The sequence below is a fragment of the Notamacropus eugenii genome, chromosome 7, assembly GCF_028372415.1.
Source record: "Notamacropus eugenii isolate mMacEug1 chromosome 7, mMacEug1.pri_v2, whole genome shotgun sequence".
NCBI lineage: Eukaryota > Metazoa > Chordata > Mammalia > Diprotodontia > Macropodidae > Notamacropus > Notamacropus eugenii.
The window spans coordinates 66,706,671-66,850,849 of record NC_092878.1 but is presented as its reverse complement, the minus strand read 5'-3'; the positions used below and the strand labels follow the sequence as shown (position 1 = coordinate 66,850,849).

Genomic DNA, 144,179 nt, shown 5'->3' with positions numbered 1-144,179 from the left:
TCTTTCTTGGTACCTCACTCACAATCTCCTCATTGTACCCTAAAAGCTTATTTGAACTGAAATCTCTAGACTTTTAACCTTGAATATGCCAAAAAGTCTTCCTAAGAAATTCAGATCCTGTTGCTAAATGGTTTCAGAGACACATCCTGCAGCCTAGAGATATTATTCGTAAGTTATTGCCAGCTGTTATCATTTGGCCAGCCTGCCAAGGGAATGCAGCCTTACTCACCATTGGGGGTTTCACATCTCATTGCTATATTATTTCTTTTCTAAGAGGAGACTATGCCATTAGACTCACACTTTACTTCTTTCCAAGTGGTTTATTGATCTGTGAATTCAGTGAAATGTGCATCAATTGAACTAACTATTCCTTTTAAGTAAGGGGGGTAGAGAACCATACTGTGTTGAAATTAACTGGTACAACAGAATGACCTCTTGTAGCTCCACAAGAACACAATAGACACACAGTATGGGTTCAATCTAGTGATTGAATAACTCCACTCCATTGCTAACTATCAGAAGCCAGTTTGTAGATATTTCTAATTTCTTCAAGTCTGGTGTTTCTCCTAACACCCATGGTAAAGAGATTTTTATGGGAGCTACTGAACAGAAATTAAATATTGCCCTCATTTCTAAAGGTTCTTTTTGTGTCTGTGCTAGCTTTTCCTTATCATTTCTAAAATATGTAACAAACCTGGCAAGTTCTTTGTAGGACAAAATGTTTAACTTTAATCTTTTTTTGAGATTTGCATGCAACAGATGATGAACAGTATTTCAGAATCAGTTGAATGTAGTTAACCAGTATCTCATTTGATGAATGACACAATATACTAAAAAAAAATGGATATTTTCAGGGTATTTTCTTCTCTTCAATATACACTATCCCTCATATACTAAGATCAAAAAAAAAACACTAAGTATTTGTTAAACATCTACTATGTGACAAACACAATGTTAAGAGGTAGAATAAAAAGACCAAAAACAAATGCAGTCCCAGCTTTCAGTAACCTTACATTCTATCAGGGAAGACATGTATTGTGTGTATAAATGCTTGCATGTAGCATGGGGGTGACATGTGTACACATATGTACATCTATTTGAATATGTGTGTGTGTTTGTATGCATTATATTGTCAATTTATAACAAATTCCCAAACCTGAAAAGGTTTTAGAAAGAATTTTATTGTTGTTTCAACAGAGAAGAGAGCTAGAAAAAGGTATGGCTCCCTTCCAAGTCCTCCCGAGTTTCAGATTATATGGAATTAATACAAGGACATAAAGACAAGCTTATTGGTTGGCTGGCACTTAGGAAGTTAGGCAGTGTCCAGAAAAGGGCAGGATTACTTGAGATGTATATCAGCAAGTAAATAGCTATTCAATAAAATGTGGGTGAAATCAAACACAAGCTATTAAAGAACCCCAAAACACAAGCTTTGAGTGGACCCAAAACACAAATGTTTTTAGTGGACCCAAGCATTCCTTGTATTGGTCTCGTTTTTTTGGAGTACCTCTGAGGTCAGCCTGGCCTCTATGGTAAGATTTAGATCATATAATTTCTAGCCACATAAAGCTAGGCTCAAACAATGTTAATAAATAATAGCTAACAAAGTATTTCTCCAACAGTAAATATAAATATATGTATGAGTATGTATGCAGATCTATGTATGTATAGATGTTTTCTGTCTATATATATATCATATTCTGTGTAGAACATGTATATTATATGTATATGAATGCATATGTTCAGGTTTCTATATGTATGTATAGGTCTATATCTGTAGATAAGTGTGGATATAGGTATCAATGATATAAATATCACTGATATTTATATCAATATAACTGTCTATATAGATCCATAGATGACATAAGTATGGCTTATATATGTGTATATATACATACACACACACACACACACACACACACACACACACACACACACAAAGAGATGGAAACAGAGAGAAAGAGAGTGCCAAGCTGGGTTTATATGGGTGCTGTGTGGGTGATTGCCTAAACAAATTCACCAACTTTTGCTTTTTCTTGTTATTCATTCACTTCCTTAAGTCTTTTTCCAGGTTCATAAAGACAGTCCATGCACAATATGTGTTTTCAAAGATTACTTTGAAAAAATCACTGAAACTTTCACGGTAATTGGCTCATTGCCTCCTAAATCAGCCTGAACTGAGGAAAATAACCTTCTGTTGGAGGTTGACTTCCATTTTCCTAATCTGGAACCATACACCTACACGTTAGATAAAAGTCATTGTAAATAGCCAAGCACTTTTATAAGTTTCAAATAGTATAGGCACACAGATAAGCATTGTAAAGGAACAAGCTTTCCAATTATAAGTAGCAATGACCAGAGCCTGGGGGTTGAATCTCTTCTATCTCCACTCTTCTTCACTGTTTGGAGGAGAAATGAAAAGTGAATGATTAGGTCAGAAAACTGAAAGCAGTTTTTGTGACCAACACTCCTGGGAAGCAAGGAGGTAAAAAGTGCTGTTGACTCAAATCTGTTATTCTTACCAAATCTGATTTGCTGGTTCAGCTTAACCTCCTAGCTTTTTTTTTTCCAGTTTGTGCTCACTAGCCCATATGATCATGTCTTCTCTCATGTGGTCAGCACTTAATTTTTATTCCTGGTATAATGGTTTGCAGTGATCCCAGCTTAGTGTGGCAGAGAGATATGTCTAATACCTCTTCCCTACCAGCTCAATGAGAGAAGCAGAAACATATACCGAAAACTTTCTCTTTCTCTAGTTCTGGCTTCAAAGGCCACTGGACACCGAAAGGATCTGAAGTTTTCCAGGGTATGTGGACCACACAAACTGTAGGAATCTCCCTGGTAGCGGAGTTACACGTACAAAATGAATACAACATGATTAGAAGGAAGAAGAAAAGCAGCTAGGGAGAACAAGGGGTGGTATTTGGGCTGAGTTTGGAAGATAAAAAAGGATTATAAGAAGTGGAGCAGAGGAGGGACAACACTCCACGTTTGGGGGTCTTTCAGTTAGAGATAGGACTTGCAGTATCATATACAGGAAAAAGCAAGAAATCCAGTTTGTTAGACCATCAAGTGTGTGAAATGGAGGAATATAGCATAACAGCATCCAAGTTATTCACGCTTCTTTATTAAAAAGTCTAGATTTCCTTTCCATTATGCAATTAATGACCTTTTGGGCACCCTGGATTCTCAGTTCAAAAATCTTCTCTACTCTCCTGGCCATAACTTGACTCTATCTCACCTATTGACAGAGATGGATGTACCCTCCGTTCTATCATCACACTAAACTATGCTTCCTCCATGATCTGAAATTCCCATCTCTATTCATAATTTTCATTTCTTCCTCTGCCTCACTTTTCTAAAAACTATTCTGCTATGGTCTTCAAATTCTTAATCCCTCTCTGTTCCAACAACAATGTAATAGAGTATTGGGGCAGGGGGAGAGGAACCATAATAGTTTCTTATTTTTACATCCTGTTCTTGGCACATAGGTGGCACTTAAGAACTGTGGTTCTTTATTGTAGAGAAATCAAGGCATAGGGATAACATGAAAGGAGTCTACAAGTTTTTGAAGGAAAGTAACATGGAAATGGGATTTGACTTGTGGCTTGACTCCAGGGGGGTGATTATAAAAAAAATCTTCCTGACAGTTAAAGCTGCCTCAAAAGTGGAATGAGTTACAATGGAATGTAGTGGTTTCACTCTCACAGGAGGTCTTCAACCAATTGTCAGTTGTGCTATAGAGAGCATTCTGGCTCAGGTATAGGTTGGACTAGATGACTTTTGAAGTTTCTTCCAATTCCCATATTTTGTGAATTAAGACAATGAAAATCAAATACTTTAGCAAGACAGCAGGGTTTAATGACAGCATTAGTCTAGAGTCCCAAGAACTGAACTTTCAGCCCAAATTTGCATGCTTATTATCTGCATTACCACAAATAAGTCACTTAACCTTGCTGAATCTCATTTTCCATATAAAATGCTTATAATAATTAGTGCTTACATTTCCTGCTTCAGAGAAATGTGGTGGGAACCCATTAAGATAATGTATATAAGTCATTTGATAAGCTCTAAAGAACCACGTAAGTGTCAGTGACTTGGAAATGTATAAAGTCATACTTCTCACTTAACCTTGCATGGTCAACAATGGGACATGAATGTTCCAAGTGACTGGCCAAGAAGTTGAGGGTAAATTCAGTGACCAAGAAAAATCAAATCAATTCCGACAAATATTCATCATTTATTAAGTGCCTGCTCCATTCTAGATACTAGGAAATAGATAAAAACAAAAGTCTTTCAATTAGTTTGCATTTTATGAAATGGGAAAATGAAACATGAAAGCAGTTAATTACATTCAAGGAAATTTGAGAATAGAGAAAATACTGGTGTGGTGTGGTGGGGGTGGGAGAGAGTTAGAGAAAGGTTTCCAGAAGAACTGGCTATTGCTGTTGTTCAGTCACTTTTTAGTTGTTTCTGACTCTTTGTGACCTCATTTGGGGTTTTCTTCGCAGAGATACCGGAGTGTTTTGTCATTTTATTCACCAGCTCATTTTTACAGATAAGTAAACTGGGAAAAACAGGGCTAAAGAATTTGCCCAGGGACCCACAGCTAGTAAGTGTCTGAGGCCAGATTTGAACTCAGAAAGATGAATCATCCTGACTCCAGGCTCAACACTTTGTCCATTCATGAGCTCACTGATCCACCAGAAGAACTGATATCTGATTCTGAAAATTGAGAATGAGGAGAAAGTTGATTCCAGACACAAGAGATGTCTTCTGTCAATGCACAGAAATAAGAAATGTCATGTAGAATTCAGGAAACAACTACTAGTCTAATTATGTTGGAATACATAGTACATAAAGGGAATCAAAATGAAATAATTCTGGAAATGGAAGTTGAAGCCATATCTTAGATGGTCTTAAATATCAGGCTGGCTAGTTTGTATTTTATCTTTGAGGTAATGGGGAAGACATAAAATGGGGAAAAAAATGACATGGCCTGACCTGTGCCTCAGGAATGACATTGTGTGAACTATGAATGGAGAGACTGGGAGGAGAGACAAATGACATTCTGTTATAGTAGTTCAGATAAGATAAGAGCCTAAATGGGAACAGTAACTGCGAGAGTAAAAAGAAAGATAAGCGTAGTGGAAATGTCGCAGAGACTGAATCAATAAGATTTGGAAATTGATTCTGCATGGGAGGGAGAGGGAGAGACACAATGACTAGATGAAGCATTGTTGCCCCCAACATAAACAGGGAAACTAGGAATGTGGGCATGTTGAGGAGGGAAAGTAAAATGAGATAGATTTTGGACATGTTGAGCTCAAAACACCCAGAAGAATATGTTTGATTGGAAGCTGATTATATAACATTATGTTCAAAGAAGATCAGGAATGTATTTGGAAGTCATCTTTGTAGAAATGATACTTGAATCCACAGGAGCAGATGATATCAACAAAGAGGTAAAGGGAGTGAAGAAGAAAGCCCAGAGAAGGGTCATGTGGTACACCCATGATAAGGGGGTACAATGGACAGGCAGGTATGAAAGCCAGGAGTGAGAATTATGGAAGCCAAAAGAGGAGACAGTACTCACTAGGAGTATATAGTCAGTAGTGTCAAGGAGGATCAGACTGGGAAAAGATTATCAAATTTATAAGTAAAGAGATAATTGGTAATTTTAAAAAGTGGTCTTAGCCAAGCAGCAGCATCAGAAGTCAGATAGCAAGAGTTTAAGTGTGTAGCTAGTGTGGTAAAGGCAATGACTGTAAATTATTCTGTCTTAGAGTTTTACAATGAAAGGGGGGGAAAAGATATTGAGTGATACCTTGATTGATTAGCAGGGTCAAGTGCAGAATTTTTCTGTTTATTTGGAGGTTTGAGGAACTGGGAGCTGTTTGTTTTAATGGAGAAGAATCGAACATCTTTACAAGCAGTGAGGAAGGAAGCTTTACCTGGAGAGAAAATGAAGATGAAAAAGAAGGAGAATAATCAATGAGTGAACTCTTGAAAATGTAGAAAGAGATGGGAGCAAGCATGTGAATAGGGAGGGTATAGATTTAGATACAGTTTCTTGGAGACAGAATGAAAGTGGTAAAGAAGTAAAGAGGATGAGTGAAGACAGAGAAATTCTGAGTGGTAGGAGAGGCAATATGAAGGTGCTTGTGACATATAGTCTTGATTTTCTCGGTAAAGGAGGTCAGATCATCTGCCTGAGATATGAAGATGCGAGTGGAATAGAGCAAAGATTAAAAGGTTTGTGGCAAGCACTGAGAAAGGCAGGATAGTTAATCAAGGAAGAATCAATCAAGGAAGAACAAAAAGACTGCTGTGCATTGATGAGGGCATGATTAAGATAATACACCTTAATTTGGAGTGGACTCAATTTACATTTCTGTGGGTAGGTGAGGTGGAATGAAGCTTATGGCCAGGAGAGTTGAGACTGGTGAACTGAGAACTATCATGCCCAAAGGATCATCGGTGCACATGATTAAGCATAATTAGTTCTTGAGTATGAGAGTAGTGGTTTTAGTGGTAAGGAGGGCGGAACATTTTAGGAAAGGAAGGAGTATGACTTGGAGGCTGATAGTTTATAAAACTAGAGTGTTCTATGCAGAATTAATTTAAGGATAGCAAGAATTAAGTCTATTACCTTGGCTTTGTAAATACCACATAGTATAGGTGCACTGTCTTTGAAAAAAGAAGCTCTAGTTTTAAAGTTCCAGCTCAGCTGCTTACTTTGTAACCTTAAGCAACTTGTTTAACCTCTCTAAGCCACAGATAGACAGACAGACACATAGACAGACAGACAGACGGATGGATGGATGAATGGATGGATGAGCGGATATATATATGTGTGTGTGTATACATATATGTGTGTGTATATATATGTATATACACACATATATATATATGAGTATGTGTGTTTGTGTGTGTGTGTGTGTGTGTATAATTAAACTATAATTAAACTATCAAACTATTCTCTCATGGGCTTAGGGTGTTTTATTACCAAGAAACCCTATTTGAATGTAGGCTAAGGCTAAGTGGCACAATGGATAGAATGTTAAACCTGGAATCAAGAACTGAATTCAAATTCTGCCTCATACACATCCTAGTTATCTGATTCTAAGCAAATCACTTAACCTCTGTCTACCTTAGTATCCTCATCTATAAAATAAGAATAACAACAGTACCTACTCCTCAGGGTTGTTGTAAGAACAAAATGAAATGTTTGTAAAGCACTTTGCAAGCCTTAAGGTGCTATATACATGCTAACTAATACGTATGTATGTATGTATTACCTTTCTCTAACCAAATAAGCAATAGGTCATATACTATTAGGTGGCTCAGTGAACAGGGTGCTAAACTTGATGTAAAGCAGACCTGAATTAAAATCCAGCCTCTGACATTTACTATGTGTCCCTGGGCAATTCACACCCTCTGTCTCAGTTTCCTTCCTGTAAAATGGGGATACTACTAACACCTACTTCCCAGAATTGTTGTGAAGAAAAAAATAGCAAATAATTCTAAAGTGTTCTGCAAACCTTACCATAGAAGTCCTAGCCATTTTTATTTTTGATTTAACTGTGATCACAAAAAAAAATGTTTAAAATATTGTTAAATGTACTCAAGATTCTCAGAGTTTCTGAGGAAGTTTAAGTCCAATTTGGTGACCTTTCTACAATTTGGATTATTTACTCATTAACCAGCTAAAAAGTCAAACAATAACATATGTCAATAGCATGTGTTTAAACAAGAAATGTCAAACCTTAGTGCCATAATCTTGTTTAGTATGTAGCATGAGTAAATAGACCTTTAGAATACATATTTATGTGTCTTTAATCATTCAGTTGGGGTAGGAAGTTAGGAGAAAAGAATGTCAATCTGACAACATGATCTGTTTCTTTCTTGGATACTTTGGTTTTTAAGTTCAGGGCTGAGTGAAATCCCATGGCTATGGAAATGAAGGATTTATTTAAATGGTACATTAAAAATAGAAATATAATAACTCAAAAAAGACTTCAAAAAAGGTAGTTTTATATAATTAAAAATTGTTCTCCCATTCTGCATAACCTAAGTTCTCTAAAAGTGAATTTTAAAAATTCTTCATTCTTGTTCTTTCTAAAAAGAAGAGGACTTTAAAAAATTCCTCTCTGAATTATATTGGGGGGAGGAGGAGGGATTAAGTCTATGCTGTGGCCTTTAGCAAGAAAATGTGAAGGAGAGGAAGAAAGAAATTTCTATATTTTGTTTTCATGAGAATGGGAAGGAAGAGTTTCACTAAGAATTGATGAGACCAAAATCACAGCCATCAAAGAACACTCGAAAAAAAATGTAGCTCTTTCCTTTCATTGGAGAAGTGGGAAAGGAATGGTGCATATATTTTTAGACACAGTTAATACATTTTGACTATATCATTTTTCCTTTGTTACAAGGGAAAACTCCCTGGGGGTAGGGCAGTGTAGGAAACAAAGAGGCATATCTGGAAATGACTGTGATGTGTGTATGTTTTTTAAAGCATCAATAATAACTTTAAAAATGAAAATCAGAAAATGGAGAACTGGGGAAATAATAAGATGAAGTTCACTGCCATTTTTTGAGTCTTTATCAGCATCTGAAACTATAAAATAAGAATAGATAGCAACCCTAGACTCACGAGACTAAGGCTATATGAGCATGAAACCAACAACTAGATGAAAAATAATCATGCTAATAATAGTTAATAATAATATAGACATTTCCCATTTCTCATATGTTTGACTTCAGGAAAAAAAATCAATCATTTCTATTATTTTCAGTTTTCATCTGGATGGTTTGCAGTGTCCTTTCCCAGACTAGACAGAGTTACTTGGTGGATACTGAGAACATCCCACCCCACTCCCCCAGCACCCAAACAATAGAGAAGATTGCTGAGCTAATTTCACTTGGTGTTTCAGTAGATATACTTCTTGAGAAGAGTTCTCAGTGCCTATCCTCACTACATCTAGCTTGTGATGTGGCTATTCCTTCCAAGTAAAGACACAGGATTTTTGTTTGTTTGTTTGTTTTAAGTAACAAATAAAATTAGTTCAACAGCACACTAGCTCTTCTAATGCTCCAGAGAGGAAGGGAGAAATATTGCTATTGAAGGGAGATGAAAGGATGATTGGTCTTCCATGAGCCATATTTTAGAGGTCTCTAATCTTCTCTTTTCATGGTCTAAAAAGCTCTACTTAAGCAACAACTGAGTCTGGGGCTTTCCTCTAATAGATACAGCTCTTTGGCCAAGGTTTAATCTTCAAGCTACCTGGAAAGGTTCCAGGGAATTAACATTTAAATTACCAAGCAGAGAGTTTTGCCTTCATAAACAGTACTTGTCTATTTGAGGCTGTTTCCAGTGATAGCTTTGCAATCTTCCCAAGAGCAGGATTTTAAATCTCACTTAGCTTGAAGCAAAATCATCTCATAAACAGACAGGCAATATTGCGTGCTAAAAAGTCTCTAGACTGGGGGTCAAGAGACTCTTGTCCTAGTCCGAGCTTTGTCATTGCAATCTTGGGACTGAAAAAGGCTAGAAAAGACCTTAGAGATCAGCTAGTATTACTTCTTAACCTCTTTGGAACTCAATCAATTAAGAAACATTGATTAACCACCTGCTGTCTGCCAGGAATTGTGCAAAACACTGATGATACAAAAAGAGGCAAAAGACAGTCCCTGTCTTCAAGGAGTTTACAATCTAATCCTTCTATGAAAAATCAATGTCCTATAGCCAGGAATTTGGGTTAAGGAGGAAAAGGTGTAAGAAGCCTGAGAATGCCCTATAATATCTACTGAGGTATTACATGGCATTCATGAGGTATGGACCTGGAACCTCCCCAACTTTTCTTGAACTTTCCCACTTGGTTAAGTCCCTGACATTTGCTTGAGGCATCAGCCCATCCCAGTAATCCTTTCAATTGCCTCCTTATTGTGGCCCTTATTGTCTGCCCCTGACCCTACCCGAGACCATCACTCCTTGATTCCATCTAGACCCACTCCTTGACCACTATATACAAGGTCCATCTTGTCCCCCTTCCCCATTAAATTGCTCAGAATCTTTAAGAATCTGGCCTGCTTGTGTAGCACCAATGTGATATTCACTGTATTCACAGCACTTACAACAGCTATGAATATGCTGGCACAGCTCTGAATCATGAAATACAACAGACTCTCCACATGGAAGACAGAACCAAAACATTTATTCAGACACCAGAAAGCCAAATCCATCATAGCAGCAAAGAAATTCATCATAGCAACCAAGAAGTCAGTGCACATTATCAGGTCTTCTCACAAATAAACACTCACAAGCCTAGCTGTCAGCTTGCCTGAGTCCTTCCCAGCTCTGACTATCTCTGACTCATTTCCTCTCAGCTCTGTTCCACTCCTTCCTCTTCTACTTGTTCAGCAAGTTCCTTCTACCGCAGACTCATGTGACTCAGGCTTCCATGAAATCCAGGCAGGTCACATGAGCTTATTAATGAATGGGAAAGATCTTCCCATTTAAAGTACCATTACAATACAAGCCTCACAAATAGTGAGCTTATAATCTCATCCACTCCAACTGGTGTTTTCATAAACCTTGTCTCTGACTGAAAGAATGGTTGGGTTAAATTCATTCATTCTGTGTCATTTGTTCTTGAATTTGGGGGTTGGCAACACCCTTAGACCTCAACATTAGTACTTCCTACCTATGTGATTTTGGAAAACTATCCAAACTCTCTGGATCTCAGTTTACTCATCTGTCTAATGAAAAAATTAGACTAGATGAACTAAGTCCCTTCCAACTTTCAACCTAAGATTGTGTGATGACATCTTTTGTAAAGAAACTTGACCTTAACTTTTCAGAAGATCCTTTAAAAAGGGGTCCAGAAGCAATGTGCTTATCTGCTTGCTGTAGCAGCAAGCCACAGCAAGCAAGCAATTACAACAGTTTTGATCCAAAGGTAGAATTATCAGAACCAGTTACAAAAGAATTCAAGTTGTGCAAATAGCTTATTACTTTCAGTAACCAGGAAAATACTGTGGGCTTTTAAATGAGGTTGTGAGGTGCTAGTTCCACCCACCTAATTTCTCTCATGGTCTTCTTCTATAGGTTTGCCTCTCACTCCCCTCATCTCTACTTTTTCCTGAATGGAAGGTAACTCTGCTCAGACAAGGAAGGACAATGAAAGAATTAGACAAGGTGATATCTGAAGTTCCTTTTAATACTAAAGGATTGTAATGATGTGGATCCAAATAGTGCCCTATAAGGTTCACCTTCCCAGGCTCTTTAAGAGGGTTTGAGACCATCCTGTAACTTGAGAGTATGCTGATGCCCTTTTCTCCTTATCTTGAAATACTATGCAATTTATATCAAAAGAATTCCTTTTGTCCCCCTTCTCCTTGTTCCCTGTCCTGTCATTCATCTTCCTCATCCTGTGCCTTGACAACTTATCCTTATATTGTAAGCAAACATCTTCCTTACCTTATTTGTACTTATCCTGTTCCTAAAATCTTCAACCCCTATAAGAAATCCTAAAATTACATCACTTTCTTTGTACGTAAGTCTGGTCCTCTTCCTATATCACTGCCATTGTTTAGCTCCTTGCTAAATCTCAGGCCCAGCGCTTTTGCACCAATAAAGTTCGATTTGGCTATAGAGAAGGTCTAAGTGAATTCTTTCACATTTGAACCAGCTCTCCTATCTCTCTTTTCAACATTATCATTTGTCCTTCATTCTTGAAGAGGACCATGACATCAGGAAGATGATGCAATGACTTGCAAGTGAATTGGATTTAAATGAGGAAGAAATGGGCAAAGTCACCAGCTTCACTTTCTCTGCAAGAGCCATCTGGGTCCAGTGTGTGAGAAACAAAATAAGGAATTCTGCTTCCACAGGATTAACACTACATTCCCAGCTTTTCAGGAAAGATAACAGAATGTAAATTAGAAGCAACTGGTTCCAACTAGAGCTGTGACGTAGCAGAACCAGGCTTCTAACGAAAAGGTCAGAAGCTTGTACACATGTTTAATGACCTGTTTAATATTATCCAACACACCCCCAGGGTGGAATTAACTAATTTAAATTCACATGCGATGCATGACAAGAGAGGAAGAACACATCTAGGAGAAGAACATGAAAGTTGCATCCAGCCAATAGGAAACAAGAGGAAAATTCGAATCCAGAAGAGGAAATAAATAGCTTTGTATTAGTCTTAACAATCATGCTCCTTTATGGAGTTATCCATTCACAAGAAAGTAAAACAAGATAAGAGCTTTCCTGGCTTTTATATTGTTCTTTCTAGAGCCAGCACACTACTCACAAATGGAAAGATATCAGTCAGGACAACTGCAAATATCCCAGTATGCAGTGGGAAACCTTGGCATTTTTAAGCTAAGGTCTTTCCCAGTTCCCACTTTGACTCATTCAGTGATTAGGGCTATTTAAGAAGTGAGCAAAGGGATGGCCCCTTTAATTAAAAAAAATCAGATTAGTTGGGGAAGACCCTCTTTCTGGCCAAAAGAAAAACAATTGCTATTCACACTCACTCTGAGCCATCAGGGCTCAAATAATAAACATAAAGTGGTGGTTGGATAGGAGCCTATTGCTGACCAAATAATGAGAGCCAGAGTGAATTGGGTTTTCATCACGGTCCTTAAGAAAAAAAAATCTAGGAAGTTAACCCCAAGATATCTAGGCAGGTTTCAGCCTTCAAAATTTTCCTTCCTCTGAAGAGAGCACCCTCAGGTAAGGACATGATATCCCATGTGGAAAGAGGAGAGGAGGAGTTAAGTTGCCCAATTTGACCATGGACCTGGCCATGGAACATGGGTCCCCATGAGGCAACTCAAACTACTCACAGGTTGTGGTTTCTGTTTTGTTCTCAAAGAGAACCATGACATCAGGAAGATGATGCCATAACTTGCAAGTGAATTGAATTTAAATGAGGAAGGTCTATGGAAAGTAATCAGCCTCACTTTCTTCTCTGGAGCCATCTGGGTCCAGTGAGCAAATATCAATCAGGGCAACTGGAGATGGCCTAGCAGTTATAAAACACATAGAATTCTTTAAATGTGAGGTGATCATAATGGTTACAAATTTTTGTCTCCAAATTACTTTTGTTTTGTCCAAAGTGCCACTCAGAGAATGATCCAACAGATCTGAAGAAGATGCATCTTTATCTAAAACTCTTAGGAAAGTCCTCACCTTTTAAGCAAGTCTTCATATCTCCAATCTAATTGTTATAACAAATGTCTTTGGAAGTTATTTGGCAGGAAAAGAGGGAACCAATTTTTTTAAACAGTCAATAAAACAAAACTCCTAAGAAACTGCAGGACAGAAAGAAGAGTATGGCAAGAATGCTCAACTGGAGCAATGGGGGAAACAGGATAAAGTAGCACAAAAAACTGGGCTTGCACTTGAAATCTTGTCTGTTAGAGAAGATGAATAAGGCGTAGAGACAAGAACTGTGATTTTACTGATAGAAGGGATTTCCAGGCCAGGAAGGACCTACTAATACAGGCTGACACCTTCTGTATAACTTCCTATCTTGCTTAGTCTTACACAGTCAGCATGGTCAGAGGCAGACTTTGAAACCAGGTCTTTTGGACTTCAAAACTCTCTCTGTCCACTATGTCATGCTGTTTCACATTGATCATACTACATTGATCATACATCATGACATGTCCATCTGTCTCATTCTTGGATATGACTGACCCATTTATTTTTTTGGTGAAAGCATGAATCCTTAGAGTGGTAGCTACAGACTACTAGACTATAAGTTCCATGATGACAGGAATGGTGTTTTATCTAGACTCTGAATTTCACTCTAAAACACAATAATTTCAAAATACATGACTGAGGAATTGAACTGAATTTTCAAAGGATGTTTTAGTCATCTCTACAGTCTCCACATTATGAGTCTCATTTTAATACACTAAATGAATACAATATATGCTAGGTATTTAAAGACGCAATCCACAGAAAGCTAATATTTAGTGTTCAGATGGCACCATATTGGTACTAATTAAACCATACCAATCATATGCAATAAGATTTTCATTAAATAATAATAATATTCATTATAGCAGAGTTATCCTTAGGGTATACGAAATTAATGTAATTACCCTAGGCTTTATGCTGTACACCCTTTTTCATCACTGCATCATTGACAAGTAACTCAGGGAACTAGTCTATGAAGGAGAATAAGACATATCTAAAAAAATAAAAAGCCCTACATTGGACACACAAGTACCCCTGCAAGTGTCACCAAAGCAAAGTAGATAGAACTGCCCCTCCCCATTTTGATGTATATTCCACAGGATGTATTTTAATATCCTAGAGGACAATGTCATGTATTGGAAATAAGACATGAATAGGAGTCAACATACTCCTAGATATGGTTCTGTTCAGCTGGATGAATGATTTTGGAAAAGGGGACTGGGATGCAAGACATGCTAAAAGCATGGAACCAAACTCAAGATTGTGATTCCCAAGCCAATGCCCAAACCAGGAGAATGACAAGGTAGAATGAAAGCAAAGACAACAGCAGAAACTGTCAGTGGGAGCCCACCATTCCATAGAAGGTGCTTGACCTACTAGTTAGTGGGAAGAATAGTTAGTGAGTCTTGTTGAAGACATCTGTGGGAAGACATGTATGGAAAGAAAATGAATTCTGTTACTATTCTGTTTAGCTGCAGGGGATAAGAAAAATGACAGTGAACAAACACATTGCATGAAGTTACTGATCTCCCACTGGTGATAGAAATAGCTAATTGTATAGCTCATCTCTAGTACATCAATTCAGTCTGATTAGAAATATGGATACATTTCTGGGGTGGGAGTGGAAATTAACAGCTTCACACAGTTTTCATTTTTAAATCTGAGATGCCTCAGCAACTCTAAGAAAGCAAAGTAGTTAATTTCTGTCAATGAACTCTGTCAGCACTTGCAGATTTATAGTACCAAAATGGTTTTGTATGGCTCACATGTGTCCTTTCATCCCCCATAGCTTTTAGATAGTGTATAAAAGTTTACAAAGTCCAAAGTTAAAAGAGGTCTCAGAACTACTCGTTATTAAACAAATCAATATTAACTGGCAAAAAGACTGCTTTCATTGCACAGTTAAATTTCATGTTGCACCTACCCTGAGATTAAAGAAGATATAATTCAATTGTGGAAAATAAGATATGCTCTTCTCAGGTTCAACATAAAGGGCTTTGTTCAATGCTCTGACACTCTCTGTATTGCAATCTGTGGGCATCAGCTGCCATCAATGGCCCTAACCAAATCATACCATTAGCATCTCTTCTTCTTTGAGGCTAAATATCTCCAGTTTTTAAAACCTGAGTATAGCTTCTAGGCTGGCATTTCTGAACTGTCCATTTTATTGAAAAGCTGACTGAAGAGAGACCACTGAGAATTCTTCGCACTTGTGGGTCACTTTCGGTCACTCTGTGCCCTAAGCCAGCATAACCTCCCAAACAGAGCTAGGAGCTTGGACAATTTATAATGTAAATGTATTATAAGGGATAAAATCATATTTGTAACTTTGCATCATGTTTTGTTGATATTTATGCTGTTGAGGGGTTGAGGGAGACAAAGAAAACAAGGGCTAGATATATAATCTTTCCATGCATAGTTGTAGTTGAAATTTTCCATGTTTGTCTTGGTATACCTCAATTCACTTTGCATGGACACTTTCTCAAATCGCTCTCAGCATTCCTTACTATGACATGCAGCTAAATTTACTCCTTTCATATCTAGTCAATCAATAAATTACCCATTACACTTCAAGTAACAAGATTGTTTGCTCTTTTTCTCTTGAGAATACATCTCAATTGTTCACTAGACTAGGGGGAAAGAAGCCTGAATACCTTCAGTGAATGAATCAATCAGTAATGATTTAATCAAAGGCATTTCAAGGAGGTGCAATGGGAAGACTATTTGGATTGGTTGGATGAATTGATCATACCATATGGGGCTCATATAAAGCCAGAAAACTAATTTGGAATCAGAGATTCAAGCATGTAGAAACCTCCTACGGAAGCTTCCAGCCAAGCCCTTGAGAAGAAATAATAGAAGAGGAGGGAAAAGCTGAGATTTAGTATTCCATCAGTATTCTAGCAGTGTCCCTAGACCAGGTGATGACAGTACTTGCATCAGGAGTCAAGGATATACTGGATGTAATAAAGAAAGAAAGGTAGTTTCAAGACTCACCAAGAAGCCTGGCAAAGTAGCTGCATGATGCTCAACAAAAATTCCTTGAATTCCCAATGAATGGGACAAAAGCAATTCAAGCAACTATGATCAGTGAGGTACTCCTTTGACATATGTGTTCACTAAATCAAAATACATTTTCCCCTGGACTATGTATGTATTGAACTCAGGGCAGGGGGAATAATTTGTACCAATTATAATATCTTTTTAGTAAATCTCTTTTATAAAATTATATAGTTAATTAAGTCTAGATGACTAATGATATCAACTTGAAAACATGGATGGAAGCAACCCATAGGGACTTGTGACTATAGCATTGGAAAGATATCTTCTTCAGCTTCCCAGGATTTACTCTAGAGTTCTGGTGGCGAAAGAAGTAACCGCCCTCTAGGTACACAGCCTGCTGACCTAAGGTGTAGTTAAGAGAATGACTTACAGAGCATTCACTACAATCCTCTCACTCCCAATAATTCTTTCCCTCTTTCTAAGCTCCTTGGACCAAGTCACTACACTCTTTCAAGTACAAAAGCTAGTTCTCAGTACACATTCATCCTTTTGTTACTCCCCAGGCTAGTCTCTTAAATTCCAAAGACAAAGCAATCAATGGGCTCAGAGAAATGAAAGCTGGCTGTGTTCCTTTCTTACAGTGTACTCAGATGGTGACATTGTCCCCTCTCTAAGTCTTATCTTCCTATTTGTATCCAGAGAGGGAAGATCAGGGTAAATCTACTTGAAAAGCTTCAGACAGGGACTGTGGCACTGATGCTGCTATGATATGACTATTTAGTTGCTGCTACTTCTACTATACCTACCTGCTTCCCCTCATCCAAAGTGACAAGAGGAACAAGTGATACCTCCATGGTAGTACTCTCTCTAAATTGTTTCTATCACTTCAGCCAATTTCTGGACATCCTACCCAAGTCTCATCCAAAAGAACTAGGCACACTTCAGATATGTTGTACAAGGTAAAATCTCATTTCAACCCTTTCATCACTGCTCTTTTAGTTGGTGTTTACACTGGGTATGGGTGGCTACAAGGCATGGTAGATAGAGAAGTGGCTTTGGACTCAGGATAGACATGAGTTCAAATCCCGCCTCTGACACATATTGGATGGGTGCCTTGAAGTCCTTTAGCCTCCTGACGCTCTAGGCCAGAGGTGTCAAACATGCACAGAACCCTCAATACTTCCAAGCCCTTCCTGAATGAGGTTAAAACATAATTGGTAAATACTTAATGCAGAAAGTAAAAATACAATAAAACATAGCACTACATTTTAAATCTAAGTCAGTATGTAATCCATAGGGTTCTTTATGTATGAATGAGTGGCCTCTGTTTCTATCTGAGTTTGACAGTACTGCTCTAAGAAATTCTTCAGTATTGTACGCTGCACAGACAATGCTGTCCTGTATTGCTAGGAGTTTCATGATTTGAGGCTTCCCAGTATCAATGAAACTGCAAATGCAATGGCCATGAAGGCAGTGGAAGCAAGCAATGTGGAACAATTAGAGTTTGATTAGGCACTGAAGACATCAAGGTCATCCACTGTACCCTGAGTCATCTCCAGTCATCTTGATTCTGTCCTACCACAGGACTGTGATGACTCTAGAGGAGAGAATGAGGCTGACAACTCCATGCAACTCTGCCTCACTTAAACCCAATTTATTCATGAATCAAAGGATATCACCCATATCATTTTACTATTATACCTCAAAGTCCTGTGGCAACAGGCAAATGATGAAGCAGCAGGTGAAGATACACTGGGAGCTGTAGTCAAAACCCTGCACCCAGGAGACCTGGGCCATAGGGTCATTTCTCACTGGAAGCAGCAGTGGGACTCGGCAGGCCCAGGGGTATCTGAGTAGTCTTTTAAGGACCATACTACTCACCTTCTAGTGTGTGGAAGGGTCTAGAAAAGGTGCCCTAAAAATTATCTGCTTACACAAACCTGATCTGATTACCATGGCAAGTGGGGAATCCCACTCTGTAGTCGAAATGCACAAAAAATGTACAAAATGCATAAAAACATCCGCAAAGATGATTCCATTCACCAAAGGCACATTGGAACAAGTGCACACTTATAGACAACACAAAATCCAGTAGACCTGAAAGACAAACTTCTCTTGTTTCAAGAGAACTCAGCAAGTATTGCATCCAAATAACATCCCTGAGTGAAACAAGGCTGGCAAATGAAGGCCAGGTTACTGAAGTTGGAGCTGAATACACATTGTTCTGGAGTGACTGAAATGAAGGGGAGCACCGTGAAGCTGGCATAGATTTTGCAATCAAAACTAATCTAGTCAGCAAGATAGTATGCCTGCCAAAAAGAGTGAAGGATAGGCTCATGGCAATGTGATTGCCACTTGTAGGAAAACACCATGCCACCATCATCAGCACCTATACTCCCACCATGAATAATGCTGATGAAGTCAAAAAAAAAAAAGTTTTATGAAGACCTAGAGACCCTTATCATCAATGTGCTAAAAGAGGACAAGCTTATCATTCTGAGTGACTTTAATGCTAGAGTAGGCTCAGACTACCAGACTTGGCAGAGAGTCCGAGGTAGGAATGGAGTTGGAAACAACAGTAATGGCCATTTACTGCTGAAGACTTGTGCATCTCAAGACCTTCTCATCACCAACACTGTTTTCTGCTTACCTAAACACAATAAAATTTCATGGATGTACCCTTGCAGCAAACATTGGCATCTAAAAGACTATGCGATTGTAAGGAAAAGAGAAGGACAAGATGTGAGAGTGACAAAGACAGTGTGTAGTACAGAGTGCTGAACTGATCATAGACTTATCCTTTCCAGGCTAAATATTTGCATTCATCAAAAGCGCTGCCCCCAAGGCAAAATAACTACCAGAAGAATTAATTTCCACAAATTAGAGATCTCCTCTGAGCATGAACAGTTTTTTCCTAACTTGGAGGGAAAGTTGAGCCAACACACAGTTGGCAACAGTGGAGCAGAAAAGGAGTGGGCAGCTTTCAGAGATTTGCTCATCTGGGGCAGAACACTTGCAAACACCAAGACTGCTTTCATGAAAATGATGGAGAAATCCAGAAGCTAATAAATGAAAAATGAGAACTCTACAGAATTTACCAACAGAATAGTTCATTATTCTCTAAGAAGGCACCATTTAATTCCATCAAAAGTAAAGTACAAGGAAAGCTTACACAGATGCAGGACTCCTGGCTCAATAAGAAGGCAGATAAAATTCAGTTTTATGTTGACAGTAACAATACAAAGATTATGATTCCCTGAAAGCTATTTATGGACCAAAAGCCTATGGTACATCACAGCTACTCAGTCCTGATGGAGCCACATTGATTAGTGATAAAGACATGATCCTAGAAAGATGGGATGAACACTTCCAAAGTGTTCTCAACAGGCTGTCATCAATCAATGCTAAGGTCTTTACCATTTACCCCAGGATGAAGTCAATCCCTCCTTAGCTGAACTTCCAACTGAAGAAGAGGTTTTGAGGGCCATTAGGCTCCTTTCACATGGCAAAGCATCTGGTGCTGATTCTATTTCATCTGAGATTTACAAGGTAAGGGGACCATTGCTCATACAAAAGCTGACTGAAATATACCAGGTTATATGGTGCTGGGGATGGAAGCTCAATTCCAGGTGGACAGTCTCGGGCGGGTAAAGGTGGGAACTTCTAAATCTTAGAGTTCTCACGAGACCCCCCAGGAAACGACTGGGAATCGAGGTGAACCGAGCTATCTCGTGTATTTCCGCCTCTTCCCGTGAGAAACGTGATGGGAGAGAGCTCTCACCGCCCTCGAGATTGTCCCGGATCTGGGCACACTATTGTTATCTAACAGCATGGTATTCAGATGCAAACTATGCTGCTGGAGAGTTTAAGTAGGATCAGGAAAGCCTGAAAGTTCTCTTGGCGGGAGGGGCGCGGAGCGGACAGGACAGAAGGCTCCGCTTTTCCTCTCTCTTCTCTCCCCTCCCCCTCTCTCCCCACTTATACTTCTACTTCCAATCTCTTATTGTAAGATCTTTGCCTCCTTGGGAGATTCTTCGCTCCCTCCTAAGGAAGAATTCCCCTGCACTTGTAACTAGACCCTGAAATAAAGCTCAACCCTTGTTCGACTCTGGAACGTCCTTTCTCTCATACGAGCATCCGGTTTGGCCAACCGAAGACCTCCGATAGAGGTAAGGGAAGACTTGGGTAGCCCACAGGCCTCTAGGCCTGGCAATATGGCAAGAGGAAGTTATCCCCCAGGAGTTCAAGGATGCCTCCATTGTCCATCTCTATAAAGGTAAAGGAAATAGATTGTCCTGAGACAATCACAGGGGGCTCTCTCTCTCTCTTAGTCATTGCTGCCAAGATTCTTGCTAGAGTCCCCCTTAACTGGCTGATCCTTTACCTGGATGATGGTCATCTACCTGAGAGTCAACGTGGCTTCAGAAAGGGCTGAGGAACAGTCAATATGGTGTTTGCTGCTTGACAACCCCAACAGAAATGCCAGGAGCAGAAGAGAGGTCTGTACACATTGGTAGATCTGACCAAGGCCTTTGACACAGTTAGTTGTGAGAGCTAATGGAAAATTATGTCAAAATTTGGTTGCCCAGAGAAGTTTATTAGCATTGTACATCAATTTCATGATGGCATGTTTTCCCAGTTCTGGATAGTGGACAGTGCTCTCATGCCTTCCCAGTCACCAATGGAGTGAAACAGGGCTGTGAGCTTGCTCTCATGCTTTTAGCATGATATGTTCAGTCATGTTGTCAATGAGGATGAACACAGTATCAAGGTCAACTACCGTACTGATGGTAAGTACGTTCTTCAAATTGAAAAGGCTACAAGCCAAAGCTAGAGTATTGGTGCATGATTTTCTGTTTGCAGATGATGGTGCATTCAATGCAGCCTCTAAAGCTGAGAGGCAACAAAGTATGAATCTGCTGCCTGTGCTAATGGCCTAATAATCAACACCAAGAAAACACAGGTGCTCCATCAGCCACCACCACACCATCTACACATGGAACCATCGATTACAACAAATGGAGAAGTTTTGAATGCTGTGGATAAGTTTACTTACCTTGGAAATGTACTTTACAGGGATGTACTCATTGACAATGAGGTTGATGCACTCATTGCCAGAGCTAGCTCAGTGTTTGAAAGGTTGTGAGGAAGAGTATGGGAGAGAAGACGTATTAAACTGTACCAAACTGAAGTTCTACAGAGCCTTTGTGCTGACCTCATGGTTGTATGCCTGCAAGGCATGGACAATCTACCAATACCATGCCAGGAAACTGAATCACTTCCATTTGAACTGTCTTGGAAAGATTCTGAGCATCACCTGGCAGGATAAGGTACTAGACACTAAGGACCTTGCTTGAACTAAACTGCTAACCTTTCAAACTATGCTTTAGGGAGCACATCTCTGATGGGCTGGTCATGCTGTTCGAATGCAAAATGTATACTTGTCAAAAAGACTATTTTATAGAGAACTCACATCGGGCAGGTGATCACATGGTGGTCAGAAGAAGTGATACAAGGACACTCTCAAGGTCTGTCTCAAGAATTTTGGATTTGATTGTGGAACATGGGAGACACTGGCACAGGATCACTCAGCATGGTGTGCCCACATAAGAAAAAGGTTCTGTGCTCTATGAGCAAAGCAGAATTGAAACAGCACAAAGGAAATGTAGGATGCACAGATTTGGACTATACACCCTAAATGTTCACACAGACTATCTGTTCCCAATGTGTGGTAGAGCATTCCAAGCTCATATTAGTCTGATCAGCCACAGTTGAAACTTCATTGAAACTTCACTTTATTATGGTGATGTCATTTTGTTCCTCTATCAGAATGGACAACAACCAGGGGAGGAGCCAAGATGGCGGAGTAGAAAGACACACATATGCTATCTCTGAACCCACAATCCATAAAATATCTGTAAAGAACTCACAACAAATTCTGGAGCAACGGAAGCCACAGAACAACAGAGTGGAGGATATTTCTGTTCCAGAGAGCCCTGAAAACAGACACCAAAGGTCCATCGCACACCAGACCTGGAACGGAGCCCAGCCCTGCTTTGGCCGTGCAGCACCAAGAGGAGCAGATCTGAGCAGGCTTCAGGGACAGAATCTCCAGCAGCCGCGTAGGTCCCTCCACCCACAGGCACCAGGGGTAAGTGAGAGAGTCTTTTTGGCTCGCCGGGAGGGGAGTGGAATGTCTCCATGACTAGGGCCCCCTTGGGAGGCAGCAGCAGAGGCAGCAGGGGACAAGGGCTCCCCAAGCAGGCAGGAGCTCGGACCCATTGTTGAAGGTCTCTGCATAAACCCCCAAGGGAACTGAGCCCTGTGTGGTGGCCCTGCCCCAACCTGAGCACCTGAACTTAATCTCACACTGAATAGCAGCCCCGTCCCCGCCAAAAGCTCTGAGGCTGGGAAGCAGCATTTGAATCTCAGACCCCAAGCGCTGGCTAGGAGGATCTGGAGGCCAGGTGAGGGTGGAGAGAACACTCAGAAGTCAAGTAACTGGCTGGGAAAATGCCCAGAAAAGGGAAAAAAATAAGACCATAGAAGGTTACTTTCTTGGTGAACAGATATTTCCTCCCTTCCTTTCAGATGAGGAAGAACAAGACTTACCATCAAGGAAAGACACAGAAGTCAAGGCTTCTGTATCCCAAACATCCAAAATAAATATTCAATGGACTCAGGCCATGGAAGAGCTCAAAAAGGATTTTGAAAATCAAGTTAGAGAGGTGGAGGAAAAACTGGGAAGAGAAATGAGAGAGATGCAAAAAAAACCATGAAAAGCAGGTCAACACCTTGCTAAAGGAGACCCAAAAAATGCTGAAGAAAATAACACCTTGAAAAATAGGCTGGCTCAATTGGCAAAAGAGGGTCAAAAAACCAATGAGGAGAAGAATTTTGCTTTTGAAAGCAAAAGCAGAATTAGCCAAATGGAAAAGGAGGTTCAAAAGCTCACTGAAGAAAACAGTTCTTTAAAAATTAGAATGGAACAGATGGAGGCTCATGACTTTATGAGAAACCAAGAAATCACAAAACAAAACCAAAAGAATGAAAAAATGGAAGATAATGTGAAATATCTCATTGGAAAAACAACTGACCTGGAAAATAGATCCAGGAGAGACAATTTAAAAATTATGGGACTACCTGAAAGCCATGATCAAAAAAGAGCCTAGACATCATCTTTCATGAAATTATCAAGGAAAACTGCCCTGAGATTCTAGAACCAGAGGGCAAAATAAGTATGCAAGGAATCCACAGATCACCGCCTGAAAGAGATCCAAAAAAGAGAAACTCCTAGGAACATTGTGGCCAAATTCCAGAGTTCCCTGGTCAAGGAGAAAATATTGCAAGCAGCTAGAAAGAGAATGGACAACAACCAACCAACCAGTGACCTCTGTTTCCACCTGAGTTTGACAGCACTGCTCTAGGAAATTTTTTATTACTGTACACAGCACAGACAATGTTGTCCTGTATTGCTAGGAGTTTCTTGATTTGAGGGTTCCCAGTGTCAATGAAATTGCAAATCCAGTCTCTGTCCTTAAGGGGTGCTAGAGTAAATCAGGCCAGACCTTGAACAAAGACAGACTCTAGCACTCACTTATTCATAGGTTTACTCTCCCACAGGCACTCACTGAAATCACCTGCACATTAAATGGACTCCCTACCCCACCTTCTCATTTTTTTCCGTAATCTCTCAGTCACTATTCAACCACTATGTCTCAAATACATATCTGATGACTCTCATTGAACCACTAGCATCTCACAATATTATTCATCTTCTCAATATATTGACTCCTTCATTCTGACCACAAATACTAGCTCTCAGTCCACAGTTCCTTTTTTTACTAATCCCAGGAGAGTCATTCAACCTAGAACACCAGATCTGAAACTATTGATGGTTTTGAATAGGCCCAAAGAATCCTGAGAAGCCCCAAGCACACAGTTGTCTCTCTCCTTTCTCTCCTGATACAAAACAATGCAAAAGCTGGAAGCTTTCCTACTTTGGCTTTCCATGTGTGCCTGGGGGTTTACTCCTTCTTTATCACATGGCTCCCTGAAAATAGTCTCATTCACCAGCCTGTATTACAAGCTTCTGGGGGTTTGGGGCAATTATGAGTTGGTATCACTGGTCAGTGAAGGCTATATTACTTCCAACACATTCTGTGCTCTTCTCTCTTCCCTTGAGTATGACTATACCAGAGGTGTAGGATGCTGACAGTTAGAAGTTGGGGGATCCTTAAAATTAGATGTGTATTCTGTCCTTGCTCCAGAATAATGCTGAGCTGACTGTAGGCCACATGAGCACAGGTGGAACATAGAAAGGTCATATGAGCTCCTATCTGAAATACTGGGGGAAATCTGTAACAAGTCAGCCAACTATGCCCTAAGTTTCCTCACCTGCATATTCCACATTATTCTTTTCACCTATCCAACTGTTACCTATCCTTGATGACTCAACTCAAATCTCACTTCTTTCATAAAACCTTCCCAAATAGTCCAATGCAAAATAATCTCTTTCTTTTGATCTCCTGTCACACGTGCTGTCTCTACTACATGTTTTGAAACACCGTTTCACATTTTCTTGTCTTTTTCTCTGTTTCAAATGTGCATGTTCTTTCTCTGCTATGAGAAGTAGTCTGTGTTCCAGTGTCATCATTCAACCAAAACCTTATTCTCTAAAGTTATTAGTTGTCAAAAGTCACCTCTGTAGCATTTGATAATGTTAATCATTTTCTCCTTCTAGAAACTCTTTCCTCTCCATGTTTTCATGCTACTACTCACTTGTCTTTCTTTCATTTGTCTGTCTGATCTTTCTCATTCTCCTTTGCTATGTCCTCTACTTGTGGGTCATCTATGGCCCAGTCCTAGGATACATTGTCTTTTTGCTCTATGACAGAAGTTGGTAAACTCTAGGCCTCGGGTCAAATTCTGACTGCCACTCATTTTTGTATGCAAGAATTAAAACTGGTTTCTACAATTTTAAATACAATAAAACTATTCTTAGCTCATGGGTCATACAAAAACAGAAAGCTTCTGAGATTTGGCTAGTATGTAATTTATCAACCCCTGATCTTTAATATTTCACTTGGTGACCTCATCAGCTCCTATGGGTCCAATTATCATCTCTATGTGAATGATTCCCATATCAACTATCTATCTATCTATCTATCTATCTATCTGTCTGTCTGTCTGTCTGTCTGTCTACCTATCTACCTATTTGTCTATCTGTCTCTTTTTCTGTGAAGCCATATAGATAAATATATAGTAGATATGAACATGGATGTGGATATAGATGATATAGAAATGAATAAAGAGAGTCCAAGTCTCTGCTGAGCTGCAATCACTTGACTCCTATTTTCTCTTAGCCACTCAAACTAGATGTCATGTGGGCATCTCAAAACTGAACTGAACTGAATCCCAAAATAGAACTCATTATCTTTCCTGTATTTTTTCTGTATTATCTTTTCTCTCCCCTTCTAAAGTTCCCTATGGTGCTCTTAGGGATTATTGTCCTCCCAGCCTTGCAATTTCCACGTAATCTGTAAGGTTTCACTCACCCGAAATAGCCAACCCATTACCAAATCTTGTCATGTATCGCATCTGTCAAACAAACCCCCTTCTCTCCACTCATATGGTCACAATTTTAGTCCTTTCCCCCATCAACTTTCAATATTCTATTGCAATAGTCTTTCTAACTGCTTGCCTCAGCCATTTCTCTTCGTCCCCCTCTTCTGGTCAAAATCACCTCAGCTAGAGGATATCACTGGGGATACAATTTGATAACCAAAAGTTATTTAAAGATAAGCTAGTCTTTTTATATGTGTACTCTCCATGGCAAAAGATCCCATTTTCACTTAAATGACTTGAATATAGTCCTCTATAAAATAGGATGTTAAGACTTCTTGAATGAATTTTAGAAAAGTAATAAAAATCGCAATCATTAAAAAATTCTAATTCATCTTCCACTCATCTACTAAGACAACTTTTTTAAAGTATCTGTCTGACTATGCCACCTTCCTACTCAATGAGCTGCAGTGGCTCCCTATTACCCTCAGAATCAAAGGTAAACTCCTCTGGCATTTAAAACTTTGTAACCTGTTCGCTTCTTGACTTTCCAGCCTTCTTACATTTTATACCTATCCATGCATTCTACAACTGTAACAACACTGTCCTACTTCTTTCTCTAACACAACACTCCTGTCCTTCACCTCCACTTCTTAGTTTCACCAGCTTCATTCAAGACACTTCAAATTCTACATTCTTCAGGAAGGCTTTCCTGGTCCCCATAGTTGAAAATGCCTTCTCCTTTCAGCTTATCTTCATATACTCTTGTATATGTGCATATCTTGTACATATTTTGATATATTTAATTGTTGTCTTTCATAATAGGGAAAACAGTCCTCAGGAACAGAGACAGTTTGTTTCCTTTTCTTTTGTATTCCCAGCACTTAACACAATGCTTGGTACATTGTAAGTACTTTAATAACTGCTTCTTAAATGAATGAATAACTTAAGGGTAATTGAATGGTGGAGATGGATGTAATTAGAGTCAAGAAGATCTGAGTTGGAATTCTGCCTCAGACACTGTCTGTATGACACTGAACTTCTCTGTCTCAGTTTCTTTATCTTTAAAATGAGAGGAATTTTAAAATCCACCTCACCAGGTTGATTGCTTTGATGATCAAACTTAAAATGGTTAAATCTTAAGTATTACATAAGTCTTAGCTATTTTTAAAGGCAGGGGATATACCTAGCATACTTTAACATACAGTATCAGAATTCAATAAATGCTTTTTGAATTGAATTAAAGGTCCAGGTCTAAATAGGAGAGGGGGTAAAAAGCACAAACAGTACATTAGGGTTCTATTAGGTCATTTCCCAAACCTCACCTCTAACAAGTGACTAAACTACCACTTGTGGAATTCCCTTTAGCAGCTCCCAAGGTAAATGGCTAAGGGAGTGGCTGTAAGATTTACTGCTCTGTTAATAAACTCAATTAAAACACATTGCCAGTACTGCTTCTCGATAGCATTTTTAGCAACTTAATTAATTGCTTTTAAAAGTAGTCTTTCATTTCCTCCTTCCACTTTTATTTATTTTTTATTTCATATAGCCCCTTTAAGATGACCCTCTCTGGGAAAACTTGACAAACACAGAAGCCCAGAACCAATTAACTGGGAATGCAATTGTATACAAATGAGCCCAGTGAGTACTTAAGGAACACAGAAAGGTGATCTCTTTGAGTTAGGTGTTAGAAGCCCACTGTGCCTTATTACAGAAACTATATTCTTTTCCACTGAACTCTGATCTCCCCACCCGGATATTATAGGCTGCTAATTAAACTCCATTCACAAAGAAAGAGCTGTCAAAACTTATTCTCAGGGACCAAGTAGGGAAAGAAAATATTTGATACTGGAACAAAGTTTTTTCCTCAAAAATCTCATTAAAAAATCATAACAAATGATGCAGTTCTCTTCCCTATCTTTAAGTAAGCCACCAAAGGGAAACAACTGTTTCAACTTGACCACTGAGTATTTTGTGCTTGTCTGATTGTTTCAGGGTATAGAACAATCAAATGCACTGTCAACAAAACACACTAAGGTTGAGTAAGCATGATATGCAAGCACACAGTGGTATTCCTGCCCCATTATTTCCCTTCTCATCCTTCATGGGGAGACATAGAGACAGAACCAATTATTTCATTGATATAGGAGTCTTCCTTTTCTGCAATTTATAGTCCCAGAGAGCTGCCTAGAGCCCTGAAAGTTTAAGTGACTTTACCAGGGTGACACAGACAGAATGTGTGAGAGGCAGTTCATTCTGAGACCTCTTTCATTCATAGCTGACAAAATAATCTTTTTACTGAGGTCTGTCACTCCCTCTGGAAAACAACAATAACTTTGCAGTGTTTGACTTGCCCATAGGCTAAAAAATTCAAATTCCTTAGTTTGGCATTTAATACTCTCACACACAATAGTAGTTCTAGCCTTAGTTTCCAGCTTCATGTCAACCTTCATGTGTTCTGTATGATAGCTGGATTGGACTAGTAGCTGTCCCCCAATCTCTTGATGAGCTTTTTTTGCCTCAATTTCATCTTTTTTTCTTTCCTTAATTCCTTCCTTCCTTCTTTTGTTTCTCCACCCCCCTCTTTTTTTTGGTATGTAAGGGCAAGCAAAGTAGAATCTTTGGCTGTTTTAGTTTTAGTATAATCAGGAAGCATAATGCCTCTGTTTGTTCCAGGATCCATGGCCATTTAGAGTATAAGGCTAAGGATCATGGAAGGATGGAGTGTGATGGCAAACAAAATAATATTTTTTTTGCTGTTTTTGCTTTTGTGTCATCAAGTGCCTGTGATTGAATCTTGCCTTTATCAATGAAGAGTCTTTACTAGGTCAGAAACAAGAGTTTCTTTAACTAGAAACAGTATATGTATTTGTATTGTTAATTATTTTAAAGTGATTAAAGATCTTCCCCACCCATTAATGGGCCTGCCCATTAAGGGGAGTTTGATTAGGGAAGATTTGTGCCCAAGGCTTTTGTTAAAGAGGAATTGGTTCTCAAGGGTTGTGATATCCTCTGGCTATAAAAAAGATACAAATACTCTCAGACTTTGGGGCTTACTGACTGGAAGTGCTTGTTTGGCCGGAGGAGGACTCTGGTAAGCTGCTAAGGAGCACCCCCCAGCTTTGAAAATCCAGATGTCAGTTGCTTTCCTTTTATGAATGCAGATCTAAGAACCTGTGATAGCAGGTCCCCTGGTATTTTGGGGTGCTTACTGTTACATGGCCTTGCTTTTTCTGACTTGGAGCACAGTAAGTACTTCATAAAAAATGTTTTCATTCATTCATTTCATGAGTCAACAAAGGCTTTCCTTACTGCAGGATCATTATTTCTGTCTCTTCCTTCAGTGTCCTGCTCTGAGTTTAACATGTTCATGTAAAATTCTTTAACTTTAAAACTTAAAGTGATCACAGAATGTGTCTTAACTGACTTACTGGAAGGAATCATAAAACACTCCCCTTGGAGTTACATATACTGAGATTCTACTTATAGTTAATATACAGAAGCTCTCTATTTTTAAGTAAGGAAACATTTGGCTTAGTCAAGGGATGGAGAATGAGCTTTAAGAGTGCCTTCCTAAGAGAAAACAAGTTTTTTAAACTTAACCAAGAAAACCCCACTCCTGAATACCCTTATTAACTATAATGCTATGTTTCTTTCTTGTCTCTGTTCTCCTCTGACTATTTTAAAGCTGCCTAGGGTTAAAGTAAATGACCAGCAATTTTCTACATTGACTGGCAAAGATACAAGTACATGGAATGCAGCATTATTCTCTTGACTCATTTAAAGAAATCTCATTAGAAACTGAATAATTCATGAATTAAACCCCATCCATAAGGGGTAATTTGCTCTAATTGTACTAAATGAAGTTGATAACATTCTGCAGGTTTTACAGAAAAGTCTGAATACACCAATGTAAGGGAATTTTTCAACAAAGAAGTCATTCAGAAGATAAACATCCTAAGAGATATATGTTCATCTCCCCCAAAGCTGCTTTGCTATTAGAAACCTGACATGAGAACCAAACAGCTTCTAAAAACAATGACTGAGATATAGAATTTTTAAAAACTGGATAAGTGGTGATAGGGGAATCTTGTACCAAGATATTGAGTAGGCCCTTCTCTGATTAGTTACTCTTAACAATATTGTAACTGATATTTCATTTCTTTCAAGTATTTCAAAGTGATTTTTAAAGGGGATAAGGTGAGGGAGAAACAGTAAGGAATATAATAGTTTCTTCCTCCTCCATTCAGTCTTGGAAAGAGCAATTAATATCGCAAAACAAGTAGCATGAATCCTTATTGCAAGTGGATTAAGGAAGCAGCTTTTGGTTGCTGACAGAATTGGACCACCTTGGTTCAAAATTGATGTCCTTTAAAGTAGGCCAGCACATCCAATGATTCCAACTGACATAAAAGTTTTTCTTGGAATAAAAAAATATGTACTATTGGTTCCAACCCTCAGGAAGACCCAGATATCAAATCTAGAGACTCTTGCTAATAATTACATGATGAATAATTACATGTGAACTGACTAGACTAAAAGCAGTGGAAAGTTCAGAAGATGGATGAAAAAGCTTTCTGTTCTTCTCTTTATCATCCCTCTTTTACTTTTTTAGGTACCTATAACAGAACAAGTAGCTCGGCTCCTCTTTTCTCATTGACAGAGGGGTACCTTCTTTCTTTCTCTTTAGCAAGCTTAGTCACCTCATGTCATGTCAAGGTACAGATGTTGTTTTGTCCTTGGTCTAGGCTTAAGATGGATGTTGGTATGCAATCTAATTCTATCCTAGCTTTGTGCCTTTCACATAGGAAAATGTTAACAAATGGTTGCTGATTGATTGATTTTTTTCTGTCTTTGTAGAGGAACCCTATCTTTAAGGTTATTGTTAAGATTATGTCATCAATTCATAGATGCCATTTAAATTTTTTTTTCATGTTTGTACTGAGCTAGGAAATTTCCCAGAAGTCTTTGTAGTTTCAGTCCTTGGTAAAAAATTTTCTCCCTCTCTCATGAGAAATCTATCTTTATTGAGTGAGGTTCAGCCCATTACAGTATGCTATGAACCACTGCCCTTGGAGCTGCTGGCTGGGAGAGAGAAACCATGAAACCTCTTTATTTTCCTAGAATCATGTTATTTGCAGGAGTTTAATTCAAGATTGGGCTACATCTACAAAGCAGATCAGGCAAATTCCCAGGATTGCAAAAGAAGTGAAGTTCCTCAAGTCACAAAGCAGATGCTGGATTGTCTTCTGGGGGCAGTCTAGCCCAGGTTTTATACTTGATCCATTTAGCAGCTGAACAACTTGCTACCTTTCCAGGCTGCAAGCGAACATCTGTAAAAAAAATAATATACACAGTGAAGGGACATCCTGAGGTTTTGTTATGAAACCTGTGGTGTTTGGGCTTATCTCATCAGTTACCAGGCCCTACAGACTGATTACCTGAACTTGACATCTTATGTCTGTGGGATAACATCAGATATCACCAAAAGTGTAAATGGTAACAATCCACCATACTTCTTCTATAGGGAATAACAGAGCTCACATTTCTATAGCACTTTCAGACTTACTACATGGCGGGGGGGGGGGGAGGAATGGTGCAAATATCATTCTCCACTTTTTTAGAGATGAGAAAATTGAGCTTCAGAGGAATTAATTCCTTGACTCGACCATTCCTATATAACTATTAATAATTTGAATTAGTCTCCTAATCAATGTTCAAATTTTTCCCACTCCAGAGAATATTTTCTCTGAACGCAGATCAGCAAATGAGTTCATTATCATTGTTCTTATTATCATTATATTAAGAGAAGCATCATGGCATAGTGGCTGGAGAGTGGATTTGGAACCACAAAGATCTGAGCCCAAATCCTGACTCTGACACGTTATCTCTGTGAACATGAGAAAGTTATTTAACCTCTCAGTGTTAGAACTAACTCTTTGGAATGATAGGCTATGGAAATGATCCTTACCTACATCAGTGGGATGATTTCCTTTCATTCATAATGCTTATTATTACTGCTGTTGTGGGTTTTGCTACTATTCAAAGCCAACTCTAGAATCTTGGGGCAGATTTTTCCATACAGGACAGAATTCAAATGGCGTAGCTTGGAGATCTATTCAGAATTAACTAGGACATGATAAACCCAAGGACCCCAGCTTCTGGGATAAGAACTCATTGTTTGACAAAAATTGCTGGGAAAACTGGATAACAGTGTGGCGGAAATTAGGCATAGACCCATACCTGACACCGTACACAAGAATAAAGTCCAAATGGGTACATGATTTAGGTATAAAGATTGATACCATGAATAAACTGGAGAAGCAAGGAATAGTGTATTTATCAGATCTATGGAGAAGGGAAGAATTCTTTACTAAAGGAGAGATAGAATGCATTATGAAATGCAAAATGGATAACTTTGATTACATTAAACTGAGAAGTTTTTGCACAACCAAACCCAATGCAACCAAAATCCGGAGGGATGTAGTAAATTGGGAAAGAATTTTTACAGCTAAGCTCGGGGATAAAGGCCTCATTTCTAGAATATATAGAGAACTGATCCAAATGTACAATCATACAAGTCATTCCCCAATTGATAAATGGTCAAAGGATATGAACAGGCAATTTTCAGAGGAAGAAATTAAAGCTATCTATAATCATATAAAAAATGCTCTAAATCACTATTGGTTAGAGAGATGCAAATCAAAACAACTCTGAGGTACCACATCACACCTATAAGATTGGCAAACATGACAGAACAAGAAAATGATAAATGCTGGAGAGGATGTGGGAAAGTTGGAACACTAATTCATTGTTGGTGGAGCTGCGAGCGCATCCAACCATTCTGGAGAGCAATTTGGAACTATGCCCAAAGGGCTACAAAAATGTGCATACCCTTTGACCCAGCAATATCGCTACTAGGACTATATCCCCAAGAGATCGTAAAAATGGGAAAGGGTCCCACATGTACAAAAATATTTATAGCAGCACTCTATGTAGTTGCCAAAAACTGGAAGTCAAGGGGATGTCCATCAATTGGGGAATGGCTGAATAAATTATGGTATATGAATGTAATGGAGTACTATTGTGCCATAAGAAATGATGAACAAGAAGACTTCAGAGAGGCCTGGAAGGACTTATATGACCTGATGCTGAGTGAAAGGAGCAGAACCAGGAGAACTTTATGCACAGCAACAACCACAGTGTGTGAGAGTTTTTTCTGGTAGACTTAGATTTTTGTAATAACACAAGAACTTCTTACCAAAAAAAAAAAATCCCAATGGAGGATCTCAAGGCAAAATGCCTGCCACACTCAGAGAGAGAAATGTGGAAGTCACTCACATATTGTAGCAGATCATGTTTGTGTATGTGTATGTGTTTGTGTATCATGTTCTGATTTGTTATACGATTTCTTTCATTTATCTTAGTCTGACTACATAGCATGACTATAGTGAAAATACACTCAATAGGAAAGTATATGTAGAATCTATACAGAATTGTATGCAGTCGTGGGGAGGGAGGGGGGGAGTGGGGGGTAGGTGGGGGGGATAAAATCACAATTGTATGGCAGTGACTGTTAAACATTACAAAATAAAAAAAAATTAAAAAAAAAAAAAAAAGAATTAACTAGGACATAGGAAGATATTTTTCCTTCTCACATAGGTACAGCTATGCCTCAGCCATCCAGACAATTCTGGGAACTAACCTCAAAATGAATCTGTCATTCAGGATGTTAAAAAAAATTAGGATGTGGAATTTTTTGGCAACTGAGAGACACACAATTGCATTCAGGACTGTTAAGTGTGTCCTAATAAACAGAACACCTATAAATGTGACAGGTGCTAGGGGTTTCAATCCCGCCAGCCCTGGTGTTCTCTGAAGCAATGGTGAGTTAAACCAAGCTGAAAATAAAACCCCCAAATCTCCACATCCCCCAACCACAGACCTGTCATCTTTTTTTATTACAGTACAACATAACAGGCACCATGGAGCTTTGGGAATGTAGCTGATGAGAAACCTTGGAGATATATAATTTAGAGATGACATTTGGAAGTAAATAAAGACCTTTGGGAGAATGATTTAATAAAATACAGGGATTTAGGACTGTTATTTATGTGAAATAAGTTTAAAAGACTTTGTTTCCTCCATCTTGAACAATAATCCTTACCCATCTTTGATTTGTTAATTAAAAAAAGAAAGAAAGCTTTTCAAAGTTTAATGGCAATATGTAAGAGGCAATATATGTGAATAATTCAGAGAAACATAGGTATAAACTGATGCAGAGTAAACAAGTAGAACCAGGAAAGCAATACATTCAGTAACTAAAATATTGTAAGAGGAAAGAAAACTAAAATTATGCCAATCCTGGGTAACTGTAGTAACTAACCCTGTCCCCAAAGAAGAGGTAGGGAAGAACGGTACTTACCTCCCTTCCCTGGAGAAGTTAAATACTACTCTGACTCAGACTTGGTCAACTATGTTGCTTACCTGTTTTTTGGTTTGTTTGTTTGTTTGGGTTTTGTTTTAGATGTGAGGAAAGGCTCACTAGGAAGCATAGTGGCTAGAGTCCTAGGCTTAGAGTCAGGAAGACCTGAGTTCAAATTCAGCCTTGGACACTAGCTGTGTGACCTTGGGACAGTCACTTAACCTCTGTTTGCTTTAGTTTTCTTATTTGTAAGATGGGGGACAATAAAATTACTTCCTCTTTAAGATTTTTGTGAAGAGTAAATGAAATATTTGTAAAAGATTTAAGGGTAGAGTCAAGATGATGGAGTAACAGCAAGGACTTTCTAGAGCACCCTGCCAAGTGTAGCCAAATACTTGTAAACAATGGTTCTAAACAAATTCTGGAGCTGCAAAATCCACAGAATGATGGAGTGAAGCAAATCTCCAGCCCAACACAGCCTGGAAGGTCACCAGGAAGTGTCTATCCTGCCACACTGGGAGCAGAACATAGTCCATTGTGGACTATGAATGCACAGGAGGGTCCTGAGTAGGTCTTGAGGTGACTGAATCTCTCACATCTGTTGTGGTTTCCAGACTTCATGACCCCAAAACACTGAGGATAAATTGGAAAGTCAGTGGAAAAAGCCTGTGGGAACAATGCAGGAGAGTGGTCCAGTCCAAGCCCCAGGGTGGCAGAGGAGGGAGGGGGCTGTGGAACCCATGGCAGTGACAGCAGCAACAGGAGCAGTTGCAGCCACTGTTTCTGGAGTTCTAGGCACACAGATGGTGGGGAGATCAAGCTGCTGCCAGTACACCCACCATCCCCACTGGAAGCAGAGAATTACCTTGACAACAAGCTAAAAAATAAAATAAATGGCTGGGGAAGTAAGCAAATACCAAAAAAAGGATCAGACTATAGAATCTTACTTTGGTGGCAAGGAAGGTTAAAGCATGCAAACAGAAGAAAACAAATTGAAAGCTTCTCCCACCAAAGCCTCCAAGAAAAATATGAATTGGTCTCAGGCCATGGAAGAGCTCAAAAAGGATTTTGCAAATCAAGTAAGAGAAGTAAAGTATAAATTAGGAAGAGAAATGAGAGTGATGTAAGAAAATCATGAAAAATGAGTCACCTGCTTGCTAAAGGAGACCCAAAGAAATGCTGAAGAAAATAACACTTTAAAAAATAGATTAACCCAAATGGCAAAAGAGATCCAAAAAGCCAAGAATGTCCTAAAAAGTAGAATTGGCCAGATGAAAAAAGGTACAAAAACGCACTGAATAAAATAATTCCTTAAAGATTAGAATGGAGCAGATACAAGCTAATGACTTTATGAAAAATCAAGAAATTATCAAACAAAACCAAAGGAATGAAAAAAAGCAGACAACGTGAAATATCTCATTGGAAAAACAACTGACCTGGAAAATAGATCCAGGAAAGACAATTTAATAATTATTACTCTACCTGAAAACCATGATCCAAAAAAAGAGCCTAGATATCATTTTTCATGAAATTATGAAGGAAAACTGCCCTCATATTCTAGAACCAGAAGTTAAATATTGAAAGAATACACAGATCACCTCCTGAAAGAGATCCCAACAGAAAAACTCCTAGAAATATTGTAGTCAAATTCAAGAATTCCCAAGTGAAGGAGAAAATATTGCAAGCAACCAAAAAGAAACAATTCGAGTATTGTAGAAATACAGTCAGGACAACGTAAGATCTAGTACCTTCCACAATAAGGGCTTGGAATATGATATTCCAGAAGTCAAAGGAGCTAGGATTAAAACCAAGAATCACCTACCCAGCAAAACTGAGTATAATTACTTCATGGGAAAAAATGGTCATTCAATGAAATGGAGGACTTTTAAGCATTTTTGATGAAAAGGCCAGAGCTGAATAGAAAATTTGACTTTCAAAATATTTGTAAAAAATTTAAAAACTTTAAAACACTATATAAATATAAATTATTGCTGATTATTATTGTTATTATTTAAAGTTGAATAATGTGAAGAAATGTCTATGATGTTAAGGACAAAAGTTAATTAGATGGAGGACATTTTCTCTGGTCTCCACAACCTCTCAGAAACAAAATTACGCACCAAATATAAAGAAACTTCATCTCTCTCCAACTTATAGGACACCTAGAGTCTAAAAGGAGAAAAAAAATAACACCATGAACTGAAGCTTACCCTGAGCTTACTCAGCATCTCTCCCTCACTTCCTACTGTGGCCCTAAGGAACTGACATAGAAACTTGCAGAAAAACCTAACCCCATGTTCTGGACCCTTGCCTCTTTCCAGTTCCATGGAAATCTGGCTCCAGGATGTGGAAATTTAGTCAGGTTATACCAAAAAGACAACATGGCCACAGTGGTCCAGGCGCAGAAACCTTCTGTGGGCTATGACAGACACAACCCTTTAACTCCATACCACCTGCTTTACAAATCTGACAATCTCACAGCAGACAAGCCCATAGGACCAGAACAGATAGAACAGACCAGACTAGCCCTCTAAGATGCTAGTGCTGGGACAGAGAGCTGAGAACAGAAGGAGTAGTACTGATCACCATGTGTGGGGTGTGGGGTGAGTGGAGTCCAGCCATCTACTTAATCTGAGAGAAAGAACACAACATCCTGCTGGAGCCAGTCCTGACCATTCAAATTCACTTGGGGCAGATACCTAGGCTGGGAGGACATTGAATTTTTGTGATCCAGCTCTCAAGGAAACTACCATTAGAGGGCACAGAGTCAGAAAATGATCAAGAGAGAGAAAGAAGGGAAGGGGGATGGGGAAGAACAGGAGGAAGACTGAAATTACCAAAGATCTCAGGAAGAAGAAAACTGAAAGATTTTAAACATAAGTAGATAAATCAGTGGGGAAAACTTTCACAATGGAATGAAATGTGGCTTCCAGATGTAGTCAACAAGTTATGAATAAATACTGAAAATAAATAAGGAAAATGCAGCACCTGATGAGACAGAAGATTCCATGGAATGAGAAAAGAACATGGAAATACAACATGCTGTTCTCAAGTGGTTCAAAAGAGAAATGAGAATTATCAGAGCAGAATTTGTGACCTGTACAGCAAAAATATTGGGCATAATAGAAAGCCTGGAATCTCCAGTGGCAACGTCTCACCAAAGAAATAAAAGAGAGAACAATAGATTGGGAATGCAAATATATCAAAGTGAAAGAAAATAAAAGAGAATGCACTCACTAATGCAAGCAAAGCATACTGATCTCAGACAGGATGTGTAGAGATCATAAGAGGATTATAGGTCTCTAAGAAGAACATACCTGTATAAAAAATCTTAAAATCATAATGCAGAAAATAATAGAAGAGAACTTGTCAGGACTTCTGAACATAGAAAAAGATATTTCATAGAGAGAAATGTGTGATGTGCCCATGCTGGGGATGGAAGCTCAATTCCATGTGGACAGTCTCGGGCGGGTAAAGGTGGGAACTTCTAAATCTTAGAGTTCTCACGAGGCCCCCCAGGAAACAACTGGGAATCGAGGTGAACCGAGCTATCTCGTGTATTTCCGCCTCTTCCCGTGAGAAACGTGATGGGAGAGAGCTCTCCCCGCCCTCGAGATTGTCCCGGATCTGGGCATACCTATTGTTATCTAACAGCACGGTATTCAGGTGCAAACTATGTGGCTGGAGAGCTTAATTAGGATCAGGAAAGCCTGAAAGCGCTCTTAGCACGGGAGGGGCGCGGACAGGACAGAAGGCTCCGCTTTTCCTCTCTCCGCTCTTCCCTCCCCCTCTCTCCCCACTTACACTTCTGCTTCCAATCTCTTATTGTAAGATCTTTGCCTCCTTGGGAGATTCTTCGCTCCCTCCTAAGGAAGAATTCCCCTGCACTTGTAACCAGAACCCTGAATAAAGCTCAACCCTTGTTCAACTCTGATAGGTCTCTTCTCTCATACGAGTATCCGGTTTGGCCAGCCGAAGACCTCCGATAGAGGTAAGGTAAGACTCGGGTAGCCCACAGGCCTCTAGGCCTGGCATGCCCAGGTTGTACTGAGAGCTAGCAATTGAGAGAAAGTAACCTTTGTGGTATCAATGAAAGGAAGTTCTACAGAGGAGTGAATGAGCAGGAGGGGGAAGGATAAAATAATGGGGGAAAGAAAGGAGATCCCACATGGGTGCCAGAAGGTGGTTCCACTGATGGATACTCCTATGGGAGAAGAGCAATGGTAGTGAAGGAAGATGAGGATTTTGAGCTGGGTTTTCTGGGAGATTTGTTGCTTGAAAATTACACGCATCCTAACTTTGGGGGGATGGGGGAGTTTGAAACTCCTGGGGGCAACTGGTATCTGGGGGAATGGGAGATCATACATTCAGGAAAGAGATTTTAAAACAAATGACAGGAGGATGTAAATCAGTAGTGAACTGCATTCACAGGCATGTTTTGGGAGAGGACCCCTTCCATGAGATGGTATCCTTTCTGACATTTGCAGTAATTAGCATTGTTCTGAGAGTGAAACATGGAGGGAAAGGGAAATCCATGAGGCAAATTCTACATGGCAGTGCAGAAAGTGCATAGAGGGGAGAATGTAGAATGAACACCTTAGAAGTTTTGTTTGCATGAAGAATACAGAGAATAGAGAATAGATTGTTGTAAGGGTCATGAATGACAGAATGAGGGTCTAGAGAAAAAAGGGATGGATAATGCAGAGAGGAAGTGAAATCTTTAAAGTAAAGGGGCCTAAAAAAGAAATCTAAAAAATAATGAACAGGACTAGTTGAAGGGGAGCAGACGTGGAAATATACTTGACTGAGAGGGAATGGAGGAAGGGCAAGAATTATATAAATAGATAAAAGAAGGAAAGAAAAAAGAACTAATAAGCAAAACCCCAAAAAGAAAAGAGTAATAAATGAGAGGTGTTGATCAAGGAAGAAGGAAAGGGAATGAATGGTAGCAGGGGCACCTTTAAAATAGACAAAAGTAAAGTAACTTATGGAATGAAATATAATACACTGTTTACAGAAGAAGAGGGAAAAAATCATAACTTTAATAAAAAAAAGTTTCAAATAGAGGAAAATGTAAGCCTAATTCTCATCAGTGTATACATGAATGGGTTAAACAATCCAATTTTTAAAAAGAATGATAGATTAGATAAGAAAATGAAACCCTACAACATGTTGCTTACAAGAAATACGTTTGAAACTCAAAGATATGCACAAAATCAAACTGAGGGGATGGAACAATTTATCATGCATTAAGTGAGTCCAAAGAAGCAGACATTACCATCATACTGTCTTAACAAAGCAAAACATTCAAAAAACAAGGGGAAATAAATAAGAAAACTTCATTATGCTGAAACAAAGTAACATTGGTAATAAACTTATATTCTGCAAATGCCTTAGCCTCCAAATTCATAAAGGAAACATGGTCTGAGCTACAGGAAGACATAACACAATTATAATGGATGACTTCAATATCCCTCTCTGAGTTTTATGTAAGTATAACAGAAAGATAAAGCAAAAAGGAAAATATGCACTAAACAAATTGCTAGAGGAACTGGAGTTAAAAGAGGAAATGGCATCTTCTAATTGGGACTGTGAAAAAATATTCGTATTCTTAGCAACACAAGGAAGTTTTACAAAAATTGACCATGTACTAGGGCGCAGAGACTGCAAACAAATGTAAAAAAGTAGAAGTAGTCAATATATCCTTTGGAGAGTATAATATAATAAAAATAATAATTGGTTCAGGGACTACAAAAAAGATATAGAACCAAATGGAGACTTAACAATGAAATCTTTAAAAGAATGAGTAGGTCAAAGAACAAATCATAGAAGAAATTAATAACTATGTAAAAGAAAATGATAATGATGAAACAACACACAAAATCTTCTGAGATGCAGCTAAAGAAATCTTCAAGGAGGAAACCATATCTTTACACACATACACAAGAAAGAGAGAGAGAGAGACAGGGAGAGACAGAGACAGACACAAAGAGAAAAAGACAGAGAGAGAGAAACAGAGGCAGAGAGCTACAGAGACAGAGATAGAGAGACAGAGACAGAGAAACAGTCAGAGAGACAGAGAGAGACAGAAACAGAGACAGAGAGAGATACAGAGTTAATGAATTAAATATTCATTTAAAAATTAGAAAAGCAATAAATAAACCTAAAATAAGGACAAACGAGGAGATATTAAAAATTGGAAGTGAAATAAATTAGAAACTAAAAGTAGAAAAAAATAAAGAAAATGAAAAATTGGTGCTTTGAAAAAACTAATAAAATTGATAAACTGTCAGCTGATATGATTAAAAAGAAAAATGCAAAAATTAAATCAATAAAATAGTGAATGAGCAAAATGAAATCACAATACAATCAGAAGAAATAAAAAGAATAATCAGAATATATTATGCACAAGTAAATACTAACAAAATCAAAAACATGAAAGAGAGGAATACCTTGAAAAATATAAAGTATCCAAAGTATCAGAAGACCAGAGACAGATTTTAAATAACCCAATCTCAGGAAAGGAAATAGATCCAGCTATATAAAGGAACTATGAAAGGGGGAAAAAAACTACCGCTCCAGATGGATTCAGAGAAAATTTAATCAACTTCTTAAATAACAGTTAGTGCCTATACTTCAAAATTATTCTCCAAAACTGAGAAAGAAAGCACATCACTGGAATGTTTTTATGAGACATAGTCCTAACACCTAAAGCAGAAATAGATAGAACAGAGAAAGAAAATTATAGGCTAACGTGGTTAATGAATATTGACTCAAAAATTAGTTTTAAAAATCCTGTCAAATGGAATATAGTGATTTTTCTAAGGATTCACTCAATATGACAAAGTGGGATTTATACCAAAGATAAAAGGATGGTTCAACATAAAGAAAACAATCAAGGATGGTTCAACATTAGGAAACCAATTAACATAATCAACCATATTAAAAACTAAAATATCTAAAACCATATGATCTTCTTAATAGAGGCAGAAGAAACTCTTTACAAATTATAACATTTTTTTGTGCTAGAAAGCCTACAAAGTATAAGCATAAAGGGATCTTTTATAATATCATAAAAGTATGTCTAAAACCAAAAGCTAGCATCATATATAACTGGAATCTTTTTCCAATAAATATTGGAATTAAACAACAATGTTCACATTTACTTGATAAGGTTCTGAAGATGCTTTCAATAGCAATAAGACAAGAGAAACAAATTAGAGGCATAGAGATAAGTGAAAAAGTAAAACTATTTACTGATGACATGATGATATACTTGGGAAATCCTAGGGAATGAGCAAAAATACTAATTTAAATAATTAATTGCTTCAATAAAGTTGCAAGATACAAAATAAGCCAAACAAGCTACAAAATAAAACATCATTTTCATATAAGAATAACACCAAGAAGCAGTAATATAAAGGGAAATATTATTACAAAAATAACGAAATACATAAAATATCAGGAGAGTGTCCTACAGAAGCACACAATAGACTTCTATTGATTCAATTACAAATTTCTCCTTAAAAAATAATAACTTAAATAGTTGGAATAATATTCAGTGCTCATGACTAAGGCATGTAAGTATAAGAAAAATAAAAATATTGCCAAAATGCATTTATTTTTAATACAATACCAATCACCTTACCAAGGGGATAACTTATAGAACTTGATAAAAATTATTTTAAAAAATAATGTGGAAAAAACATCTAGAATATCAAGAGAGAATGATGAGGGATGAAAGGGAAATAGAACTTTCACACTTTAAACTATATTATAAAGTAGCAGCAATTAATATAATCAAGTTGTTGTTTTTGTTGCTATGGGTCTTTGATACTAAACTCTTCTCAGAGAATTTGGGTACAGATTTCTTCCCATATGACCATCACCACATCAAAATTTCAACAATATCATAAAGTAGCAGTCATCAATACCATCAAGTACTGGTTTTAAAAATAGAGATAGAACAATGGAACATACTGGACAAAGAAGAATCATAAATAACAGAATTCAACAATCCTGTGTTTGAAAACATATAAAAATAAATTGCCAAGAGAAAAACTTATTTGATAAAAACTGCTGAGGAAATTAGAAAGCAGTCTGGCAGAAATTAGGCTTAGATCAACACCTAACGTCATATTCTGCAATACAATCTAAATGGAGAGTGACTAAAATTTTATACTAGAATATAGGACTTCAGGGAGCCAAGATGGCAGAGTAAGTAGTAAATCACTATAACTCTTCCATATTCACATCCAAACATCCATAACATATCTGCTGGAACAACAGAACCAACAAAAGGATGAGATGAAACAATCTTTTAGGTTAAAAAACTTGAAGGATCATCAACAAAAGTCAGTTTCACTTGGTTGAAAAAGGAGGCAATTCAGGACAGAAACTGGCCCAGCAACAAGCCCTGCCTCAGCAGGACCCCTCATGTATCTCAGCATAGCCAAGGGAATCAGCAGACTCCAGCTCTGAGAACCACCATATGCTTCAATGTAGCCCCAGGCAAACATGTATCTTCTAGTGGCCAGACCTCCAAGTGTTTCAGCACAGCCCCGAGCAAAAAGGGAACATCAACCCTACAAGTGCTAAGCAAACAGGCAGCCTTCAGAGGTCAGGCTGCAAGTACTTTAGTGTAGCCATGGGAGAATGCAGAAACAGCCCACTGGGACTCAGCACATGTCACCACGGACCCCAGCTCAACACCAAATAAACTGTCAGTCCCCTACAGCTTCCAGGAATGCCAATCAACTGCCACTCCATCCCCTCAATGCAGCATCAGACAGGAGGGTGCTCCAGGGCCTCAAAGAAACATTAGTACAGCACCAGGAAAACAACTAGAGACTGCAACCACTGGCACAAGAAACCAGAGACAGTGCCCCATCCACCTTGGGAGCAGAGCTCAAATTTAAAAGAAAATGGAAAGGCCAAAAAAAAAAAATCTAACCATACAAAGTTATTATGGTGACAGGGAAGAACAGGACACAAACTCAGGACAACAATATCAAAATATCTACAAGCAAAATGCCAAAGAAAAAGTGGGAAGTGGTCTAAAGCCCAGAAAGAATTCGTGGAAGAACTCAAAAAAATGTTTAAACATCATATAAGAGAGGTAGAAGAAAAATAGGGGAAAGAAATGAGAGTGATGTAAGAGAATTATGAAAAAAGAATCAACAACTTAAAAAACTGCTTAAGGAGTATTATTGACCAAATGGAAAAGAAAGTACAAGATCTAATTGAGTAAACAACACCTTAAAAGTTAGAATAGGTAAGTGGAAATTAATGACTCTATGGATCAATCAAACAAACTCAAGAGAATGAAAAAAAATGGAAAAAACCTCATGGGAAAAACAACTGACCTGGAAAATAGATCCAAGAGAGACAATATCAGAATTATTGGATTACCTGAAAGCCATAATCTAAAGGAGAACTTGGACAATATGTTCGAAGAAATTATCAAGGAAAAATGCCTTGATGTCATGAAACCAGAGGGCAAAATAGGCATTGAAAGTGATCCCAAAATAAAAGCCCCAAAGAACATTTTATCCCAATTTCAGAACTATCAGATTAACAAAAAAATACTACAGAAAGAAATAATTCAAATATCAAGGAGTCACAATCAGGATCACACAGGACTTGGCAGCTGCAACATTAAAGGATCAGAGGTCATGAAACATATTCCAGAGGGCAAAAAAGCTAGAACTACAACCTAGAATCACTCACCCAGCAAAATGAAGCATCATATATCAAGGGAAAGAAATGGCCAACAAGCAAGGTGAAGTCTTCATAAGGAGAAGACCAGAACTAAACCAAAAATTTGACCTCCAATGTCAAGACCCAAGAGAAGCATAGACAGGTAAAAAGGAAAAAAAACATAAAGGATTTAATATAGCTAAACTGTCTACATCTCTGCATAGGAAGATGATACTTGTAATGCTAAAAAATTGTATCACTAACAGTACAGATTGAAGAAATGTATACATAGATAGAGGGTATGGGTATAAAGTGAATTTGAGAGACATAAAAATAATCTAAGGGATAAGAAAGAAGAGTACAGCAGGTGCAGAAGGAAGAGAGAGGCAGAAGGGGACAAACTACTCACATGAGAAGATGAGAAAGACGTATTTCAGTGGAGGGGAAGATAGGAAGGTAGACAATGGGCATCACTTAAACCTTACTCTCATCAGCATTGGCTCAAAGAGGGAATAATGTACACAATCAGTTGAATATAGAAATCTATTCTACCTGACAGGGAAGTCAGGGGGTAAGAGATTAAGTAAGGGGTGGGGGGAGGTTGACAGAAGGGAGGGCAGATCAGGGGAGGTGGTAGACAGAAGCAAAACACTGGTGAGGTGGAAAAGGGTAAAAGGAGAGAGAGGACAAACGAGACAAATAAGATGGAGGGAAATACATAGCAAGTCATCATAACTATGAATGTGAATGGGATGAACTCTTTCATGAAATGTAAGCAGGTAGCAGAGTGAACCAAAAAACAGAATACAACAATGTACTGCTTACAAGAAATACACTTGAAGCAGACACACACACACACACACACACACACACACACAGAGTAAAAATAAGGGTCTGGAATAGAATCTATTATGCTTCAGTTGAAATTAAAAAAAAAAAGAAAGAAAACAGGGATGGCAATCCTTATCTTAGACAAAGTAAAAGCAAAAATAGAGCTACTTAAAAGAGATAAGAAAGAAAAGTTCATTTGCTAAAAGATACCATAGACAATGAAGCAATCAATTTAGAAGAGCAAGGAATAGTCTACCTGTCAGATATATAGGGAGGAGAAGAGTTCATGACCAAAAAAGACATGGAAAGCATTGTGAAATGTAGAATAGATCATTGCAATTATATCAAATTAAAAAACTTTTGTACAAACAAAACCAATGCCATCAAGATTAGAAGGAAAGCAGAAAGCTGGTAAACAATCTTTACAGTAAGTGTCTCTGATAAAGGACTTATTTCTCATGAGAAGAACTGAGTCAAATTTATGAGAATACAAGCTATTCCCCAACTGATAAATGGTCAAAGGATGTGAACAGGCAGTTTTCAAATGAAGTAATCAGATATCTATAGGCCTATGAAGAAGTGCTCTAAATCACTTTTGATTAGAGAAATGCAAATTAAACTAACTCTGTGGTACCACCTCACACCTATCAGATTGGCTAATATGATAAAAAAAAAAAAAAAGGAAAATAAAAAATGTTGGAGAAGATGTGGGAAAACTAGGACACTAATGCACTGTTGGTGGAACTATGAGGTGATCCAACCATTCTGGAGAGCAGTTTGAACCTATACACAAAGGATAATCAAACTGTGCACACCCTTTGTTAGATCTAGCAATATCACTAGTAGGTGTATATCCCAAAGATATAAAAAAAGGGAAAAGGACTTACATATCAAAAAAATACTTATAGCAGTGCTATTTGTACTGGCAAAATATTGGAAATTGAGAAGATTCCTGTCAATTGGGGAATAGCTAAAGAAGCTGTGGTATATGAATGTAGTGGAATACTGTTGTGAAGAAATGATGAACAAGCAGATTTCAGAAAAACCTGGAAAGACTTGTATGAACTGATGCAAAATGAAGTGAGCAGAACCAGGAAAGCATGAACACAGTATCAGCAATATCATGTGATGATTAATTATGAATGATTCAGCCCTTCTCAGCAACACATTGACCAAGACAAAGGACTCACAAAGGAAAATGCTATCCATTTCCAGATACAGAATTAATTGAAGCATATTTTTTCACTTACATTATTTTTTCTCATGTTTTTATGTGTTTTTTCTTCCACAACTGTGATGAATGTGGAAATATGTTTTATGTGACAGCACATGTGTAAACATATCAAACTGCCTACCATTTTCAGAAGAGAAAAATTTGGAACTCAAAATTTCACAAAAATGAATGCTAAAAATGTTCATGATATATAATTAGGGCAAATACAATACCATTTAAAACTAATTAAATAAATAAAGATTAGCTTAAAAAAAATAAAGATTGTACTAAATAAAAATTAGAAGAGAAATAGATTGTGTATATCTTGCTTTTATATGTAGAATGTCTACTCTTAACCAGACAAGGATAGAAGCAATTACAAAAGATAAATAGATAAGTTTGACTACACATACACACACACACACACACACACACACACACACACACAGCTGACAAACTATGCAGGCAAAATTATTGCACCTAAGAAAGGAAACAGTCACATGGGGAAAAAATCAGATCTTTGTATAGAATTTCTCTGATAAGGGTTTGCTGTCAAAGATATATAAAGAATTAATTAATATATACATAAGATTAATAGCCATTCCCTGAGAAGTGGTCAAAGGATATAAATAATTCTCAAAAAGAAAAGAATTACAAAGTATTCACATCCAAGGAAAAGAATGTTCCAAATCATAAATAATAAGAGAAATACAACTTAAAACAACCCTATGATTTTGCCTCACAACCTGTAGATTAGTAAAATGACAAAAATGGCAAAAGAATGTTGGAGATGTTGGTGAATCTGGGAGATGGTACAACCATTTTGGAAAGCAATTTGAAATTATACAAATAAAGTGACCAAACTACTCATACCCTTGGAACCTGGGACTCCATTTCTGGGTTTATACTCCAAGGAATCCATCAATAAGAAAAAAGTCCCCACATATATCAAAATATATAGCAGTAATTTTTGAAATAGGTAAGAATTGAACCATCCATTCTCTTCCCTTCCTTTCCCTCCCCTTCCTTTCCCTTCATTTTACAGATAAGGAAACTGAGACTAAGAGAAGTTAAGGGACTTGTCCAAGGTCACACAACTAGTAAGGGTGAGGCAGGATTTGAACTCAGGCTTTCCTGACTGCAAGCACTACACTCTGTGTAATACTTAACTACCTATGATAGGATAATAGATTTAGAGGTACAAGGGACCCTAGGGTTTTCATCTCCTCATTTTATAAATGAGGAAAATTAAACTCAGAGGAATAAAATGACTTGCCTACGTTTAGAGAAGTTATACAAGGGGTGATAAGTTTTGAACCCAGGTCATCTGAATCCAAAGCCAGTGATCTTTCTGCAATATCGTACTGCATCATTATAATAATGATGATGATGATTATAAGTAATGTAACAACATAATCATTATAATAACATAATTATAATGTAATTAATTATAATGATATAATAAATGTAATAATAATTTTGGTTAACATTCTTAATTCACTTTAAGGGCTCTAAAGCATTTTTATAGCACATATCTGATTATATGTGTGTGCTCTGAAGTCTCATGTAAAATGAGTAATTCATAGTTAAGAGAAAAGAGGGAAATTCTGAAAGAGAACAAAACTTAAAAAGAGCAAATTTTTTCACTTAGTAAAAATGACCAGGTCACAGTACTATGATAACCACCAAATTTCACTGTCAGATTGTAAGGATGGTGACCTCCTTTGCTTTTAACATCCAAACACATTACTCATATGAGGCTAAAATAGCTGTATCAATTTCTAAGAGCAGAGTAAAATTTTCTAATTGCTTTGAATATAAAAATCCAAGGAATCCTAAGTATCACAGACTTACTTGATGCTCAGACCTATCAGGCATCATGAATAGCTTGACAGTCTCTCCAGGGTCCAATCTTCAGTAATATGCATGATTATATTAGTGTCAAGCTACTAAAGCTGCTTAACTATGGTAAGGTTAATTACAAATGAATGAAATTTTGAAGTGTTTCTGAGCTGAATTATATGACCTCCTAATAGCCAGCCTTTAAACATCCAATAATTGTTCTAAAAAATGGGCATATTATAGAATCCAGTATTCATATTACTTTAGTAGGCGACTTTTAAGGGGAAATGTCCTAAGTGATTAGGCTGCAATGAGGAAATCAGCACCATTATCAACAAATATTGAGTATCTCCTATTTATGTGATGCAATATGAGGCATGTTACAAAGAGAAAAAGGTCTGATGTCAGTCCCTGAAGGGCATACAGTCTAGTTGAAACCCAAATCAAAATTAAAATAGAAATATGCTGTATATTACACATAAGATAATTAGACATTTTCTCTGTTACACACAAGCTCTCAAAATCCTCAGTGTAAAGAGATAAAGTAATTTGCACAAAAGATAAAGCAATTGCAGTTATCTCCCGAGGCCAAGATACCAAAAAGTCTAATGAAGTATAAACCGGATGAATTAAGAGAAGGAAAGTCTAATTCCCAATCCCCAGCATATTCACTCAGCACACCCCTCTTCATGAGCCCCCAGATTCTGAAAAGGGAGGAGGCATGAGATACACAAGCAGGTGTTCTGGGTTTCACTCAGAAATTTTCCATGGCACAGTTGCCAACACACCCTGTCTCTGCCCTCATCTGTTAACAAGAAGCAGCAGAACTCAACTCTGCCCACCTACCTCACTCACAGAGGTGAAGTGGAAGAGGTGAAGGTAGATGAAAGCAGGAGTTTGCTCTTCCCGGGGAAACAGTGATCAAACAGTCAGTCAGTGAGTCAGTAATCACCCATTAAGTACTTACTATATACCAGGAACTCTACTAAGTGCTGAGGATACAAAAAGAAGGCAAAAGAAAAACCCTACTCACAAGGAGCTCACAATCAAACAAAAGAGATGATTGATCAAACACCTATGTACAAACAGGCTATATGAAGAGTAAATATGAAATAATTGACAGAAGGAAGGCACTAGAATTAAGAGGAATTGGTAAAGCCTTCCTGTAGAAGATGAGATTTTAGTTCATATTTAAAGGAAGCCAGAGAAAAGAATTAAAAATCAGAGTGAACTGAAGCAGGGGGACTACCTGTGGGATTGGGAAGGGAGGTTACAGCAGGTCTAAATAAATGGAGATTTACATTCATCTAAGATCAATTCTGTACCCCCTGAAATCACTTATGGCAGGAACTGAGTGAAGCTAATGAAAAATTAACTCACTAGTGTAGGAGGAGGATGAGACAATTTTGTGGTCTGGCCCTTGGAATATACATCATCAAAGGGGAGAGAGCTGAAATGTGAGCAATGGGGGAATATAAGAAAGAAAACAAGACTGAAATTACTAAAGATCACAGGAAGAAGATTCATTTAAAAAAAACTTTTAGTACAAGCAGATAAATCAACAAGAAAGATGTTAAAACAGAATTGGAGGTTGCCTACAGGACATCTAGATGAGTTCAAACATATCTGAATAAATATTGCAAAAGAAAAGAAAGTGAATCAATACCTGATGAGGCTGAAGACCCTGTAGATTCCCCAAAGAGCATAGAATTTAAATGATTTAAAAGAAATAAGAATCATGAAAGCAGAATTTATAACCTGAAAAGAATTAATTGATAAGACAAATACATAGAAGTGAAGAAAAGTCTGGAAGAAGAGAAATGAAAAGAAATGCTATTTGAAGAACAAATTATCTCTATCTGAGTAAAACATACTAATCTCAAAGACAGGACATAGACAACTTACGCATCATAGATCCTTGATAAGTAGAAAATAAGCTCCAATTAATAATATAAGAAAACTACTGGAAACTTCTGAATATAGATAACGAAGTGACAATTCACAAAATACATATATCATCTCCAAAAAAAAAAAAAAGAAACAAAAACTATGATACAAACTCCAAGACATATATTGGTAAAATTTACCAATTCCAATGAGAAACAACAAATTCTGCAAGTAATCACAATGAAGGACTTCAAATATAAAGAAAAGGAAATTTGAGTAACATGAGACTGTTATTTCTAAACCTACCAGAAACTGGGGTAGGGGGAGAAAGGAATGGAATAATGTGTTCTGAAAAAGAGAGGAACTCAAGATACATAGCCAGGATGATTGTTTCCTGAGGCAGCAAACCTGAACTAATCATCAATGAAAAAAAAAATAAGACAGATGTTCAATGAAAAAAGATCCAGCACTTGTGGCATTCCTATAAAAATAAAAGACTGAGTACATCATTTGCTTTGCAAACACTCCAGAAAAAAGAATGCAAGAAAGTTAAATACAACTACTAAGAAAAGTATGTTGTGAAATAAATTACCCTTAGGGAAAAAAGAAAGACAGAAATTGAAAGACACCTATAAGTTTAAAGATTATGGCAATAAAATAACAGCAGAAGAATCATTAAAAGATTTCTTTCTACACGTACACAAGGAGATAAAGATGAAAATGGATCTTATATAGAAGTGATGGTGGAGAAACAGACCTGAAGCATCATGAGTTAAATCTCAGAACACCCTGTCTACAGGTAAATCAGTATTTTTGTGGGACTAAACTGCAAAAAGAGGGTATATGAAGTGAGCAAAAAGAAGATATAGAAGAATATCTAATGTACTCTAACCAAGTCAATAAACACAATGAGGAAAAAAATAATTCTTGTAGTCTCTCAGGAAGAAGAAAGGCTATATACAGGAAAATGGATGGATTGAAATAGGGAGAAATAAAGGAGGAAACTCTGATTCAGCAGTGAGAAGGTGGGCACTACCATGGAATGAGAGAAATATTCTGTAGTGGGAGAAGGAAACTGCAGTGAAAAAATCTGCAAGAATGTAATATTCAAAGAGACCACAACCTCTGAAAGATTGTTGTGTCTCCCTGAAAAGCACCCTCCTCCGAAAAAGTGGGATCAGAACTTCTGGAGTCAACCAACAATCAGAAGGAAGTGAGGACATAGACGCAGAGAGATCTCATGTCATATAGGAAAGAAAATGATCATGCAGGAATAGGGGATATAAATGGACCATAATCAGAGACATAGAAATAGTTCCTCCATAAGGAAGCACTTCTATCCTCTCTACTTCTTGGAGTAATTAATACCTCTAAGAGTGAAACATAACACATAAAAGTGAAGGAGCAAGAAATACAATGATAAAAAAATGTTTAGAAGAGGAAATTCAGAATAGTACCTTAGAGATTTTAATTCCATGAAGAACACAGACACTAGAGCAAATAAATATAAGAACCACGAATCAAAGTTGGGGAGAGGGGTGTTTAGAATAGACAGAAAGGGAAGAGAGTTAATAAATAGAATGTAAGAAAGAAATCTTTTTTAGGAAAAGGTAAAAATAAAAAAGCTAAAATGAAGTTGAAGAAAAAGAAGGGAGATTTAGCCTATTTAACTAAAAGGAAAAAAGTAGCCTAGAATTTGCTATTGAGATAACAGAAAGAGGAAAAGAAAGAGGAGAGAGCAATGAGGAGGGAGAAAATGAGGGAGGGAGGAAGAGAAAGATAGAGAAGAAAGAAGAAAGGGAAAAGGAAGGAAAGAGGAAAGGAAAGGAGGGAAGGAAAAGAGGAAGGATGGAAAGAAAGAAGAAAGATAGGAAGGAAAGAGAAACAAGGGAAGGAGGGAGAGAATGAAAGAGAAGGAAGAGAAGGAGTGAGGAAAGGAGGAAATGGAGAAGGAAAAAAGAGGAAAAGGGAGGGATGGAGAAAGGAGAAAATGGAAGAAACAAAGAAAAGAAAGCTAAGTAAAACTCCCAAAGGGAAAGAGGTGAGAGTGAGGGGAAGAGAATTTGTGATAATAGGTTGTCTTAAAGTAGGTTAAGCTAAAAGAGCTAGAGACAAAATACTGTTTTTACAGAGGAAAACAAATTTTAAAAATTTAATTCAGAAAAAAAGCAATAATAAAGGAAAATATAGGAAAATATAAATGTAACTCCTATAACATTCAATATGAATAGATCAAGAAATTAAATAAAATTAGTGACAGATTGAAGAAGAAAATAAAACCCTGTAATCTATTGTTTATAAGAAATAAGCCTTAAAAAATACATAGAATAAAAATGGTGAACTGGACCAAAACTTGCCTTGTAAAAGATGAATTAAAAAGCAGGAATTATTATTATGCTATCAGACAAAGAAAAAAACAATCAACATAAAAAGAAGTAAACAAGAAAATTGCATCATTTTGAAAAGATTCATAGACACAAACCAATATAATTATTAAAGTGATATACTCCAAATCCCATAGCACCAAATGCATAAAGGAACAATTAACCAAATTAAAAGAAGACAGCAATGCAATAATATCAAGATATTTTAATGCCCCTTTTTCAAACTTGGACAAATCTGACAGAAGAGTAAGCAAAAGGAAAAACATAGAATGGAACATGATGCTGGACAAACTAAATATAAAAGGTATATGTCATTTTCTAAATGATACTGCTAAAGAATTTACATATCCTCAGCATCACAAGGAACTTTTACAGAAAGTAGCAATGTATGGGCTTTTTTTACTATCATAAAACTATTTATCTAAAGCCAAAAGCAAGTGTTATATACAACAGAGATGTACTAGAAGCTTTTCCAATAAATATAGGAATAAAGCAATGGTGCTGCCTCTCCCCAGTATTATTTGACTAAGGTCAAACAAGAGCTAGCAATCACAATTAATCAAGAGAACCAAATTATGGGAATAAAAAGAGGTAAAGAAGAAATAAAACTATCCCTATTCTTGATGAAATGATATTTTACTTAGAAAATCTTAGTAATTCAACAAAGAAACTAAAGCAATAACATCAGCACATTGCAGACTGTGAAAGAAACCACCAAAAACCAGCAGCATTTCTATAGAATAATGACAAAATCCAGAGGCAATAATAAAAACGGAAGTCCCATTTAAAGTAATCACAAAACACATAAAATATTTGAGGATTAAACTACAAAAGCAAAAAAGAATACTTCTCTAAAATTCAATTACAAAGAGGTACTTAAAGAAATAAAGAAATAGCTGGATGAATATTCAATGTTCATAGCTGTGCCATACCAACTTAAAAAACTCAAAGGATTACTTAGATACAGAACTTGATTTTTAAAATAACAAAACACATTTTGAGAAGTAGAAGACATGAAATATCAAGGGAAATCATGAGAAAAGTAGGATATTACTTTCAGACTTCAACCTATATTAAAGTAGTAGCCACCTAAAGCATTTGATATTTGTTTAAAAGTAAAGTCAATCAATAGAACACCCTAGAAGAGGAGAACTGGAGGGGAAAATGCAGCTATGAAATCCAATGTTCAATAAACTAGAAAATACAAATGGCTTAGCAAATAACTATCTGATAAAAGTGCTAGAAAAATTGGGAAGTAGTCTGGCAGAAATTAAACTTAACATCAACATCTTTTGTCATATTCCACAGTAAACTCAAAATGGATATGTTAATATTAAAGATAACACTTAGACTTGAATTCAGGTCCTCCTGATTCCAGGACCAGTTATCTATCCACTGAGCCACCTAGCTGCCCTTTTTTGTATGCCAAATTTTTCAGATAAGGTTTGAGGCATACAAATGGGAGAAAAAGGAGATTTTTGTTAAATAAAGGAATATTAAAATGATGACTAATGGAGAAAATACCTCCTTATGATCCATTTCATATGTATCCCATCATTGGAAGCATATTTTAATCCACTTATACCTGCTACATACCTCTTGATTATCTTTCGAATAAACATCGATTCTTGGGAGATTGCAGTGTTCTAACATTTGCAGTATCACTGAGCAAATATTTTTCGTTTAAAAATATTCATTTTTGCCCAATTTTCTTGAGGTTGTTAAAAGTCCTGTGTAATTTCCCAAATGCTATTCAGCTCAATCTCTTTCTCCTCATGAATTCTGGGTCCAATTCTTTGTCCATCTCCAGTTCAACTTCAGAACAAGATGTGTGTTTTTACACATACAAGCATGACATATGTACATATATATGTTTCTACACATATATGCACACATAAATGTATATATTACTTATATATGCACCCATATATATACCGTAATATATGTATATACATAGATACGTACTATGTACACACATAGTATATATACTTTATATTGTTCTTCAGTCATTTCAATTATGTCTGACCCATTGTGATCCCATTTGGGGTTTTCCTGGCAAAGATACTGGAATGGTTTGCCATTTCCTTCTCCAGCTCATTTTATAGATGAGGAAACTGAGGAAAACAGGGTTAAGTGACTTGTTTGACCTGCTCAGGATCACACAGCTAATAAGTATCAAGCGCCAGATTTGAATTCAGGAAGATGAGTCTTCCTGACTTCAGACTTGGCACTCTATTCACTGCCAGCTAGCTGCCTTAGTGTGTATGTATGTGTGTGTATATGTGTGTGTGTAAGTATGTATATATGTCTATGTATGTATATGAGTGTATGTGTATGTATGCATATGTATGTATATATATATATGTACATACTTATACATACTCTTACCAATAAAATGGCCAACCAATTATGCTAGATTCTATAGAACAGGAATTTGTCAATTGATTTAATCTTGGGATTTTTTGTTGTTGTTGTTGTTTGACTTGTTAGGTCAATACCTTTTGCTTAATCAAAAAATCTCATTTTGGAGGTCAAGTTTCATGTATTGACATGTCAAATATGATATGATATGTAAATAAAAACATCATGTACAAAATGGATTTTAAATTTGGAGATGGAAAGTATTTTACAGTTTATCTATTTCATAGCTCTCATTTTACAGGTGAGGAAGTACTTAATGAGCATATAAGTCACTTTCCCATACTCATAAATCATATAAGTGGCAGAATCTTTTTGATATTGATCATAGGAACATAGATTTGGAGTTAGAAGAGATTTTGTTCAATTGGTTTTAGCCATGTCAACTCTTCATGACAGCATTTGAGGTTTTCTTGGCAAAGGTACTGGAAACAGGGCTAAGTCACTAGCCTAGGGTCACAAACTAGGGTAAGACCACATTTGAAGTCAGAAAGATAAATCTTCCTCACTCCAGGCCCTGCACTCTATCTACTGTGCTACCTAACTGCTCCTGAAGAGATTTATTGATGTCATTTGTAAATATATAAAAATATATTTTAAATATATATTTAAATACATTTACTACATTAATTTCAATATTTAATTTGATTTATAATTATTTATATAATATAATTATATTATATATTATATAATATATATTTATATTTATTTACACAAATAAATATATTTATTTATATTTATATAATATTTATATTTATTTATATAATTTTTATAAAATTTATATTTATATAATTTATTTATATAATATAATTATATTATACAATATAACAATATTCTATTACATATTATATTATATGATAAATAATTTAAATGTGTTTAACATAATAATGTACTTAATATATTTAAATACATTTAAATAAGGGAAATGAGACCCAGAGAGGTCGAGTAACTTGCCCAGGGTCACTCAAGCAATGAATGATGGAGGTAGGATTTGATTCCATGTCTTCTGACTCCAAATGAAATACTATTTCTACTGAATGACACTGCCTCCCAGATAATGGTGAAAACTGCTGGGATAACACCCTTTTATGTTTAATATTTAACTTAATAATTAAAGATTTACACCTGTGGTTATATTTATTAAAGAATTTTTATGATTTCCACATGTACATGAAATATTGCTTGGACAAAAAGCCTTTAAGGCTACGTCTTTCTTTACTTATATTTTATTTATTTGGGTTGAGGGTTAAGGTCCCTTGAAAATTAGTAAACACAGTAGAATCTTGCATTCTCTGCATGATTTATTCAATTATATGGTTGTAAAGATTTAGTCTGCCATATTTCCTTCACATATTTTCATCAAGGATTCTCTCCATAAAGTTTTTTTTTCTAATTTATTTATTATTTTTAGTTTTATTTCCACAAGATTTTGAGTTCTAAATTTTCTCCCCATCTCTCCCCTCTGACCACCCCAAGATAGTATGCATTCTGATTACACCTTCCCCCCAATCTTCCCCAGCCTTCTATCACACCCCTCCCTTCTCTTATCCCCATTCCCCCTATTTTCTTGGAGGCCAAGACATATTTCTATACCCCATTGCCTGCGTATCTTATTTCCCAGTTGTATGTTAAAAAACTATTTTTTACATTTGTTTTTAAAACTTTCACTTCCTGTTTTTAATATATAAAATTGTACGCTATGTCAGGGAGGGAGCAAGGAGGTAGAGTGGAAGGAGGGGGAGGGAGGGAAAAAAATCTAAGTTATATGGTGGTGATTCTAGAACACTGAAAATAAATTAAAAAAAAAACTTTTTGACATCCAACTTATCTCCCTTCCTACCTCCCCACCCATCCCCACTGAGAAGGCAAGCAATTTGATATATGTTATACATCTGTAGTTATGCAAAAGATTTTCATAAAAGTCATATTGTAAAAGACTAACAATACTTCCCTCCATCTTATCCTGCCCCCCATTCACTCTATTCTCTCTTTTGACCCTATCCCTCCTCAAAAGTATTTACTTCTAATTACACCCTCCTCCCATTTGCCCTACCTTCTATCATTCCCCTATCTCCACTTATCCCCCTCTCCCCTACTTTCCTCTAGTGTAAGACAGATTTTCATACTAAATTGAGTGTGCATATTATTCTAAGACTCACTTTTTCCCTCTCACCTCTCCTCTCTTCCCTTCCATTGAAAAAGCTTTTTCTTGCCTCTTTTATGTAACAGATAATTTGACCCATTCTATTTTTCCCTTTCTTCTCCCAATATATTCCTCTCTTACTCCTTAATTTTATTTTTCTAGACATCATCCCTTCCTATTCAACTCACCCTGTGCCTTTTGTCTATATGTATATAATCCCTCCAACTACCTTAGTACTAAGAAAACCCTCAACAGTTATAAATATTATCTTTCTATGTAGGAATGTAAACAGCTCAACTTTAGTAAATCTTTTATGATTGCTCTTTCCTGTTTACCTTTTCATGTTTTCTTCATTCTTGTGTTTGAAAATCAAATTTTCTATTCAGCTCTGGTCTTTTCACCAAGAATGCTTTAACGCCTTCTATTTCATTCAATGACCATTTTTCCCCTGAAGTATTATATTCAGTTTTACTGGATAGGCGATTCTTGGTTTTAAAGCTAGCTCCTTTGACTTCTGGAATATCATATTTCAAGCCTTCTCATTCCTTAATATAGAAGTTACTAGATCTTGTGTTATCCTGATTTGTATTTCCACAATACTTGAATTGTTGCTTTCAGCCTACTTGCAATATTTTCTCCTTAATTTAGGAATTCTGGAATTTGGTTACAATATTCCTAGGAGTTTTCCTTTTGGGATCTCTTTCAGGAGGTGATAGGTGGATTCTTTCAATATTTATTTTACCCTCTGGTTCTAGAATATCAGGGCAGTTTTCCTTGATAATTTCTTGAAAGATGATGTCTAGGCTCTTTTTTGGATCATGGCTTTCAGGTAGTCCCAAAATTTTTAAATTGTCTCTCCCGGATCTATTTTCCAGGTCAATTGTTTTTCCAATGAGATATTTCACATTGTCTGCTTACTTTTCATTTCTTTGGTTTTGTTTGATAATTTCTAGACTTTTTATAAAGTCATTAGCTTCCATCTGCTCCATTCTAATCTTTAAGGAATTATTTTCTTGAGTGAGCTTTTGGACCTCCTTTTCTATCTGACCAATTCTGCTTTTTAGGGTATTCTTCTCCTCATTGGCTTTTTGGATCTATTTTGTCGTTTGGATTAGTCTATTTTTTACAGTGTTATTTTCATTAGCATTTTTTTGAATATCCTTTAGCAAGCAGTTGACTCATTCTTCATAATTGTATTGCATCACTCTCATTTTTCTTCCCAATTTTGCTCTGCTTCTCTTACTTGATTTTCAAAATCCTTTTTGAGTTCTTCCATGGCCTGAAACCAATTCATATTTTTCTTGGAGGCTTTGGATGGAGGAGCTTTCACTTTGTTGTCTTCTGTTTACATGTTTCAGTCTTCCTTGTCACCAAAGTAAGATTCTATAGTCTGATTCTGTTTTGGGTTTTTGCTCATTTCCCCAGCCATTTACTTGACTTTTGAGCTCTTTGTCAAAGTAGATCTCTGCTTCCAATGGGAGTGGGGCTGTACTATCAGCTGCTAGATTCCCCCACAATCTGTGGGCTTAGAGCTCCAGAAACAGTTGCTGTCTCTGCCCCTGATGCTGCTGTAGGTTCTGTGGGTTTCTCTATCTCCTTCCCCCTCTGCTGCCCTGGAACTGGGGCCAAAACTCTCCACTCTCCCACAGTGGTCCCACAGGCTTTTTCCACTGACCTTTCAATTTGTCCTCAGGATTTTGGGGTCCTGAAGTCTGGAATCTGCCACAGGTGCAAGAGATTCAGTCTCCCCAAGACCTGCTCAGGTGCTGTCTGTGCCAGTGCAGCCAACACGAGTCTGCACCTTGCACCCTGCATGGTGCAATAGACTCCTCCCAGTGACCTTTCAGGCTGTCTTGGGCTAGAGATTTGCTTCACTTCATCATTTGTGGGTTCTGCAGCTTCATAATTTGTTTAGAGTCATTTTCACAGATATTTGGCTGGGCTTGAGGGCTGCACTCTGCATAAAGTTTTTGTTTTTTTTATTTAGGAGGCATACTGGTCAGTAGTTATTGATATTCTCTCAAACACTGCTTTTGGACTAATTTGTATTTATCATGTTGTCATCATTTTTTTCTATTCTTTTGATTTCTGTCCCTCCCTAAGATCTCTTGAACATAAGATGTCTCAGTGATTTAAAACTGCTTTTCAAACTTCTAACACAGATCTCTTCAATATGTATTTGTTCAGGTGCATCCTATATAGAATGCCATTTTGATTTTCTCATACACAGATACATTTGATGTGCTAAGTCACAAATGAAGAAAATCATAGAAATTGTTGAAATGTGGGTAAATGTTTTTCATCAATTGCTTTTCTTCTTGCTCTTGGTAAAAGGTGGCTCAGTTCAATCTCTTGCCAGGATTTCTGTAAACTTGTTCTTACTTTTACTGCTTTTCACTATTTATAATCTGTTTCCCTTTTTTGTGTAGCCCCTTTGAGTTTGTATTCTAAGCTGGAATTTCTCATGGATCCCGTGTCTCTTAACTTTGGAAGGAGATCAAGTATTTATTTATCAAGAAAGGTTTGAAAAAAGGCTTCTGAGATCTTTGGGACTCCTTGTGGTGACTGCTTCACATAAATTGAACTTGAGAGGAGGGAGAGATACAATTTGGAATTCAAAATATTTTTTAAAATTGTTTTAACACATAATTGTGGAAAAAATAAAATATATTTTTTTAAAAAAAGAAACATTGGGAAGCCAAGATGGTGGAGCAGGACAGACCTGCTCTAGCTCTCCCCCCATAGCTCATAAAATACCCATCTAATATGATTATAAACAAGTTCTAGGGAAGCAGAAGCCACAAAATGACAGCGTGAAAGAGATTTCTAGCCCAAGACAGCCTGGAAGACTGACAGGAAAGATCTATCACACCAGGCTCAGAGTAGAGCACAGCCCAGCCTGGGCCACACAGCATGGACAGGACTGGAGCAGGCTTCAGGGCTAAGAAACCTGGGTAGCAGCTGTGGTTCTAGATTTCTCAACCCACAAGTGCCAAAGACATCTGCAAAGGTCAGTAAGAAATCTCTTTCTCCTAGGTGAGAGGGGAGCATGATCTGGCTTCAGTCCCAGCTTCAGAGTGGCAGCAACACTGACTTTTGGAGCCCTCAGTCTAAAAGACTCTGGGGGAATCAAGTGGCTAATCTGGATCTCAGTTCTGAGTTGCAGTCCTGGGGTGAGAAGGAGTGCTGACATGGTAGAGCTGGTGGTGTCTGTGGAGAGGGAATCCTACTCACAGATTCTGGGCAGAAAAGAGTGTTTGTGGCTGCTCACAGACTAGAGCACAAGCCAGGAGAGGAGTAAACTCCTCTCCCTTAATTGTGCCACCTTGGAGGAACTGAGAACTTACAGGTCCCTAGAGTATACCCTCCACTTGACAAAGGACTCAAAAGTCAAGTAACTTGCTGGGAAAATGACCAAAAAGTGGGGGGGGGAAAGACTATAGAAGTTTACCTTCTTGGTGAAAAGTTATTTTCTTCTATACTTTCAGATGAGGAAGAACAAAGCATACCATCAGAGGAAGACATCAAAGTCAAGGTTTCTACATCCAAAACCTCCAAAAAAGTATATGCAATGGTCTCAGGCCATGGAAGAGCTCAAAAAGGATTTTGAAAAGCAAGTAAAAGAGGTGGAGGAAAAATTGGGAAGATAAATGAGAATGCTGCAAGAAAATAATGAAAAGTGAGTCAACAGCTTGCTAAAGGAGACCAAAAAAATGCTGAAAAAAATAATATCTTTAAAAATAGACTAACCCAAATGGCAAAAGAAGTCCAAAAAGCCAATGAGGAGAAGAATTCTTTATAAAGCGGAATTGGCCAAATGGAAAAGGAGGTTCAAAAGCTCTCTGAAGAAAATAGGTCTTTAAAAATAAAATGGAACAAATGGAAGCTAATAATTTTATGAGAAAGCAAGAAAACCAAAAGAATGAAAAAGTAGAAGACAATATGAAATATCTCATTGGGAAAACAACTGACCTGGAAAATTAATCCAGGAGAGAACATTTAAAATTATTGGTCTACCTGAAAAGTATGATCAAAAAAGAGGCTAGACATCATCTTCCAAGAAATTATCATGGAAAACTCCCTTGATATTCTAGAACCAGAGGGTAAAATAGAAATGGAAAGAATTCACCAATCACCTCCTGAAAGAGATCACAAAAGGAAAATTCCTAGGAATATTGTAGGCAAATTCCAGAGTTCCAAGGTAAATGAGAAAATATTACAAGAAGTCAGAAAGAAATAATTCAAGTATGGTGGAAATATTATCAGGATAACATAGGATTTAGCAGTTTCTACACTAGAGGACTGCAGTACTTGGAATATGATATTCCAGAAGTCACAGGAGATGGGATTAAAACCAAGAATCACCTACCCAACAAAACTGAGTATAATATTTCAGGGGAAAAATGGAAATTCAAAGAAATAGAGGACTTGCAATCATTCTTGCTGAAAAAAATCATAGCAGAATAGAAAATTTGACTTTCAAATACAAGACTCAAGAGAAACATGAAAAGGTAAACAGGAAAAAGAGGACTTAAGGAACTCATTAAAGTTGAACTGTTTACATTCCTACATGCAAAGATGTTATTTGTAACTCATGATACTTTTTTCAGTATTAGGGTAGTTAAAGGGCATGTATATATATAGGTATATATGGGTATATATATATATATTATATATATATGTAGGTATGTATGGGTATGTATGTATGTATTATATATATATGTAGGTATGTATGGGTATGCATGCATATATATTATATATGTAGGAATGTATGTGTACATGGGTGCACATGTGTATGTGTGTATATACATACATATGTATATGTATGTACATATATAGAGGTGGGGTAGAGGGCACAGGGTGAGCTGAATATGAAGAGAGAATACCTAAAAAAATAAAATTTACAATTGGATAGAATGTTCTAAGAGTAACAGAAAGGGAAAAGTAGAATGTAGCAAATCATCTCTCATAAAAGAGGGAAAAAAGAGCTTTTACAATGGAGGGAAAGAGTGGGGAGATGAAAGAAAATAATTGAGCCTTACTCTCATGGGATTTGCCTTAAGGAGGGAATAACACACACTCAATTGGATATGGAAATCTATTTTACCTTGCAAGAAGGCAAGGGGGAAGGGGATAGGAGTGGGAAGATAATAGAAGGGACAGCAAATTGCGGAAAGGGATAATCAGAAACGAACACTATTATGAGAGAACAGGTCAATGGAGAGAACTGAACAAATGAAAGTCAAGATAGGACAGAGGGAAATGTGGTTAGTCTTTTACAATATAACTATTATGAAAGTGCTTTGCATTGTTACACATGTATGATCTATATTGATTTGCTTATTTTCTCAATGAGGGAGGGTGAGGAGGGAGGGAGGGAATATGGAACTCAAAGCTTTAAGAATGAATGTTAAAAATTGTTTTAGCATGCAACTGGAAATTAAGCTATGCAGTCAGTGGAGTATAGAAATCTATTTTACCCTACAGGAAAATAGAGGGGAAGGGAGATGGAAGAAGGATGGGTAATAGAAGTGAGGACAAACTGGAGGATGGGGTGCATGCTGTCCTCCTCTGGGGGGGTGGTGAGAGATGGGGAGAAAATTTTGAATTCAAATTCTTGTGGAAGTGAATGTCAAGAACTTAAAAATAAACTATGTATTCAAAAGAAAGAAAGAATTTAATAAATAAAAAATAAACAGCGAAAACAAAAGTCAGTATCTTTGCTTTTGTATCTTTTTTTCCCTGTCCTGGCAGCTTATAGATCAGTATCTAACTAGCTGCAATTTTCAGTGTAAACTTTGGAGCAATTGCTATCTCTCATTTGATACTGATTTCTACTTTTGTTCTTAGTAGTTAGTGGTCCGACTGCGTATTGACAGATAATTCTTACATAATTCTTATCTCCAATCAGTGGTTTCCTATTGGTTAATATACACTCAATTTCATTCTTTGTTATATTGTTTGGAGGATGCCCACTGCCATCCAAATATCTTACTGAAGAAAATACCCAAGAGGCTTCCTTAGAATTAAAAAGCTCTTGGTTCAAGTACTACTTCTGATAAAACACTGTGTAGAATCTTAGGCAAATCACTTTATCAGATCTCCAGGCAAATGTGCATTTGTAGAGGTAGCTGCCTCACCAGTCATTCCCTATACTAATTAAATTAGAGGTCTGTACTTAGGGGAAAAAAAGGATTCATGATCTAGAGATGTGCAGTTTATGAGTAGTGTACAAGTTTTTAATTTTTATTATTTCTCATACCTGACCAAAGTTTTCTATTATCATTTTAATCATCCTCATTCTCTATTGTGTCCACCTTCATGCCACAAGGAAGTCACTAAACAACGCAGGACATATTGAATAAATATTGGCACATCTTTATGGTGATCTTTTGGCTTACACTCTTAAGGAGCACCACAAGATAAGATGACCAAGTATCTGTGATATGATTTTTTGTTAGCACTGAACACAAGGAAACAAACTTCTCTGTTTTTTCCAAAAAGAATCTAAGAGTCATGCTTCCATTTAATTTAGAATTCCTTGTGTCTTTCAGTTTGGTTTATTATGTGATTATAAATGAAGATGTGGTTCATTCCTTTCAATGATATAGTTATCAGTCATTGGACAGAAATCTCACATTTGGAGCAACTTCAGTCAATTTAATGTTTATAGAATTCTGTTTCTTCTTTTTCCACTACTCTGCCTCTTTCAATATGGAAACAAAAAGGGATCACATAGCAACAGAAACCATTTTTTCTATTTTTTTTTTGTCATGGGTTTCCATAGACAAAGAATCTATCAGCTAGTAGCAATGAACTTCTCTTTATTCAGATATTGTGGTCCTCAGACAGCAGACTCAGTGTATCACTGGGATAAAATTTACCACCTTTCCAACATAGTATAATTTGACAGTGCTTATGACTTACTGGGATCATCTTCGTGAAAACAGGGTTACTTTTAATCCATGATGTGGCATCAAAGTAGGACATGGTAGAAGGTGATAATTCATAACTGTCAAATAATCTTATAAACCCATTTTCCTTCAGACATAAAATAAATCAACACTTGTCTAGTGTACATAAGGAGGATTGAATTATAAGCTACATTCCCTGCCTACCCTCAAAGGACTTAAAAATCTAGTTGGGAAGACAATACATGGATACATAAAAAAAATGAATAGCAATACATATGAGTAACAATAATTTTAACAGCAAGATTGTATCTACTTTAAAATAGATTTTGTCTTTTTGGTCTATTATGTATAGTGAAAAAAAGAAGAAAATAAAACTCAGTTCTGGACACAAGGAAAAAATCTCCCTTGCCCTGTGTTCCCCCTTAGAAAAACAGTTTTCTTTAAGGGTGATTGGAATCTTCTCCATGAATGAAGGAAAAATAGCCTCTTAAATGGGTGGTGTAGACCCTGAATTCTATTGAAATTCAGAAGAAGAAAACATCATTGTGGCATGGGGTACTCAAGGAAAACCTGAGATGTGGTAAGATGTGAACTGCACTGTGAAGAAATAACCATAGATTTGAAGAGGAGGACTGCATTCAAAGCATGAGAAATGGTACAGGCCAAGCCGAAGAGATGAAAATAGGGCATATTTGTTAATATTTACTCTTCACTGTCCTAAGAACATGACCTACTGGATGGAAGATGCAAAGCAATTTGGATACCTTTTCAGGAGGAGAAAGAATACTGACTGTAGAAGCAAATGACCTGGGTTCAAGTTGTCTTTCTGATGCTTACTGCATGGATGACTTTGAGTAAATCCTTTAACCTCCCAGAATCTCACTTTCTTCATCTATAAAATATGAATATTAGAATAGATAGCTTCTTAGCTCCCTTCCTGCTCCATAGCTAGGATCCTATCTCATTATGCTATAAGCATTAGGTACAATTTTATTTGCCACTCAGTGTAAGAAAGAGGATCAATGGACATCATCAAGTCAAACTCAACTTTGTTCATCCTTGCAGAGACCTACATAACAGTGAATATCCCTCCAAAGGCATACACAGTAAATTCTAATCCTTTCATTAATGCTGCCACTGCTACTACTCCCTTTCATCTCTGTCTCAACCAGAATTTCCCCACACTTTACGAGAGTCCTGGCTCACTAGGTCATTCATGGCATATTGCTTATACATTCTCATCCAATCAATGTGTACTGTTTATATATTATGTCATTTCAACATACTTTCTACCAACAACTTTCCCTCATTTTTCTACCTTCATGGTTCTCTCAGAACTGACCCAAAACATATTTCAATACTAATGCATCCTTATATACCAAACAGTCCTAAATCTATCACAAAACTATTAAGATAATAGTGTATAGGATTAGAATTACCATTTTTTAAAGCATTATAGGGTCTAATGGCTGTTTTGATTTAGGAACAGTAATTTAAAAAAAATAATCACTCAAGTAGTATGGAATTCTGACCATGTCACTCCAGAAAACCTTGGGTTAGGAAGAGGATGGAAGTAAGAGAACTGTGCTTAAGTTACCACAGTCATCAGTCATAGCAGTGAATTACATTTCCTGCTCCTATAAGTATATGCCCCATTTGCTTCAGAGAGAGAATAGGAAGAGAGAAATAAGGGTCCACAAATCTCCACTAATTGAAATAAATAAGGGAGCTGTCAAGGGTCCTGAATTGCAAAGCTAGGACCACATCCCTTTTAGAAAATAACACCTCGTGTTATTACTACTGATTTACAATATAAAAAACCCCTCTCTTATATATATATATATGTGTGTGTGTGTATGTGTGTGTGTATGTATATATGTGTGTGTGTTTACATATACGTATATATTTATCCTTATGAAAACCCTAAAAAGTGGGTAGGGCAAACATTACAATTTCCAGTTTTTTCAGAAGAAGTAGCTGAGGCTCAGAAATATTAAGTATTTTACATAAGGTCAAGGTGCCAGTAAGTGGTAACTGGTAAGTAGAACCATAGTCCAGGTCTTGATCTCTGGTAGAATGCTCTTGCCATAACAACCCAAGTAAAAAAATTAATTAGGTTATTGAGTCCTTAAATTTACAGTAAAAGTGTCATGCATCAAATTTAAAATATGGATGAATAAGAGCAGAAAAACTTAGCTAGAGGATGCTACAAGAAATGAAACTACAAGTACAAGCACTGTCTGGAAACCTCAGCAGAAGAGATGTGCAGTGTCCATTTTACAATGGCATATAAAACCACAAGAAAGATATTTTCCCCTGTAACAGCTTAGCAAAATAAAAATTTGTGCTTATAGTTTACTCTATTGCCTAAAGCTCTTCCTGTCTGACAGTTTCTGATTCAATAATTAGTAGGTGGTAAACAAGCCAGATTTAAAGTTGCTTAAAGTTTGCTTGTAGCAGATAGTAAAAGCATCCAAGCAGCCACAACTATTTGAGATGGCCCACAAACTACATAGCACGAATATTTGATTTGGTGGGCAAAGATTCTGAAGTTTATTGTTTCACAGACAACTGAAAATCACTCCCCTCATTGCCAATGACAGACCACTGGGAGTCCTCATACATCCATTTGATGTCTTCTTGAACCCAATGTTAAGTTAAATCTCTCCTGGGCTAATAACTTATTTTTGAGCCCCAAAGAATAATGGACACAACTGCCTTGACAGCTCAATGGAGTTCTTTATTAGCAAATTTGGAAAAATGCTTCAATGGTGGTACCAGATGGTGTTATCCACTTTTCATTGTGAAGGATGTGGGTGAATTCAATTTCCCAGGACTTTGATGAGCACTGCTGGTGCTGTTTCCTTCATTTAAACCCAGAAAATAATAGACATTTGCTCAACAAAGCTAGTATGTTGTCCTGTAGGGACAAAACTTGCTGATTCCTCTCAGCACAATTATGGCTTCCTCTCATTAACTTGCATGAGAATTTCCTTTAGTAAAATACCCAAATCAAGCTAGTTTTGCATCTCCCTAGCTATATTCCTAGGGTACTTTCCACTGCTGCTCAACAAGTACAAGGAACTTGTATGTTAACTAAAGTTAATAGTAATTATAGTTAATAGTGGTTAGTAATTAAAGCTTAATTAGGAAAGTGCAGGTATAAGGAACACTGTGGTATTCTGGATGGAATGTTGGGCCTATAATCAAGAAGAACTGGGGTCAAATTCTATCTCTGATACTCATTACCTATGTGACAATGAACTAGTCATTTAACCTCTCTAAGCCTCAGCTAACTCCTTGAGAATTTTTCTGCAAGTTAATGAAAGGAGTTCACACAGCACCAAAATCGCCAGTCCTTGACATATGTATATGCATAAATGCACATATAAAGAAATAAATAGGTGTGCATGGCTATGGATGTGTGTTCCTGTATCTAATATTTTATATATATAATGTGTGTGTGTGTGTGTGTGTGTGTGTGTGGAAGAGAGGAGATCATGGTCTAAAATACAATATAATGAGACTGTTTCTTAAATTATCTCTTTCCCCCCAACCCCAATCATTTTGCCCTCAGGATGACTGAGACAAACTATAGATGTATTGTGTACAAATATTTCAGTTTTCAATTTCTAAAATACTACCTTGAAATATTGAAAGGAAGAGAAACCAATATAGAGGTGATTATTTGTGCCCAACCCATTATGGAGCCTTTCAAGCTTATATTGGTCTGATTAGAGAGTCAAACACACTGGACGTTGACCCCAACGTAGTCATGTCATTTTGGTCCTCTTCAGGTATGAGGGACAGCAGCCAAGAAATTGCAAGCACTATCAAATACAACAGTTCATTGGTATTAGAGTGAACTTCACTCCTGCCATCCATCTACCCTGGTCTCCTCCCAAAGACTGAACCAGCAGGTGCAGTAGAAAGACTTAGTGTCAGAGGGCTTGGGTATGAAATCTGGTTCTCCTACAAACAACTTGTGTATTCTTGAACAAGTCACTTTCTTGATTGTCTTGGATTTAGTTGCTTCACATTTAGCTTTAGTTACTTCAGTTCACTTTTGGTTACTTCAAGGAATCATTGAAATGAGAGATTTGGGCTTCGATGAGCTCCATAGTCCTTTTCCTTCTTCAAATTATGTAAACTGCCACCTCTGGTACCCTCTTCCCCCTATGACAAATATAGCCTGAATTCATTGACCTTCACTGTATGCTTTAAAAAAACACCATCTTTATATGTAAGCAAATCCACACTAAAATCATAGAAATATAAGCCTTATCTTTTTTTAGTATGTTCAGTACTTTTACTCCTTTTAAAAATAGTACTAGAGCTTTTAGCACCACACAGGCATCTATGTATTACTTTACATACATTTACATATTGAAATCAAGTGTCACTAACTCCAAGAAATAAAACTAAGTAAAAATCAGTTCAACCTACAGCAGCCTTAGTCATTTTTTCTTTGCCTCCTCCACTTTCCTCTGTTAGTCTCCTGTTGTAGGAGTTTCAGACTTCAAGAGCTGAGTAACAGTTTTCTGGAGACCAGTTACAAATTCCTGAGGACATGTGGTAGTAAAACTGAGATGGATGACCACTTAACCTGCTCCAGGTGGAAGGAGAACTGCCCTTAATATACTATATTATTACCTCTATACATGTTTTGGAGGATGGAAATGTGATTTCCTTGCTAGAGAGAACTCCCAGTGAAGAAATTTCCTCTACGTATGCAGATCAGCAATCTCTTCAATTTAAAGACAAGGAAAAAAAGAAAGGAAGGAATAATTTAAACGGGCAACTAGGTGGCTCAATGGATAGAGTGCCAGGCCTGGAGTCAGGAATACTTGTCTTCCTGAGTTCAGATCTGACCTTCGAGAGCTATTTGCTGTGTGACCCTGAGCAAGTCAATTAATCTTGTTTGCTTCAGTGTCCCCAACTATAAAATGAGGTGCAGAAGGAAAGAGCAAATCACTCCAGTATCTTTGTCAAGAAAATCCCAAAAGGGGTCACAAAGAGTCAGACACAACTGAACAACAACAACTATGTAACAGGCACTATGCTAAACATTTTAGAAATATGACTTCATACGATCCTTATAACAATGCTGGCAAGGAGGTGCTATTATTATCCCCATTTTACAGTTGAGAAAATTGAGGCAGACTAAGAGATTTGCCTAGGGTGATAGATGAGTGTTGAGGCCTTGTTGGAGCTAGATCTTTTTGACACTAGCCTTAGCACTCTATCCAATGACCTGCAGAGTTGCCTAAGGCACTGAGAGGGGAAGCGACCGTCCCAAGTTCACACAACTAGTACATATCAAAAATGGGACTTGAACCTAGAGCTTCCTACCTCTGAGTCATTAAGGCTGGTTCTCTATCCACCCATACACATTTCTTCAGTAGACTTACATTCAAGCATAAACTTCTCATACTCTGTATCACTGCACTATTTTCACTCTTTGACCTGAATATCTAGAGCTTCTTCTTCCCCTCTGCCCTAATGCTTATCAGAATATTTTCATGACATCTCAGAACTGTCTCATTTGCTTAGAAATTAATGAGTTACTCCCTGTTATGTTTTGGGATATGTTTTTAAGGAGCTCAAAAGTTCTATTTTTTGCATTTTGTGTGTGTGGTAGAGTTAGAGGATGAGAAAGATAAGGAGGATCTATAATAATTTTATATGTGTCAGCATAACTAATTGCTTTAATGCCACAGTAAAAATAGAGGGAAGAGGAGGAGGTATGGGTGGCAAGAAGACCATTAGCTGTTGACTAGGAGCTGGTAGAAGTTATGGCATGCGAAGTGGAGCTGACAGACTGGGAGGTTCTTATTATCATTATGGGGACAAGGTAATAAAGGGGAAGAAGAGACACCCTTCATGGAGAATAGGGAAGAAACACAATGCACAGAGGGCTTGCCTTGTGTTGGAGGTTTAAGTGTCTGAGGTTTAAGTGTTAAATGGAAAAAATTACTTGTCTTAACTGAAAACCTGGAAATAAGGTAGAGGTGGAAGGTGAATGATGCTGTGTCCAAAGGCTTTAAATACTTAGATAGGCTTAAGTATGGAAACTAGTTTTTTTCAGCATCTAGTCTGCTTTTTGTAATCATTTGCAGATACATCATAAAAACAGATAGAGATAGAGATGATAGATATAGATATTCATTCATTCATATGATAGATATGTGTGTGTGTATATATCTGCTGGGTACAAGGTACTATGCTGAGCATTATAAACAAGATGAATAAACCATATTTGGGTCCTTCAGAAGCTTATAATCACATGCATACACACACACACACACACACACACACACACACCATATGTTGGAATTTCTTTCTCAATTAATTTGTGTGAATATCACAATTTTATACCTATCTTTAATGGTCATCTAGTCCATCCTCTTTCCTTAAAATATAACTATAGTTATATAGATATGTAGTCAGTCAATATAGTCTATTTTCAAAATGAGTAAAGGGGAAGGGAGACCCAAAGTATTTACTATCATTTTTTTTATTTCAAAATGTATTCTTCCATATCCTGTTCTATTATCTAACAATTGCAATGATTCCTTGAGTCAGTCACTCAACAAGCACTTATTAAGTCCTTACTTCTATGTGCCAAACACCTGGGAATACAAATAGAAGAAAAGCAGAAAAGAAGGAGGAAGAGGAGAAGAAAGAAGAAGAAGAAGAAGAAGAAGAAGAAGAAGAAGAAGAAGAAGAAGAAGAAGAGGAAGAAAAAGAAGAAGATGGAGGAGGAAGAAGAGGACGAGGTGGAAGAGTAGGAGGAGCATAATGGCAAGTAAAATAGGATCTTTTGCTATTTTTGCTTTAGTATAATCAAGAAGTATAATGCCTCTATTTGAATGTGATTAAGGAAGATCTTTCCCATCCATTGTCAGGCCTGGGAAGATTTGCAAAAAGGTCCACACCTTTTGTTAATGAGACACTGTCTCTCAAGGGATGTGATACCCTCTGGCTCTAAAAAGTGTATAAAGATTCTGAGGTGCAGTTTTATTTGGGGGCTTACTAACTGGAAGTGTTTTTCTGGCTGGATGAGGACTCTGGAAAGCCACTTTGAAAACTCAAATGTAGGTGTTTCCCTCTCTGGTGACTATGTTCAGACAGTTGGGATCCAACTGTCTGTTGAATTCAGGCAGAGGAAGCCATGTCTGTTGATCTTTTATTTCTCTGTATTTTCTTTGAAGTTCAACGTACTGAATCCACTGAACTAGGCAAATGAAATACTGCTTGGTTAAAGGAATGACACATGTGCTGGATTAAAGTTGTTGTTAACCCCACAAAAGTTGACTTTCCTTTTATGAATACAGATCTAAGAAGGTATATTGGAGTGCTTGCTGATACAAGGAGGAGGTAAATCCCTGCTATCAAGGAGCTTACACTCTGATGGGGAAAGACAAAACATGCAAAAAAACTAGAAAGCTATGCAACCTAGATGGCACAGTAAGTTCTGGGTCTTCCTGAGTTCACATTTGGCCTCAGACATTTACTAGCTATGTGACCCTAGACAAGTTAGTTACCTCTGCTTGCCTCAGTTCCTCATCTATAAAATGAGCTGGAGAAGGAAATGGTAAATAATTTTTTCAAAGAAAATTCCATGAAGAGTCGGGCATGACTGAAAAATGACTCAACAATAGCATGTACCCTCGTAAGAAATGCACTCAGATGGCTGGACTCCCACCTTAAATGGAGGTTCAGAGAGGAACCATTCAATTAGAGAGAAGGACTGAAGGGGTAAAGAGTACTTCCAAGGTTAGAACTTCCAAGGTTGAAATGATCTTTTAGGATAAAAAAGGTTCTGAGAGATGATGAAATAGTCTGGAGTGCAGTCTAGTGAGAAATATAGCAACTTAAACCCATTTTCTTACATTCTGGCTTCCATGACTCTTTATATCACACGTCTTAACCTGGAGTCCAAGAACTATATACATATATACACACACATAAAATACACATACACCCATATATAAATAAACATGAAAATGTTTCTACACAGACACATATATACATACCTACTCATATATATATCTATATATACACACATATATGTGTGTTCTGATAGTTATATTTCAATATAATTCTTTTTCTTTGCAATCCTATGTTTTTTATTTTATGCATTTGAAAACATTATTCTGAGAAGGGGTCATGGGTTTCATCAGACTGTCAAAGGGGATATATAATACAAAAGAAAAGGTTAAGAACTCTTATTCTATATGATAATTCTACATATACTTAATATGTTACCCCAAAATCCTGGCCACCTCAAGAATATCCTCAGAGTGTGAGCAGAAATTAGCATTCTATTAAAGCATTGAAAGAAATTGCATTTTTTCTAGACTTTTTAAGTCTAGAAAAGTGCTTTTAAGTATTTGGCATCACTAGTTTTCATTTGTATAGTGTAAGACATAATGAATTTTGTTAAAAACTGTTCCCTCTATTGCAGTTTGGGGTGTTGGAAGTTCAGATTTCATGACCCCATCACCTGCATGTAATCTTCTGTATCCCCTTTTTTATAATAAGAAGATAAGCAAGAAATAACCCCAGATGATACATTTACATATTAATGAATAAAGTTATTTAAATAAAAAAACCTGGGCTTCATTTTGCTTTGTAGGGAACCTAGTACTTAAGACATTATAAGCTTAATGTGCATTCCCCATGAGATATTAAACAATTTTATGTAAAAGACATCATTTTGTAAACATGTATTGGTGACATTATTCATCTCCTAAGGAGTAGGAGTTATAAAATAATGTCACAGTCAGTCATGACTATATAAATTAACAGCAAAAGTTCAATAACTAATCCATAAACCATTTTATGAAACGATTGCTTTTTTCGCCCACATGAAGCCACATTCAAATGAGTTCTCTCTGACTCAGTTTCACTGAACTAAGCAGAACTAAGTTTTCTGCAGTTCTAAGTGAAAATAACTACCCTGCAGGGAGAGATGGGTTATTTCACTCTTTTTATGACAGATGATTCCAGATGAATAGTCAAGTCATTTCAAGAAGCCTCTTTTTCCTTGAATACCAGAAAGTCATATTACCTCGAGAACACCAGTTTTAATAAAATCCACCCTCTTTTTCTCCAGAAGAAGTAGTTTGACTTTAAAATTCTCTGTTCTCACTCAGAGAAAATTTTCTATGAGTACATAAGAGATATGGAAAAAATTGAATTGTTGTGGAATCTATACTACAGATTATTAAAATACAACATGTTAGAGCCAATTAACAATCCTTTTCATATGCTGTCTCTTCCTCAGATCATAGGACCAAGAGCAGAGATCATCTAATACAACTAGCTTATTGTACACAGGAGGAAACAGAAACTTAAGAGTTAACTCACTTGTGTAAGCTCACATAGCAAGAATGAAAACTTTAGATCTAGAAGGAACCTATCTGTTGGGAGCAATATGTATTCTAAATACAATAGTCTACTTTTTTCTTTTTTTGTTTTCCCCCTTAACATAGAATAAGGTTATCCCCAAGACTTAGTTGGTCCAAGAAACTAAGGCTTGACAATATTTTCTGATCACCAGTGCACAAAAGCAAGTGGGTAGAGAAGAAGGGTTTTCTTGGGCTTGACACATACTTCTAAAGAGCACACTACCATGGCAAAAATATGACACATGCATCTCAACCGATCTGAGAACTATGATGGAAAGAAGGCTTTCAGTGTTAAAGGAGAGAGAACTTTTGTTTTTACTATAGAATTGTAAACTGTAATTCTTTCTTGCTGGGGCTTCCAGTGAGAGGTGGATAAGAGACCCTAGAGTAGTGAACTTTAGCAGGTTTTACCCTAGCAAAAATGCCAACTATTCGCATGTTTGCTAGAACACATATGCTGGCCTAGGAAAGTTTCTGGTTACCTCTTCTACTTTATGTGTTCTCTATTAGGTGAGTAAATAGTGGGAAGCAAAATACAAAGTTATTAAATACCTATTGTATATCAGTCACTATGCTAAAGACCTTTACATATACTATCTTATTTGATCCTCACAACAACTCTCACAGGTAGGTGTTATCATTATTCCCCTTTTTCAGATGAAGAAAGACAGAGGTTAAATGACTTGCCCAAGGTCACACAGATTTGAATTAAGGTCTTCCTGACTCCAAGTCCAGTGGTCTATACTCTATGCTTTTGCTGTGACACAAGGAGACAGAGGAAATATTCAGTCTGACACAGGACTGCAGTGGAATAGGCAGCATCACAGACCTAGTAACAATGAAACAGGCAACACAGAGAAACTCATCATAGCCACTTGTTTCCTGTAATCCAAAACTGGGAAGACCCTTCTGCATTGCTGCCAGTACATTACTCAATGAAATGTGGTCTTCTTTATAATTGCCCTATATCCAAGGACCAATGGGTAGAATTATTGAAAGGTTACTTGCTTTTGAGAAATAAGGGTTGTAACTATTGGGAAGTACTTTGCTTTTTAATTATATAGGGGAAAGAAAATAGTTCTGCATGACTATCTACCTCCAGAAGAAGGAAGAAGTCCCTCAGTAGAGGTTTCTAAAGTATGTTCTCTAAAGGGACCTCCTCACTTTCCCCATTAGACTGCCAGGAAGAGAGAGGTCCTAACCAGTGATAACAGAGTGGATGGTGGTACAGATTCTGAATATTGATTCTGGAGCTATGACAACTTACATGGAAGAGAGTAACGACTTCTTAGCTACCTTACTGCAGATGACCCTAATCCACGACGAGGACTGGTAACTATGCCAGAAATATCTTCTGTACTATGGCCCTGATTCTCCTGGTGCTCCTGCTCATCATCAGTATATTTCATTGAGATCTCAATGTGAACTACAAAGATATGGCATCACCCAAGACCACATGTAACAGATCATTAGAATCCAGGACTCAGTCTCCCTGAAGGGGGAAAGTGAAGCCTGGGATTTCTGATATTCTTTCCATTCGATATCTGATCACTCCTTCAGGGAGGGGGAAGGAGGGAGGAGAGTGCTTAATATTGGTTGTTATTCTTTTTGCTAAATCTCCAATCTAGTTTGTCTTTTCCTCCTCCAGTGCTGCCTTTGCCAATTTCCTTACATCCTAAGGTCAAGACTATCCAGTAATAGCCCTGAGATCTTTTAAATTATAGAAGATCTTCTAGAAGACCTTTATGATCTTGGTACCCAAGAATGGGATGTTATAGGAGCAACATCTAATCCACACAATCTAGGCTAGTTTTTCCTTAAGGAAACTGAAGAAAAAGGTAGTGTCTGAGGTTCGATTTGAACTCAGATTTTCCTGTCTTGTAGGCCCAGCAATTCCATCACTGTACCACCAGCTGTGTGGTTAAAAAAAAAAAAAAAAGGAGTTCTTAGAGGAAAGAGACATTGAGACATTGCTAGAAATCAAGAGCTGATTGCTTTAAAAATAGCCACCATTTCCTTATGTATTGGACCCATGAATAACTTTACAAGATCTAAGTCAGCAATTATGTAAATGCCTTAGCAGTCACAAGACATTGTATATATATATATGTATATATGTGTATATATATACATCCTTCAAAATACTTCACACCTGATAAAACAATAGACCTTCATATTGAAAACAATTGCTTTGATATAATTAAGGCCATGTCTTTAGCACCTACTATCATGCAGGGTACAAGTCTGAAGAATTCTCTGGATAAGTGGTTATTCATCTGAAAGCTGCCTTCCTCCTCTTTGTTCTTTTACTAATTCATTGATTCAAAAATGTTGTACAAAGCATTATTCCAGACTTGGATGGGAACCCAAAGATGAACAAGAAATGGACTCTGACAATAAGGACCTTATGGGAAGAGAACCTATTCTAATAGGGGAAATAAGGCATGTACACAGTCGTTGTAATAATGATAGTGTTACCTATTAGGGTATAATAATTAATCAAGAAGTGTTTGTTAGGTGCCTACTATGTACCAGACTCTGTGCTACATTCCTGAGATACAAAGAAATTTGAAAACATGGTCCCTGATGTCAAAGAACTCAAAGTCTAATATGAGAGACAAGCAAGCAGCTGAATACAAATGAGAATATACACAAGATAAACTAGAGATAATTAACAGAGGAAAGGCACTAATAAGGGAGATTGGAAAAAAGCTTCTTGTAGAAAATGGGCTCTTAGTTGGAAGCTGAAGGAAGGTGGGGAGGGTAGGAGATAGACATGATAAGTGCATAAAAGAGCTACTCTATGTTATGAAAGTTCAGAGAAAATGAAAAATAATTTTCAATTAGAAAAATATGGGAAACTTTGTAGGTCCTAAGACTTTCTACCCTCCAATTTCAATCCCTTCATGAGATTTTCTGAATATTTAGCTTTGTGAAATCCAAGGCTGCCCAAAATTTCTGCAGTTTCCTCAGGAAAGGACATTTCAATGTCAATTACAAGGATTCTAGGAGGTTGTTAAAGAAGGAAGATCTTCCCCTGAGCTTTTAGTGTGGGATCTGAGAATGAATTCTCTTTCAATGTAGATATACAAAATAAATGAAAGCTGAGAGATTTCATGGAAGGAGCAAATGTGTGACCATTGAAAGCATCCCATGTGAAAAGGTGGCCTCTGAAAAATGGGAGCCATGTCAAGATCTATGAGGTAAAGGATGGGATATACAGAAAAAAATAAAGTTTAGGAACATGAGATATCAAGGGAAAAGAAGGGAGTAGGGGTAGAAAAAGAAGGAAAAGTTTTCCCAGTCCAAGACCTTGTAGGAAGACCTTCTGGGATTAAAAAAAAAACCAATAATAGATACTTCAGCAAACTGGAAAATGTATTCAGGCATACTTTTCCCCTGTTTCCTTTGACCACTATGTGCATGCCGATCTTCTATCCATACACAACTCAGCAAGAAAAAGATGTGAATACAATTTACTAAGACTTGTATCCCACATGGCAGGTTCAGAGTTTTAAGGTGTGAACAAGCCTGATGAAGGTATCAACAGCCATTCTTCTGCATAATGAAATCAACTCTTACCTTCTCAGGAAATCTTGTATATTCTAGTTCTTCTCAAGCCTCACTGTATGACCTTGAAAGCAAATATTTATACTTCTTTCATTTCTGAATTTCTAATATAAGGTTCACAAAATATCCCAAGCAGCAGCTCTAAGGGCTGGATGGATTCTTTTATTCATATTTATAAGGCATTTTTAAGGAAGTAGAAGCTAGCTGTTTGCATTTATATAAATACAGAATTAATAAAATAGGGAATTTCCCCAGGTCTTCAAGTTCAGGTCTCCTGAGCAGATTCAGATTTTAAATTTTAAAACTGTCTTAAAAATACCTTTTTTTTGAAAATACATCAAAAACAGCCTAAGGAATAGAACAACTTGTGAATCAATGATTCCAAGAACATTTGACCATGCTTAGTCTATAATGAAACCACCCCAAGGTAGCTGATACAAGGAGCAAAACCTAGGAAAAGCTGCTAATAATTCAGCACTTTCTCTGAATCCAGTATTATAGGTTCCATTTACCAAAAGCAAAATTATTGATGGATTCAGAATAAAATATCAATATCACTACAGAAGAAGGCTAGGCATTTAAATTGAATGGGTATTAAATTTATTATTTACTATGACTGTTTATCTCTTTGCTTCCATTCCCAGTGTTACCATCCTAATTCGGATCCACTTTACTCCTTTCCTATAGCAAAAGCTCGCTAACCAGTTTCTCCACCCATGTCTCCTCTCTACAATCCACCCTTCACACTACAAAAGATAAATCTTACCAAACATGGCCATGATCATGTCATTTTCCTGGTTTCTAATGAAGAAAGCACAAACTCCTTAATACAGCTCTCAAATCTTGGCCCCATCCCACCTTTCTAGACTTATTTAGTAACCTTTACCTTTACTATACTTGAGCCAACTCAGACTATTTTATATTCTCCAAACATGGTCTTCTATTTTATTTTCCCTTTGGACTTTCAATTTTACTGTTTGCTCTGCCTAGAATTCTATTTCCTCCCTTCTTACCTATGCAAACCATTTTTTTTGTTTGTTGTTCAGTTATTTCAGTCGTGTTTGACCCTTTCTGAACTCATTTACGATTTTCTTGGCAAAGATACTGGAGTGGTTTGCCATTTCTTTCTCCAGCTCTATTTATAGATAAGGAAACTGAGGCAAAAAGGTTTAACTGGTTTGCCCAGAGTCACACAGCTGGTATCTCAGACCACATTTGAACTCAGATCTTCCTGCTTCCTCTTACCACTGTACTACCTGGATGCCCTTATACAAATCTTTATTGTCCTTTGAGACCCAGTTCAAATATTACATTCTCCATGACATATCCTTTGATTGCTTCAGTCAGAAACCACATCTGCCTTCCTCTGAGTTTCTCATGCCACTTTGGATCTCTTCACACACAAATATTATGGTTTAATGGAAAGAACACAATACAAAATCATAAAAGATCCAAATTCCATCTCAGATGATAGTTACATGATTTAATCTCTATCAGTCTTAGTTTATTCATATTTTAAATGATAACAATAATATTGTTGTGCTGCTAATCCCATAGGCTATCCTATAACCAACCCTATATCCTATAAACATTTGTAACTCATCATGGACAAAACAGTTTCTATCTTTTCCTCCTAAACCTGTCCTTTCTCCAAACTTCCCATTCTTATTGAGGGTACCATCATCCTCCCAAGTCAGTCAGATATGTAATCCGAGTCATCCCTGATGTTTCACTCTCTTACACTCCCTTCATTCAATCAATTGCTATCTTGCCTTCTTTTAATAATTCAACAGTTTGCTCATTTAATTATCAAGAAGATAATAAACAAATATAGATCGATGTGCATCCCTCTTGACCCAGTGGTAAAACTATTAGGTCTTTTCCCCCAACATATAATAGAAAGAGGAAAAGGGACTCAAGTGCATAAAAATATTCTTCTCAGCTATTTTCCTCCTGGTCAAAAAGTAGAAACTAAGGGGGATGCCCACATTTTGGGGAACTGCTAAACAAATTATGGTATACAAATAAAATGGAATATTACCCCATCATAAAAACAATTAAAAAGTGGACAGTTGTAGAGGAAACATATCAGTTCTTTTCCTAAAGCCAAAAACTAGAAACTAGAAGAGTGCTGTATTTTAAGGGAACTGTTAAACAAATTGTAGTATATAAATAGAATATGTACATATAATAGAATATACAGTAGAAAATTACAAAATGGGCAGTTTAAGAGGAGACTGAAAAGATCCCTATGAAGCAATACAGAGTGAACTAAGCAGAACCAAGAAAAAAACTATATAATAATATTATAAAGAAAAAAAAAACTTGATTATTTCAAGGATAAACCACAAGACCAGAGCACTGAATATGAAACACATCACCTAACTCCTGCCAGAGAGATAATGGACTTAAAATGCAGAATAAGATATGTTTTTGGACACAGCAAATGTGAGAATGTTTTTCTGGACTGCACATATTTGTTACTAGGGTTTAATTATTTTTTTAATCAATTGATTGGCAGAAAGTGGGAGAGATAACATGCATATGACAATAACTAAATACATTTTTACAGGAACAAAATGTGTAATCAGGTAAATTAAATCATTCACACAGAAGTTTAGGCAGATAATCCCCAAAGTTTGCAGAAGAATATCCATTCAAATGATAGGTATAGTCTAGAAAGGAGACAGAGTTTTCCAGTCAGAGTCAACAAACCCATTCCATGCTATCCCATCAATAAGATTTCAGGATGATACACATTGTAGACTCCACATACCTTTGTCATATAGACTTTTACACCTTTACCCGAGCAAACCCTGAACACAAATCAACTTTTTTTAATCCCAATATCTTGATAAATAACCTTTGTCCAATGTAGTAATAGCTCACAATGAACTAGTGCTCCCCAGTTTATGAAGTATTTTTCTTCCAACAGCCCTATAAGGCTTATAGCTAGCATTTCTTTATCACCTTAAAGTTTGCAAAGCACTTTTACAGCACTCATCTCATTGGAACCTCACAGCAAGCCTGGAAGGTAGGTGCTATTATTTATGGCCATAGCACAGATGAGGCAATTAAGTTGAGAAAGGTTAAATGACTTTGCTCAGGATCATATAGTTAGTGTCTAAAGCAAGATTTGACATCCTCTATCTAAGTTCTGTTGCCATCTAGAGTTTTCAGTGAAAGTGTTCTTACCTCCATTTTAAAGCTAGGAAAACTGATGCTCAGAGGGATGAAGGAATTTGGCCACAGTCATACAGATATTCAATCACAGAACAGATTCTGTATTGCTTATTTGTTCCACTCTATCCCAGTGACAATCATAAACATAAAGATAATTCTTTTTTAATATTTAGATATGAAATGTTAACCTCTAATGACTTTCCCTTTATTATGGTGCCTATATTAGACAAGAAAGTTCCTTCAGGAACACACAACTTCCAATATATATCCCTAGGGTTGGTATCTGTGTTTACTGCTGTCCTGCTAAACGTGATTCATCCATTCATTCACTCACAAAGCCTTAAGAAATGAAGTGGAACTAACTTTTCTTGAGTCACAGCATGAACCTTACTGGAAGCTAATTAGCTCTTATTCACCAAACTGAGTTGCTCTTCTCCAGTCTGAGAAATAACAGCAGATTTCTTTTGTCCCTTTCCTCAGCCTGCAGGCTTCAACAAAATAGGACGACAAGATGTGCTCATTCTCCAGACTTTTTTTTTGTCCATCTGACTGTTTTGTCCAATTAGAAGAAATTTTGAACCACAAAGAACTTTGATATTTGATTTTTAAAAGAGGATGCATGGGGAAAGCCTTGATTATGACAAAGAAATTTATTCCTAAGGGTCATGATTCAGGTATGAGTTAGGAAATGATTTTTTTTCTCAAGGGAAGAATGCCCTTTAAATATAGCCACCCCTAAAAGATAAGAAGAATTTTCTCATAAAAGCATTCTTATATTCTAAATTACAGAAAGAATGCTGGTTCTAAAATCACAATATCTAAGTTCAAAGTCCTGCTGTGACACTTGCTAGCTACATAAACATGGATAAGTCATTTAACCTTTGAACTTCAGTTTCCCCATCTGTAAAAATGGAGCAAATACTTTCATTGCCTTTTGTTATGGGGGGGAAAAGTGCTTTGTAAACCCTAAAGCACTGTGTAAATATGGTAGAGTAATTTAACCGGTTAGTTTAGAGTAGTTGAAAATGATTCTTTTAAAAAAAATGACAAATCAAGGAAAATACAACATCCCCTAAAATCCACTTTTATTTGCCAAGCAATCATCAACTTTACCTAGGCCTGATCCCTCCATTTTCTGGTGTAATTTCAAAACACAAAAGCTCCACTTGTTCAAAAAGATCTGTCAATTTGTTCTATCATGATACCTAGGGGAATTACATTACTCAGTCATTGAAAGCCCTCTTACTGAAAGAAAAACAATCAAATATTGCATGGGAGGAGAATCCATTAATTATTCATTAACATTGTAGTTTAAGAGAGACAATCTGATGATAAAGGGCTGTTCTTCACATCAGGAAGAGAGCAATCCCGCCTCTGACACATACTAGCTGTTGCAAACATGGGCAAGTCATTTAACCTCTCCATACCTCTAAGACTGTTATAATTTGTAGGTGGGCTGCTGTTTGGTAGTGATAGAAAGATTTCCCACACTGGGATTTTTCTACAGCAATGAAATCATGGGATCCAGATTTACTCCCCTTTAAGCACCCCCCAAAGAAAACCCTGCTTAAATCAGCTTATCAGAATAACCCTAGAAGGGCCCTACCTTCTAGAGCTCTTGACTCCTTCATTTAATGAGAAATGATTCTGGATTTCATGATCTGAACAACAGCTGGGAAGGAACTATGCTGCATTTCCTCTGTCCCTTCACAAGAGAAATAGGCATGGGAGGGGAGGAGGAGAATAACATGTCTTCCCTAGAATTCCTGACTTTGAAAAAGGCTCACGTACTTTATTTTGGTTTTTTGGCAAGGCAATCGGGATTAAGTGTCTTGCCCAGAGGCACACAGGTAGTAAGTGTTAAAGGCTATGTTTGAACTCAGGTCCTCCTGACTTCAGGGTCAGTGCTCTATTCACCGCTCTACCTAGCTGCCCCTTTCCCCCTACACTTTACTTTGGTGAGTCCACCTAGGAAAATCTTCAGGTGAGCAACTATGAAATAGTTGTATCAAACTGGGCAAATTATTTCATTTCCCTGAGCCTTGGCTTCCTCTTCTGTGCAATGGGGATCCATTGTTGGTATGAGTCTCGAATGAGAAAATGTATATAAAATTCTTTGTAAATTTTTAAGTCTTATAAAAGGATGTGCAAGTAAATGTTTAACAACTGGCTCTCTGGAAGGTAAGTATTATTACCATTTTCTCTATCACTTTCTTAAGTCTAAACAAGCAACAGAACCAAAAAAAAAATCCAGCCCTGATTTTTAATATTTGCTTATTCCCAAGACGTAAATTCTCACACTAAAATTTAACAATTGGCTCTTCTAGTTTCAGCTAGATCCAGCACACCCTTGGTGTTATGTAAATATCAGTTATTATCCCTTACAATATCTAGAATAATACTGGGCACATAACGAAGGTGAAGGGAGTGAGGATAAATTTCATTTTAGAAATGGTATTTGAGCTGAGTGAGTCTAGAAAGAAGCTAGAGATTCTACAAGGCAAATGTGAAAAGTCAATGCTTTCCATGCAGTGGGCAGCTTGCACAAAGGCAGATTGCTATGGTTAGTATAAAGAACAGTAAGTAGGCCAGTTTGCCAGGAAAGTGAAATATAATCAACTTGAAAAGGCACACTGGGGTCAAATTACCAAGGACTTTAAGTGTCAAAACAGTTTGAATTTGTATTTTACCCTAGAGGCACTTGGGAGCCAGTGGAACTTTTTAATCAGGATTGTGATATGTCCAGTGAGATCATCCAGGTTTCAGCTAACTGATGTTCACTAATGCACAGTAGAAATCTGCAGGAAAGAGGTAGCTGTCCTCATCTCATTGCCCAAAGTTGACCTAGAAAGAATGGTGGCAACCCTAGTTAGTTTTTTTTTTTTAATGTCCATTGAAGCCAGTCTCCTCTTCCAAACTTCCAAAGGTTGATTTTAAATACTTTCTTTGTAGTCTTTTTTCCCTCTTTCTTATTGAAAGGTAGGGTCTTATTTGCAATGGGATTTAAAGCACTAGTGGTCCAGATCAGTCCCCATAGACAAGATTCTGAAACACAAATAGAAATATTCTCCAGACTTCATGAATAAATGGTGGCACATAGCCCCTAAGGGAAATCACCTCTTGTCTGGAATTTTAGAATTTGGAAGACTAATGGAAACTTCAGATTTCATGATCTCCTCCTGTTGTTTGATCATGCATCAAAACCACCTTCCACAGGTACAATAGCAAATATCCCTTTGGGAAGAACAATCTGGAAGCTATGAGGAAAGTAAATCAGAGAGGAAAAGAGGTTAGAACTAAAGAGAATAATTAGGAAGACAATATAATTGTCCAAGTGGGTTGCCTAAACAAGAGTGGGGGTTATTTAAGTGAAAGGGACAGATGTGAGAGATATTGTGGAGGTAGAATTGATAAGACTTGGGAAATGATTGACTATGGACAGGGAAAATGAGGGGTGAGGAAAGGGTGACCCTGATGCTGCAAATCTGGGTGACTGGAAGGATGGTGGTGACAATAGAAATAGGAAAACTAAGAAAAATGAGGGCATTTGTGAGGAAAAATGATGAGCTCTGTTTGGGACATGGTGAAGGTAAAATGCATAGCGGATATCTAGGTGGAAATGTTCAATGAGCAAATGTGGTCATCACCAAAATGGAGGGCTAGGGTTCAGGATTATAGGATCACACATCCCCAACTAGAGGGAATCTCTGAGGTCATCTAATCTGGCTCACTCATTTTGTAGATGAGGAAACTGATGCTTAGAGACGTGCGCTAAGTAGTATCCTAGGCACATAGATAGGTAGTGCCAGAAGTATGATTTGAACCCAAATCCTCTGACTCAATGCAATAGTCTTGCTACTGTTTAATACAGCCTCCTCTTTCTGCGAAGAGTCACTAAGACTAATTACAGATCTTATAGTCATCTGCATAGAGATAAAAGCTGAATCTCAGGGAGTCAATGAGATCACTGAGAGAAAGAGCATATAGAGAGGAGATCCAGGATAAAATAAAGTCAAGGGTGAGTTGTAGCCAGCTAGAACTAGCTCTTGGGAATCAACCTTTAAATTTTCTGTGTAAGTATCTGAACCTCAAAAATCACCAAAGAAAGTATTAATAATGGAGATAAAGCTTAAAAATATATCACGCATAGATTCTTTTTGCAGAAACTTATTGTTAAACATTTAGTAGTACATGCTAAGAAAGGTCCTTATGAGAAAACTACCCCATGATATCCATAAATATTCATATATATATACACACATATATGTGTGTGTTTATGTATGTATATATAATGTATATATTTAATGTAATTAATGCAAATTAATGTGAAATAAATGTAAATTAATATAATAATTTAATGTAAATAATATCTTTATATACATAAAGATCATTTCCTAATTCTAGAACATTCTTGTTCTGAGAAAGTCTAGAACTTAAAATATAGAAAACACTTATGTGGAAATCAATTCATTAGGTTAATATTAGGGAAGATGAAAGTATAACAATAAACACCACAACTTGAGCCCAAGGAGTTTGAGCTCTGTCCTCTCTTTCTCCATTGTAGCCCCTCTGTTCCAACTCAGGAAAGCATGCAGTGACTAGATTCAGTTCTAGGGAAGTCCTGACCTAGAATGAGAGAAATAATGCTCTTTTCTTTTATGCCTCGGCTCTTTATACCACCAACCTAGAGTCTCAGAGGAAACTACTGAAAGTTTAGGTTTAGTTTATATTTCAGTTCTCCCCAAAGAGGGTAGTAGAAAGGCACTCAATTTACAGAGTGGATCAGGTATAGCGCAGCTATTATACTAAAGAAATGCTTAACACAAAAAACAGTCACACAGTAGCAAATAAACTTAACAATTTAGTACTACACTGTCCTAGGAAATTGATAGTTAGAACATCAAATGTAATGTGGCTTGTGGAGCTGAAGAATATAATTTGATATTTCGCCTCAGTTCTGAATTGACCTACAGGTTCCTGTGTTCTGGAAAACCTGGCCAGGGCTTGAGATTACTCCCTAGCAGTGGTCACTCTTTTCAATGCAGAAACTCAGCCTATTGCCTATCAACTCTGACACAACAATCTAGGATCTCTGAACATCTCAAACAAACAGGTTTGCAATTCCAAGGTTGAATATGTCTATCTCAAGATTACTATTTGGTCACTTACATTCAGGAAAGTAAGAAAACAAAAGTAGCAACCAGGGACCAAAGATCCAAACTTAGACTTATCTGAGCCTACACATAAACTTGAGCTTACCATGCGTGTAGAGTTTGATATTTCCCCTGTGGTGGGGGAAATTCTATAACCCTGACCCTCAGTTCTACAACCAGTCCAAGGAGAAGCTGCAAGACTCTGGAAGACTTATTCATTCAAAAATTCCCAGCATATTATGAGATAGTCCATTTGAAGGGCTAAGAGCTACTTGGGAGAATATCACTATTGTCCTACATCTCCCACAAACAGTCATTTCAGATTGGGTCTTGGTCTCATGTCGTCCATAAAACAATAAATGGTTACTGTCTAAAGGTTATAAATTACCTTTAACAGAAGGACAAAGGAATATTCCAGATTCAAAGGCAGAAATTTGAAGTACAAAGAAATGTAGTTTTGAGGTTTTATAATGCAATGCTTAACTATCCTGCTTAACTATGGCAGCTGCTGCCATAGGGTATTTTCTGTTCCTATCATCTGAGCACAGGGTCTTTATATTCTCAGAACCCAGTACAGTGCCTGGTAGCTATCAAGTACCTAATAAATGCTTGTTGATTGATTGATTAAGCATTAGACGTGGATCAGACAGTCTTTGTGTTACAATGCCTAGAGTGGAATACAGTAAGAACTATAACTCTCAGCCTAATTACGGGGACAGATCAGACAGAACATTCTTATGCCTTGCATAATTGACTTGTCACTTACTGTGGGCTGTTTTTGCTCTCTATGGTAAAACCTATGCTAGGGGAATTTTTTCATTGTCATCCAATATGTCTATCTGGGGTCCTGTCAGTTGGTATTTGAATGTCCACAATGTAGAACGATTCTGAGAACAGTCATAAACTCTTGAAGTCAGAGACAGGCAGGAAGTCTTTGTAGAGGACAGCAGAATCTTCTGCTTAATAGATGCTCAGGGCATTGTCATTAGAGTTTAACCAGAAACTCTGCAGAGAAATTGCTGCACTTTATAACAGAACACAAACAAAGGCCCTCTTGTTATACCCAGTGGTAAAGAAGGTTAAAGTTTTGATTTTCCCCTGCAGTAGAGTCATTCCCTAGAAAGGAGAAGTCTTCCTTCAGAAATGCCTTCAGAAAACATCGTCCTTTTCACAATACAAATTTTTCAGTGTCTAACTATGCTTACTTTCACTGACTCTTGGACATCGCTGCATGGAAGATATAATTATGCTCATTAGAATACACAAGATATAAAACCAGCTGCAAAAGACTCCTTCAAGACTTTCCAAAAAAGAAAAAAAAAGCTAATTATATCACAGAAGAGAAAAACATGGTAATTAAAATGACCATTATGTAGCAGTCCTTCTTATAATTATTATTATTCATTTTGGCAACTTGGAGGTTGGGAATTCGAATTTTATTTTTTCAAGTAATAAATGTTAGAAAAGCAAAGTATTTACTCAGCTGTTGATGGGGGGAGGGGAGGTACAGTTTTCCTATCATTTGATTTATTTGCCCACCTTTGGAATGCTTTATCTCCAGTCCTTTCCCCCCACAATCCTAATAATTTTTTGGTAGTTTTCCTTTCCATCCTTCTCATGGGGATATTACTTCTCTCACTCTATACTGCCTACAGAGATTTTTTTTTTTAACAATTCACAAGGCTAACAAAATTTCTACTCAACACAATTTCCTTCTCCCTCTTTGAGTCCAGTCAAACTGGTCTTCTTGCTGCTTCTCACATATAACACCTAATCTTCCTTCTTTGCCCAAGCTGTCCCTAACGTGTGGAATGCAGTTATACTCCTTCACCTCCACTTAATAGAAGGAATCCTTAGCTTATAATATATCATGGCTCACCTCAAACACTACCTTCCACATAAGGATTTTTTTGATCCTTCCTACTGTTGATTGACTCTCTCCATACACATATACACATGCCAACACATATATGTATATTAATGTATATGTATGCATGTATTCATATATACACATACATATGTGTGTGTTTGAATATGTATGAGTATATACATATATACATGTGTATGAGTATGTATCATACTTTCTATGTATTTTGCATATATATATATATATATTGTATGTAGTCATATATATGTTTGGATACATGTACATATGCACACATATAAATGTATATATTATGCATATTTTATCCCCATAAAGAATGTTAACTCCTTGGGGGAAAGAATTGTTTCTATTTTTTGTGTGCTCATTACTTAGCACAGATCCTAGCATATAGTATGTAAATATTTGCAGAACTTTGAAAGACTCGGAATTCTCATCAACACAACGACCAATCACAATTCCAGATGACTCATGAGGAAACATACAACCTACCTCTTCAGAAAGATGCGATAGAACTCAGAGGGCAAATTGAAATCTTTTTTTTATGTGGCCAATTCAGTAGTTTGTTTTGCTTGTAGACATATTGTAACAGGAGTTTTCTTTTTCTTGCTTTCCCAGTGGGGGAGGAAGAAGAAAGTGAAGGGCGATCTGCAAATAAAATAAAATTGAATTTAAAATAAAATTTTAAATAAAGACAAAAAGTAAAATAAATGCTTTTTGATTGATTGCTTCCCAGTTCAATAAATTCATTCATACCTTCACCACAAGAAATGATCTTCTCCTCGCTAAGAGTAAGATACTTTTAAAAGTACATGGATACTTTCAGATGACAATAGTCATTTCTCTAGTAATTCACTAATTCAGACATTCATTGCCCAAATTACTAGGTTGCAACTGATGACTAGCATTTTAAAACAAGAGTCAAAGAAGACATGATGTAACATCAGAAACACAATATATTATAAAGGTTGGTAGAAAAAAGAATTTCTGAACACTTTAAAATCCATTTCAGAAGGTACTCCCTCCCCCGTCACAGATATGGACATCAAAAATCACCAAAAATATTCAGAAAGAGACTTCCAAGAGAGGAGCCAAGATGAAAAAGTAGAAAAAGCACTATAGGAAATAACACCTTAAAAAACAGAATTGGTCAAATGGAAAAAGAAGTACAAAATTTCACTGACGAAAATAACTACTTAAAAAAGCAGAATCAGTCAAATGGGAAAAGATATACAAAAATCTCATTGAATCAAAGAACTCCTTAAAAAGCAAAATGAAACAAATTGAAATTAATGACTCCATGGCACATAAAAAAACAAATTCAAAAGAATGAAAAAATAGAAGAAAATATTTCATCAGAAAAACAACTGATGTGGAAAACGTATGTAGGAGAGAAAATTTTTGAAGTCTTGATCTGTCTGAAAACTATGGTGAAAATAAAAAAGCCTAGACACCATATTTCAAGAAATTATGAAGGAAACCTGCCCCAATAGCCTAGAACCAGAGAGTAAAATAGAAATTGAGAAAATCTACCAATTACCTCCCAAAAGAGATTCTGAAATGAAAATATCCAGGAATATTATAACTAACTTCCAGGGCTCCTCTGTCAAGAGAAAATACCTTAAGCAGCTAGAAAGAAACTGTTCAAATTCCATGGAGGAACAGTCAGGATCACACAAGATTTAGCAGCTATCACACTGAAGGAGAAAAGAGCTTGGAATATGTTGTGGAAGGAAAAAGCTAGGATTACAACCAATACTAACCTATTAGGAAAACTGAGTATTATCCTTTAGGGGGGAAATGTATATATTTAATGAAATAGAGGACTTTCAAAAATCCCTGATGAAAGGACCAGAGATGAATAGAAAATTTGATTTTCAATAAGAAAAAGACTAAAGAGAAACATAAAAAGGTTAACATGAATGAAAAATCATAAAGGATTCAATTAGGGTAAACTGTTTATATTCCTATATAGGAAAATACTATGTGCAACTCCTAAGAACTTTATCATACTTAGCATGGTTAGAAGCACTTTACATAGATTTTGTTGAGATGACCTAAGAAGATGGATGAATGCAAAAGAAAATTCACTGCAGAAGGGAGAGGTAAAAATGGAAATTTTTTTCTCACATAAAGGAAGCATGTAAGAAAGAGCTTTTAACATAGAGAAATGGGAAGAAGCAATGCTTTAACCTTACACTCAACTGAATTTGTTCAAAGAGGGGAGCGTGTGTGTGTGTGTACATGCACATGTGCACATGCATGTGTGCTTATACATATATATATGTCCAGCAATCAGTTGGGCATAAATATCTATCTTACCTAACAGGAAAGTAGGAGTGGAAGAGGATAAGAGAAAAGGGGACAGTAGTAAAAAGGACGATGGACTGAAGGAAGCAGTTATCAGAAGCAAAACAGACTTTTGAAAATGAACAGGATAAAAATAAAGAAAGAAGGATAAACAGAAGAAAACAGGATGGAGGGAAATGCAAGTTGAAATTGCTACTGTTAATGTGAATGGGGTGAACTCATCTGTAAAACAGAAGCAGAAAGGAAAATGAATTAGAAACTACAATCCAACAATGTTTATTTATAAGAAACGTGTGAAACAGAAACACACACACAGTTACAATAAAAGGCTGGGGTAAGATCTATTATGCTTCAGCTGAAGTAAAAAAGTAAGGGGTAGCAATCAAACAAAGCAAAAGTAAAGACAGACCTAATTAAAATAGGTAAGCAAGGGAACTGCATCTTGGTAAAATGTACCACACACAATGAAGTAATATCAGTGCTAAACACATATATACCAAATGCACAGTATCCAAATTATTGAAGGAAAAATTAAATGAGTTACAAAATAAAGGAGAATAGAACTATACTAGTGGAGGACCTCAACATGCCTCCTCTCAGAGTGAGATAAAGTTATACGTAAAGTAAATAAGAAAGAAGTTAAGGAAATAAATAAAATTCTTTTTTTAAAAAAGTTATATATGATAGAACTCTCAGGAAAACTGAATGGAAATAGAAAGGAGTACATACCTTTTTCTCAGCTGTAAATGGCACTGTCACTAAAATTGATCATATACTAAAGAATAAAAACCTCATGAACAAATGAAGAAAAGCCAAAATATTAAATTCACCCTTTTCAGATCATAATACAATAAAAATTATATTCAGTAAAGGACCATGGAAGCACAGATTAAAAATTAATTGGAAATTAAATAATCTAATTCTAAACAGTGAGTCAAAGAACAAATCATAGAAACAATCAATAATTTTGTTTAAAATGACAACGAGACAACTTACCAAAATTTGTTGTATGCAGCCAAAGTAGTACTTAGAGGAAAATATCTATCTCCAAATTTGTATATTGGTAAAAGAGAGAAAGAAAAAATCAAGGAATTGAGCATTCAATGAAAAAAAAACCTAGAAAAAAGAGCAAATTAAAAATGCCTAAAAATAGAAATCATGAAAATCAAGGGAGAGATTTTTAAAATTGAAAGTAGAAAAATAATTGAAATAATGATGATAAATAAAGCTAAGAGCTAGTTGTATGGAAATCCAAGTTTGTGAGTCAAGAACTCATCATCTGAAAAAAAAAAATTATTAGGAAAACTGGAAAGCAGTTTAATGGAAACAAGGATCAAGATCTCACACCATATGCTAAAATAAGGTGGAAATGGGCTCATGACTGAGACATAAAGGGTGATATCATAAATAAATTAGGAGAACATGGAGAAAGTTGACCAAATAAGAGATAGAGAGGATCCCCAGTGAGTAAAATGGATAATTTTAATTATGCAAAATTAAAAAAATTTTACATGAAAAAACCCATGTAGCCAACATTAAAAGGAAAGTAGGAAACTGAGAAAGGGGAATCTTTCTGATAAGTTTCTCTGACAACTGACAAGTTTCCCTGATAAAGGTGTCATTTCTCAAATATGTAGGAAAGCTAGCCAAATTTATAAAAAATAAGACCCATACCCCAACTGATAAGTACACCACATATTTTATGCCAGATTTTTGCAAAGAAATACATACACTCATTATGTGAAGTTTTTTAAAGTGTGCCAGTTTTACTTAAAAATCACTTATTACAAAGCTGTTGTTGGTGCAAGAATAAGATGCATGGAATACTCATGAACATAAATTAAAATGGAATACTAACAATACACATGCACTGAGAATTTTAGAATCATGGCTTGCAGCGTGCAACAGATAAATGCATATCTATATCCACCGATGAATATATTGCTGTTAAGCAGTGTGGTGAACAGAATTATACAATTATGCTACAATTATGCAATGAAAAATTATAAGCCAAATTTTGGACTGAAAAATATGGATGTGATGATAATGTGGTGACAGTGATTATGTGCTGAAATATGCATAGTTAAGTAGTTAAAGATATAAATGGGCAATTTTCAGAAAAAGGAATCAAAGTTATTAATAGTCACATAAAAAACTGTTTTTGTTTAGAGAAGTGCACATTAAAGCAGATCTGAAGTACTACAAAACAGCTATCAGATTAGCTACCATGACAGAGAAAGAAAATTATCAATGGTGGAGGGGATGTGGAAAAATTGGGACACTAATGCACTCTTAATGGAACTTTGAGCTGGTCCAGTCATTTTGGAGAACAATTTGGAACCATGCACAGAGGACTATATAACTATGCATACCCTTTGACCCAATAATAACACTACTGGGTCTGTATCCCAAAGAGATCAAAGAAAAAGGAAAAGGACTTATACATACAAAAACATTTAAAGTGGCTCTTATTGTCATGGCAAAGAATTGAAAATTGAAAGGACGCTCATTAGCCAATGTATGATCAAGTTGTAGTCTATTTTTTGTGATGGAATACTATTGTGATATAATAAATGACAAGTAAGATAGCTTCAGAAAAATCTGAGAAGACATTAACTGATTCACAGTGAAGTGAGAAGTACCAGGAGAACACTATACATAGAAACAGCAATGTTAAAATGATAATCTGCTGTGAAAGACCTAACTACTCTTATCAAGACAATGATCCAAGAAAATTTCAAAGGAGCCATGATGAAAAATGAAAATCACTTCAGAGACAGAAGTGATGAAGCACAGAGAAGCATATATTTTTTCACTTTCTTTACATTTCTTCCATTTTATTTTTGTAAAATGGCTAATATGGAAATATGTTTACATGATTTCACATGTATAATTGATATCATATTGCTTGTCTTATCAATGAGTGGGTTTGGAATGGGAGGGAGGAAAAGAATTTTGAACTAATTTTTTTTAAAAATCAATGTTTAAAATTAATATTTTTTTAAAAGAAAGAAGTCAGAGGACTGTGGCTGGTCCTCTGGAGATAAATTCCACTGAATTTAACCAACCTGATCTTCAGATGGCAATAGCATTTTCATTCATTCATTCATGCATTCATTCATTCATTTATGCACATCCACTCATTCATTCATTCATTACCACCATGCATATGCCTGAAAGCCTTTTCAGCTTGGTAAAACCTAGCAGAGCTTATGTTTCTCTGTGGATGACACATTGGAGTAGGGCTTTATTGACATTATTTAGAATCATTAGGGTCTGAGCTTGTGATTGCTTTAGGATAGGAAACTCCCTCTACTAAAGCAGATTGTCACTCATTCTATAATATATAGTTTTAGAATAAAAGAAAAATCTGTCCACCTTCAGGGAAATATTTTCCCTCCTTGTAGTTGCCTCTTCAAATCCATTCCTCCCTAACAGACTTTGCTGAGGTGGTGCCTCCTATACTAGGACTTTCTTCCATCATTTCCTCAGTTGTTACTGCTATACTCTTTCATCCTGCCCACTCCTTCAGAAATTACCTTAAATTTACTTCGTGCATAGTTTGTATTAAGTTATCAATGTCCATCTATTGACTCCTTAGCAAGAGGGTAAGTTCCTTGAGGAAAAGGACTCTCATTTTTATTTTTCTCACAGAGCACAATGCCATGCATACAAGGATAAAGAGAGAATATTGATCTATCACTTCATTGATGTAGTGAGTTCCCATTGAGAACTCTTTTTACCAATGCAGATCTGACCCTTCTCTGCAATTTATTATCTCATAGAGCTGCCTAGAGTATTGAGAGGCTAAGAAATGACTTGCCACATGTACTCAGCCAATAAGTGTCAGAGGCAAGACTCAAACCCAGGTTTTCCTGGCTACAATGTTAGTTCTCTACCCACTATAGTACACTGCTCACCTTTCACATTATACAGGCTTAATAAATGTTGAATTATTGAACTGCATTTATTATAGAAGGAATCTAAGTTAATATCCCAGGTGCTATTGTCCCATAAAAATTATCTTTTATTAATTTTGTAGACATTTTCATACATACATATATTTTAATATGCTCATATGTATATTGTTATACATGGTATAGCATCACATAAAACTTAAGCACTCTGAAGATTTCATTGCAACTGAAGCTGCAAGGCATCCTAGAAGGAAGATATGTGGTAACTTATGCTAGGTTAGTCAAACCATCACCACCACCATTTACCACCAGAGCAGAGTTGGAATCAGTCCCCAAATGTTTTAAGAATAATAAAGTCCTTTGGATCACAAATTTTGTTTCCAGCCCAGGAACCATGTGGAGGAAAACAATGCCTGTGGAAATATGAACAGGCAACTGCTCTTTTTGACTATATATTTGTTATAAGAGTTTTGTTTTGTTTTTCTCTTCTTTTCACCAATGGTGAAAAAAGAGCAGTGAAAGGAGAGAAAATCAATTATTGTGAAGTGAACAAAAGAAAATTTAAATAAAATTTCTTAACAATATCAAATAGTTCAAAATCAGAAAATGATATGGTTTATCAATGGAAATAACATTTTTAAAAATATTGCCATTTGCTTTGTCACTATATCCTAAGAGCTTTGAGGCTTTTCCATCTGACCCAAAAGAAAATTCTGAATCAGAAACTTTCTTGTATTTCTATTTGTATATCTTGCATTTAGCACAGCACTTTGTATATAATATGCCATTAATAAACGCTTTTTTTGTTTCTTAATTCAGTGAAAACCAAGAGGCAAGAGCTTCCCTTACCAAGCAGGAGAGACACTGCAAACTGTTGTAAAAGTTGCAAAGTGGATCCACCATTCATTCTAAAGAGATTTTTGTTAATTAATCATTTTTCACAAACAATGATTTATAAGGAACAACTGATCAGTTTGCTCCTAACTTCCTTCAATCCACAGGAGACTGACACATTTTGCTATTTAAAATATCATTTGCTGACAACCAACCTTTTTTGGCGAACACAAATGTTTTGGGACCTTAAGTGGGGAATTGTTCCATTTTGAAAAATTATTGTGTTACCTAGGATGTAAAAGAATATTGGGCATTTCTCCTTAAACTCTTCCAAATTTTATCTTTCAACTAAAAAACCGTAGATGTCATTATTTAAATTGATTATTCAAGTTCATAAACCTTGAGAAATTGGTTATCAGAAGCAGTTAATGATTAAGACTTTGACTTAATGGAGGTTAATATTCTAATAAACCATTTGTTAACCAGAGTAATTGACCATTTGTAAGAGAATTATAGCTATTACAACTGTATTTAACGAGAGCTATTGAGAAAAATGTACAGTGTGATCAAAGTGTCATACAAAGGTACAGTCAAAAATTTAGTATGTGGGAAATGATTGCTACCTATCACTTGAAGGTTCATATTTTTTCACCAGTGAAAGGCAGAATTGGCTCCATTTAAATTTAGTTGTTAAAGGTAAGAATTGCTCTATAAGTATGTGCAGGAAAAGCATAGTGTAACAACTTAAAGACCTTACAATTGTTCCTACTTTAAAGACGTTCAAATTTTCTGAGTTCTCAGTAAAATTTATTTATTCTAATAAAATACCAGCATATGTTTAATTTTGAGAATTTGATGTTTCACTAACTTTAATCTGACATGCAGTATTAGACAAAGTTTGAATGATATTTTAAAAATAAATTTTAAAATATGTTTGTGGCCCCAAACCTTTCAAGGGAATATAATAAAGATGTACTACCTTTCTGCCCAATCCTTCTTAGTTCCTGTATGAATATTGTGATTCATGTCCAGTGTTCCATGCCTAATATATTCCAACATTCTCAACTTGGCCCTTCTCTCCCTTCTCTCTTCACTTGCCTAGTAACCTAACCATTTCTCATGGGTTCACCTAGCATGTCTATTTAGATAATTCCAAGATCCATCTACTCAGCCCTCATTTTCCTCTCAAGCTCCAGTAGTTTATGTCTAGATGTCTGCTTAATCTGAAGATGTTCCACAAGTATCACAAACTCAACAAGTATGAAGCAGAACTCATTGTTGTATCTCTAAATGACCCCTCCTATGTGCCATATTTCAATAGAGGGGATCATTGTTCTTTCAGTCACCCAGTATTGCAAGTTTTGCAATTCTTAACTCTCATTTACTACCCATATATAATCAGTCGCCACCTTGTAGATTAAACCTCCCCAATATCTCTCACATCTATCTTCTTATTTGCAATCACATCACAACCACCTAAATTCAGACAAGCATAACCTTTTACCTGGATTATTGCAATATCCAACTACCCATCCTAATCATATATAGAGCTAATAAATTGTTGTCATTAATGCACACATCTGAATACCTCACTTCTCTGCATCCTATTACCTCGAGGAAAAATACAAACCTCTCTGTTTATCAATTAAAGCCTTTCGTCATCTGGTTCTAGCCTGATTTTACTGACAGTTCTAGGAAAACTAGCCTCCTTGACACTGTTGATACTAGACATTCCATTTCCCATCTTCTTACCTCGACAAAGGCTGTCTTTTATGTCTGGAATGCTCTTCACTTGTACTTCTGCCTTTTGTAAGCCCTGCCCTTTTCAAGGCTCACCTATCTAGTTTCTACAAGAATCTTTTCCTAATTCCCTCAGCTGTTAGTGTTCCCTTCCTAATAAAATCACTTAGTGTCTCTTATGTCCAGTGGGTTTTCCAAAACTGCCAATGCAGTTTTAAGCTATTAAAACTTTGGAACCCTGTATACATTATATTGAAAAAGCAATGTTGCCTGGTGTAATGATATGTTTACCATTCGTTAATAGGCCCATGAGACCTGCCTGAGTCACATGGAGCCTGTGGTGGGAGGAGTTTGCTGAATGGGTGAAGCAAGAAGGATAGAACAGAAAGAGGCAGAACTGAGGGGAAATTAGTGAGAGAGCAGTCAGAACTGAAGGATGCGGGCTAGCTCACAGCTAGCTGTGAGTGAGAGAAGGGCATTTTGTTTAAGGGAGTCTGTCTGTGATTTACTTAAGGGACCTGGTTTGTGGGAAGCCTAACAGAGGGAAGGCTTGGGAATGGTGTTGTCCTCTCCCATTGTTATTGTGTATAGATTTTTGTTGCTGTGATGGATTTGGGTTTCTAGTCTTTGAATAAATGTTTTGGTTCTGTCTTCCATGTGGAGAATCTGTTGCATTTCATGATTCAGAATTGCCCTGGGATATTCATGACCATGATAGACTCTGTGAATATCTCATTGGTGCTATACCTGGTAGATAGAGAGCTAGCTTTGGTGTCATAAAAGCCTGGGTTTAATTGCCTCCTGAATACTGGCTGTGTGACCTTGTATAAATTTTTAATTGATGACAGAAAAAGTTATCAACATCTTTATTAATTAAAAAATAATCACTTACCTCTAATATATGTAAATTTACTTATTGTAGGCATTTTCTACTATAGTAATAATAATGTATATTGTGGAACTTAAAACAGAGATTTAAAAGGGATGAAATCAATATGAACTAGTACTTTGTCTTTGAGTGAATAGGAAGTCACAGGAGTTTCTTGAAGAAGGGACTGACACGGTCAAACCTGTGCTTTGGGGGAATCACTTTGGCAGCTATATGGAGATCAAATGGGAAGTCACTGCAAAAGTTCAGACAGAGGTAATAAAATAGGCCTAAAATAGGGTGGTGACTATTTGAATAGAGCAAAGGGGAAGAAATGACCATGATATGAGGTGAAAGTGAAAATAAAAAAATCTGGCAATTGCTTAGACATGGTGTATGAGGAAGAGTGAAGACTTGAGAGGTCAAGTTAGCTTTGATAGAAGCATGGAAGTTTAGAAAAGGGATAGGTTAGGGAGGAGGTAGGATAAACTAATGTAATAAGAACTGTGAATCATATTGTCATCCATTCATGCCAGCTTACTCTATGCCATTCATTCTATCTGACCAAAATAAAAAGGAGTAGGGCAGAAGGCCTCTCGTTTTAACTGTTCAAAACATATGAACACATTATAAAGGTCAATTAAAATAATTCAGATAGCTTCCAGGGGAAAAAAGTAAGTTCCAAACTGCAATACACATATTGGCCTAATTGAACAATATTCATAACAAATAAGTAAATTCTATAAATGACCAGAAGGAAGATTTTCAAGTATAAAGGCAAAGAAATTTAAATAATACAAGATAATTCTGTACTCACCAGGAAAAATGAATGGAATAATATATTCTGAAGAGTACAGGACCTCAAGATCAAATCCAAGGAGGCATACCAGAAAAACCTACACCTAAAAAAGATGGGACATCCAATAAAATACTGGTTTTTGAGTCATTATTTACAAATAAATTACCCTAGGGGAGAAAAGAAAAAACTAGAAAGAGAAAGAAATCTATGGGGTTAAAAAAAATGACAACAAAATAACACCAATAGGAAAGAAGGAGACAAGGATGAAAACAGAATTTAAATAGAAATGATGGTAGTAGAACAGGCCTGAAACACTGCAGAGTAAAACTCACAAGGTTTTCACTACAGTTAAATCAATGTTCCATGTGGAACTCAATTAAGAAAGATAAAGGCTCATAAAAGAGGAAGAAAAAAGAGAATGGGTGAGTTCACTAATTTGGTCAATGGTAAACAATGAAAGGAAACTAACCCCTGTATGAATCTCTCAGGATAAAGAGGGTCTATGAGAGAGTTGGGGGGCAAAGAGAGAGGACTGACACAGGGAGAAAGAAAGGGAAGATCTTAATTTGGTGGTAGGATGAAATCCAATTGAAGAACATTCCTAGAGGATGAGATAGATATTGTGAAGATGGGAACCTTAAATAGGTATGAACTGCAAAGATTTTGGAACTATTTCTTGAATGTTGTGTTCCTTAGAAGACCATGATGCCTAAGTAGAAGGGAAATCAGAGCTCGTAGGAACAATTGAAACCCAGAAGGGTGGGAAGGCATGACCTCAGAGAGGTTGTTTCATAGAAAAAGGAAAAAAAATGACCATAGGGAAAGCAGGGAGTATAAATGGACCCCAGAATCAGGGATAAAGGAAATTTCTACCATTGCACAATGCTTCTAACACCTCTCTCTCCTTCAGGAATTTACATTTCTGAGAATGGGACAGAAACAGGAAAAGATAAAATAGGTAAGTGCTACAAAGCAATAAATAATCTAGAAATTGCTTTGAAAGGGGAATTCAAAATGAATACTTTAAAAGCTTTATTTCCACAAAGAATACGGAGACTAAAGAAAGAATAAATAAGTATAAGAACCATGAATAAAAGAATAAAATAGACAAGGAAGAAAATTAAGAGAACAGGGTAAAAATCAATTTTTAGAAAAAGGCACCAAAAATTAGGAAAACACAAACTAAGAAGCTAAAGAGAAGGGAGGATTTTAATTAACTACCTGACAAAGAGGAAAGAAGAGCTATTTTTTGTTGTTCAGTCATGTCTGACTATTCACAACCCCATCATTTTCTTGGCAAAGATACTACAGTAGTTTGCCATTTCTTTTTCCAGTTCATTTTTTTAAATGAGGAAACTGAGGCAAAAAGGGTTAAGTGACTTGCCCAAGTTCACACAGTTAGTAAGAGTCTGATCCAAATTTGAACTCCAGTCCTCCTGATTCCAGGCCCAGTGTTTTATCCACTACACCACCTATCTGCTACATAAATGCCAGGTTTTTTATTATTATTTTTCTTGATCTGCACTTATGAGGCCTACAATATGATATCGTTTTATTCCCTAAACTTCTATTTCATTCCTGTTGGGCTCAAGCAATGTTTATAGAGCAAAACAAGGGAGTGCTAGTGTATATTTAACAACTGTGTAAAAAAAATGTACATATAACACACCTTTAGTGTAATCTGCATTATTAATATTTTCCCATCACTTCCTTAAATCTAGACAACTATCAAAACAATAAATCAATCCCTAATTTGTAGCTATTATCTTTTTTCTGGGGTATTAATCTTCACACTGAAAATGTAACAATTTACTCTTGCAAACTGGTTAAAACTGGCACCAGATGGTATTTTCCAGATGGAAAAGTACTAGTAGCACCCTCATTGCACTGGCTGGGGATTTAACCAGCCTCATATACTGATTTCTCCCCCTGGTTGACTTGCTAAAAGGTATCTTTGGGGGAATCAGGAACTCTGGATCAATCATATTAGTCTAATGCACTTATTCTAACTCCGGATAGAGTAAGATAAGAACTCAGGATAGATATTATATACCAATCACCTCTTTGGTCAAGTAACTTAACCTCTCATCCTCAGTTTTCTCATTTGTAAAATGGTGGAAAGGAAATAGAGTAGAAATTTTATTCTCTCTCTCTCTCTTTCTCCCCTTTCCAACTTCCCTCCCTCTCTGCCCACCCCCAAGTACAACATTGTGAATGGAAAGCAGCTTTTAGAAGTGGAGGAAAATGGGAAGGGCCGGGGCGGGGGTGGGGGTGGGGGGGAACTGGCAGATATAAGGAAGACAAGCCCGTTTAGCAAGATGGTGCTTGAGTTTACTCTTTTTTTATGGGCTAGATAATATAAGGGAAACGATGTCACCAGTTTAGTGTAGGATATTTTCATACTTCTGTTCTTTCTATGTCTACTGATATCTTTATCTGTCTATATAAGTATTATATATGCATATGTTAAACATATGTTCCTAATATAAATGTGCATATATACATTCATGTGTATGTATTTATGTGTGTGTATACATGTATATAATGCGTGTATATGTGTTATTGGGAAAGTACACTAGAATGGGCTCAAGCCAATAGCATTAGCAAGAAATTCCATAGCCTCAAAGTGGTAAAGAAACCTGAAAGAAAATGTAGCTAGCTATCTATTCTGAATGGAAGTTGGGTATGGATCCTGTAGAGTTTATATGGCTATACCTACTTAATACTAACCTGATTGAGGTTGTACAACTCTCTAACAGTTGAATGTAAGCTCCTTAAGGGAAATGGCAGTCATATGGGGTTTTTTTCCTTCCCTTTTTCCTTTCCTAAGCACATAACACAGTATCTCAAAAATTCTAGGTAATATGTTTATTGAATTTAACTGAACATATAGGAATATAACACCACTAAGGAATGTACCTTATCATTTTTAGTATGTTTCATATAACAGAAAATTGTAAATAAGTATAAGGAATATTAAAGGAGGAATAGGTTACCTTCATATGTACCAGAAAAGTATCTAAACTTCATTTTTTCTTGAATTTCTCTGCGTTGCCTCACTAATATTCAAATTGTACAATGGTTTGTGCCAGGCCTAGAGGCCTGAGGGCTACCCGAGTCTTACCTTATACCTATCGCAGGTCTTCGGCTGGCCAAACCAGATAAACGTATGAGAGAAGAGACTTTCCGGAGTCGAACAAGGGTTAGGCTTTATTCAGGGTCCTGGTTACATGTGCAGGGGGAGCTCTTCCTTAGGAGGGAGAGAGAAATCTCCCAAGAAGGCAAAGATCTTACAGTAAGAGATTGGAAGCAGAAGTGTAAGTGGGGAGGGAGGGGGAGGGGAGAGCGAAGAGAGGAAAAACGGAGCCCTCTGTCCTGTCAGGGCCCCTCCGCGCTAAGAGCACCTTCAGGCTTTCCTGACCCTAATTAAGCTCTCCGGCTGTGTAGTTTGCACCTGAATACCGTGCCTGTTAGATAACAATAGGTGTGCCCAGATCCGGGACAGTCTCGAGGGCGGGGATGCTCCTCCCATCACGTTTCTCACGGGAAGAGGTGGAAATACACGAGATAGCTTGGTCTCACTCCTCGATTCCCTGGTGTTTCATGGGGGGCCTCATGAGAACTCTAAGATTTAGAAGTTCCCACCTTTACCCGCCCGAGACTGTCCACATGGAATTGAGCTTCCATCCCCAACAGGTTTGCCTCACTTTAAGTGTACAAAAAACTATAAAGGATCAAGAAATGTGGCAGAGATTTTCTGTTGCTTTGTTATTCATTCCTGTTCAGATGAAATGTTTTGTTCTTCCAGTACTGTTCCTTGCCAAGGTCTGTTAATTGAGAAGAAACTGAATAATCAGACTATACAAGCCAATAGTGGAGACATGAGTTAATCACTTCTTGTTTTTCAGTCTGGGTCTGAAGTATCAATTTTATTTAAGTGATCTTTTCTCCAACAACTTCAGGGGGAGGCCTTAATGATAGAGAGAAACAAAGATAGACAGACACAAACAAACAGACAGAGATGACAGACTCAATCTAATTAGCTAAAAACTAAAAAATTAATCAGAGACCAAGATTTTTATCTGTATCTATATAAATATGTAAACATACACACATTATATATTAAAATCTTTATATATGATATATATAAACATCAATTGATCACCAAGCATTTACTGCGTCTACTATGCACCAAATGCTGGACTAGGTATTGGATATACATAGGGCAAAGAAGACAGTGTCTGTCCTGTTCTCTAGGGGAGATAAGACATATAAATAAGTACAAGCAAAATAGCATAAATGCAAATACAGGTACACACCATGATTAAGATAATTTGGGGTAGAAACACTAGTAAGAGAGTCAATCAAGAAAGGCTTCATGAGGCAAATGGCACTTGAGCTGAGTTTTAAAGAAAATAAGGGACCCTAAGAGACAGAGGTGAGACAAGAGAGCATTCTAAACAAGGGGGAAGAGCCAGTGCAAAGGCAGAGAGATAAAAAAAAATGAAGTCAATGTGCAAGAAACACTAAGACCCGCTTGACTGGACTGTAAAATACAGGAAGAGCAGTTAGATGGCACAGTGGATAGTGTACTAGGCCTGGAGTCAAGAAGACATGACCCTGGGCAATTCACTTAACCTCATTTGCCTCAGTTTCCTCATCTGTAAAATGAGCTGGAGAAGGAAAATGGCAAACTACTCCACTGTCTTTGCTAAGAAAACCCCCAATAAAGTCATAAAGAGTCAGACAACTGTAAACAACTGAAAACAGAGACCGAAAGCAAGTGTAAAAAGCAGAATAAATATAATAGAATCTGAAAGATAATTTGGTGCCAAAGTTGTAAAAGGTTTTAACAGTAAAAAAGAGTTGGTTTTTGGTCACAGAGGCAATAGGGAGCCGTTGAAGTTTGTTGAATAGGAAACTGACATGGTCTAACCTAGGAAAAAAATCTATAGGAAAACCACGTTAGCTCCTGTGTGAAGGAGAGATTGGAGAGGGGGAGAAACTTGAAGCAGAGACACTAATGAGGAGGTTACAATCTAAATATTTGTTAATATTACTGAAGAAATTTTATATTTGTTATTGTGTACATATAACCTGAAATAGGATTTAAAATTTAGGTTTAAAACATTTTAGTAGAATCATAAAAATTTAGGACTTTAAGAAACTTTAGCAACTATCTAGTTCATCTATTCTTATTATAGATACAGATATTAAGCACTAGAGAAAAGAAGACTTACCTAATAATAGGAAGAGAAGTCCTATAATTTCATTCATATGAGGAATTCTCAGGTGAGGAAACTCTATAGCAATGCAGGTTGACACTTTCCCTGGAATCTATACTCAGAATATTACCTAGAACCCTAAGACGTTAAGTCCCAGGGTCACAGCCAATACATGTCAGAGACAGGAGTTGAAGCTGGGTCTTCCTGGCTTCAGGATTGGTGTGTTATCCACCACTCTAGGCTGCTTTTCTCTAATAATAATAGTTGACATTTTAGGCTTACCTTGCACTTTGCCAGGGTCATACAGATAGGGTGTGTTGAGGAGAGATTACAGTCCTGGACTCCCCTAGAAACTTCAGATTCAAAATTTGGACTTTTCATTCTACTATTCTGCTTCTCTTTCACAAAATCGAATAAGTAAAAGCAACATAAGTAATAAATAATATCACTTATAGCCCAAGTAAGACACCTGTTCGCACAAATGGGCTGTAACTCTAGTCTCAGACAAAGTTCAGTCTGCAGGGAACACAATCTCATAGAGAAAAGATTAAAGCTTTCTTCATCTCTCTGTCTCTGTCTCTCTGTGTGTTTCCCTATCTCTCTCTCTTTGTCTCTATTTCTGTCTCTGTTTGTCTCTTTCTCCCTGTGCGTATGTCTCTCTCTGTGTCTTTGTCTCTCTCTCTCAGTGTGTGTGTGTGTGTGTGTGTGTGTGTGTGTGTGTGTGTGTGTGTGTGTGTCCTTAAGGCCTCCTCCCTGAGGTTTTGGGGTAAAAGATCACTTAAATAAAATCAAATACGGCTGATGTTTATGAACTCCCCAGAAGAAATTAACAGGGTCCCTTCTAAAAAAAGTTGGTATACAAAGAAGTATATTTCAGACATAGGACAGCTATTTATTTCCTGTCAAATACTCAAATGGGTTCATAATATTATCAATTTAAGAATTACTGCCAATGATAAAGATCACAACCTATTCACTCCTGCCTCACCATCCAGTGTGACAGTCATCTGTGTCCTACCTGAACTCTACCACAGTAGGTCCATAGATTTGATGTCTCCTTCAGTTTCTCCTGACATTGTAGAGGTATCAGGGCCATCCATCTGTCATCTTTAACTCTTACCATGTGACCATTTTCCCTCTCTGTCATAAAGTTCCTTAATGCCAGTCTTTATGACTGTTTTTCATAGTTCCTTGCTGACTATATTTTGTAGCATATTCACACCCAGCATATAGATCTCCACAGCCCTCTGTGACCATACTCGCCTTTAGTGCTTCAGAGACAATAACATTATAGGTCTTGCAGCAACATTGATAAAAACATGTGTTGCAAGGATGTACCTTTTGCTTTATAGGAAAGCTTTAGAACTATAAAAATGCTTTTTAATTTTCCCAAACCATGCTAGACTTTTCTCCTCCTCATTTTCAACTCTAGGTCCAGTTAATTGTCTTTCTGTATTGTCTGTCTCAGACATACCACTGAATAAGCTCTACACGATATCCATTGAGATGTGTGTCATAATATGAGCGATAAAGAGAGGGATGGAAAAGAAGGAATAGTCATGGATTGTTCTATGTGCCAGCTAATTGCTTTACAAATTTTATTTCATTTGATCCTCACACCAACCCGGGGAGAGATAATCCCTGCATTTATTATCTTGTATTTACAGTTGAAGAAACTGAAACAGACAGAGGTTAAATGACTTGCCCACAATCAGACAGCTTTGTCTGAGTCCAGACTTGAACTCAGATCTTGACTCTAGGCCCAGAACTCTATCCATTGTGTCATCTGTCTGACAAGCAAAGAGATTTTATCCATTTGTTCTTTTCCTGTGGATAGACAAGCCAAATACCTCTGAGAGAGGACAGATCTCTTCTCGGATGCTTCCCATGGCTTTAGGCATTATGCGATCAGCACAAAATCATCCTTAAACCAAAGCATCTAGAGGACTTCAACATCTAGAAAGAGTCTTCATCCCCAAGCTGGCCTTCGTGCTGAATCTCCTCCATCACAAGAATGAATACTTGGTGAAAGAATATCTCCCTGTTTTATCCCTACTCATGAAATAAATGTTGAAAATGCAAACGACTCAAAACTGTACATTGATAAATACTTAAAAAGTGGGTTCCTACTACTATACTATTTTGGCAAGTAGATAAGAATTCCATAGATTTTTGGAACTGCTAAACAGACTTCACTTTTGCATCTCTCTGCACGATCTGAGTGGTATGTCAAGGATCAGATCTTCTTGCCAGCTGGGACATGGCTTACACTTTCAAATTCCAAGATAATACTATTACTGTCATCTTCTGCTTAGAGAATTATCACAGTTGCAACAAGCACTCTCTCAAGACAGTCAATATTGAGAAAACCATGAACCCTTGAGCTCACAGATTATCCCCCATAGCTAAGAACATCAGTATCTCAGGATTATTTTCCAGTCACCTAATTCCATGGAAAGGAATATAAAGGAAAAGAGATACTTGAGAACTTGATGTCTATCCTGGAGATCACTTAGGCAAACACAGGCTCTCACTGCCATGTTGTCATAGCCCATAACGGGGTGGGGGGGGGGGAGATGAGGAAAGAAGGGAAAGGAAATAAATCAACCCTCTCCTTCCAAAGCAATATTCCAATAAAGAGACTATTTTCAAAGAAGAAAGAGCTTTTTCCTTTCTTATTACTCCCACTAAAGGAATAGTTACTTCAGGTTTAATTAACAATCATGTTCAACATAGCCCCTGGTTATAGGTACAAGGGAGAGCTAGCCAGGAGTTGTTGGAGGCTCGATCCTTTAATGAGAAATCAGAGAACATATTCCTCCTCGTGGGGCCAAAACACACATATTCTTTAGAGAAAATCCAGGGATTCCTCAGATTTTGCCTGTTACATTAATATCTGACATGTAATTTTTTCAGGCTCCCAAAGCTCTTTGCTAAGGTTATGTAACTAATAAGTGTCAAAAGTCAGATTCAATCTCAATACTCCCCTATTGTCAAATCCTGTTTTTCATTCCACCATGATGCCTATTTTGCCCAAAGTTATATTACAAGATGACAATTATAATTCACAATTATATATCTGCTTTAAGGTTTGCAAAACAATTTATATACATTAGAACATTTGCCGTCCTGTGAGATAGGTGCTTTTTGTTTTACACAAGAGGAAACTGAGACTTGGATAGGTTGTATAACATGATGATGCTAATCAAAGCAGGAAGTATCAGAGGTTGAATATGAATACACCATCTTGCTGATTCCAAGTACAGCATTCTTTCCACTCACTGAGAGAGCTAAGACTAGATGCCAAATCTGCTAGCTTCTATTTTCATGGATTTTCCATCCATGCCAGGTAAACTCCCCAAAAGGACTAAGCACCCCACAGATTTCTTAAATCCATGACCCTATCCATTACTAATGTTCTATTACTTGAATTTGTGGCCTTAATTTTTAAGTGGACAAGGAGCTTAATAATATAGTCTTTTAAGACTTCAATTAGCTTGAAATAAGTGAACTTTGAAAAATGAAAGGAAAAGAACAATTCTAGGCTTTGATGTTTTCCCAAAGCCAGGAGGAAGCCTTTACTAGCAGGGCTGGGGTTGTCAAGGTGAGGCCTAAGAATAACTTTGAAGTGAGTGAAATCTTAAAGTCTGTAGCACCACCTCTTCCCTATTCTGTTTCCTTTTTCTCTTTTCAGATTCTTTTCAGAACCTTCAAGAATCTCTTCAGAATCTTCCCTTTTCAAAATCTTCTTCCTCAGGATCCCATTTAGTCTCTGCTACAAGTGAATTAAAACACTTGTTTAAAAATATGCTCATTTTAATATATTTGTAGATTTTCATTTTAAGTCTTTGTGTTCCCCAGTATCTAGCACAGTGCTTAGCACTTAGTAAATGCTTGTTGATTGATAGCTATCTAATCCTGCTTTCTCTCCTGTGGGACCATCCCCACTACTCCCCAGTTCAGATCCTAACCAGAGGTGGGAAACCTGCAGTCTCCAGGCCACATGGGGCCCTCTAGGTCCTTGGGTGAGGCCTTTTGACTGAGTCCACGTTTTACACAATAAATCCTTTCATTAAGGGGATTTGTTCTGTGAAGCTGAGATTCAGTCAAAGGGCCCCACTTGAGGACCTAGAGGGATATATATGACCTCAAGACCACAGCTTCAACTCCCCTGTTCTATACTATGATAATAGCTGCCCAATTTGTCTCCCTGCTTCTATTTTGTCCTTTCTCTAATCAATCCTCCATATAGTGCCAAAATAATCTTCCTATGGCACAAGTCAGAGCATGTCACTCCCAGGTAAAACAACAGCAAAACAAAAAATTACTTTAGAGACTCAGAGGCATTTAGGTGTCATAGTTGATAGAGTGATGTTCTGAGAATCAGGAAGATCTGAGTTCAAATCTGACCTCAGATACTTATTAGTTTTGTGACTGAACAATTCACATGATTTCTATTAGTTTCAGTTTTCTCGACTATAAAATAGGGACAAATAACACTTAACTCATGGGTTATTGTAAGAATCAAATGAAGTTTAGCACAGTTAGCACAGTGCCTGTCACACAGTAGATATTTAATAGGTATCTGTTTCCTTCCTTTATTTTCTAAATTACCAAAAACTTCAATAGCTTCTGTTGTTGCTTTTTCAAATTCATGTCCCATTCTGCACTCAATTTTACATGTATCATGGCAATGATTTCAATGGTTTATAAAATACCTAAAACTCTCCATCCAAAAATCATTAGAATTAGATGTAATGAGAATAAATCTATCAATGGCAAAAGAAAAAAAAGCCTCTTCTAGTCTCTCTATGGCCCTAGCCTTGTTTGTAGACAGCAAAAAGTTTAAGGTTTGAATTTCCAAGTATTCTGGTATGATGTGTTTTTTTTTTAAGAAAGTTTGTCATTTCCTAGCACGATGACACAAATTACAACATTTGGCTCCAATTTCTTCTTTCCCATTAGATTCACAAGGATTGTTTTGTGCCTCTTGGATATCAAATCTTCATTTTGCACATTCCTTTGCTTCAAACTTTTTTTAAAATTGTGACCTAATTATCTCCATTAGCTCAGGATTTCCTTGGCTTCTCTGAGAGGAGCCAATCGCACTCTCAGTGACCGTTATGACTTTGCCAAAGCCTTGAACTAGCAGTGGAGACATCAGCCTTCTAATGCAATCACTCAAATGTACAGCTGAAAGCAGGGAGAGAGAAGGGATAAATATGTTCAATATAATTAAAAACAACAACCAGCAAAGCTTCTTCCCTGGTTTAATGCTGAAATGTATCAGTTCAAACTAATTAGTTTTGGAGGGACCACTAATAAATCCTAATATTTCTCAAAGAAAAATGACTTGTAATTTAATTTTTATTAAGCTGTTACTAAAGTTTATGCTAATTAAATTTGGACTTCAATAGCAATTAATCCAGAGTACAATTTAAAAGTGTAAATAATGCAATAAAGTAAATAATGCTGGGTTTCTCCCAAAGAAGCATTAGGCTGGGTAGGATAGGGAGACAAGTTATGTGTGCATCCACATGTGTAACAATGTGTGTAAAATAATGAGGAATGGTGAGGCAAAGAGCATCCCGTCTCTAAATCTCGCTGGAGGACAGGGTATTTAATATTTTATGAACATAGCTATGTTCTGCATGTATTTCCTCCAGAGAATGATTCCTCCATTGTAAATGTTGAAGGTTAGCTCTTGAGGTGTCTTCTAGGAACAAATGACTTGTCAAGGCCTGCCCCTGGGAGCTAGATGAAATAAACAGCATGAAGGAGCGGAGAATCTCCAAGGACGATGCTGGAACTGCTGAAGGACATGTTAGCTTTGTGTGCTCCTGGAATTGCTTTAACCAATTTGCTTTCTCATCTCTCTCTCACATGTGAAAACATAGAAGCTCACAAACCTTTATACTCTTCCAGGGAGAAGAGTCTGACTGTGTATCTGCTGATTCCTTTCAAGTCTGTCTATGGCCCTGGTAAATATTCAAAGCTTTGTTACACAGGGTTAAAAAGTTTTGCCACGTAAAATCTCATACAGGTAACAATAGGGGGTTACATTTTTTTTTTAAGGCAGGACTGGATAGACTGTGTACCTGCCAAAGTAATTAGATTTTGTGGCCTATCTCTGGAGTCCTACAGCAGATGATTAGCTTAAGAGGCAGTCTTTATATTGCTTTGGAATGTAACTCCCAATTGCAAGGAATTCACATAATATAGTTATGGCATTAACCATATCTCCTCAGTGACAAAAATGGGGGAAAAAATCTCAAATTTTCACTGAGGTTCCTGTGAACCCCAAGATTTCTTTTGGTGTTGTTTAGTTACCTCAGTCATGTCTGACTCTTCACAACCCCATTTGGGACTTTCTTGGCAAAGATACTGGAGTGGCTTTCCATTTCCTTCTCCAGCTCATTTTGCAGGTGAGGAAACTGAGGTAAACAGGGTTAAGTGACTTAACCAGGGTCACATAGTTAGTAAGTGACTGAGGCCAGATTTGTGCTCATGAAAATGAGTCTTCCTGACTCCAGGCCCTGCACTCTATCTACTGCACCACCTAGTTGCCTCATACAAATGAGTTAATATATGGAAAGCTCTTTGCAAACTATTAGGCACTATATAATTGCTAGTTAATTTTATTATTGTCATGTACCCATGTCTTTTGTTGAATTTCCCATTTTTAAAATATAACAGAAAATGGAGATATAATTTTTTTCCTAAATGGGTGTGATATTTTAAGGGAATTTCATAGTAAAGAAGTGATGGCTTTAGATGGTCAATGTCTTGCTATTTTAATGGACCTATGATCTCATCAATGTAAGTACTCTCTCCAGGGATGAAAAGCACAACCAATTCATGGCTGTAAATCTTATCCAATTCTTTTGGTCAAAAACAAGATCAAGATTTGAAGGATGTTCTCTGAGCCAAAAGATCTGAATTTGAATACTGGTTCTGACAGCTGTATGACCCTGAGCAATTTACTTTTTTCTTCTGAACCTTGGTGTTTCCTGTCATACAATAGAGATAATAACACTCTTTTAGTGTTCTGAGAAAAGCATTTTATAAACCTTTAACTACTATATAAGTGGGAATTATAACTAAACAGCCAAATAATGTATCTACAAATTGGACATACTCTTGGAGTTACCTATGATGCTACACCATCACTACTCTAGCAATGGCCCCCACTGATCTGAAAGCAAGAACTGGACTGTTGAGCCACTTACCAAACTCAGCCTATCCAAACTGGAAGTAATTGCCATCTTTGTGGCTGTTCCTGCTTAGAATGCCTTCCCACACCTCCCTCCAGCTGCCTAAGTCCTATGAGACTCATCAAATGTGGTTTTCTTTCATGAACTTTTACCCAACCATTCTTGCTCAACTCTGTCATGCCAAAAGTTGGACTTCCTGTGAGATGATTCCTTTAACTTAAAAAGGGTAATTTGTTGTCACATCCTCATACCTTATCAGAAAGAGGCCAGGCACTGGCAAACCATGTCACTCAGCACCTTAAATCCGTGATGAACTTCATGTAGTTTTATACAACTTCCCCAAGTTTCGATCCCTAAATTCTCATATTTAATTTTCCCTGTTTATCTATTCTTTTTGGGCTTGTCTATTCCTCCAGTCTCCTTAGAGTATGGAAGGAACAAGCATTTTTTAAGTACCTACTATGTGGCAGGCACTAAGTGCTTTACAAATATTATCTCATTTGATAGGGCAGGTAGGAGGCAGTGTGAATATAGCGCTAGGTTTGAGTAGGAAAATCAGAGTCTGATTCCTTCCTCAAAGCCTCAACTTTCTCATGCATAGAATGAAAAAATAATGACATCTATTTCGCAGGGTTGTTGTGAGGATAAAATTATTTGACATTAGCATATGTATACTGTTTTGTAACCTTAAAACACTATAGCTATTAATTCAGCTTCCATACAGCTGTCAAAGTGATATTCCTAAAGCACAGGTCAAGCTGACCATACTTTTCCCCAGCCTGAAGCTCCAGTAGTTCCCACCAGGATAAAATACAAACTCTTCTGTTTGACATTTAAAGCCCTATACAATCTGACTCCAACATATCTCTCAAGGCTTATTCCTCTTCATGTATTCTATGTTCCTAACAAAGTAGACTTACCATCTATTACACTCTAATTTAAAAAAAAAAAAGTTGTTGAGGACCGGGACTGTTGAATTTTTGGTTTTAGATCCTAAGGGTCTAGCAGAGTATCTGAAAATTTTATAAGCCTGTTGAAAGGATGAATGAATGAGTGAATGGAAAAGTATTTACTTGGTTACTCTGTGATAGGCATTGTATTAAAGAATGGAAATATAAATACAAAAGTGAGACAGTCCCTGATCTCAAGGAGCTTGTCTTCTAATTGGAGATAACAAACATTCAGTAGAGTAGAGGCCAGAGAAAAGAGTTTTGGTAGAAGGAGTATAAAAGCAAGCACACTGACATACACAGGAAGGCCTCCCATCACAGGTTCTAAGATCTGCTTTTCTAAAAGGAAAGGTAACTTTTGAGAGGTCAGCAATCACTTTAATCAAGTATATACAAATATAGATATTTTTATCTATATATAGATATATCTCATTCACTTAGTTCAGGGGGAAAAGTTAGCACTCTAAACTTCAGAAAAAATACAGAGAAATAAAGATCAACAGACAGGGCTTCCAGTTGCCTGACCATAAGCAATACTTACATCATAGATCAACAGACAGGTTCAGCTGTATGACCCTACATACATAGTTACCAGAGAGAAAAGCAGCAACACCTAGGTTTTCAAAACGAGGGGAGGGGGATAGAGGTTCCTTAGCAGCTTCCCAGAGTCTCATCTGGCACATAAACTTTCTCCCAAAAATGAAGCCCCCAAAGTAAAATCTTACCTCAGAGTATTTATACATTTTTCAGAACCAGAGGGTATCACAAACCCTTGAGAACCAGTGCATTAGAAATTAACAAAAAGTATGAGCCTCCCCTAATCAAGCTTTAGGTTCATTAATGTGTGGGGAAGATCTGTATTACAAGGAGTATCACAAGGTGTCATAAGGATGGTGCCTGGATGCATACATAGGTCAGTCAACTGACATGGCTTTTCTATAAACAATATTTGTATTGATATGATTACTCTTCTAGATCAAGAAGTAAAAAGTAGTGGAACAAGGTTTGCAAGAGGTAAATGAGAGAGCAAGATAGCCCAAGTAAATGATTGAATAGAAGCTGAAAAATGAAGCTAACTGGCCATCTCCAACATGGGAGTTCCAAAGTTTAGTGAATTAACTCTTTCCAAAGGGTTAATGGTATGATTTATGGAGTTCTAGACTAGGAGGTAAATGTTCCAGTGGGGAAGAACTGGGTCAGCAGCAGAGTAGAAATTAAGCAGGTTTAGGTAGATGGCTATCTGGGATATGAAGCGTTGTCTGACCTAGGACCAACTAGGTAAGAGTGGACTAAGAGAATAAATGTATTAAATTAATGTTCTCTTGAATTTGCCACCTCTCTCTCTCATTTCAGATAGATAGGTAGATGATTGATAGATTGATCTCTGTCTCTCTGTCTCTCTACCTAATATGCCTGATGTTGGGGTAATTCACACACTAATAGCCTGTCATAGAGAAATCCTTAAAGCCTTACTTACATACATCTACCTCTGGTAGAACTTGTTCTATGTACCACTACTAATATTTAATCATGTATTATCTCCCAAGATTATTTAAATATTTTGCTTACATATGTCCTGTGTTCTTAACAAAACTTCAAATTCCTTGAGACTCTCTTTTATCTCATTTTATGTTGTCTTATCAGAGCCAGACCACAGAAATAAGTCTCAAGATAAAAGAGAAGAGGCTGAAGCTAAGACAATGGATGTGGATTGATAGAAAGTATAACCTCACTGAACCTAAAGCTGCTTCATTCATAACATTCAAGATGAAGAAACAGGAGAAAGATGAGTGGTCAGAGATACGAAGAGGCTCTCAAAGGCATAGTTCAAAGGTCTATAGCTGCTTAGTCAAAAAAAAAAAGTCTGAAAGGCCAAAAGCAAAAGGTATGTCTATGTAACATAACAAAAGGTCAAGGACTCAGATCAGAAAACTGTGTTTGGAGGGCAATTGTCTAATTTCAAGTTTAAAGTCAAAACAGCAACTCAGTCACTAGGAGACAAAGCAAATCAAAGCAAAAATCCAAAGCAATACCATAATCTAGAGGGTGGGGTGCAATTTACTCCACTCAAATGTTGGGAGCATCTGCTGCTTTTAAGCTAGGGGGTATGGAGCTAGCCTTACCTTCCCAATGTAATTGATGGACCACTGCTGCCACTGGTATACTTTGCTTATGCAGTCTACTAAATGGGAGGCAGCTGTGTTAGGACCAGCTCCAGATCCTTTTATTTCCCTCCTAGCACCTAGAATAGTACTAGGCATACACCAGATGGTGAATAAATATTTGTTGTTGCTGTTAAATGCTGCAGAAAGCTATAAAATGAAAGATGCCCAGAAGGAGCCCTTGACCTGACAGTCCTAATTCTTGTGTCTATACTTCTCATGGAATTTGGGCAAGTTATTTTCACATTGTCAAATGGGACCCCCCCCCCCCCCACCATGCCAAATGTGTTAAGGGCTGATTATCTCAAGATCTTCCAAGAGGTCTTATAGACAATCCTACTAATTGAAAAAACACAGAGTTTTTTCCATGTGTGCAAGCACATAAAAAGATAGACAGAATAGGGACCATCAAGCACATGAAATACCAGAGGAAATTCCTAGTGCAACACAAACATAAACTCATCAAAAATATTACTTTTGTTGTTTTTTATCAGACATGATTTTCTTCCCAGATTCTACTCCTGATTATCTGGACTTTTCTTTCCCACTGTGTCCAGGAGCTTTATCACCTAGAAAGATGCCTCTGCCAACACAGGTAGTAGCCTTCTCATCCTGGAAGATTTCTTTACCTCTGCAGACCCTTCCTCTTATTGGTCAGCTCTTCCCAGAACCTCCATTTTAAGGAAGTGGCCCAGTCAACCATATTCACTTTTTCATTCTTCTCCAGCCTCCCCTCTTGACTCTCCAGACTTACTTATCTACCATGTTCCAACACAAATGCCTTCTTCCCCCACACATTTTGGGTGCCTTTTATGTGTTGTTTTGCCTCATTTGAAGATAAGCTCCTTAAGGACAGGGACTATCTTTTTGTTTAATATTTGTATTGCACAGTGCCTGGCACATAGCACTCATTTAATAATATAATATAATAATAATAATATTGACTTGATATAGACGGACACTTTCTTCGAAACTTAATAGCGTTAGAGAGTTTCCTGAGGCATTGAGAGGTTCAGTTACATGTCCAAGATCATATAGTCAGTATGGCAAAAGCCAGACTTACATCCAAGTCATCTTGACTCAAAGGCTAGGTATCTGCCAATATAATGAATTTTTATTTATTGATGATAATCTTTTATTTAATGAGAGACAAACCAATTTCTAAAGCAGAGATGACAATGGAGCAAATCTATGTAGAAATGGGCTTACCTTGACACAAGGTCAAGTAGAATTACCAATGCATCACAGACAAAGCAAGGAAAAGAGAGAAAAGAAAAGTTGGATAGCCTCTCTGACCACCAAAGGAGCAGACATCTACATCCTGCTGAACCCAAAGTAAGGAACTGTGATGTTTCCACAGAATTCAAAATTAGAAGTAAACTCAATTCAAGAAAGTGACCTTTTAAAATGTCTTCCTTGACAAATCAGCTATGTATTACCACCAATTATTATCTATATTTTACAGATATGGAAATAGGTAAACAGAAATCAAGTGACTTGCCCATGACTACACAGCAAAGTAAGTTCCTGAGCTTGGATTTGAACTCAAGTCTTTCTGATTTCAGGTCCACTGCTTTATCCACTACACCACTAACTAACTTACTATGCTACTCTGTGCTTGTATCTGGGGTGCTATATTCATCTCTGTATGCAAGGTCCACTCAAAGTTGTTTTTCTTTAAGAGTTGTTCAGTTTAATACTTCATGTAAATGATCAGTCTCCAGTAAAGGCTACGGAGGGGAGGGTGCAGGCAGAGCAGCAGAGGTGAGAGCAGCAGCAGGGTACAGCCAAGGGCCAGGGTTCGGGTTCATGCTCCTCAGCATCCTAGCCTCCACTCAGACTTTCAAGAAAAACAGTTACTTTGGCTCAGATCTGTGAGAAATCAGCTGCTAATTTTTTAATGTGACAAGCCATAGTAAATTGCAGCAAATGGAGACACACTATATGCTTCAGTGATACATATAGATGAAGAATTGAGCTGACTTTTAGGTTAATAACTGGGGAAATATGGACACCAGAATTCAGCTATAATTACAGGACAAAATGCAATTTGTCTGATCAGAGATAGAAGATGAGAATTTGGTTCAACCACAAATTTGTCTTCTTAGAAGCAGAAAATCAGAGAGGTCACTCAGCAGATTAGTTTGATGGAGATATTGTGCCCACTGAGGTGTTAGTCAAGCACAGTATGAATCAATTCAGCTTAGCAGTGGAAGCATCTGTTGAACACAGAAGCTATATTCATCATGAAAGTTTTATGTACAATTCCCAAAACAGACAAAAAAAAAGACAATGAAGTTTTCAGTTTCAGAATTGTGAATTAGCCGGAGTGCGTGGGGTTTCTTCATTTATATACTTCTTCAAAATGGCTTTAAATGTGTGCCCCACCTTCTCCACTGAGGCTAAGTGCATTGGAGGGAAAGGATGACCCAAATTTATACGTGAATTGTACTATACTTCTAATTTCTGCATTTGCTTTAAGGAGTACCTATGATATTATTTTTCACCTTATTGTTAAGTATATTATGTTTAAGATCTATAAGTGTGATTGTTGTGAGTAACTAAGAAGAATGAACAATTTGAGGGTAAAGATAATTAGTTGTTTTGGACATGTTGAGTTTGAGACATACAAAGGTGGTATGAGACTGGGATTTAGCATTGAAAAGCATTGTAACTTCTCCAGACCAAATATTACAAGTTCTTTCCAATCATCTTCAAGGGGACAGATAGGTGGTGCCGTGGATAGAGCACCAGTGCAGGAGTCAGGAGGACCTGAGTTCAAATCTCATCTCAGACACTTGACACTCACTAGCTGTGTGACCCTGGGCAAGTCTTAACCCCAATTGCCTCATCCTGGGTCATGTCCAGTCATCTTGATGAATATCTGGTCACTGGATTCAGATGACTCTGGAGGAGAAGTGAGGCTGGTGACCTGCACAGCCCTCCCTCACTCAAAACAAAGTCATGTGCAAGTCATGTCACCATTTCTCTGATGACATGGTCTTTTTCAGCAACGAAGGACGAACACACACATGGCATGAACTAGTGAAACTTTTCTATCTTTACTGAACTTCCCTGGATGTTTTCCCACTTAACAATGCCCTTCTTAAGATATTGTGTTCAGAATTGTACACACAGCACTCTCAGTGTAGACAAAGAATCACATGAAAAAGCAGTTGGTGGTTCAGTGAATATGGTTCTGGGCCTGGAATCAGAAAGAGTTGAGTTCAAATCCAGTCTCAGGAACTTACTATAACGATGTGGCCATGGACAAGTAACTTAACTTCTGTTTGTCTTTTACCTCATCTAGAAAATGAAGATAATAATAGCAGCTACTCCCTAGGGTTGTTGTGAGGATGGAATTACATATTAATTGTAAAGCACTTGGCACATAGTAAGTACTATACAATTGTTAATTATTAGTGTTATTAATAATTAGAGAACTTGTCATATGGAGAGGAGCTTGCAGCTATCTCCTTCAAACTGTACACCAAAGCAATCCCTATTATACCACATTGGACAATCTTTTATCCAGTCTCTGCTTGACTACTGGCAATGAGGGGGAACCTACCATCTCTTGAGTCAGTCCATTCAACTTTCTGACAAATCTAAGTATTAGGTGGTGGTATTTTTTTCTCTAACAAATCTACATTTTCCTCTTTACAATTTCCACCCATTTCTCCTAACTCTTCCATCTGGAATTAAACGGAACAAGTATAATACTAATCTTTTTTTTCACATGACAGCCCTTCAAATACTTGAAAACTTATCTTCTGTTCTAAGTCATCTTTTCTCTAGTTTGTTTGATCAGTCTTCATATGACATGACCTCAAGGCCTTTCCCTATTCCAGTTGCAGTGCTTTTTGAATATTCTCCTTTTTATCTGCATCCTTCTTAAATTTAAATGCCTGGAATTGAACACGATATGGAAAACATTATCTGACTAACGTGGTCTGGAGGGAATATAACCTCTTCATTCCTGGAAACTATGCCTCGCTTAATGAAATCCAAGATAACAAAAGCTTTTTTGGCTTCCATATCATACTGCTGAATCATATTAAGTTTGTTTCATACTCTCCTACCTTATTCATATAAACTATTGTCTCCCTTTCCATCTCACCTGGTCCATCTACCATCTTCTCCTCCCACCCCCAACCTGAAACTAAGCCCTAGAGAACTAAATCCTTTTATGCTCTGAAATCTCACCCTGGAATCCCATGTTCCTCATGGTTGTTCCAAGGTCTGAGCACCAGCCATGCTTCACTTTACTCCCCATCAATCTCACCAGCTTTCGTGTTGCCCTATGTGTACCCTTTTCCCCACACAAACCTCTAGTTCTAGAACCATAATCAGTTAGTCAATACATATTCATTAAGCACCTGTTGTATACCAGGTACTGTATACCAGGTAAAGATACAAAGAAAGGCAAAAGATAGCCCTTGCTTTCAAGAAGCTCACAACAGGCAAATAACTACATGCAAACAAGATACAATGTAAATTAGAAATAATCAACAGAGAGAAGGCACTAGAATTAAAAGACATGAGGAAAGATGCTCTGTAGAAGGGAGAATTTTAACTGGAACACAAAGGAAATGAAGAGGAAGAGCATTTCATGCATGGATGGAAATCAAATAAAAATGCTTGGAATCAGGGGATGGGGTGTCATAACTGAGGAACATCAAGGAAGACAATGTCATTAGATTATGTATATTGGGAGAATGAGAAGGAAATACAAGAAGACTGAAAAGGTAGGCTGAAAACACTTTGAACACTATACAGAGGATTTTATATTTGATCTTTGAGATGAAAGAGAGCCTCTTCTAAAGTTTATTGAGTAGCAGAGTGACATGATCAGACAAGTACTTTAGGAAGATCATTTTGAGAGCTGAGTGGGAGATGGATTGAAATGGTGAGAGACTTGTGGTAATAAGGCCAACCAAACAGGTTATTTCAGTAGTAAAGCCTTATAAGGTGATGAGACACTGCACCAAGGTGGTGACAGTAGCAGATGAGAGATGGGAACTTAGTTGAGAGATGTTACAAAGGCAAAATCAATAGGCCTTGGCAACAGATTGGATATAGAGGTTAGAGAGAGTGAGAAATCAAGGATGTTATCTAGGTTGCCAACTCTGTCACTGCTCCTGGAAAGGATGCATAAACCTATTCCCTAAAGTTCCATTCACTATCCCTATAAGTTTCCAAATCAAAATATTCCTCCCTAGCCACCACTTCCCTGTAACTACAGCTGTCTTCCCCAAATAAAATATAAGCTTCTTGAGGGCAGGAACTCTCTTCATGTTTATATTTTTACCAGTATTTAGTATAGTTCTTGGCACACAGTAAATACTTAATATATACTGTCATATGGAAGAGGTATTAGATTTGTCATTTGGGGCTTGAGGACTGAACTAGGATCAAGAGATGAAAGTTAAAGGAAAATTTCTACTCATTTAAGAAAAATTTCCAGAAATATATCCTTACCTAAACTTCATATATAAGTCCTTTTCCAGGCTGTTTCCACCTTTGGTGTCCACCTGTTCCACCCCAACTCTCACGTGTGGCTCCAAAATCTGCAGTATGTGCAGCAGCCACACCCCAGTAAACTGTGTCAGCAAATGGGCCAGACCAGGTTGAGGGTAACCAAAGGTGAGTTAGGGGGTGTCTACCCCCCAAGCATGTGAAGACTTTCCCTCCTGGAATGGGCACATGAGAACAATTTGTTCCAAAGTCCATGAAGGCAGATGAAGCAGGCGATGTGGAGCTCTTAGAGCTTGGTTTGACACCGAAGATGCCAAGGTCATCCACTGCATCCTGAGCCATCGCCAGCCATCTTGACTCTGTGCTGCCACTGGACTATGATGACTCTGGAGGAGAGCGTGAGGCTGACAACTTCGTGCAACTCTGCCTCACTTTTGTCCAATAGATGCAAGAATCAAAAGATGCCATGCATACCATTTTACTATTATACCACAAAGTCCTTTGGTCACAGGCAAGTGATGAAGCAGCAGGTGCGGATACACTGGGAGCTGAAGTCACAACCCTGCACACAGGCAGCTCAGGCCATAGGGTTGTTTCTCACTGTAAGCAGCAGTGGGAGTCAGTAGCCCCCTGAGTGTCTGAGCAGTCTTTTAAGGATTGCACTGCTCACCTCTTGGTGTGAGGAAGGGAGCTAGAAAAGGTACCCTACCAATTGTCTGCTTAACCAAACCTGGCCTGATTATAGAAACAGGTGAGGAGTCCCACTCTGCCAGTTGAAACACATGAAAAAAATTTACAAAATGTACAAAAATATCTGCAAAGATGATACCACTCGCCATCAGCCTATGGAACATGCGTACACATACAGACCATACAAAATCCAGTATACCTGAAAGATGAACTGCTCTTGTTGCAAGAGAACTCAACAGGTAAGAGATCCAAATAGCAGCCCTGAGTGAAACAAGGCTGGCAAGTGAAGGCCAGGTTACTGAAGTTGGAGCTGGATACACATTTTTCTGGAGTGGCTGCAGTGAAGGGGATTGCTGTGAAGCTGACACAGGTTTTACAATCAAAACTAATCTAGTCAGTAACAACTATGCCTGCCAAAAGGAGTGAAAGACAGGCTCATAACAATGTGGTTGCCACTTGAAAGAAAATGCCATGCCGCCATCATCAGTGCCTATGCTCCCACCATGATGAACCCTCATGAAGTAAAAGAAAAATTTTATGAAGACCTAGAGACCCTTTGCCAAAAGAGGACAAGCTTATCATTCTGGGTGACTTTAATGCTAGAGTAGGCTCAGATTGCCAGACTTGCCAAGGAGTCCTAGGGAGGAATGGAGTTGGAAATAGCAACAGCAATGGTCTTTTACTGCTGAAGCCTTGAGCATCTCATGACCTTCTCATCACCAACACGGTTTTCCATTTACCTAAATGCAATAAAACTTCATTGCATCCTCGCAGCAAACATTGGCATCCGACTATGCAATTGTAAGGAGGAGAGAAAGACAAGATGAGACAGTGACAAAGGCAATGTGTGATGCAGAGTGCTGGACTGATCATAGACTTATCCTTTCCAAGCTAAATATTCACATTCATCAACAGTGCCACCCCAAAGGCAAAATAACTACCAGAAGAATTAATATCAACAAATTAGAGCTCTTCTCTGAATGTGAACAGTTTGTTGCTAACTCTGAGGGAAAGTTGAACCAACACACAGTTGGCAACAGTGGAGCAGAAAAGGAGTGGGCAGCTTTCAGAGATTTGGTGTTCAGCACTGCATTTGTTCATCTGGGTCAGAACATTTGCAAACACCAAGACTGCTTTGATGAAAATGATGGGGAAATCCAGAAGCTGCTAAATGAAAAATGAGAACTCCACAGGATTTACCAACAGGTTAGTTCATCCATCTCTAAGAAGACAGCATTTAATTCCATCAAAAGCAAAATACAAGCAAAGCTTAGAGAAATGGAGGATTCCTGGATTAGTAAGAAGGCAGATGAAATTCAGTTTTACGCTGATAGTAACAATCCAAGAAATTTTATGATTCCCTGAAAGCTATTTATGGACCTAAAACCTATGGTGCATCACAACCACTCAGTGCTGATGGAGCCACATTGATTAGTGATAAGGACATGATCCTAGAGAGATGTCTTGAACACTTCCATAGTGCTCTCAACAGACCATCAACAATCAATGCTGAGGCCACTGACCATTTACCTCACGTTGAAGTCAATCCCTCCTTAGCTGAACTTTCAACTGAAGAAGAGGTTTTAAAGGCCATTAGGCTCCTTTCATGTGGCAAAGCATCTGGTTCTGATTCTCTTCCACCTGAAATTTACAAGGTAGGGGTACCATTGTTCATACAAAAGCTGACTGAAATATTCCAGGCAATATGGCAAGAGGAGGTTGTCCCCCAGGAGTTCAAGGATGCCTCCATTGTCCATCTCTATAAAGGGATTGTCCTGCAACAATCACAGGGGGCTCTCTCTCTCAGTCATTGTTGACAAGATTCTTCCTAGAGTCTTCCTTAATAGGCTGATCCTTCACCTGGAAGATGGTCATCTACATGAGAGCCAGTGTGGCTTCAGAAAGGGCCAAGGAACAGCTGATATGGTGTTTGCTGCTCGACAACCCAGGAGAAGTGCCAGGAGCACTCCAGGAGTACAAAATCTGTACACAATGTTTGTAGATCTGATCGAGGCTTTTGACACTGTTAGTTGTGAGACCTTATGGAAAATTACATTAAAAATTTGGTTGCCTGGAGAAGTTCATGAGCATTATTTATTGATATTTATTTATTAATTAATATTAATTAATTAATTAATACATCGATTTCATGATGGTATGTTTTCCCAGTTCTGGATAGTGGACAGTGCTCTCATGCCTTCCCAGTCACCAATGCAGTGAAACAGGGCTGTGAGCTTGCTCCCATGCTTTTAGCATGATATTTTCAGTCATGTTGTCAATGACGATGAACACAGTATCAAGATCAACTACCGTACTGATGGTAAGTACGTTCTTCAAATTGAAAAGGCTACAAGCCAAGGCTGGAGTGTTGGTGCATGATTTTCTGTCTGCAGATGATCGTGCATTCAATGCAGCCTCTAAAGCTGAGAGGCAACAAAGTATGAATCTGCTGCCTGTGCTAATGGCCTAATAATCAACACCAAGAAAACACAGGTGCTCCATCAGCCACCACCACACCATCTACACATGGAACCATCGATTACAACAAATGGAGAAGTTTTGAATGCTGTCGATAAGTTTACTTACCTTGGAAGTGTACTTTCCAGGGATGTACTCATTGACAATGAGGTTGATGCACTCATTGCCAGAGCTAGCTCAGTGTTTGAAAGGTTGTGAGGAAGAGTATGGGAGAGAAGACGTATTAAACTGTACCAAACTGAAGTTCTACAGAGCCTTTCTGCTGACCTCACGGTTGTATGCCTGCAAGGCATGGACAATCTACCAGTACCATGCCAGGAAACTGAATCACTTCCATTTGAACTGTCTTGGAAAGATTCTGAGCATCACCTGACAGGATAAGGTACTAGACACTAAGGACCTTGCTTGAACTAAACTGCCAACCTTTCAAACTATGCTTCAGGGAGCACATCTCTGATGGGCTGGTCATGCTGTTCGAATGCAAAATGTATACTTGTCAAAAAGACTATTTTATAGAGAATTCACATTGGGCAGGTGATCACATGGTGGTCAGAAGAAGTGATACAAGGACACTCTCAAGGTCTGTCTCAAGAACTTTGGATTTGATTGTGGAACATGGGAGACACTGGCACAGGATCACTCAGCATGGTGTGCCCACATAAGAAAAGGTTCTGTGCTCTATGAGCAAAGCAGAATTGAAACAGCACGAAGGAAATGTAGGATGCGCAGATTTGGAGTATATACCCCAAATGTTCACACAGACTATCTGTTCCCAGTGTGTGGTAGAGCATTCCAAGCTCATATTGGTCTGATCAGCCACAGTTGAAACTTCATTGAAACTTCACTTTATTATGGTGATGTCATTTTGTTCCTCTATCAGAATGGACAACAACCAGGGGAGGAGCCAAGATGGCGGAGTAGAAAGACACACATATGCTATCTCTGAACCCACAATCCATAAAATATCTGTAAAGAACTCACAACAAATTCTGGAGCAACGGAAGCCACAGAACAACGGAGTGGAGGAGATTTCTGTTCCAGAGAGCCCTGAAAACAGACACCAAAGGTCTGTCGCACACCAGACCTGGAACGGAGCCCAGCCCTGCTTTGGCCGTGCAGCACCAAGAGGAGCAGATCTGAGCAGGCTTCAGGGACAGAATCTCCAGCAGCCGCGCAGCTCTTCCTAACAACTTTTAACTGTTCATTCAGAGGGTTTATGTTATAACAAGGTGGTTGAGTTGAGTTTTTTTAAAAAATATCCATATTTAGCATCATTAGGTTTTATAGTCTCTACAAATTCTACACTGTGAAACTTTGGCTCTGATATTATCATGTGTGTTAAAATATTTTCTAATTAGAATTTAACCTACTAACAACCATACTAAAGCTCTGTGGTATTTACCTAATGAGAAGAACATATTTTCTAACACTGACCCATCACTTAATACCTTTTCATCACATTTTGTGTTCTAAGAAAAAAACCTGGTCTGTGTTTGCAAAAGCCACATTCCTTAAAAATGGCAGAACATATCCCAGATACATATCAAAATGAAAACATACTCAACTAGCCATTAACAAGGGAGTTTTCTAAATTTCTTTCTATAGAACTCTTCAATGTATAGAAGAATAAAGAGTAAAAATTATGTAGAGTAAAAATTATCCACAATTAAATCAGGGAGAGAAGATGTCCAGAGATGTAAATATTGTAAAAATGTGTCAATAAAGCAAACAAAAAGATAAAACTTTGTATGACATCTATGTTTTTATAGTACTGCTTGGAGAGTTAACAAAAGTCAGCCAGATGTATATTGAAGGATTGGTGGGGATTTTTTTAACTATTAAAATATTCCATTTTGCCCTCTCATATTTCTCATTTCTCAGAAATAATTATACAAACTGTACTGCAAAGCCCAAAAGGGAAATTTAACTTTTGTGAAGAAAACATGAAAACCTTACACAAGAAAAATATATTCAAATGTCTTTCTCTGCTTTCCTGTTTCTCATTTGTTTTAATTAAGGCCCTCTATTTAAAGGAGAAATGGCTTCATAGCCTGTGAAATATAAACAAAAATTTATCTGTTCCCTAGTTTTGTTTTTTTCCAGATCTTCACTGAATTATTTCTAGCAGGTCAAAAAAGCCTTTTACAAAGGCAATTTAGAAAAAAATAAAACAAACCATATGCTTTAAGGACAAACATTTTTCAGTCCTGAAATATGCTTTTCTCTATATATTACTTATGCTCTCATGCTTCCATGAATATAGACAGTACCTATGATTTCTTTCAGCAATATTTCTCAAATTACCCAATGGCAGAGTGGTCCAAAGGACAAAACAACATTATTTTAAATCCTACTGACTTTCTTCACAATTCTCTCTCTCTCTCTCTCTCTCTCTCTCTCTCTCTCTCTCTCTCTCTCTCTCTCTCTCTCTCTACTTAGTGGCCACCACAATCCAGGTGTCACCTCTCACCTATAGCCTCCTACTGGTCTCCTGGTCTCAGCTCTCTCCTGTCTTCAATCCATCCTCCATTCATTCACTAAAGTCATTTTTCTATTGTGCAGGTCTGACCCTGTCACGCCCTTACCTAATAAACACTAGTGGTTCTCTATTGACTGTTCAATTAAATACAAAATTGTCTCCCTGGCATTTACAATTCTTCACAATCTGACACTAACATACCTTACCACCCTTATTATACAGTCCTGTCCTTCCTAAACGCTATAGTCTAGTCAAGTTGGTGTTCTTACTCCTATTCACATAAAATGTTCCATAACCCACCTCCATGTCTTTGCTCTTCTCTCCACTTGGCATGAATTCTCTGTTCATTTCTTCCACTTATAATTCTTTATTTTCTTCACAAATGGTCAAACTCTACTTTCTACATGATGCCTTTCCTCATCCTCTCAGCTAGTATCCTTGCCCTTCTCACACACACAAAAAAAAATCACACTGTATATATCTTGTATAAAATTATATTTGTACATTTCCCTTGATAAACTTAGGATCCTGAGAGGCAAGGACTGCTCATTTTTATCTTTGTATTTGAAACACCAGCTCCAATTTCTGGCACATAGTTGGTACTTAAATAAACATTTGTGGATTAACTGATTTTCCTTCCTATCTTTCCCCATTCCCACTAAAAAGTTCTCATTTTATTACCTTTCAATACCCTCTCCCTCTCTACATTCTACTCTCATTCCATTTCATGTGGAATATGCAAGCCTATCAGGGCAGATAGGTGGCCAAGTGGATAGAATACCAGGTCTGGAGTCAGAATGATGCACTTTCAAATTCGGCTCAGATATTTACTAGCTGTGTGACTCTGGACAGGTCACTTAACCCTGTTTGCCTCAGTTTCCTCATCTATAAAATTAGTTGAAGAACAAAAATGGCAAACCATTCCAGTATCTTTGCAAAGAAAACCCCAAATAGGGTCATGGAGAGTTGGACACAACTGAAATGACAACAAAACAACAATGCAAGCCTATCCCTTTTTCAAAATCAATCAATCAAAAAGCATTTATTAAGCATCTAATAAGTGCCAGACATTATACTCTCCTCCAAATCAGGAGGCTTGTCATATTGACTATGTGTCCTTGAGCAAATTATTTAATGTCTCATTATCCTGAACAACTCTATTAGACTGTAAATTAGAGAGGAGGTACCAATCCACACTAACAGGAGATGATTTCCTCAGTAGGGGAATTTCCATTACCAAATACATCACAAGTTTAGTTTTTATTTCTTGTTTGTTTGTTCTAAAATGTTTTGTTGATGTTCTCAACTGTTTAGAATTTATTATTAATTTTTAACATTCTTTTCTTTTCCAATTTTGAATTCCAGATTCTCTCCCTGTTTCCCACCCATCCCTCACCCACTGAGAAGTCAGGTAGAATAATATCATTTAATTACACATGGAGAATAGAGCCAAGATGCAAGATTAGAGGCAGCAACACAGCTGAACTCTCTCAACATTCCTCCCTAAACAACTTAAAAATAACACTTCAAATCAAATTTTGAAATGGCAGAGACACAAAAAGGTCAGGGTGAAAATTTTTTATGGCCTAAGAAAATGTGGGAGGTTCAAAGGAGAGTTCTGTGAAACCAGAATGGAAGTCTATCCAAAGTGCATGCACATGGTGGTAGTAACAGTGGCCTCAGCAGTTTCAGACGCTTTCAGTCCAGAGGACAGAAAGAAGATCAGACAACTGGTCAGAAAAAGGTTACAGCGAACCTGTTGCTGGCACTAGATATTTCCTGGCGCTGACTGACAACTCTGTTGCTCATACACAGTTTGGGTCACAGTTTCAGTGCAAAGACAACAACCTGTGGTAAGTCATAAGACAGCAGAGGCTTCCAGGACCAGGAGGAATGCTAGTGCTTGTAGTGGCAGGGAACAGGGTATCTAGTAACAGTTTCAGGGCCAAAAGGAGCACTAATTCTTGAGGCTGCAGGGAAGTAGGGACCCTTCCTGGGTAAAGACTAAAGCAAAAGCAAGGAGATCAGCAAGGAGACCACACCTCTCACTAGACCATACCACCATGGAAACACCAAAAATTTGTAGACCTTCAGAACTAGCTGTGAAAATAACATCATGAAAAAATCTGAAGCTTGGAACAGTGCCTCCCACCCAAAGGTGAGCAGAGCCAAACTTTCACACAGATATCAAAGTCAAGAAATAGGCTGAGAAAAATAAGTAAAAAAGAAAAAAAGAACTTTACCATAAAAAGCAAAAACAGGGGCAGGGAAGACCAAGATGAAATTCTAAAGAATACATTAATGTGAAAATAGCTACAACCAAAGCCTCAAAGAAAAAGATTAATTAGACCCAAGTCCAACAAGAATTCATAGAAAAGTTAAAGAAAGAAATAAGATTGATAGAGGAAAAATTGAGTAAAGAAATAAAGTGATGGAAGAAAATTGTGAAAAGGAAATTAATAACTTGGTGAAAGAGGCACAAAAAAATCACTTAAAGAAAAGAAATTCTTAAAAAGTAGAATAGATCAAATGGAAAAAGAGGTACAAAAACTCACTGAAGAAAATGATTCCTTCAAAATTAGAATTGGGCAAGTGAAAGCTAATTACTCCATGAGATACACGAAACAACAAAACAAAGTCAAAATAATGAAAAAATGGAAGAAATATGAAATGCCTCATTGGAAAAACAACTGACCTGGAAAATAAATCAGAGAGAGATCATTTAAAAATTAATTATTGGACTACCTGAAAGTCATGATTTTAAAAATGCCTAGACATCATATTTCAAGAAATTATCAAGGAAAATTGCCCAGTATCTTAGATCCATCAGGTAAAATAGAAATTGAAAAAAAGCCACTGACCACCTTCTGAAAGAGATCTTAAAATGAAAACTCCCAGGAATATCATAGACAAATTCCTGAGCTCCCAGGTCAAGGAGAAAATATCACAAACAGCCAGAAAGAAAGCATTCAAGTATCATGGAGCCACAGTCAGGATCACAAGATCTAGTGGCTTTCATATTAATGGAGCCAAGGGCTTGGAATATGATATTCCAGAAGGCAAAGGAGCTAGAATTATAACCAAGAATTACATATCCAGGAAAATTCAGTATAATCCTTTGTGGGAAGAAGAAGCTATATAGAGGACTTCTAAGCATTACTGATGAAATATACCAGAACTGAATAGAAATACCAGAGCTGAATAGAAAATTTGACATTCAAACACAAGACTCAAGAGAAGTAGAAGAACATAAACATGAAAGAGTAATCATAGAGGATTCAATAAGGGTAAGCTACTTATATTCCTATATGAGAAGATGATCCATGTTAGGGTCAGTTAAAAGGAATTTAAATAAAGAAAAGGCAATGGGTGTGAGGCAAATATGTTGAAATTAGCTCCAAAAAAATGAAGTTATAAGAAAGAGGGATGCACTGGAAGGAAGGGGAAGGAAGAGAATGGGGAAATGTTTCTCACATAAAAGAAGTGAATGAGGAAGAACTTTTATAGTGGGGAAGAGCATGGTGGTGTGGCAGGCAATGCTTGAACCCCACTGTCACTGGAATTGGTTCAGAGAAGGAAGAAATATATGCATGTATACAATAATTATGACATTATATCATGTATTATATTATTAAATATTATTTATTATACACAAATACCCACTTGTATACAGAAATCTATCTTAGCCAATAGGGGAATAAGAGGTAAAGGGGATAAGAAATAAGATGGGGAATGATAAAAAAAAATAAGGGTATATTAAGGGAGATAGTGGTTAGAAGACAAATAGACTTCTGAGGAACAACAGGATAAAAGAGAGAGATTTTTTTTAAAAAAACAGAAGAAAATGGGTGGAGGAAAATACAGAGTTAGCAATCATATGTGCATGTGAACAGAGTAAGCTCACCCATAAAAGGGAAGTGAACAGAAGAATGTTTTAAAAAATGGAATCCAAAATGTTGTTTACAAGAGACATACTTGAAACAGAAAGACAAACACAGAGTTAAAATAAAGAGGTGGAGCAGAATCTATTAGGCTTCAGCTGGAGTTAAAAAAAGGAGGGGGTGGGGTAGCAATCATGATCTCAGAAAAAGCAAAGCAAAAATAGATATAATTAAAAGAAATAGGAAAACTGCATTTTGCTAAAATGCACCAGACAATAAAGTATTATTTTTTAAAATTACAGCAAATTTCTCACTTTTTCTACTTATTGTTTTTTTTTTTTGCAATATGTCTCATATGGGAATATGTTTTGCATGAATTCATGTGCATAATTGATGTCAGTTGTTGGTCTTCTTAATGAGTAGGGGAGGTCATGGGAGGGAGGGAGAGAATTTGGAACTCAAAAGTTTAAAAGAAAATAATGTTAAAAATAAGTAATATTTTTAAATTTTATTATACATGTAAAATTAGGTTAAACATTTTCATACTAGACATACAACCCATAAAAAAGTCAAAAATAAAGTGAGAAAATTCTATTTCAATTTAACCTCAAAATTTATCAGTTCTTTCTCTGGAGGTGGGTAGCATTTTTTCATCATCAGTCACTGGGAATTATCTAGATCATTGCATTGATCAAACTAGCTTACTTCTTTCTTCACTTTGAATCGGTTAATATCAGTCTTGCCATGTTTTCTTTTCCTCATCATTTCTTATAGCACAATAGCATGCTATCACAATCATGTGTCACCACTTATTCAGCCATTCCCCAACTGATGAGCATTCCCTCAGTTTCCAATTCTTTACCAACACAGAAAGGGCTGCTATATTTATATTTTCGTAAATGTAGGTCATTTTCCATTTTTTATCACTTTGGGGTACAGAACGAGTAGTGGTATTTCTAGGTCAAAAGGAATGCACAGTTTTATAGCCCTTTGGGGAAAGTTCCTAATTATTCTCCAGAATGAGTGGGCTAGTTCACAACTCCATCAACAATTTATTAGTGTATCTGTTTTCCTCATGGCCTCCAGCATTTGCCATTTGTAATAGGTGTGGGGTAGTACCTTAGAATTGTTTGAATTTGCATTTCTCTTTTCAATAGTTATTTAGAACATTTTTTTTTCAAATGACATTAAATAGTTTAGATTTCAGCTTGTGAAAACTGTCTGTTTATGTCTTCTGACCATTCATCTATTAGAGAGCTGTCCACATCTTTATAGTTTTGACTCCATTCCCTGTATATTTGAGAAATGAAGCCTTTATCAGAAAAACTTGCTGTAAAAATTTTTGATATTACTTCATTATCTGTGGTACCTTTCAGCAAAATAGAGTTTCCTCGATTATCTCTTCTATTTAGGCTATTTTTTGCTTTTGCTTTGTCTGAGAACATTACTGCTATTCTTATTCCTTTTTTACTTTGACTGAAAACTAATAGATTCTGTCCTTTATTTTAACTCTGTTTCTTTCTGTTTCAAGTGTGTCTCTTATAAACAATATATTGTTAAATTCTGGTTTCTAATTCATTCTTCTATTCACTTCCATTTAATGGGTGAACTCATCCCATTCACATTTGATGTTATAAATGCTAATTGTATATTTCTCTCCATTTTATTTATTCTTCTTCTTCTTCTTCTTCTTCTTCTTCTTCTTCTCTCTCTGTCTTTATCCTATCCTTCCTCAAAAATCTGTTTTGCTTCAGTCCACCACCTCCCTTAATCTATCTTCCCTTTTATCATCCCCCACCTCACTTCTCCCCCTGCCCTCTTATAGACAGTTAAGAATGTGTGCGTGTGTGTGTGTGAGAGAGAGAGACAGAGACAGAGACAGAGACAGAGAGAGTTTTCAGCTTTTGGAATGAGTACTAAACTCTAGAGAAGAAAGTTTATCTTCCAGTTCTATTTCTGCTGTTAAGTAACCAGCAATGCCAGGTGAATAAAAAATAATACTGATTCCTATCCTTTATTCTCTGCATAAATATGGAAATAAAAATGGGCACAGGTAGACTGACAAGCTTTTTCAGCCTATTTGCATCACTGAGCAATGCTATGCAGCCACATTGGATTCAATTAAATTCAACAAGCATTTATTAAGCACTGACTGCATTGTCCAGAGGTTATGTGGGAGACAAGGAAGACAAGAGTCTGGTACTTTAGATAATCACTGAGGTGACAGACCTTGCCACGGAAAAAATAGTCCAGGCAAATCCCATAGCAAAGGTGAGAAAGAAACAGAGGTTGAGTTCCAGGAAATTTGTCAAACTGGGTGAAATTGGGGTATTCATTGAATCAATCAGGCAAAGAAGATCCATGTCTCTACTGGTCTCATTAAGGATGATTTTAGTAGATTTATTAGTTGAGGACTTGGCTACATATGCCCCTCTTCCCTGCCTACTTGACACTGTATCTGCACCCTGCCTTAGTCTCTCTCAAAGTTTTGTCTTATATCACCAACTGACTTTTGAACATCTTGAAGTAGATGTCCTATAGACATCACAAATTCAATGTTTCCTACAACTCTCAATTCTTCCAAATATTCTTATTCCTGACCAGGACACCTCCATCTTCCCAATCAACCCAGACTTGCAACCTCAGGATCATGTTCAGCTCTTTGCTCATACTCATTCTTCTTATGCAATTTATTGTCATTTCTATCTTCATTGCAGCTCTCAAATATGTCCCCTTCTTTCCTCACACAACAATTACCCTAGTTCAAGCCCTCATCAAGTCTTACCTGAACTATAACAATAGCCTTTTAATTGGTCTCTACCTCAAATCCCTCTCTACTCTAAACTAATCAGAGCCAAATTGATTTGCTTCAAGCATAGATCTAACCAAGTTACCTTCCCCCATGCCCCAATTCAATAATCTCCAATTGCTTCCCTACAGGATCAAATATAAAGTCATAAAGTCTTCTAGAATTTAAAGTTCTTCACAACTTGGTCCTTTCCCCATGAACTTTACTTTACACACTCTGCAATACAGTTACAATAGCTCACTTGATCACTTTGCTCATGACTTTCCCACCTCCTTGCTTTTGCACTAACTGCCCCCTATGCTTGGGTTGCCCTTCCTCTTCCCCTCCACCTCTTAGCTTCCCTGACTTCTTTCAGGACTCGAGTCCATTCTTGCCTTATACAGAAGGACCTTTTTTATCTGTCCAGTAGCTACTGCCTTACCTTTTGACATAATTCTTCATTTATTCTGTATGTTATCTTGCAAATTATTTATGTGTTATTTCCTCTATTAGAATGTGAGCCCCTTGAAGTCAGAAACTTTTGTTCCCCTACTTTTCTTTTCATTCTTATCCTTTAACAATGTCTCTGGCATGTGGTAAGTAATAAATAAGTAGGTAATAACTATGATATCTATTTTTTGCACACAAAGCTGTGTCCTGAAGTGGGGGGTGAGAGGAGAAGAGGAAGGGAAAGGGAGGATATTATTAAGTATCTACTATGTACTAGTCACTGTGCTAAGCACTTTACAATTATTATTTCTTTTTATGTTCTCAAGAACCCTGGGAAGTAGGTACTATTATAATCCTCATTTTATAGTTGAGGGAATTGAGGCAGACAGAAGTTACATGACTTACCCACAGTCATATTCCAATGGTGCCTGAGGAGGGATTTCAACTCCAGCCTTCCTAACTCTATCCACTGCACCATCTATCTGTCTACATTGACATTACATGCAAGACTACGCTAAGTTACTTTTGAGAATCTTAAAATTTAATGGAGATAGAGCAGGGAGATACAAGACATGGTCATAAATAAATAAGGTCACACAGGCAAGGTCCCTATTATCCACAGAATGGTTACCTGAGTCTCAATTGCCTCTGTCTCCTGCTCTATAATGTTTGATTATACCTCTAGAAAAGGCATGACTAGGGCCAGGCAAGATAGATAGTCTGATATCTATCTGATATATACATGTGTATATATATATGTGTATATATGTGTGTATATACATATATATATATATACGCATGTGTGTATAGATGTGCGTGCATCTGTGTGTGTATTTGTGTGTGTGTATGTATATGTAGGGGGTAATAATACAAGGTACACTTTTCAATAATGCTTTTTACCAATGACTGAATGTTAACACCATAAAATTCTACTTTCCACAGAACACAGATATTTCACTTTTTATGTCACTTCAGATATGAGATGGCCTCACCTGAGGGAGAGATTTGCCATTTGCCATAGTACAAGTCTCCTGAACACTTAATCATTCATGTATCATAGGATCATTGTTTTTCTCCAAAGCAGCCACTCTAACCTAAGCACAAACTCAGCAGTCTTTTCTCCTTCCCATAGGAATATCGTTAGGAACTTCATACATCTGTTCCTGGATCTCATGATGCCATTAAATTGGCTGTCCCCTGACCCATAAACATTTGAAAACTGAAACCCCCAGAAGCTACATTTTCAGGGTATATATGATGGTAAAGGCAGGTTCCCTCAGGCTATAAAGCCTTGTGCGTTTGTTTGTTGTTTGGTGTTCTGCCATGACTGCCTCACGTTGGTAATCCTTGCCAGCATTCTGAGTGGGCTTCTTCACATAGGACATACTCCCCCCAAAATGACTACAACACTTTCCACTGAGTTCATTCTGAATGAACTCACTGACTGGCAGCCTGGCCCAAACCCTCAGCTCTGAGCCTGTTGACACACTGTCATTATTTGTGGAGACTCAGCTTTCATCATCCATGGAACATCCTGATGTTATTTCAAAGTCTTTAAACTTGTCCAGCAACACCTGATTAACAATACAGGGCTTAGTAATGAATTTTCAAGAATTCAGTTTTCTAGACATGTCTCTGGGGCTCTTGGAAGATTCCATGGCATCAGATAGCCTGCACAGTACGAGTCTGTATTATATTCCTCACTTGGGAATACACATATTTTATTTGTGAGACCTAGACAGTCAGTTTAATGACACCATGAGCACAATGGAGAAATATGTAAAGTTCCTAATAACCTTCCAAGGGGACAGAGAAAGATATCTAAGTTTGTGTTAAGGTTAGAGCAGCTGCTTCAGAGAACTGCAATTATAAGGACAGGGATAGTGGGGTGTATGACATTATCATATGTCATATTTACTTCATTTTCTTCCTTTAAAGCATTCCTAATATCAGCTAGATGACACAGTGCATAGAGCACCAAGCCTGAAGTCAGGAAGTCTCATCTTCCTGAGTTCAAATCTGGCCTCAGACACTTACTAGGTGTGTGATCCTAGGCAAGTCACTAATCCTGTTTGCCTCAGTTTCCTCATCTGTAAAATGAGCAGGAGAAGAAATGGCAAACCACTCCAGTATCTTTGCCAAGAAAACCCCAAATGAGGTCATGCAGAGTTGGACACAACTGAGACGACTCAATCATACCACCAAAAATACCATGCAATGTGTTTTCAGTGCTAGGTATCTGTTGGTACCCATAACCAAGAGTCTTTGCTGAGAGTGTATTCCTTATACTGAGTACCAGTTCTCTAGCAACTGAGTAGTTTTAGTTACTATTCATCCCAACACAAAAGTATACAATGTCATTTCAGCACAGTTTTATAAGGGCCAAATTTTCGTGGATGGCTAAGAAGGTTTATGCTGAATAGAATGATGCTAAAGGTGGTAAGCCAGGACCACATTTTTAAAATATATATCCCTACAGCCCAAGCCCAAAACTTCAAAAGAATTAAGAGCAAAACTATTCAATAAAGGCAGCCATGACCTATTATGTAAAGGTTACCAACATATTTAGAAATTTACATTTCAAACCAAAAATGCATTGTAAAGAAGCCACCCTCTCTTCTTCACATGTTTTGCTCATGTGCTAAGCAGTACTTACCACTCATAGATTTTTATTTTCTGAAAAATGTAATTCACTTATTCTATCTCCCACACCAGAAACTGAGAGTTTCTAAAATTTGATTCATCTCTGTATCCTTTGGCACCATACTAAACAAAAATCTCTGCAAACAAGACCATAGAATCAAAAAAAAATTGGAATGGAAATGGGAACATAAAATAATAGTACCATTCTCAGCATCCTTTTCTCAACTGAGTTCCTTCTTATTTCCCTCTTCTCCATCATTGCCTTTGAAGGAAGCTTCTTTCATCCAGGTTCACCTTTGCAAAGTGGGGATAACTAGTCAAGGCCACAGCAGTACCATTTACTTTGAACTTTTGTCAATCAGTGCCTCTTGCCAGCAATTCTCTTCAACCTCTACAAGGTACTGACAGAATCTAATGGTTTCTGCATCTCTCCTGACTAACCTTCTTGCAATTTTGCCCCTAGACCACAGTTCAGTTGTCCCATCTGTGTTTCTGTTACTAATCAGCTCTTTTCTCTTGTTTCTGAATCTGTCTCTTTCTCTCTCTGTGTGTCTCGGTGTCTCTGTCTCTCCTCCTCAAACATACACAACACACATACACACACACACACACACACACACACACATATACACACTCAATTTTAATGAAGTTTTCTTTTTGCATTACAAATATTTACAGTTTATTCCTACTTTGGGAGAAGACTCACAACAAAATAAAACTAGCAAAACTTAATACAGCAACTTCAACTAAAAGTTCATGCAAGGACTCACATCTGTAACACCCCATCACCCTCCTGGTACAATCACCCTATGCTGCAAGTCTGTAGTCCCACAAGAACTTAAAATCCAAAAATCTTCATCTGGCTCAGCTCTGCAAAACAGCTTTATGGAAAAAGTGATTCTCTCCTTCAAATGTACTTTTATTGTCTCCTCATTTTCCACCTGGCTACACTATGTTCTTCTCCATTGTGCACCCAGAAACAACTTTATCCTGCAAAATCACATCAGCAATAAAACTCATCCCTCCTCAAAACCACCTATGTTCAAGTCCCTTATTTTGCCCTCAGTGGAGGGTACAAATCTGAGACCTCTTTCCAAAAACCTCTATTTAAGAATATGCCCATTCCCCAGTTGATAAATGGTCAAAGGACATGAACAGGAAGTTTTCAGAGGAAGAAATTAAAGCTATAGTCATATGAAAAAATGCTCTAAATTGCTATTGATTAGAGAGATGCAAATTAAAATAACTCTGAGGTATCACATCACACCTGTCAGATTGGCTTACACGACAAAACAGGAAGATGACAAATGTTGGAGAAGATGTGGGAGAGTTAGAACATTAATTCATTGTTGGTGGAGCTGTGAGCTAATCCAACCATTCTGGAGAGCAATTGGAACTATGCCCAAAGGGTTATAAACTTGTACATACCCTTTGACCCAGCAATATTGCTTCTAGGCTATAAACCAAAGAGATCATAAAAATGGGAAAAGATCACACATGTACAAAAATATTTATAGCAACTCTTTGTTGTGTCTAAGAACTGAAAATTGAGAGAATGCTCATCAATTGGGGAATGGCTGAACAAGTTGTAGTATATGAATGTAATGGAATACTATTATTTTATAAGAAATGACAAATAGTCAGACTTCAGAAAAACCCGGAAAGACTCATATGAATTGACACTGAGTGAAATGAGCAGAACTAGGAGAACATTATACACAGTAACAGCCACAGTGTGCAAGGATCATTTCTGATAGACAATGTTCTTCATAGCAATGCAAGGAAGTAAAACATTCCCAAAGAACTCTTGAAGCAAAATACCATCCACATTCAGAGAAAGAACTATGGAATTGGGAACACAGAATAAAGCAGACTATTTTCTCTTGTATTATGTTTTGGTTTGGTTTGGTTTTTCTCATGGTTTCTCCTATTTTTTTAATTCATCTATGCAACATGACTAATGTGAAAATGTGTTTAATAAGAATGTATTGCTGAACCCATATAAGATTGTATGTGGTCTCCGGGAGGGAGAGGGAAGGGAGAGGGGGAAAATTTAAGACTTATGGAGGTGATTGTTGAAAACTGAAAACAAATAAATTAATTAATGCACAGGGGTGCACAATTTTCAAAGGTTGCCTAGATTTAGAATGTCTTTTCTTGGTTCTTCCTTATACAGTCCCTACGTAGAATTGTCTTCTTCCCATCTCTCCTTCAATAGTTATTATACTTTTCCAAAATGCAAGAGTTTAACTCCACATGCATTAGATTCAAAGAAAATAGGCAGAAAAGAAAGTCTCAGCCTCCAAAGACAATTTCTTGACTATTATAGGATTTTGAATCCTGGATTTTGGAGCTTTAATTAGTATTTTGTTAAGTCTTAGTGATTTGTTTGTTATGAATGTGACTAAGGAAGAAGCAGCGTGTAGTTTTTTGTCAATTAGTATCAAGAGATTAACCCAGAAATATTTTAGGAAAGGAATAAGTATTTAAAACAGTGACATTTCCTTCAGTGCTGGTCTGACCAGACCATTTTTTTCATAAGATTAATAATATATATGTACAGCCTACATTCTGGGTAATTCACTGAGCCAAAAGTTACATGTCTTACGTTCAGGTCACATTTCTTTACTATCTCCGTGACCCAAGTTTCTTGACCAAAATTCCTATGACTTGTAATCTACCTTTTTGAAAACTAAGAGGTGAGATTATAACTTCCCCATAATGATTTTATTAGATTTCATTCTGACGTTGTGGTATATTAATAATTAAAAATAGTCCACTTTGTTTCTAATGAAAAGCTGTCTCTTAAACTTAATCACCCTGCTCATACACTCTTGAGCTTTAATTCTGGCATGCTACATAATAGATTTGATGTTTAGAGGAGAAAGGTAAGGTAGAAGGGAGCATGGGATATGACCTGCTGCGTATAGCTAAAATTCCAAACAGCTAACATGTAATAAGCTATAATTGATAATAACACTACTGATACATCTATTATCTAGATAGACAGGCTCCAAACATAATACAGCAAGTCATTTTCAGTCACCGAATCTTTAGATAACTAACCTGAACTAATTCAAACTGATTGCCTAAATAAAAACCAAGAGAAAAAGACACTATTGAAGCTGTTGATAGAAAGTTAAAATCTGAAAAGGAGTATAGGGTATTCCCAAGAAGAGCAGGCAATGAGAAACCCTGATTAGCCAGGGGGAAGACTGAAAAAATTCAGTGCCTGAGGATGTGGAGAAAGTATAAGGGAAAAAAAAGAAATAAGGAAAAGGCCCCTGAAGAAACATCTACTTCATAATTTTACCTAAGGCCAGTGACTGCTGGATCTGTGGCTCTCAAAAGGATTTGACTCTGAATTTAAGCTTAGCATCAAATAATAGAATTGGAAATGACTTTAGAGGTCATCTAATCTAGTCTCATGTTCCTCCAGAGAACAAGAATCGGGAGAAAAGAAATTACTTAGTTAAGGTCTAATTAGAGCCAAGATGGACTAAAACACAAAATATTCTGATTTCTAATTTAGTATTTTTCCCATAATTCTGCTAAATTTGAAGCTTTTGAATAGGAAAAATAGATTGTCTATATTGAGACCAGCCAGAGCTAGCATGCAAACATGTTCACAAAACTAGAAAATGCTTGATGAATGGATCTCCGTTTTTACTTTGACCACCTTCTCCAACTCTGAAAGCTCTGTTTTACCAGATCTTCTCACCTCTAACTTGGCATAGCGCAAGGTTTTACATTAATATTCTCTCACTCTGCCCTACTTCATGGCACAGCTTCACTCCTCTGGCCCCATAAATACCAGTTCTGATTGCAGAGTGCTCACACTACCCCTCCTAGTGTTGTACTTTGAGTCCTGTGCCAAAGTTGTCAGTCCTATAGCAACTAAGCAAAGTGGCAGAGAGTTCTTAGGACTAAACATCCTGGTCTACCTGATATAAAACAGAAAGAGGCATTCCAAGTCTATGGAATTAGTATTATTCAGATGGAATTAATATCTACTCAGGCCTATATGCATCCATTTCGCATGTATTTATCAAGTGCCTATTATATACAAAGCACTGTACTGAGCAATGACAGGGATGTACATAAAAACAAACATGAGCCCCTGTCTTAAAGGATTTTGTAACCTAGTTAAACATATCCAAATAACCATAAGGACAAAGTAATATGAAAATTTCCAGGAAGTAAAGATTAGTAATATTATTTTTGTTTGGGGGGAAAAGGTGGGGAGTGATATGTTGGCATTTGGCTTTGATATTGGTAGATAGGTGACAATTAAACAGGTACAGGGGTGGAAGGGCATTCCAGGTGGTAGGTACAGTGGAACAACACAAGGAAAGGCATGAGCATGGTTAAGTGTAAGATATACTCAGAGAACAGGAAGTTACAGTTTGGCTAGATATAGGACACATGAAGGGGATTAGGGAAGAAAATACTACAATGATAAGACAGAACAAAATTATGAAGAACCCTGAATGCCAGATGAAGGACTTGAAACATTATTGAAGAAGTAATAGGGAGCAATTGGAGGGTTTTTGGTTTTGTTTTGGTTTTGGTTTAACATAGAGACAATATAAAAGTTGTAGTTGGGAAGACTGACCTCAGGCCAAATGTATACAACGGATTGGAAATGAGAAGAATCTGAATTGAAGCAGGATCATAAGTATTGAGGCTACAGCAATCCTTCAAGCAAGATCTCTTGGAAGAGAAGTGATGGACTCGAGGTGCAAAATGAAATTTTTTTTTAACCTTCAGCCAATGTGTTGATTCATTTTGTTTGTCTATGTTGTTATTCAGCCATTTTAGTCATGTCTGACTCTGTGTGACTCTATTTGGTGTTTCTTGGCAAAGATACTGGGGTAGTTTGCCATTTCTTTCTCCAATTCATTTTGCAGATAAGGAAACTGAAGCAAATAAGGTTAAATAACTTGCCCAGGGTCACACAGCTAGTAAGTTATTGAGACCACATTTGAACTCAGGAAGGTGAGTCTTTCTGACTACAAATCTGGCATTCTATCCACCTCATCACATAATTACTTTATTTGTCTATACTTACTGGTTATAAGGGACAGCTAGCATTTGTGGAACATGGAAGATGAGTTAGTAGGTGGTGAGCGAGAGGAAAGAAAGGAAGGAAGGAAGGAAGGAAGGAAGGAAGGAAGGAAGGAAGGAAGGAAGGAAGGAAGGAAGGAAGGAAGGAAGGAAGGAAGGAAGATAGGGAAATAGGGAAGGAACGTCCAGGAAGGGAAGGATGAAAGGTGGGAAAGAGGGAAGGAAGGAGAGAGGGAGAGAAGGAAACAAAGAAAGAGCATCAGTAAAATGTTAAAAAAAAATTCAGAGGGAAACAGAGTAGTTCTGAAAATGACAGAAATAAACAGCAATTTTATTGTTACCACACTAAATTTAATATGCACTTTTGAAAAATAACTACACATAATAGAAGCTCGTGTTTTCATACACAAATGTCATTTTGTTTATCATTATATATATTGACATATTCATGTGTAACGACTATTAAGTTCATCATAAAAAATTATTAAGGAAATATGTAATGAGTCTTAGTTCATTCTTTACATTAAGGGAAAGCTTTTTACAATTCCAAAATCTAGTACACTGTTTTGAATAGAGGAGGCATTTAGTAAATGATTATTGAATAAATGAATATCCACAAAGTCACCTTCCCACATAACAAAGAGTCAAATTAGATTTGGACTTTATCCATGACCCCCAATCCCTTTCAGATTCCCTTCTGATTGTCCATCATTCTCTTTAATCTATAAACACAAGCTCCCCTAGACCCTGACAAAGTTCTACCAGATACATCTGAAATGGCAGACCTCTGTGTAGAATAGTCAAAGTACACAAAACACGGCTTTCCTCTGAAAGAACCAAGCTGAGAAATATGTTTTGTGTTTCTGTCATCTCTGTTCACTTTCCCAATGCAAACATGGATCCAAACTCACCTATGTTTACAGTATATATACCTAAGCCTTGAGTGAATTCTGGGCCAAATGTATCAGGGGCTCTCCCTAGTTGCATTATTTCAAAGTCAGCATTGATAGTGAATGTCAAACACCATGTCCAAGAATCAGCAGTCAGGGAAGGATGTCCATTCTTCCTTGAGATGGATCAGAAACAGCTGTCAAGAGATCATTGGTGGGGGTTCGCATTTGTATTTAATTGTCTGATCACTAACAGAAAAAAGGAGGCAGGGAAATAATATTTCACTTTTCCATTTGAGTCTTTCCTGTTAATTTAAATACGCACATATAAATAATATTCCTCTTCTTGCTTGGATGACAATTACCATATTTGACATCTGCTAGCACTCAGCAACGTGTGGGAATTGTGAATAATTTAGGAGTACTAGATTTTTTTGAGGAAAAAAAAAAACTGTATGGTAATGAGATCTGGAAACAAATATGGGTGGCTTCCCCAGTGAACAAATACATTAAAATTATGGGAGTGATGGAAGAATGTGGGGAGAAAGTTACATTCCCACCATAAAATACTGTCCTTCTTATATTCATCATACACTTATAACTACCAACATTACTAATCAGAGCCAGTGCAATCCAATTCAACAAACATTTCATAAGCACTTACTCAGTACAAGGTGCTGTGCTAGCCACTGGGGATACAATCTCAACTTTTATCCATCTCTAGTCTTATAATCTTTTTTTTTCTTGAAGATCAATCTCTCTGCCACCTGCCCTATGAAATCGTAGCTCAATGCAATTTCCACCTTTGAGAACTCAAATTGTTTCTTCTCAGAGCCCTTCTCTCCCTTAAGAAACCTAAAGAGAAGCTAGAATATCCATCTACCAAAAATAAAGAAATATTAATAGATTCCTTCATAACAAATATTTAACCTCCAATTTCCATGCTACTCCTTTCAAATATTCTTTCTCTGGAAGCAGATAAAGGTCTTCTTTTCTCAAAACTGGAAAACAGAAGATGAAGGTATTACTTATCCTAAGCTTCACCAACTCTGAACCTGACACAGGAGTAGAGCACAGAGCAATCAGTTTCTACTAATAAGTAGAGTCTCATGCAAATGGTCTTTTGAGCCATGGGTAAAGGAGGGGAAAGATGGGGGGTAAAATGAGGGGGGGGATGGAGAAAGGAAGGAAGGAAGGAAGATAGGAAGGAAGGAAGGAAGGAAGGAAGGAAGGAAGGAAGGAAGGAAGGAAGGAAGGAAGGAAGGAAGGAAGGGAGGAAGGAAGGAAGGAAGGAAGGAAGGAATCCAAGCTTCCTTATCATATGCAACCTTAATTCCATCTTTTATAACAGAAGTCATCACATATCACCTATGAAAACTTCAGAACAGGAGTGAACTCTCCAAATGTAGAGGGAAGGGAGGGGGAAATAAAACGTATTATATAGTGCCTACTATGTACCAAGCACTGTGTTAAGCACTTCACAAATATTATATCATTTGATCTTCATAATTCTAAAAGATAATTGCTGTTATTATCCTCACTTTACAGTTGAGGAAACTGAGGAAAACAGAAATTAAGTGATTTGCCCAGGGTCACACCGTTAGTAAAAATCTGAGGCCAGATTTGAACTCCCGTATTCCTGACTCTAGACTCAGAGTTCTATCTGTATAGACCAATTACATATTTATGTACATTATGCAAAAAATTTAAAACTTGAATCAAAAGTAAACCTATAGTCACTTCCAAAAAACAATAAATTATCTGAGAAGCAAAAAGGATATGCCACAAAGAATCCCAGGGATATGAAGAGCAACTTAATATAAATTTGATAATTGTTAAAGAAACCACGCAAAAATTTCACAATATTTATATTGCCTTTGTTAATCATCCAAAGCTGTTGACTCAAGCCTGCATTTGTGTACTGAAAACACTCCAAACTAGCACAGGAATAGTAAGAATATCAATGTATTCAGTTCCTCTAAGGAAAAGTTTTCTATTTAAAGCATATTAATAGTGCAATAATATCAAGTACAATTAATATAAAACATAACATTTTTCAGGGAGATAATTTAAGCTCATTATGATTCATATCTTTCTTTAATAGAGCTAAGTATGACTTTAATATCAAATAGGAAACTAAACCATAATATTGCTTACTTGACATACAAAAATAACATTAAACTATGTGACTTCATCCAAAATACAACTCTTTCATCACATGGGCTCTTCTCCTATGATATCAAGATGTCATTTTGATGCTCTTAATGTAAGATTATTTTTTATTCTATTTTTAATTTATGGAATAAAACAAGTATTTCCATAACATAGTAAAATTTTTGAAAGTATGATTGAACATGAAACTGAAAATCTACTATGCACAACTTGCTATTCTTTTCAAATGTATCAAATTATCATGTAAATTTCTTTTTTTCTCCTTTTTGCTTCCCTACTCCCTGCCCTAGAGATAGCTAACATTAGACACAAATAGGACCGTGTGTGTGTGTGTGTGTCTATGTGTGTGTGTATGTGTGTTCTATGCATACTTCTATTTATCAGTTCTTTCTCTGGAAGCAGATAGTGTCTTTTTTCATGTGTCTTTTATAAGTAATTTGTGTATTTATAATAATCAAAATAACATTCACCCAAAGTCATTCTTAAAACAATACTGCTATTACTATATACCACATTCTCTTGGTTCTGCTCATTTCATTCTCCATTATTTTGTGAGTCTTCTAAGATCATTGAGCTCATCATTTCTTATAGCACAGTAGTATTCCATCACAATCAGATACCACATCTTGTTTACATATATCAAGAGAAAAATGAAGTCTTGAAGCTTAAATCCAGGAGTCAAATACACAATTCACAGATAGATTTTTTAAAAGTCTATATTATAGAGATATTTAAATAACCTTGGAAACTAAACTAATAAGCTGTACTGGACTAGACCATTATCACAGATATAATCACCCAGATAGACTATCTACCTACAAAAAATAAGGAAAATTTAATAAACTCCTTTTTAACAAATATTTATGATCTCCAATTTTCATAAAGTAAAAACCCATCTAAATAAAGAGATTTAATAGAATAAAATAGAAACACGTGATAACAGAATAGGGTCAGTTAGTTTACAAATATTTATTGGATATTTACTATGTGCCAGACCCTGGGAAAACAAACAAACAAAAAAAAGGAAATTCTGACCGTCCCCTCAAGGAATTTACATTATAATGGGTAGAAGGCAACATATAAAAGGACATTTAAAAGGGGCCTGGAATAAAGTATCTGGTAAGACTCCATGATTCCATGATGGAGAAGTCTAAAGAAGTCTGGTGAGAAACAAAAAAAAGGCTGACCTGGGCACCCAAGGTATCATCCAATCAGAGAGTGAAAAAAGGATACTTCCAAGGTTTTAATTCCATGGCTAAAGTGTTTTTCCAGTCAACCAATAAATGGAGCACCTACTATGTGTCAGACACTGTGCTAAGCACTGGGTATGCAAAAAGAGACAAAAAACAGGTCTTGCTTTCAAGGAGTTTATAATCTAATGGGGGAGATAAAAACAAAATATGTACAAACAAGCTACATGTAGGATAACTAGGAAGTAAATAAAGGAAGGAAGGCACTAGAATTAAGAGGAATCAGGAAAGCCCTGTAGCCAAGAGATGGAATGTTTTGTTCATGGAACATGCAGGAGATCAACCCCACAAGCTGAATAGGTGGTAGAGAGTAAGGTGTAAGATGACTGAAAAGGTAGAAGGGGACTGGGTTATGAAGAGTTTTGAATGACATAGAATTTTGTATATGATTGTGGAGGCAATAAGAAATTACTGGAGTTTATTAAGTAAAAGAGCAACATAGTCACACTTATGCTTTAGGAAAATCACTTTAGAGGCTGAATGAAGGGTGGATTGGAGTGAGGAGAGACTTGAGGCAGGCAGATCTTCCAGTAGGCTATTGCAATAGTCTGGACATAAGCAGATGAGGGCCTGGATCAGGGTAGTAGCAGTGTCAGAGGTTGTTTGTTGTTAAATGGTCATTGTGAGACTTCAGAACTCATTCAGTGATTTATAATCTATAGCTCTTTTCTCTTTTGGACTACTACATAAATCGCAAGCCCAGGACTTTCACACTTATTTGTCCAGTGGTAAAACCAGTTTTGTCTACCTTTCCAGTCTTCTTATATATTTTTACCCTCCATGTACTCTATGTATGATACAACTACACTGAACTACTTGATTTGCTTCACACACCATTTCCCCACTGCAAACATTTGGACTGGCTGTTCCTCATGCCTAGAATGATCTCCCTCTTCACCTTAGCTTCTGTGGCTTCCTTGGACTCAACTTATATCCCACCTTCTGTAGAAAATCTTTCCCATACCTCTTGCACTAATCCAATTTATCTGAAATTACCTTCCATTTACACTGCATATGTCTTGTATGTACATAATTTATTTGCATGTTGTCTTACTTGTTAGAATGTAGGCTTCTTGGGAAGCAATTGGCCACTGATGGAAAGCATGTTTTTGCCTTTCTTTGCATTTTCAGTTCTTAGGATAGTTCCT

The 144,179-nt window shown here is 37.1% G+C and overlaps 1 long non-coding RNA gene across 2 annotated transcripts; it reads right to left on the bottom strand.

The window, feature by feature from the left end:
* Window positions 1–30,791: 30,791 nt before the first annotated feature.
* On the bottom strand, window positions 30,792–112,804 carry LOC140513093 (uncharacterized). 2 transcript variants are annotated; one of them, XR_011970066.1, is made up of 5 exons: window positions 102,455–102,662; window positions 97,233–97,317; window positions 87,239–87,394; window positions 82,402–82,555; window positions 30,792–31,119 (listed from the first exon to the last, which is right to left on the bottom strand). It is a non-coding gene; the product is annotated as an uncharacterized lncRNA (long non-coding RNA). The 2 variants fall into 2 exon arrangements; XR_011970065.1 differs by lacking the exons at window positions 82,402–82,555; window positions 102,455–102,662 and adding an exon at window positions 112,727–112,804.
* Window positions 112,805–144,179: the final 31,375 nt, after the last annotated feature.